This window comes from Tachyglossus aculeatus, chromosome 20 (genome assembly GCF_015852505.1).
Source record: "Tachyglossus aculeatus isolate mTacAcu1 chromosome 20, mTacAcu1.pri, whole genome shotgun sequence".
Taxonomy (NCBI): domain Eukaryota; kingdom Metazoa; phylum Chordata; class Mammalia; order Monotremata; family Tachyglossidae; genus Tachyglossus; species Tachyglossus aculeatus.
In genome coordinates, this window is record NC_052085.1 from 10,846,779 (window position 1) to 10,990,957 (window position 144,179).

The 144,179-nt window shown below is 44.3% G+C and overlaps 2 protein-coding genes and 2 non-coding genes across 8 annotated transcripts; all 4 read left to right on the plus strand.

Moving 5' to 3' along the window:
* The first annotated feature begins 1,658 nt into the window (after positions 1-1,658).
* Positions 1,659-61,073, plus strand: ZC3H13 (zinc finger CCCH-type containing 13). Of its 5 annotated transcripts, none has more exons than XM_038762094.1 (20): positions 1,659-2,561; positions 14,290-14,415; positions 14,755-14,864; positions 17,899-18,010; positions 29,358-29,466; positions 33,368-33,507; positions 34,564-34,721; positions 36,401-36,598; positions 39,336-39,509; positions 40,477-40,787; positions 41,373-41,837; positions 44,947-45,129; positions 45,758-46,307; positions 47,577-47,680; positions 48,099-49,133; positions 52,693-53,193; positions 54,819-54,971; positions 57,026-57,226; positions 58,707-58,870; positions 60,654-61,073. In XM_038762094.1, exons 2-20 carry the CDS (start codon positions 14,299-14,301, stop codon positions 60,822-60,824), a joined length of 4,956 nt encoding a protein of 1,651 aa, XP_038618022.1. In that variant the 5' UTR covers positions 1,659-2,561; positions 14,290-14,298; the 3' UTR covers positions 60,825-61,073. The 5 variants fall into 5 exon arrangements, with proteins under 5 accessions (XP_038618022.1, XP_038618026.1, XP_038618025.1 ...); XM_038762098.1 differs by having other exon boundaries at positions 52,693-53,058; positions 54,822-54,971; XM_038762097.1 differs by having other exon boundaries at positions 1,660-2,561; positions 54,822-54,971.
* Positions 61,074-65,529: 4,456 nt separating this feature from the next.
* Positions 65,530-65,667, plus strand: LOC119941729. Its single transcript, XR_005455310.1, has one exon. It is a non-coding gene; the product is annotated as a small nucleolar RNA SNORA7 (small nucleolar RNA).
* A 26,789-nt stretch (positions 65,668-92,456) lies between these two features.
* On the plus strand, positions 92,457-112,778 carry SIAH3 (siah E3 ubiquitin protein ligase family member 3). Its single transcript, XM_038762023.1, has 2 exons — positions 92,457-92,607; positions 111,146-112,778. Exons 1-2 carry the CDS (start codon positions 92,473-92,475, stop codon positions 111,779-111,781), a joined length of 771 nt encoding a protein of 256 aa, XP_038617951.1. The 5' UTR covers positions 92,457-92,472; the 3' UTR covers positions 111,782-112,778.
* Positions 112,779-113,084: 306 nt separating this feature from the next.
* On the plus strand, positions 113,085-113,187 carry LOC119941676. The gene has a single exon (XR_005455264.1). It is a non-coding gene; the product is annotated as a U6 spliceosomal RNA (small nuclear RNA).
* Positions 113,188-144,179: the final 30,992 nt, after the last annotated feature.

A 144,179-nucleotide genomic window follows, 5' to 3' on the forward strand; every position in this document is an offset into this window, starting at 1 on the left:
GAGTAATCGGGGGAGGACGCGCCTGCGCGTAGAGGAATAACTGGGAAGGACGCGCCTACGCGGAGTAATTGGTGAGGATGCGCATGCGCATAGAGGAGTAATGGGGGAGGGCGCGCCTGCGCGTAGAGGAGTTCATTCAATCGTATTTATTTATTGAGCGCTTACTGTGTGCAGGGCACTGTACTAAGCGGTTCATTGGGAGGACGCGCCTGCGCGTAGAGGCGTAATCGGGGGAGGACGCGCCTGCGCGTAGAGGAGTTCATTCAATCGTATTGATTTATTGAGCACTTACTGTGTGCAGAGCACCATACTAATCGGTTAATTGGGAGGACGCGCCTGCGCGTAGAGGAGTAATAGGGGGAGGACGCGCCTGCGCGTAGAGGAATAATAGGGGGAGGACGCGCCTGCGCTTAGAGGAGTAATCGGGGAAGACGCGCCTGCGCGTAGAGGAGTTCATTCAATAGTATTAATTTATTGAGCGCTTACTGTGTGCAGAGCACTGTACTCAGCGCTTAATTGGAGGACACGCCTGCGCGTAGAGGAGTTCATTCAATCGTATTTATTGAGCGCTTACTGTGTGCAGAGCACTGTACTCTGCGCTTAATTGGGAGGACGCGCCTGCGCGTAGAGTTCAATCATCATCAATCGTATTTATTGAGCGCTTACTGTGCAGAGCACTGTACTAACCGCTTAATTGGGAGGACCTGCCTGCGCGTAGAGGAGTTCATTCAATCGTATTTATTTATGGAGCAATTACTGTGTGCAGAGCACTGTACTAAAAGCGCTTAATTGGGAGGACGCGCCTGCGCGTAGAGGAGTTCATTCAATCGTATTTATTGAGCGCTTACTGTGTGCAGAGCACTGTACTAAGCGCTTAATTGGGAGGACGCGCCTGCGCGTAGAGGAGTTCATTCAATCGTATTTATTGAGCGCTTACTGCGTGCAGAGCACTGTACTAAGCGGTTAATTGGGAGGATACGCCTGCGCGTAGAGGAGTAATTAGGGAGGACGCGCCTGCGCGTCGAGGAGTAATGGGGGCGGATGCGCCTGCGCGTAGAGGAGTTCATGCAATCGTATTTATTTATTGAGCAATTACTGTGTGCAGAGCACTGTACTAAAAGCGCTTAATTGGGAGGACGCGCCTGCGCGTAGAGGAGTTCAATCATCATCAATCGTATTTATTGAGCGCTTACTGTGTGCAGAGCACTGTACTAAGCGCTTAATTGGGAGGACGCGCCTGCGCGTAGAGGAGTTCATTCAATCGTATTTATTGAGCGCTTACTGTGTGCAGAGCACTGTACTAAGCGCTTAATTGGGAGGACGCGCCTGCGCGTAGAGGAGTTCATTCAATCGTATTTATTGAGCGCTTACTGCGTGCAGAGCACTGTACTAAGCGGTTAATTGGGAGGATACGCCTGCGCGTAGAGGAGTAATTAGGGAGGACGCGCCTGCGCGTCGAGGAGTAATGGGGGCGGATGCGCCTGCGCGTAGAGGAGTTCATGCAATCGTATTTATTTATTGAGCGCTTATTTATTGGGGGAGGATGCGCCGTAGAGGAGTAATGGGGGGGGAGGACGCGCCTGCGCGTAGAGGAGTAATCGGGGGAGGACGCGCCTGCGCGTAGAGGAGTAATCGGGGGAGGACGCGCCTGCGCGAGGAGGAGTTCATTCAATCGTATTTATTGAGCGCTTACTGTGTGCAGAACACTGTACTAAGCGGTTAATTGGGAGGACGCGCCTGCGCGTAGAGTAATTAGGGAGGACGCGCCTGCGCGTACAGGAGTAATGGGGAGGACGCGCCTGCGCGTAGAGGAGTAATGGCGGGGGAGGACGCGCCTGCGCGTAGAGGAGTAATCGGGGGAGGACGCGCCTGCGCGTAGAGGAGTTCATTCAATCGTATTTATTGAGCGCTTACTGTGTGCAGAGCACTGTACTAAGAGCTTAATTGGGAGGACGCGCCTGCGCGTAGAGGAGTAATTAGGGAGGACGCCCCTGCGCGTAGAGGAGTAATGTGGGGGGGAGGACGCGCCTGCGCGTAGAGGAGTAATCGGGGGAGGACGCGCCTGCGCGTAGAGGAGTTCATTCAATCGTATTTATTTATTGAGCGCTTACTGTGTGCAGAGCACCGTGCTAAGCGCTTAATTGGGAGGACGCGCCTGCGCATAGAGGAGTACTAGGGGAAGACGCGCCTGCGCTTCGAGTAACCGAGGCGGACGCGCCTGCGCGAGGAGGAGTAACCGAGGCGGACGCGCCTGCGCGAAGAGGAGTAACGGGGGAAGCGGCCCGGGCCAAAGAGCCGCTGTCCGGAGGCGAGGCCGGTGCGCCTGCGCGTAGCAGCTCCTCAGTGATTTCCGTCGTGTGAGGAGGGCGGCGGGGCCCGGGGGTGCCCGTTCGCCGACGGCGCTGTTCCCGGTTGTTTCCCCCGCCCCCGCCCTGACCCTGGCGAAGCGTCGGTCAGGCTCCGGTTCCCAGCGGGCTGGGGGGGACCCCAAGGGCCGCCGCGCGCGGGCGGGGGGGCGCGCGGGCGGCGGGGAGCCACCGCACCACCACCGCCGCACGGAGGTAAGACACCCGGGGCCGGCGGGCAGTCAGTCAGTCCTATTTATTGAGCGCTTACTCCCTCCTAAGTCACGTGGGGCGGTCATTCATTCATTCAGTCGTATTTACCGAGCGCTTACTCCCTCCTTCCCCTCCCCCTAAGTCACGTGGGGCGGTCATTCATTCATTCATCTGTATTTACCGAGCGCTTATTCCCTCCTCCCCCTAAGTCACGTGGGGCGGTCATTCATTCATATGTATTTACCGAGCGCTTACTCCCTCCTTCCCCTCCCTCTAAGTCACGTGGGGCGGTCATTCATTCATTCATTCATATGTATTTACCGAGCGCTTACTCCCTCCTTCCCCTCCCCCTAAGTCACGTGGGGCGGCCATTCATTCATTCGTATGTATTTACCGAGCGCTTACTCCCTCCTTCCCCTCCCCCTAAGTCACGTGGGGCGGTCATTCATTCATGCATATGTATTTACTGAGCGCTTATTCCCTCCTTCCCCTTCCCCTAAGTCGTGTGGGGCGGTCATTCATTCATATGTACTGAGCGCTTAGTACAGTGCTCTGCACATAGTAAGCGCTCAATAAATACGATTGGTGATGATGATGTATTTACTGAGCGCTTACTCCCTCCTTCCCCTCCCCCTAAGTCACGTGGGGCGGTCATTCATTCATTCATATGTATTTACTGAGCGCTTATTCCCTCCTTCCCCTAAGTCGTGTGGGGCGGTCATTCATTCATTCATATGTATTGAGCGCTTAGTACAGTGCTCTGCACATAGTAAGCGCTCAATAAATACTATTGATGATGATGATGTATTTACTGAGCGCTTATTCCCTCCTTCCCCTAAGTCGTGTGGGGCGGTCATTCATTCGTATGTATTGAGCGCTTACTCCCTCCTTTCCCTCCCCCTAAGTCACGTGGGGCGGTCATTCATTCATTCATGTGTATTTACTGAGCGCTTACTCCCTCCTTTCCCTCCCCCTAAGTCACGTGGGGCGGTCATTCATTCATTCGTATTTATTGAGCGCTTACTCCCTCCTTCCCCTCCCCCTAAGTCACGTGGGGCGGTCATTCATTCATTCATGTGTATTTACTGAGCGCTTACTCCCTTCTTCCCTTTCCCCTAAGTCATGTAGGGCGGTCATTCATTCATTCATATGTAGTTATTGAGGGCTTACTCCCTCCTTCCCCTCCCCCTAAGTCACGTGGGGCGGTCATTCATTCATATGTATTTACTGAGCGCTTACTCCTTCCCCTCCCCCTAAGTCATGTGGGGCAGTCATTCATTCATTCATGTGTATTTACTGAGCGCTTAATCCCTCCTTCCCCTCCCCCAAGTCACGTGGGGCGGTCATTCATTCATTCATATGTATTTGCTGAGCGCTTACTCCCTCCTTCCTCTCCCCCTAAGTCACGTGGGGCGGTCATTCATTCATTCATATGTATTTATTGAGGGCTTACTCCCTCCTTCCCCTCCCCCTAAGTCACGTGGGGCTGTCATTCATTCATTCGTATTTATTGAGCACTTACTCCCTCCTTCCCCTCCCCCTAAGTCACGTGGGGCGGTCATTCATTCATTCGTAAGTATTTATTGAGCGCTTACTCCCTCCTTCCCCTCCCCCTAAGTCACGTGGGGCGGTCATTCATTCATTCATATTTATTGAGCGCTTACTCCCTCCTTCCTCTCCCCCTAAGTCACGTGGGGCGGTCATTCATTCATTCGTATGTATTGAGCGCTTACTCCCTCCTTCCCCTCCCCCAAGTCACGTGGAGCGTTCATTCATTCGTATGTATTTATTGAGCGCTTACTCCCTCCTTCCCCTCCCCCTAAGTCATGTGGGGCGGTCATTCATTCATTCACTCATATGCATTTACTATGTATATGTATATATGTAGAGAAGCAGCGTGGCTCAGTGGAAAGAGCCCGGGCTTTGGAGTCAGAGGTCATGGGTTCAAATTCCGGCTCCACCACTCGTCAGCTGTGTGACTTTGGGCAACTCACTTAACTTCTCTGAGCCTCAGTTACCTCATCTGTGAAATGGGGATTAAGACTGTGAGCCCCACATGGGGCAACCTGATCACCTTGTAAATTCCCCAGTGCTTAGAACAGTGCTCTGCACATAGTAAGCGCTTAATAAATGCCATTATCATTATTATTGTTTCTTACTGAGCGCTTACTCCCTCCTTCCCCACCCCCTAAGTCATGTGGGGCAATCATTCATTCATGCATGTGTATTTACTGAGCGCTTACTCCCTCCTTCCCCTCCCCCTAAGTCACGTGGGGCGGTCATTCATTCATTCATATGTATTTATTGAGCGCTTACTCCCTCCTTCCCCTCCCCCTAAGTCACGTGGGACGGTCAGTCAGTCATTCAATCGTATTTATTGAGCGCTTACTCCCTCCTTCCTCTCCCTCTAAGTCATGTGGGGCGGTCAGTCAGTCAGATGTATTTATTGAGTGCTTACTCCCTTCTTCCTCTCCCCTTAAGTCACGTGGGGCGGTCATTCATTCATTCATTCAATCGTATTTATTGAGCACTTACTGTGTGCAGAGCACTGTACTAAGCGCTTGGGAAGTACAAGTTGGCAACATATAGAGACAGTCCCTACCCAACAGTGGGCTCACAGTCTAGAAGGGAGAGACAGAGAATAAAACATGTTAACAAAATAAAATAGAATAAGTATGTACAAATAAGTAAATAAATAGAGTAATAAATATTCATTCAATCGTATTTATCCAGTGCTTACTCCCTCCTTCCTCTCCCCCTAAGTCACGTGGGGCGGTCATTCATTCATTCAATCATATTTATTGAGCGCTTACGCCCTCCATCCTCTCCCCACCGCCTTACCTCCTTCCCCTCCCCACAGCACCTGTATATATGTTTGTACGTACTTATTACTCTGTTTATTTTATTTGTATGTATTCATTCTATTTTATTTTGTTACTATGCCTTGTTTTGTTGTCTGTCTCCCCCTTCTAGACTGTGAGCCCACTGTTGGGTAGGGACCATCTCTAGATGTTGCCAACTTGGACTTCCCAAGCGTCTAGTTCAGTGCTCTGCACTCAGTAAGTGCTCAATAAATATGAATGAATGAGCCCCCTCCTTCCTCTCCCCCCCGTCCATCCCCGCCTTACCTCCTTCCCCTCACCACAGCACCTGTATATATGTATATGTGTTTGTGCGTATTTATTACTCTAGTTTATTTGTACATATTTATTCTATTTATTTTACTCTGTTAATATGTTTTGTTTTGTTGTCTGTCTCCCCCTTCTAGACTGTGAGCCCACTGTTGGGTAGGGACCATCTCTAGATGTTGCCAACTTGGACTTACCAAGCGCCTAGTCCAGTGCTCTGCACACAGTAAGCAGTAGATACGTACAAATACACAAAAGTGCTGTGAGATGGGGAAGGGGGTAGAGCAGAGGGAGGGAGAGGGGAGAAGGAGAGGGGAGGAGGAACAGAGGAAAAGCAGGCTCAGACTGGGAAGGCCTCCTGGAGGAGGTGAGCTCTCAGTAGGGCTTTGAAGGGGGGAAGAGAGCTAGTTATACTCTCCCAAGAGCTAAGTCATCAAGTCGTAGTTATTCATTCAATCGTATTTATTGAGTGCTTCATGTGTGCAGAGCACTGGACCAAGTGCTTGGGAAGTACAAGTCGGCAACATATAGAGATGGGCCCTACCCAACAGCGGGCTCACAGTCTAGAAGGGGGAGACAGAAAACAAAACATGGGGACAGGTGTCAAATAGTAATAACTATAATTATTGTAATGATAATAAAAACAATAACTTTGTAATAATAATGGCATTTACAAAGTGCTTACTATGTGCCAAGCACTGTTCTAAGTGCTGGGGAGGATACAAGGTGATCAGGTTGTCCCACGGGGGGCTCACAGTCTTCATCCCCATTTTACAGATGAGGTAACTGAGGCACAGTGAAGTGACTTGCCCAAAGTCCTGCAGCTGGCAATTGGCGGAGCCGGGATTTGAACCCATGACCTCCGACTCCAAAGCCCTGGCTCTTTCCACTGAGCCACGCTGCTTCCCTGCTTCCCTTGTATCCCACCCAGCTCTTAGAACAGTGCTTGGCACATAGTAAGCGCTTAACAAATAACATCATTATTCTTATTATTACTATTAGAGCAGGGGCCTCAGGGTCAGAGGTCATGGGTTCTAGTCCCGGTTCCGCCACTTGTCAGCTGTGGGACTTTGGACGAGTCACTTCTCTGGGCCTCAGTTCCCTCATCTGTAAAATGGGGGTGAAGACTGTGAGCCCCCAGTGGGACAACCTGATCACCTCGTATCCCTCCCAGCGCTTCAACAGTGCTTGGCACCTAGTAAGCTTTTAACAAATACCATCATTATTGTTATTATTATTATTACTGAGTGCTGGGAAGTACAAGTCGGCAACAGACAGAAATGGTCCCCACCTAACAACGGGCTCCCAGTCTAGAAGGGGGAAACAGACACCAAAACCAGTAGACAGGTGTCAAAACCGTCAGAACAAATCATATAACAGACATAATGCCTGTCCGCAGTGAGTTTACCATCTAGAGATGCCCCGCGGGGGCGTTGGCAAGGGTTCATTCAATCATATTTATTGAGCGCTTACTGTGTGCAGAGCACTGTACTAAGCGCTGAGAAGTACAAGTCGGCAACAAATAGAGACGGTCCCGACCCAACAACGGGCTCATTCCTTCCGTCGTGTTTATTGAGCGCTTCCTGTGTGCAGAGCACTGGACTAAGCGCTTGGGAAGAGCGCCAGCTTGGCAGTCAGACGTCTTGGGTTTAATCCCGGCTCCGCCACTTAATAATAATTTTGGTGTTTGTTAAGCGCTTACTACGTACCAAGCACTGTTCAAAGCGCTACATGGTGATACAGGTTGTTCCATGTGGGGCTGACAGTCTTCCTCCCCGTTTTACAGATGAGGGAACTGAGGCCCAGAGAAGTGAAGTAACTTGCCTAAAGTCACACAGCTAAGTGCCGGAGCCGGGATGAGAACCCATGACTTCTGACTCCCAAGCCTGTTCTCTTTCCGCTAAGCCACGGTGCCTCATTCATTCATTCAATCGCATGTATTGAGCGTTTACTGGGTGCAGAGCACTGGACTAAGCGCTTGGAAAGTACAGTTCAGCAACAGAGAGAATCCCTAACCAACAACAGGCTCAAAGTCTAGAAGTGCTTAACAAATACCATCATCATCGTCATCCCGGCCCCACCGTGGGCGAGGGAAGGAGCAAGGAGCAGCATGGCCCAGTGGCTAGACCTTGGGCCTGGAAGTCAGAAGGTCATGAGTTCTAATCCTGGCTCTGCCACTCATCTGCTGTGTGACCTTGGGTGAGTCATTTCACTTAATAATAATTGTTATTATGGTGTTTTGTTACACGCTTACTATGTGCCAGGCACTGTACTTAGCTCTGGGATGGACACAACCAAGTCGAGTCGTTCACAGCCCCTGTCCCCCATAGGGCTCACAGTCTTATTCCCCATTTTACAGGTGAGGTAACTGAGGCACAGAGAAGTGAAGTGACTTCCCTAAGGTCACACAGCAGACAAGTGGTGGAGCAGTTCCCTCATCTGTAAAATGGGGGTGGAGACTGGGAACCCCATGTGGGTCGGGGACTGTGTCCAACCTGATAAACTTGTATCTACCCCAGAGCTGAGCATATAGTAAGCGCTTAACAAATGCCATTATTATTATCAGGTTGCCCCACTTGGGGCACACAGTCTATATCCCTGTTTTACAGGTGAGATAACTTAGGCACGGAGACTTACCCAAGGGCACGCAGCAGGCAAGGATGGAGCCGGGATTAGAGCTCAGGACTTGAGGGAGAGGGGTGGAGAGTGATGGGTGGGGGGGAAAGGTTGTGCCCCAAACTCACCGCGAATTGGTAGGCAAAACAATCAGGAGACCCCGGTGGTTTTTAGTGTTTTGGAGAGGGACGAGGGCTGCAGGAGCACGGGGGTTTGTGCAGTCCACCGAACCTCTGCAGGAAGGAGGCCTCCGTTGGCCAGACTTATCCTGTAGGTTTCTATCCCCTGTTGGCAGGCGTCTAAGAGGCAAGAAGTTGCCCCTTGCTGGGGGCAACTAACAGTGGAGAGTCAGTGGTCCTGAGCAGTTCTTGCTCGTGATGTCTTCCCTAGATGTAGATAGAGAAGCAATGTGGCCTCGGAGTCAGAGGACCTGGGTTCTAGTACCGGTTCTGCCAGATGTCTGCTGTGTGACCCTGGGCAAATCACTTAACTTCTCTGGGCTTCAGTTCCTTCATCTGCAGAATAGGGATCCAATACCTGCTCTCTCCTGCTTAGACTGCGTGCCCCCTATGGAATCTGGTCATCTTGAATATGCCCAAGCGCTTAGTACAGTGCTTGGTGCGCAGCACTTAAGTGCCACAATTATTGTAAGTGACACACTAGGCAGCTTAGTATGTGAATGGGAAATAATTCCATCTTTAGGATCTGCTTTGTGGCATGGAATATAGTCAGTTGGTTTTGCCCCATTTTATAAGCTTTTGGATGCCCTGGCCTGGTATTATTGTTGGAGACAGAACTTGGTTGTCACGTGGATTGGCATTGCTTGCATAAGTATTCAGAATTGTTGCAGTTTGGTCAGGACAGATTCTTAAGTCGCTGCCAAGTGGCATCAGCACAAAGTTGCGGTTTTGAAGTCTAAGACGTTTCTGTATTTCCGTAGTGTTGTCCGAGGCTTTACCGGAAGCGTGTGGAAGGGAGTATGGGACATTTTAGTTACCCAGTTAATCTTTTGAAAGTTGCTGGATTTAGTTCTCAAGTGATACTACTTTGGAAGTGCTCTATGCTGTCATTCTCTGGTTACCAAAATAAATTCTTAATTCAAAGTGTAAAATACGATCTGAGGTAATGTTTTAAACAGCAAACCTGCTGAGTTGTGTAGTTGTGCAAGCTAGGGGTCTTGGAATGCCCAGGGGGGACCAATTTCAGTAGGATGCAGCTCATGGGCCTTCTGTTGCTGCTCTTGAGTCAGGAGTACCCACTGGATAAATCAGTCAAGATTTGATGGGTAGTAGTAGCATTGCCATTCGAAACTTCCTGTTGACAATGTTTATAATTCAGAAAAAAATCATTTATTGACTGCGTATATTCTTGTTTCTATTCCCTATTTTATTGGATAGTGCCTGCAATCACAATCACACATGAAATGTTTTATTTGCTCAAGTTGGAAACTAAAATCCAGCTTTTAATCTAAAAGATATTTTCTGTATCACTTTTTGTCAGAGCAGTAAGAGCTCTCCAAGTTGCAGGTAGTTACGATCATAAAAATACTGCTTGTCTTTTCAAAACAGTGTCTCATCTCGCTGTATTGTTAGAAGGGGAACCAAGTACTAATTGTGCATGTCTGGCCTGAGAACCAGATCTTAGTGTGTAATATCCCAGGTGCTTGCTATTTTGTACGGAAGTCTGCGGAAAACCGGAGAGACACCACGGTCTTGAGAGATGGCTGGGTGGAAAGGCAAGAAAGGAGAAGTGGAATTTCCATGGTGGAAAGAAAGGTTATCAGAGCAGAGACCATCAGAGTCTAGAGAGCACCAAGAAATTTGGGCTAGGTGTGTCAAAAAAGGTAGGAGAGAAGGAGATGTAATAGAAAGTGGGTGGGGGGGAGATGGGGAAAAGGCAGTGGAGGGGGAAGTTATAAAAAAAAGCTGTCTTGAAAAGCAAAGAAGTGTCTCACAGTTTGGGGGAGAACCAGTGGGCAGTGGGGCACAGAAGGCCCAAGTGAATTACTGGGGAACTAGCAGGAAAACAATGGAATGGAAGTGGAAAACAGAATACAACAGTGGATGGGTAAAGAGGAGAGGTTTATAACAAATCTTGGCCGGTTTAAGTAGTATACTATAGTATAATTATGTAACTTAAATGGATGTGCCAGCATCCTTTTACAAGGTTTGCTACTGAAGATTTGTGTAATATGAAATACATTTTTTAATTCCACCGCAAGTTTGTTTTTTTAAAATCCCAATTGGTAACTGCCGCAATTAAGTGCTCATTTCTCAGATATAGCTGTAATTAGTCACAAGTGGTGACTCTGGAGGAAACTATGATTTGGCACATTTATTGAAACTACTCTTATTCTGAGTATTAAAGGTTTACCGTTGATAAGCAGGTAATGTTCCTGCTTACAATTGGAGTAGATTTTGATGAATTCAAGTCACAATCTGATAATGATCTGAAAGCTTGTTTCAGAGACCAAAATAAGATTTGTTCCTATGGTTCTTCCCATTTTACAACTTTCAGTACAATTAAAATGAATCTCTTTGCCTTTATGTTTGCTTTAATTTTATGCTGGGAATAGATTGAGTTAAAATTGCCCTTGAAGTTCAGTAGATGGTGGGTTTGTTCTGCCACCACACTGTTATAGGTAGAGTGCAAATTTACACCTATCATTGTGTTACCTAAGCACCTTTGACAAACGTTTTAACGTGAAATAATACAAAAGGGAGAAGAATATGGTCTTCTGACTCAGAGGGGTATTACTTTGCTGTTTCCCAGAATGGGGTCACCCCTCTCACCTCCCAACCCCAAACAATGCAGTGATATATAAGGAGTCATGAATTAGAATGACTGTTTCAGAATTCATTGTTTCACTAAGCCAGTTCTAGTAAACTCAGTTCTTCCATAGCATGTGGGTTTACACATGTTTTAGATGGAACATGTTAGGGAATTAGAGGACAATAGACTACAAAGTGATGTTGGACGAAACAGTTATGTGCTTCGCTGAGGCTCAGGCGTGCATGGTATAGCACACTTTCCTCCAAGTTGGGTTCATCAAGAACAGAATTCTGTGTTATAGGGAACTGAGTGTACTTTATGTTCACCCCGGTGGCAAGTGTTCTTTTTCCATCCATAGCCATTGCCTTTGGGATAGTGAAAAATTCCAGCCGGATCAGTGGCACCGATTTTAAAATGAATTTTTTTCAATGCAGCCTTTTGTTTTTCTTCTCTTTACCCTGAAGTTCCCCCTGAGTTGAGGTATTCCTTCGAGGGAGTCCTTGCATCTTAGGCAAGGTTGCTCTGCCACTATCTGATATTTTTAGTTGAGGGTACATTTTTGAAGAGCCCTGGAGATCTTGCCCCCCCAGCATGGAGCGGTATTTTGGGTCTTAGTCTTGTCAATAGAAGGGACCCAGCTTGGAGAGCGTCAATATCCCATGAAAATTTTGGAGAAAAGTCTTAAAGGAGGGAGAGCTAGTAATCCAGGTTACTAACAGGATTAAATTGGGGGAGAATGGGGAAATATCTTGGTTGGTCTCTAACCTTGGTGTGATATTTGAAAGTCATTTCGAGTGTGAATGTTCATTATTCTTATTCTTGGACTTCAAAATTACTACATTCAAACCTCCTTTGATGGAGGTAAAGGTTTTGGTGGATCTTGCATTTGTCTCCCTGGATGACGGAGGTGGTGAAAAAGTGCACGTTGTCAAGTAGCAAGGCACAAGACTTATTTAGATATGAATTTTTGGATTGGTAAGTTAAATACAATTAGGAAAGTGCCATTTCACATTTTGAAATTGTGTCTGTAGGGAGGCAGTTGGTTCCCTTCCTCCACACCAAGAAGTCCCTTTGGTTTTTGTTTGTAAAATCTTCAGTGGCATTTTTGACACTTAATTTCTGATGGAAAAAAATAGGTGGTGATCACTCTTGCCTTTTATTTGCCTGTATTCACTTAAATTTTTGTTGATTTCTGGGAAATTGAAATACCTTATAATTTTCCCAATTGAAATTCAAAACATTCACTCTTCACTGTGGACTCTGTTTAGGAGGAATGGTTTCATTGAGTTACTCAGACCGCAGTGTTTCCTTTCGAAGTTTTCCTTTCAAAGTCTTGTTCCTGTGCCTGATTCCCCATGGGCTAACGATCTTCTTAAAGTATGTGTAAAAACAGAAAACAGGCAAAAGAAATTTTGATATGTGTCTTCCTTATGCTAACTACATTATTGTTATGTGAGTCTGCAAGTTGAGGCTAACTATAATTTATATAGGTGATTTCTTTCTCTATCAGTTTATTTTATGAAACTATGCTTATCTTTGTTTATTGTAATTACCCCCAAATACAAGATATTTTAAAATCACTTTGTCTTGATTGTATATTTGATTATTTTTTTACACTGAAACAAGATGCATGGGAGTTCTTAAAATCATTTGTCTACTATCTATTTTCATCCTTTCTGATGCAGCTTTTTGTCCAGCATTTCTTTGGTCGTATGTAGAAGGTGCTTCCTCTGTTGTTGTTTTTATGAGGCTCAAGTGAAATAGCTCTAATTGAATGCAAATTTTTTTCATGTAAATTGGGCTTTTCATTTTGAATGCTATTATCTTATATTCTCTCATTCCCTTTGCAATGAGATCCAAGCATTCAGTCACTTGACACAACACCAAAGAAAGGGCTGGAATACATTTTAGAGTGCAATCGTATAATTAACATTTTTTTCCTTTCTTATCCATGAATCCCCCTTGTAATTTTTTTAACCAATAGTCTGAGTTACATAAATGCCTGTTGAGATACTCATGAAGCATCCTGACTCTCTTCTTGAGAATATTGGTGTAATTCTACTCACTTGCCTCAATCCTGCCCAAATGTTCTCTTTATATACTGTACTGATGGGCTTTATGTGGTTCATCGGATGGTGTCATGCAGTTATGTTTTCTGATTAAATCCCTCTGGAGTTCTAATTCTCTGTAGATTTTAGGGGCAGAAATCTGCTTTTAAAAAAATTAATGGCCTGTTTCATTATTTCTTGCTAATCATGAATTTAAGAAAACATAATCAAAACTACATAGAAAACTTTGATTTCCATCCAGCGGAACCTCGGCAGCACAATCATATTTTTTTTAATTGGCCTTTTTCCCAAATATATTTCTGTAAGGGTGGCCAGGAAGAGGTAACCTTTATATTTTAAAGTTGTATGCCATGGGAGGATTGTGATGAATTCCGTTTATAATTTGATATCTCACAAACTGATGTGTTTTTCTCTTGACAAACACAAAATGCCTTCTCTACCCTCTGTGTGTTTTAGGCTGAATTCTGCTCTCAGATGCCTTTGTACTCCACACTACCTTGGAGCATGAGTCCTTCTCCCTAGGTTTTCCAGGTAATCCCCCTTAGGGGGAAGAATCCTGCACCACTGAGCTCTTTTAAGAATGAAATTTGCCAGCAATTCAGCACACATAATTTGTATTAGCAAAACTTTTTCTTCAGAGAGGAAACTCTCCTGTTCTTTTTTGAGCCCTTTTTTTCCCCCCAAGACAAGTTAATCTCAGTGTGCTCATTAAATACTCTGAAGACATCTCTGTGCTGGAAAGGATGGAGACCAAAGACATAAGCGCTTAGTACAGTGCTCTGCACATAGTAAGCGCTCAATAAATACGATTGATGGTGATGTGACTTGATCTAACAGCACTGACTATTCTCTGCATCTAACCTTTCCTCAAAAGGAGGATGGCAAATCTAAAATGGTGCTTTGAAAAAAAAATTCTCCTATTCATTTGATATGAATTAGTTTATTAATCAGCTGTGCCACCGTAAAACAGGTGGATATGTTCCACGTAATTTAAGACTCCTTCCGCACTCTCATTCTTCCTCTCTACAGAAATCCTCCTGCAGTTTTGACAGCATAATAATTCCTTCTTTCTGCTAGTGAGTTCAGCCTCATTTATTTACCACTAAAGAATTTTACAGTTTTTGCCTCTCTCTTTTTTGGTTAAAGTAGTACAAAATGTCAAAAATTAGAAGGAAGGTCACAGTGGAAAATACCAAGACCATATCTGATAGCACATCACGAAGACCCAGTGTTTTTGAAAGGCTTGGACCCAGCACTGGCAGTACTGCAGAGGTGAGTTTTTACGTGTTCATCTCTCTCTCTTAGCTGGCAGGACATTCAAAAGGAAATGTACACATGTGGAATTCTTAAGTTATTGGGACATATTAACACAGGAGAGTAGCCTGCTTTCATGTAGGACTATAGATGAGCTTTTCAAATTCTTAAGAGAATTGAAAAAATAATATGCACGGAGGTTTTTTTTTTTCAGAAGTCTGTTCATTATTTTTATTTACTTGGGGGGAGAGAGATCAAGATGAGTTGGAATAATAATTTTAGAAGTTTTAAAAAATTCTGCCACTCAAACTTAAAGTAGAAATAAGTGATATTCACCCGGTAATATCTGTCTCTTAGACTCAGTGCCGTAACTGGCTGAAGACGGGCAACTGCCTCTATGGGAACACATGTAGATTCGTACATGGCCCTTCACCCCGAGGTAAAGGCTATAGCAGCAGTTATAGAAGGTAAATAGAGAACTTTGAATTTTTTACATGCTCTTGGAAAATGGCTTTGGCAAGTTTGATGTATTTAAGAATCTGAAGTACTACTGTGGCTATCTTAGTAGGTTTTTTTTTAAGTTTTTAGGATTATTCAAGTTTCTAAAATGAAAAAAAAGGGAAAGCTCCACCACTGCAGTGGCTTTTTAAAATATAATTTTCATTTCAAATAATAAAAGGCTGGAATTTAGATAGTTTTTCTTGCTCAGTTTTTCATTTGCTTTGGGAGTAGTGACTGTAAATTCTTGGGTAAATGGATAATTTTATGCTTCTACTGTGGCTTTTGAATACCTCTATCCTCAGTAACTGCTTGAATTACAATTCATTGTATTTTTAGAGAGGAGTTTTGTTATTAACCTAAAATAGGAAACAGCTAGTATGGTTGACTTTTCAGCATTCAAATTAATTTAGTAAAGAATGCATTTTGCATTTATGCAAAATCTTTTTTCCTAGAAGAAATTGTAATACAAATAGTGTAGTTAAGATGAGTGTCTTCCTTTCTGAAATAAACTGCTAGCACTAAAGTTGCGAATCACCATTTTCTCTCATAGGGGAAATTAGATTTAGGTCTATCATCTAATATAGTTTTGTGTTCTGCCCTACCAGTCTTTCTAAGGGCATAATATACACATGTACATCACTATCTCTGCTACCTTATAGTTCATCACATTTATTGAAATAACCAACAATAGACTTGTTTTTTAAAAACAAAACAGACTTTAAAAAAAAAATCAACACATTGGCAAGCCCCCATCAGAAGCATCACTCTCTAAAATGTTTGGCCCTCTCAGTAACTTTCAAGTACCTGCTTTCTTCACTTATTTTGAAACAGCAGTATTTTTTAACTCTTGTTTAGAACAGATTTTCATTCGCAGCTTCTTCCCAGAAGGGAAAAATTAAGTCCTTTTGGCCAAAATTAATTGGCTATAGTTTTTGGACATGGGGAAACCACAGCAGGGTAAGAGGGGTGCCGTAGCTATCAGCTTGTGCTTTTTAAGTCTTCCTAAATGCTTTAAAGGATGAATTTATCCTCATAATTCTTTAGGTGGTAAGCCGCCCCTCATCCCCACCCACGTTTACAATGGCAAATATTTGAGGTAAATAGAGGTAAAGATTTTACCTATATCAGTAGAGGGTAGTTCCATAACTAGGGTCAGTATGCAGGAACTCCTGATACACGATCCTGTACTAAAGATGAATTCTTTTTCTGGCTTACTTTTTTGATGTTTTCTTTTGTTTGGTGGGGCCTTGAAGAAAATGATTTGCAATTGCCTAAAAAGTGAAAAAAATTTGCAGAGAAAATAACAAAAGATGTGTTGTGATTCACAGAAGAACTTGGGAGCCTGGAATATTTTTCTAATAGTGAAATATAAATTTGATTTTAGTGGGACTGTTAGGGATGAATTTGCTTATTGAATCTAAGTATAGCAGTCCCTACTTAACAGATCTGCCAATAAGCTGAAATATTTAGAGGTAATGCTTCCCAACTTCTTCTAATTGGCTGTCCATCTAATAGGGGATGAGCAGTTGGGGGGTCACCCCGCCACCCCAAAAGTCACAGGAGCAGAGGAAAGGGAGCCTCACGGAATTCTCACTCTTTTTCTCCCCATTTCTTTCATCTCTTCTTAACGTGTGGGGGCCCATTCTAGACTTGGAAACATGCCTACCTTTATGTTCATGCATTTTTGACAGGAAATTGAGGTTGGGGAAATTGAAATAGATTTGGTCCAAATGGTGATGGTTTTTTCCATACTGCTATTTTGGAAACCCTGCACATTGCAGGCATTCCCTCAGGCTGTGAATGTGCCTGCTGTAGATTTTTTCTAGGTGGTAGCATGGGGAAAGATCATGGGCTCACCCATGGCTCATCAGCTAAACACTGAGCTAGAATACTTAGGCAGAAGTTCACTAAATTACTCCCTCTTCAAAATGAACTTGCCCATTAATGACATAGGTTTCCTAATTTTCCTTATAAAGTGATATTTTTAGGGTGGGGAAGGTGACTTTTTTTCCCCACTCTATTGGAATTTCCTCACCATTTATGTTCTAAAACTGTTCTCTGTGAAGTAAAGCCATTCCCATCAACCCTCTTTTCCTTTCTGAACTCATATTCCACCTTCAGTGATCTAAGGTGACAGCGGAGAAAGTTTTACAATTCTCCATTTGTTAAATCAGCTAACCTGTTTCCAATTTCAGCATATGAATATCCACATATTCCCTGTCTTCCAAGAAATTCATAGTAGTATAAATGCTTTTGCCAAAGGCATAATGGGCAGTAAGTTATTGTCAAAATATCTTGCCATGCCTGTATGGGACATGAGCTAGTTTCTCAATTTTTGCAGTTGCTACTATTCTGTAGGTTTTCCGATTGATTGTTAATGCTATGTATGAATTATGCTTTATCCATGTTTTACCGTTCCAGTTAGCCTCTTCAAACCATTGTAGGTTGCCTTGATGTAGAAATTGCTTTTCCCATACTGCTGCACTTGGAGATCCCAGATGTAACCTACTGAGTGCTAAATGGGAGGGAGGCATTTCATTGATAGTCTTTGCAGTGTGGGAAAATTATTGAACTGTTACTTCCAAATTCCTAGTTTAATGCTTCCCATATTTTCTTGCTTGCTACTCCAGTTCTTAACCAATGATTTGCATACTAATGGCTTGGGAGGAGATTTGGGAGCACTACCCCATTTCTTTTAGAAATGGTTTTAAAATGAAAGCTTATTAGTTTGCAGTATCCTCAGTGGTATTTATTGAGCACTTAGTATATGCAGAGCACTATACTGAGTGCTTGGGAGAGTACCGTATAACAGAGGCAGCAGTCACGTTTCCTGACCACAGTGAGCTTACGTCTTCCAAACCTTTTAAGCAAGGGCTTTGAAAATCTTAAAAAAGAATCTGGTTGAGGATGTTGTATCTTTTCCTGTAGTTCTGTTTTATAAATCTCTCAAATGAAACTTTTTGTTATTGTTGTTTGTTCTTTTGTTTAAATTTTATATAGGTCGCCAGAAAGGCCTACTGGAGATCTTAGGGAAAGAATGAAGAACAAGCGCCAAGACGTGGAAGCAGAGCCCCAGAAACGAAATACAGAGGATTCTTCCTCTCCAGTTAGGGTAGGAGAAAGTTCCCAGAAACATCAGATAACTCTAAACGATGTTTCTTCTGATCTATTCTGGCATGGAATTGAATTGCCCACTCATGTCACGTTTCAATCAATTTCTTTATCGAATGCAACTTGTAGCATTTTATTTTAAAATGGTAAAATAAGGTGTGGCATTCCTTTCTGTAGCAAAAAAAAAAGACGTAACTGAAAAATTGACATGCAATCACTGTTTGTTATATACGAGTGACGTTGATTAAAACTAGGTAAGAGATAATGTCATAAGTTGCACCTTGCTATATAGTCCACAGTCTCTGATTGGTAAATCAAGAGACATTTTTAAGCAGTAGTTGTATTTTCTTTTTCTGGAATACATACACGCTAATTTGCTTTCCGCGGGAAAGTTATGCCAGCAGTGGAAGTAAAATTAAATGCTCCTCTCTGAAATTGGGTGACCTCCACATAAAACCATAGGGTGATCCTTGATTCATCCTTGATCTCTGAATCCATCACGGCCTGTCTGCTCACTGGAGCTGAGACGGGACTTCCTGCCTACCAAGGTAGCTCGGGACTCCTGGTCTTTGTGGGAAGGCAGATGCGTAATGACTTCCAAGATGGGGCCATTTGGGTTGGGCAAGCAAAGCCACAGGGCAGATCCACTTACCAACCTTCTGGCTGTAGACCTCTCTGTCAGAATTTTATACTACACAATCAAAAGCAGTACCATCACTGGACCAGACCAGTGGTCCATCCAACCCATCATTCTGTTCCCAAAATAAGCAATAAGATACTGGTTGCCTTCCTGGACATCCAAGATCCCTAACCTCTCTGATAAACCATTCAGGACAAGTTGCCTTCAAATTATTCAACTCTTACTTAGACCTGATGCTCTTTTCTGCTTGTACCCATGGTAAAACAAATGCCTTATGCTTACCATCTGCTGGGTGTGGAGACATGCTTCTTTTTGTTTTGAGCCTACCACCCTCAAGCTTGAAACTCTGCTGGCATGATCAAAATAGGGAATTTTACTCAGCCTAATACCTACTATCTAAAAGAGGTCAATAATGTTTCAAGTAAAAGGGTAGAGAAATGCCAAAATCCTGGGTCTGTCATGATCTTGAATAGATTTTGATTTGCTAAAATCAAGCGCTTATCAATATTCAGTTTAAAGGAAAATTTGCCACATTAAATTACTAGAAAAGATCGTATGGATACAGTGTGGATGGAATTACTATGCGAGACTGCCAAGAAGTGATTCAGAATTGTAAATCAGATCATCTCTGGTGTGTTTTAGAGTTCTGCTATTTTGGTGAAACTTTCTTGCCATTAAATCAATTACAGTGGCATGAATTATCATGTTGGGGCGGTGTAGTGGTTGAAGAAGAATTGAATTTATGAGGGAATTGTGCTGAATCACTGAAGCAGAGTATGGCTGAATTATCTTTGGTTTTTGTCTCATGGAATGTTTTAAATCACATATAAAGAAGGTCAACTTCAGGGAGATTCTCTCAATTCTATCATGTAGGAAAATTTCACCTAATCCAGTTTACCGCTGAGCCTGCTGTCAGAGGCTCAAGTCAGTATTCCTCCATCTGTAAGAGGTATCTGGGGCCCAGATGGTATAAATTTCTCCCAGTTCCTCTGCCTCTCTGTATATTTGACTCGCAGGGCTAGTACTATGGCCTCAGCAGTCCCTCCATAAATATGATTGCTCCGTCTATCACTCTGCCTTTCAGATTTCCCCCAACTGCAGCAGCTTCTACATTGCTCCTCTTCTCTCCTTCCCCTTCCCCTCCATGCTGGCTAATCCAGGGATTCCTGGAAGCCTCACTCTTGTCTATCACTTTCTATCACTTTTGTCGACTTCATCTTTGGATTTGAATCAGGCAGCTTTGGGTCAGGAGTGGGTGTGACGTTTCTCCGGTATGTTGATTTAGCTTTTTATTGCTACCTTGTGTATTGATCACCAACATTTCATTGCTGCTCCTAAGTAGAAAATTTTGGATTTTCTGTAATTGGTGCTGTCTGTGCTCTGAGCATGGAAAACTGGCATTAAAAAGTGCAGGCATTATGCCAGTTTAAAAAAGCATTATTCCCTCTAGTAGTGCAATATGAGCCTTTCCCGGTGTGATTTGTGAACTGATTTAAAGACACTTGTCACATGTTTCTCCCCTAGTCATTCTTCCCTAGGAGGTCCCAGGAGTTTTCTGTCAAGGCCTCCATTCAACAACTGCATATACTTCAGTATCTAGCGTTCATTTTTTTTATTCACAACTTTCCACTTGCCTCCTGCCCCGTGTTATCGGTGGTGTTTGTGTGCTTACTGAGCACGACGCACTGCACCCAGGGCCAATGAAAACAAGGCAAAAGATGACTGCCTTCCCTTCAAGGAGCTTATCACTCAAATGTCTGCTCATAGATAACATAAGGGGGTGCAACCTTAAAATCTGAAGGGGAACGGCTTACTGGGAGAGCAGGTCCGAGGTGAGGTCCTTTTAGACTGTGAGCCCACTGTTGGGTAGGGACTGTCTCTATATGTTGCCAGTTTGTACTTCCCAAGCGCTTAGTCCAGTGCTCTACACATAGTAAGCGCTCAATAAATACGATTGATGATGAGGTCAAACTCCGTCCATCCCAGGTTCCTAGGAAGTTCAGCCCCTTTCTAGTTTTCCTCCTGATTCCTTGAAGCCAAGGTTTCGGGACTCCTCTCCAAAATTTACTCAGTAGTTAAGGTAAGTAACGTGGCTGAAAGAAGAGGAGAGCAACACCCTCTCCCTCTCTCCACCGAGCAGTGTGACTTATCTTAGGACCAGTCCCCCATCTCCTTTTCCTGGCATTTCAGCCATTCTTTTGTTGTCCCCTCTCCTCACTGTGTGATATGTTCTCTACCTGAAGGGATGCCCCCGACCCCTTCTTACAAGATGTCAGAATAAACACTTAGCAAAAGAACCCCTCAGTTTGCAGTTTCTTCCCTGTCTGTTCTCCGAATAGTGGCAGGGGTTTTGAAACAATCACAGAATTTTCCCCAGATGTCCTCTTGCCTAGCCTCTGTGTGTTTGTGTGTATGTTTGATGACTCCTGTGGGTTCGCATATGCACAGACTGCTGCCCTCCTCCTCCTCTCCCAGTTGTCTCCTCCCTTTAAAAGAGGAAAAGAGAAGCAGGAGAGACCCCTACTCCTGAGTGAGTGCTCTTTCCCCTCACCCCTTATTTTTCATTAAACTCCTGTCAGTATTTGAAGCTCATGAATATTTACTCTCAACTAATCCTTTTATACTAGAGCCATTCTAGTTTTCATGAATATTAATTACATTTATGATCAAAAACCAGGCCATGAAAATGCACCTGTATTCATTTACCCTTGCAAACAGACCGTAAAGAGCAGACGACTGGAGGTCTCTCCTGCTTACCTTCTGGTTCATATTGCTCAATTGTGGAAGAACTCATGAGAGTGGGTCTCTTCCATCCTGTTGGGAATTTGAGCCATCATCTGTCAGTGCACGAGGCCGTGCTCTTCCAGATACTCCGAGGTTATACCCCATCTTGAGATGTTCAAAGTCTTGTCATTCTACTTGCCACAGCAGCAGCCAGCATCAAGGTGACCTTCTCCCGGTTCTCTGAGACCAGCTTGTCTTCCAATCTGAGATGCTGTCGTGGAGGAAATGAAATCCTCTACACAGCCAATGGTGACATTTATGAACAGAGTGATGCAGGGGGGAAGGAGGGGGAATCAGTCATGTGAAACATCTGGCTCTTCTGCTTTCTTATGCACAGCTTGCACAGTGCCTCTGTTCCTAAACCTGATTACTGGCGATGTGGTCTTGAGTGGCAGAGACTAACTCTTGGAAACTGACCAAGAAGAATCTTGAAGTCGTCAAAGTCACTGATCTGACATTTGGGATCACACTGATCCTATTAAAATTGAAACCAGTTTCTTCCCAGTCCTTGGACCTGGACACTTGAGAGACGAGGGTTCCTGCCCCTCAGCGGAGCACAAGACATCCTGAACTACACACACCCCATCAACACCAGCAACCACATCACAAAAAGCTCTTGGCGCATACACCTGACACGCTTGGCTTCTCCAAGGTGTACAAAAAAGACATCTATCCAGGCCATCTCAGAGGAATTCCTGGATCATCTTCACTAAATAACCCTGTTTATAGCAAAGGGACAAAATGAAGGGTACCCATTTCAAGGAGCCCCTTTATCCGGTAGTTCTCACAACAAGCACTACTTGATGAGCTGGAGTGTCTACCGAGGTGATCTTCAGCCAAGGTTCCACCTAGTCACCCAAAATGGCCCAGGATATTTGCATTCAATAAATATTATGTTAACTCTCTTAAATCCTTGGACCTTTTTATGACTGTTGGTAACCTGAACCTGGAAGCAGTTGTAGATTCCTGTTGGCACGAGTGCTGATGCCCCTGCTGTGGCCAGAGGTTGGAATGATCACCGGCATTGCTTGGTGCATCACTGTAGGCCATTAGATCGAGGGATTAGTTTTCTGGGTTAGCTCTTCAATCCTGTATTTCACAGGGTTTGTAGAAGATGTCTTCCAGCCAAATTCAATTTCAGAAGTAGGTTGAAGAATGAGCCTGAGCAGAAAAAACTTCCGGATAACTCTTCTCGAGGAACTGTGCTGTACTTTGGACCAATCATTCAACCTTCTCTGACTTCCCACACTCCACCCCTCCCCACAAGAGCCTTTTCAACTGCCTCCCTTCCAATCTGTCCTCGGTACAAGTGCACTCAAACCGATGATAAGTGGAAATTGGGACAGTGGAGTTAGAGGCAAAAGAGGAGCTCTAGTAAGGCAGGCTCCGAATACTTACTTGCATATGCGATGATGATATGGGATGTGTGTAGCACTAAAGAAATAAATGCACAGCTTTGATTGAACTGCTGGCATTTGCTAGGCAGTGGTTGAATATTGCCAACAGTTCTGGTTGGTATCCACAGGCAGGCTAACAATCCAATCACCAAATTTGTGCGTGCTTCTTTTGGCTATGATAGAAATTGTGTACATATGAAACTGCTATACATATATTTTATGTGGACTCAGTGTTGCATTAGCTTGTCTTAGACCTAAATGTGTTAGCTTAGTCATGTGCTTTTCACTTTGAGACCCTGTTGAAAGATTTGAGACGACCTAATGTTTTCTGACACCTCTGCTAAAACACCAGAAAAGGGGACAAATTGTAGCTATAGATAACAATCTGATATTTCCTAATTTTGCAATACTAGGGAGCAGGGATTGACACTTTTTACGTCCAAAGTCTTGTGGCAAGTTTTGTTTTTGAGTTACTGAATGCTGATTTCATTCCAATTTGTACTCATCTAATATTATGTTTTGTGGTTGTATTCCAAGCTGGTAATGGTTTGAACCATTTAATACTGGGGGAGGGGTGGTGGATATCTCTTATAATTTTATTTAGAGGTTTTAGTTCATTTTTGATTAATGAAAAAGGCTGTAATAGTACAGCATTTGGTTGTATTCAGTTCTGAGTATGTACATTTCCGTAGTATTGAGACATCCCAAAGCTTGCTCAATAGCCACTTAAAGATAGGTTTATGTTGAGACTCAGAGTTCTGTGTATTTTGCCGGAAATATACTTTGTCGAATGCTAAAGTGATATTTTCTATTTTAAAAATAGATGTGTGAATTAAGATCTAGTTCACAGTTGCGCAGCCACCTCAGTGAATCCCAAAGTCATAGAGTCCTTAAGCTGAGGTATTCTGAAGAAGGATATATCCAATGGATGTACTTTAATATAGAAAAGTGCTATGAACCCTGGGGTTGCACAGAAAATACTAATTTGTAGGTTGTACTTATACATCAGATACTTAATGTCTGGCATTAGCTCATTGGGGGTAGGGAATGTCTTCTATTGTACTATCCCAAGCACTTAATACAGTGCTCTGAACATAGTAAGTGCTCAGTAAATATGATTAATTGGGGAAGACGCTCCTGATTGCGAGATTCTTTTTATCAGTGTTTGGGTGAGGCAGGAAATTTTAGTCATATCCATTCCTCAGTGGGGTGAGCATCGTAGTACTGAATAAGATTGCTCAGACCCAAGGGTGCTGCCAAAGAATGTTACTTCTTCACCATCTGAGGAACAATGAGATGGATCACCCAGCTGCATGGGGTTTTTCTTTAGACCTTAGTGGAACAGTGCCTCTGCACTCTCTCCCTTGTGCTGTCAGTTCCTATGGCTGTATCCTTTGCTTATGCTGTTGCTGACTGATCACTCCCCTGTACCATAAAAAACATTGAGATCTTCAATCTTAGTTTGTGGGTGTTTAAATTGAAGGGAAAAACTCAACAATTAAGGAAAGTGGGTTGCTTTTAAGAAGAAGAAAAATTGGGGTGGTCAGGGCCACCCCAAACATTAAACTGGTTCCGTAAGTTTGCACTGATGGCTCTCAGTTGCTAGGATTAGAAGCAGAATTGGCTAGACCAGCCGGGGGAAATAGGGTAAGCAGGGAAAGTAGGTATAGCTGTCATCCCCGTTTCCTTCCCCTTGTTTTTCCCTACATTACCCAACAAGGGTGATTTGATGGTGCTGGCAACCCAAGAAAACACCGGGCTGTGAGGGGTGGAGTGGGCGGACACCAAAATGGCAGATCTCCTGTGCATGCCAGTGAAAGCAAGAAGAAAATTCACCCACTGCTCAAGAAGCCCGGGGGCTCCTAGGGAAATAGGCACTAGACGCAGCTACCGTTCTGATGTCCACATCTGGATGCGGTAGCAGCTCTTTAAACATTGCTTTAAAAATCTTAAGGCAAATGAAACAAATGAGGAAAAGATGGTCAAAAACATTAGCTTTGGCTTTTTTGGTCCGTATTCATAGCCAGAATTTCCCCGTAGATGCTTCACTATTTCTAAAGCAATAGTGGACAAGAATGTCATGGTTTCTGATAAAAGCATAAAGCCCTTGAGCTTTCAGTGTAGTAGTGTGAAAATGAAGATGCCTCTGTCATTTTAAGAGATTCTTTCATCAGTACTCTACCAAGCATATGCCCTTTGAACCATTATCATGAGGGTGATTGGGTCAGACTTTGCTCAGATATTTCCCTTTGTTTCAACCACTAGTTACTTTTTAAAAACCAATCTTTATTTAGCCGATGTTTTTAAGTTTCACTTTTAAAATTTGACTTGTAGATTTAGGGTTACTCTGGAGTATTTTCATTTTTCTTTATTTTTGGCCTCGGACCAAAAGTAGAATTTATAGAAAAGGTTTAGTGGGACTGTGATGTGCAACAGACCCATCTACTCTGTTTAAGTAGAAGCCTTGAGACGTTTCTCTTACATAGACAATCTTGTACAGCAGGCTATTCTCATGTATTTTTCTTGTTAGCCGGTTTAAAAATAAATTATGAGTTTATTGAGTATCTTTTCCCGGAACTACCAAGCAAGGGCAGAATAGATATTCCTGGAAGCCAGCTTTAAGTTGGATTGGTTCCTGGAAACTCCCCGATTCTCTGATAGCCAGAAAAAAAAAGTCAGATACAGACAGTTTTTCTGTAATTCATAGGTTTTGCTTCTGAAGATTCCTTTAAGGAAAAGTTTGTGTTGCAGTACTCACCTTGTGGTGCCATTGTGCCCGTGCTCACAACTGTGTCTTCTCCAGCACCAAGTTGTGTTCTATCCAGATGGACCTGTGTTATAGGAAGAACACATTCTATCCAAAATAGATAATGAGAAGCCAGGTTTTGGTAGAGTTGATTCTCAGAAATAGATTGGGTTTTGAACTTTTAAAGTAATGAGTTTAATGCATATATAAATGGCACTGAGCTTATGTGACTTGTTCTTACAGTCATTCTATAAATTCCCAGAAGTATGGGTAGTTACTATTTAGATTTTTTTTTTTTTTTTTTGCACCTGAGGATCTGTTGATTTTAGCCTCTGGAGTTTCCTTTGAATTTTGAGCAGCGCTTTCCCTGTTGGACCTGCAGAACTTGAGCCACCTTGCAGTTTATGAAATAATGTTCTTCCAAACAAGAAATTGCAAACCTCAGGTGTAATATACAAAAGAAGGTCTATTTCAAGGGCTGTTTCCCAAAGCAACCATATTACTCCTTTTTTCATAAGTGGCATTTTTCAATACTGTTTAGTTATTTTAATGTTAAAATGTTTTCAATGTAGTTCCTATGGAAGTAATTTTGAAATAGAGTTTTGCTGTTAATCTCAGCTTTAGAATTGCCTTTGTGCATAGCTTTTTATTTTAAAGGGGAAATTATTTGTGCATAGTGGACTCTCTTAATTTACTGCCAAAAAGGTGGTTATGGTTTGTCTTGTAAGTTGATAGAGAGAGAGTGTGTGTTTGAAATGGTATTAGTATTTGAATTAATACATTTGCCCTCAAAGTTTGCATGAGTGTAGATGACCACCTTCTTTCAAACATACAATCTGATAACCAAACTGAAGAGGATTGAGTTTTTCATCATGTTCTTTTCCTGAACATCTGAAATTTAGGGTCTTCTCCTGAAAAATACTGTCAGCTTTTTGGATTCTCCTTGATGGTATAACTAGTTGGGTCACTTGTATGCCACTCTGTCTGGTCCACTTTCCATCACCAATGTAGTTAAATAAAATTCAAAAAAAGATCCAGTTAAATAACATACATTTTTACATAGCTATGCCTGAGAATGCAGCAAGAAATGTGGACTCTTCTTCTAATCCTTTATGAAAATTCCAATTCAACAGGTTGTAAAGCATCTTCAAAAGTCCTTCAGGACCTTATGCATGGTGAAAGTCATGCTGTAAAGTGCAGTCACAAAAGGGAAGTAATAAAACCTGAATAAGGACTGTTTACAGAGTCATTACAGTAGTGAGCTTTGACACACCTAAGGGGACTGGGTTAGCCACTTCAACCCTGGGAACAGCCCAAGATTTTCATGGTTGAAAGCTGTCAGTGAATTTTCCTACCTATGCGATAAACTTTCCGATGGCATTCTGATAGACAAAACAGAAAAGTGAATCAAGAAAACCTTGGCAGATAATGTTGTACTTAACAGAATCAAATTCCATATGTAGCTAAAGTTCTAGAAAGCTGCAGTAGTCTCCGTTTAACTAGAGGATGTTTTTCCTATCACTGATGTTGTAGCTCTTTTTTTCGTATAAGGGGCTTGGAAAGCAACTTTAATATTTTATAACTTGCATGACTCCCATTCTCACCCTATCCATAATGCCTCCTTCCCGTCTGATTTTGAAGATCTGCAGGTGTGTCAAATTAGGTCTTGATGCCTTGGGCCCAAGGAAAGGTAGGTGGCCTTTGCAAGAGACTTAAATAGGATCCCGGCTTAAAATTGAACAGTGGATTTGCAAGAACTTCGGTGGATACTAGGTCAGAGATCCATGATCCCGATCCGCATGGAGCTTGCAAGATAAGTACAACGATGTGAACACACATCAAGGGAATTGAGCAAAAAAATAGCCACATGATATGTATTTTGTTAGACGTGGAGAACATATTTACTTGGTTCTCCTCTTCCCTTTGTTCAGTGGGATTGTGTATGGATTAATGAATCAAAAAGGGAGTTAAAACTAAGGGAAAAGATTTAGAAATTTGGATGAGAAATTAAGGCTAACATAAAGCAGTGGAGGGAAAGGATGAAGGCGTGGGAGAATAGAACAACAGCATCTCAAATCTGAATGGGGTGGAGATAAGAAGCAAAAACATTTCTCTTTTAAAACCACCCTAATCTCACATCTCTGCTCTTGCTTTCCCCACACCTTCTGCATTCATTCAGCCTGGTGGGGTTATGATTGGAAGCCCCCAGCACAGTGCCATTCTTTGCCTCCAGTCCCCCTTCAGATCTGGAAAGTGGAAAAAGGACACATTGTTTTCCTTTCATCACCCCATTAAAAATGATTGCTGCATTAAGGAAGGAGCTACTCTGGAAGGGCCAAATTCCCAATATTGGTGATGTTTTTTCATGCCTCTGCTTGACTCAATTTTCCAAGCAAACCCTCCTTTCCCCCTTCCTGTCCCTCCTCCTCAACCTGCTGCATGGTGCCATCTGCCTGATCATAGGAAGAGGGGATCCTGGTGAGGTGTTTAGGAAATGTTGGGACCCTAGAGATACCTTCAAATTTAGAATTTGAATTTATAATTTTTTTAAATTCTAGACTGTGAGCCCGTTGTTGGGTAGGCACCGTCTCTATCTGTTGCCGACTTGTACTTCCCAAACGCTTAGTACAGTGCTCTGCACACAGTAAGCGCTCAATAAGTGTGATTGAATGCATGAATGAATGAAAAGGGAGAGGAGAATGGTGGTGATTCTTTAGTGACATCCACAGGGCCTGGAATGTGGCTACTTATTAAAAGTAACAGAAAATAGTGTCAGTGGGCAGAGATAGAGAACTACTACAGTCTACAACCTCATCCTTTCCTTATCTTAGAATTCTCTAATGGGCACATTGTGGGTGTTTGATGTGTTACTTGCTATTTTCTTTTGATTTTATTGCAAGTTATCTGTGGACTAGTATAGTCTTTATTAAAACTTAGCTGGTAAATTGTTGCAGTGAAAAGTCTTTAAAACCAGTTTATGCATATAATAACTTTGGACAAACAGCTTCAAAACTGTAAGATATTACACAAATATCATTCTTAAGCTTATGGATTTTTTTAATATAACTGAACCTGTAATATTGGCAATCTTTCTTGAAGTTAGTAGGAAAACACAATCATTTCAGGGAATTCCTAACTTAAGGAGAATAGTTCAAGTTGTTTGTGAATTCACACACATACACACACATATCACCTCAAAGTCTTGTTCTTGTACCTTTATAAGAAATACTTTACATTTTTAGGTTCAAATAAGAAATTAGTTTTTTAGAGTTGCTTTTCCTAGTGCTTATATCAGACATGGAAGCCCTCATGGAAGTAGAAAGACAGTAGCTAGGAGATTTTTGTTATTTAGACTGGGAATCTTAGGTGGGACAGGGGCTGTCCAACCTGATTATCTTGTATCTACCCCAGTGCCTAGTACGGTGTGTAGCACATAGCTCTTGACAAAAACCATAATAATTATTATTATTTTCTTTGGATATTTTAGACCAGTTTTGATTAAGTGAAAAGGATTACAGTTTGTACAGTTCTTAAACCAGACCATTCTACCCCTAGGAAATTCATTAATTAAATCAACAGTATTATCCATTTGCCCAGTATAGTCTGTTACTTTCCTCTAGGCAAAAATGTGAATAGCTATTTCTAAACTGATCAAAGCTGAAAAGAAGAAAAAATTTATGTGTGAATAGTCCTTTCACAAACTGTGTGCTTTGTTTCATGGTTTGCAGTGGCAGTTTCTTTTTTAAACAAATCTGTTTAGAATCATTTTTGTGCTTTTTAGAAAGAATCTTCAAGGGGAAGACACAGGGAAAAGGAAGACATAAAAATTACCAAAGAGAGAACTCCAGAGAGTGAAGAGGAAAATGCAGAATGGGAAACTGCTAGAGATGGTAAAGTGAAACTTGGAATTTAAAATTTTGCTCAGATGGATGTGCATATGCGTATGTAGATATTTATATATCCATAACCTTATACTGGTCAGTCAGTTTACCCGAACCTACTCTGAATATCTGAGTTTTTGATGAATATCTGGGATAAAGGTAGCAGTTCAAAATGAAACAAGTCTTATTAAAGTATGTAAATGCCATTAATATATGTAAATGATATAAATTACAAAAATATTTGACACTTTAAATTGTTGGAAAGTGCGGCCTGTTTAAGACAGTTTAGTTTTAACAAATGACAGCAAAAGCAAGGATTTGTTGAGTGGTGGAGTTATGTACAGCTTATGTTTCTGTGCTTGCATTCGGGATTTAAAAGGGGGTGCAGGGTGTGTGTGTGTGTGTGTGTGTGTGTGTGTGTGTGTGTGTGTGTGTGTGTGTGTGTGTGTGTGTGTCTAATAACCCAAGACATTTAAAAGCAAAATAATTGGAAAAAAATACTTAAAAGTGCATAGTTTTGACCTGTTATAAGTTAATCAAAAATATTTAGAGACCTCAAACTTTAATGTGCTTTCTAAGCAGGATTATGTCTAAAGTGAGATATTAACTACACTTTGAGTCCATTGGAAATTGTCGTTAGCTTCCTATGCTTTTTGATTTTTTTTTTCATAGGGGAAAATTTTAATCTGGTTCTAATATTGTTTATAAATCATGTGTTGATCTATATAACTGCCTTTTACTGATATTCCCCCCGCCCCCCGTTCCCTCTTGTATGTTACCTTCTAAAGGCATCATTTTTGGAGGGAGGAGAAGGGGAACTCCACCTTTAAAACAGTTTTAAGTCTCCATCATTTATTGGAATTTTGGTAATTGGAAAAAGAGCTTGTAAGATTTTTTCTATCACTTCTAGCCTTGTCAGATCAGAATAAACTAGATCCTCTACTGCTGTTATCAAATGATATATGCCACACTGCTCATAAGTGTGGTAAAGAAATATAAAACTAAGTTTAATAGTTTACTGAGCAACTATCATTCATCTGCAGCAGTAATCACAAAGTCGTTATAATTGGAAGTAGGTATAATGGGATGATAATAATTGTGGTATTTAACTGCTTACTATGTGCCAAGCACTGTACTAAGCCCTGGGGTAGATGTAGGATGATTGGGTCCCACATAGGGCACAGTCTAGGAAGGGAGAACAGGTATTTGAATCCCCATTTTGCATATGAGGGAACTGAAGCACAGAGACGTTTAAGTGACTTGTCCAAGGTCTCACCACAAACAAGTGGCGGAGCTGGGATTAGAACTCAGGTCCTCTCATTCCCAGCCCTTTTGGTCTTTTTACTGCTGGTATTGTGAAAATGTGTCCTTATTCTGCTTTTGCAGAGTAATATTGTAAAGAAAGAACCTCCCCTTCTTAAATCGTAGTTAAACTTCCCGTTTTCCTATAAAACTACCTCTCATGTGACAATTTGAGATGTTGGGAAATGAACACTGCTGTGAATTGGGAAAGCTGTCTTCATTTGGAACTACGTGCCATTCTGGCAGATAATAGTTGTTTTGGGGTTTGAAGTCTTCAGGGTTAATTAGATGTCTAGAGGTTTGGTTTTGTTTGGTTTAGCTCCCTGGAGAGAGTCAGGAACTCTTGCTCATGGGTCAGGAATCTTTGACTAAAGCCAGGAAGCCAATTATTAGAGCAGGCTGGGTCTTTCCCAGGCTAGGGGGTGGTGGGGAAGAGGGGTGGTAGAGCTGGGCTCCCCCATAATTGCGTTTTTGATCAGCTTTTTATTCCTCTGGTTGCTCATTTGCTATTTCATTGGCCTTTAGCACGATTTTAGGATGCAAATTCATCAGTTTTGCTGGTTTTTAGTTGGGCAGATGGTGCAAAGGGGGAAATTTGAGACTATAGGTAAAAGTAACATTTTTCTTTTTAATTCGACATAAATTTCAAACATCCTTTCTAATCTCTTCCTTTGTTAAATCGTTGACTTTTTTGTCCTGTTATACCTGCTAGATTGTGTGTGATAAGGTATGTTGGGACTAAAAGCAGTGCTTTGGACACTTCATTATTTTAAGGAGAAGATTCACTTCCTAAGATAGAAATGATGTCTTTTGACTTGGATTCTTGGCTGAAGAATTTAGTAGCATTAGGACATGGTTTTTTTAAGGCTATTATCTACCTGTTTTTCTACAGTTAGCCCCCCTCCCAGTTTGTGTTCCAGACTTCTTCTTCAAAAAAAAAAAAAAAACCCTTATCTCCTAGGCCTTGACTCTCCTGCCTCTGATGCCTTCTTGCTTTTCATATCTGGAATGCCCTCCCTCTTCAGCTTTACCTCAATTTCCCCCCTTTCACAGTCCTATAAAGCCACCCCTCCCAGAATCTTCTGTAGTTAATCCTTCCACCTTCTCTGTAATGCCATCTCATCAGCAGCCTTGACATTTGTTTATTTGTTATTGGTTGTGCTAAAATGACTTTTATCTTTATTTACTTTTCTATGCTGGGGCCTGTCCCATGATACTCTGAACTCTGCAAGGGCAGGGATAACCTATTCCTTTACGGCATTTTATTAAGTGCATGTACAGTAAGTGCTGGAGTGTAGATACATGTTTATCTGATCAGACATAGTCCCTTTGCCATGTAGGGTTCATGATCTATTTTATCTCCATTTTACAGATGGGGAAATTGAAGTTTAGCAAGGTTAAATGACTTGCCTAAGGTCACCCAACAGGTCAGTGGCAGAACCAGGATTAAAACCCTGCTCTCCTGACTTCTAATCCCAAGGTTTTCCCACCAGGTCACCCTAGTATTCTGTGTTCTTTCTCACAACTTCCTCTCCTCAGAATTTGCAATTCTATTTAAAAGTCTGGAAAGTCTGGAAAGGATAAAAATCTACAGGCCTGAGAATGATTCCACTACTCATTGTAGACTCCTTGTAGGGTGAAAACTTTATCTTTTGTTTTAGGAAAATGGGTAGTGATTATTAATTAAATTCTGATTAAAAATTGGGGCTGATAAACTAACACAACAGCAATATTAATAAATAGAATAAATAATATTAATAAATCGATAATTTATTGTATTTTATTTTAGTCTGTCTCTCTCTGTAGACAGTGGGCGCGTGGCTCAGTGGAAAGAGCACGGGCTTGGGAGTCAGGTCGTGGGTTCTAATCCCGGCTCCGTTACTTGTCAGCTGTGTGACTTTGGGCAAGTCACTTCTTTGTGCCTCAGTTACCTCATCTGTAAAATGGGGATTAAGACTGTGAGCCCCATGTGGGACAAGCTGGTTACCTTGTATCTCCCCCAGTGCTTAGAACAGTGCTTGGCCCATAGTAAGTGCTTAACAAATACCATCATTATTATTATTAAGCTCCTTGTGGGCAGGGATCACCTCTACCAACTCTGTTGTACTTTCCCAAGTGCTTAGTACAGTGCTCTGCGCACCATAAGCACTCAATAAATACCACTGGTTGATTAGCTTTGCATGGAAGGCTAGCGAGGCCCTCACAATTAGGGCTGAATTCAAAAGAGAAAAACTTGTTAGCACAGAGAGTTGTATGTGAGGAGAGGATCTGTCATTAAGGAGGATGGGAAGTTCAATAAAGTAGACTATCCTGCTGTTCTGGCCAAGACAAAATGCTCGGGAAGCGGCCCACAGCTCCAATTTCTCTCTGAAAACAGAAGGAAGAGGGCTTTCTCCCAAAGGACCAGTGGTCCATGATTATAATTAGAAAATAATGGAAATATTGGTGACTAAGGCTTTCTGAATAGTAGTGTATTGGATAACGAAAAGTTTACTTGATGTCATTTTCTGTTTGTTTCAGAAATACTTCCTTCCATCTTTTGGTTTTCATAATGTGATTATCCGTCCAATTGTGCTGTTGTTCTGAAAATGTGTATTCTTTTTTTAAGATTCTGACAATGGAGAAATTAACTATGATTATGTCCATGAGTTGTCCCTGGAAATGAAACGCCAGAAGATTCAGAGAGAATTAATGAAACTAGAACAAGAGAATATGGAGAAAAGGGAAGAAATAGTAATTAAGAAGGAGGTTGGTTTAAATTATACCAGTTATTGAGAAACATTTCATTTCAGGTGACTTGTTCTCATGAGGCGGATCTCGTGAGATCGTGTAGGGTTTCATAAGATAATTTCCAAAACAAATAGCCAAACTATTAACTTTAGATTTCTATTTGAAAGCATATAATGCCACATTTCAATCCCTTTTGCTGTTTGCATTTGCCTGGTTTTTAATATAAAGGTATGGAATAAGGAATTCCATAGTCCTAAAGTGTGAATGTACCAATTGCTGTATGAGAAGCTAAAATGGCATCAATGCAAGCAGAGACCAAACAGTGTGGCGCAGTAGTCGATTGTTGAGAAGCAACAGGCCAGGCCAAGCAGCCTGTGACTGGAAAGGTGTTCCTTAAGAGTTGAGTCTTTGAAATGATTGGGCGCCTGAGACATACTTGAAACCTATGTGACACATCTCAAGTGGCAAGCACAACTTTACTGCAAAGAATAATTGGGTTGTGCTCAGTGAAGAATCAGTTATCACTTCAGGGCGGAGGTTTTCTGTAACACCCAAATACATGGTTTTCATTCATTCAGTCGTATTTATTGAGCTCTTACTGTGTGCAGAGCACTATACTAAGCGCTTGTAAAGTACAATTCATTTCTGACTAATGTCTGCTCAATCAGTCAATCGTATTTATTGAGTGCTTACTGTGTGCAGAGCACTGTACTAAGCGCTTGGGAAGTACAAGCTGGCAATATATAGAGACAGTCCCTACCCAACAGTGGGCTCACAGTCTAAAAGACTCACTGCTCGCTGGGAGCCAGTGTCTTTAGTAGTTTTTTAAGTGGGTGGGGGGATTTGGACACTTCCCACTATTAATAGATTTTATCATTCAATTATATAATAAATTATTTATATTGTCTGTCTCCCCCTCTAGCTCATTATGGACAGGGACCATATCCACTAATTCTGTTGAATTTCTCCCAAACACTTACTACAGTGCTTTGCTCGTAGTAAGCGTTCAACAAATGCCATTAAAAAATGCCATTAGTAGAGCTCACTAGAAAAACCTCTTTTTTTCCTTTAAAGATTTCTCCAGAAGTGGTTAGATCAAAGCTGTCTCCATCACCTCCACCAAGAAAATCTAGTAAATCCCCAAAACGAAAATCAAGCCCCAAGTCATCCTCAGCAAGCAAGAAGGATAAGAAGACACCCGCTGTGTCTTCTCCCCTCGTGGATCAGCAGAGGTCAGTAAATAGATCTGCATTAAACCAAAAGACCGATCGTTTTTCCATCCTATACCTGAAAAAATGTGTTGTGCTCTGTGACGAAAGATCACGAGAAGATGCTGAACATGGTGTCTTGACTTGAAAGATGGGTGAAGGAAAAAAGGATGATGAATAGAGGAGATCTGGAAAGGACTTAACAGAACAAGACATTCATCTCATTCATCCATAAAAGAACCCGGACGCAATTCTAGAAGTAACTGGGGAACTGCTAAATAAAGCAGTGTGGTCTAATGGATAGACCGTGGGCCTGGGAATCAGAAGGACCTGGGTTCTAATCCCGGCTCTGCCACTTGTTGGCTGTGACACCTTAGGCAAGTCACTTGACTTCTCTGTGTCTGTTGCCTCATCTGTAAAATGGGGATTAAGACTGTGAGCTGTGTGGGGGACAGGGACTGTGTTCAACCTAATTGTCTTGTGTCTACCCCAGCACTTGTTACAGTGCCTGGCACATAGTAAGCCCTTAAGAAATACGATTTAAAAAATCTCTAATTGGTTTATTTATATTAATGTCTGTCTCCCCCTCTGGATTGTAAGCTCCTTGTGGGCAGGGAATGTGTCTATCAACTCTGTACTCACCCAAGCATTTAGTAATATGCTGTGTACACATTAAGTGCTCAATAAATACTGTTGTTTGATTTATAGTTGTCTCCCAGAGATGAGCTGTAATTACATAGTATTAAGTTGCAATTGTGTATACATTTACAAAGAAGGGTTATGGGAAACATTGAAGTTTCATTGAAGCTATAGGTAAGAAATCATGAAGTCGATACTCATCCAGGAAGAAGTGATTAGTATTAATGTCAAGAATCTGTCGCAGCTTCCCGTTCACACAGTTCCATAAAGTGAGGGTGCTTTCCTGTGAGATTTCATGTTGTAAAAAGCTTGTGCTATAGTAGTCACTTATTCCGACCCCGCACTCGCGTACCAGGAATTCCCTCAGTGGCATGACAAGGCGAGTTCAAACAGACTTGCATCGATGAGAACGTTCCCTAATTCCCGTACGGTTTTCCAGCCAAAGCAGGTTTTGAAAACACAGACTCTGGCGGCATTGAATGTGTTGCAAATTGTGCAACAGAATAGAAATGTATAAGAGTCTTGAATGTGATTGCAATAAGTTGGGCTGGAGAGAGGTGTACAGAATATATAGTCCGTGATGATCCATTCATTTAAATAGTGAAAAATCAAGGGGACAGCTGGAGTTACTATAGTTAGGAAGTACACAAGGCCAGCATATTTAACGGCAGATTTAGCAGGCAGAGAAAAGCAACATGTATCACTCCAGAAAGCTAGAATGTTGTACTGGGATACGGATTCCACTGCCTCACCATCACTGTTTAACAGATGGCATTGTTGGCCCAATACATACACTCAAGAAAAGACAATATAGACTAAAAAACAATAGAATAGTGTATATAGTGCACAGTTATAACACCCGCCTCCTTTGTGTTCTTGCAAAGCTTGTCTGCCACAATGTCAGACCCTCCTTGATCTACATCACTGGTCTACAGATAAATGGACATCTGTATCTGATGGGTGCATTTTTTTTGTTTTTAGCATTCTGATAAATGAAATGGTTAGGAAACAGTCCGATCTGGGTCATATACTTGTGTCTAATTCTTGTCCTATGTTCTGTTTAGGAGTTCGAAAAGCACACAGGGTAAGAAGAAAGGACCCCGTACCCCTAGTCCACCACCTCCTGTACAGGAAGATACACCCCAGGGGAAAAAACACAAAGAAAAGCATAAAGCAAAAGAACGAGTAGAAGAAAAACTGAGAGAAGGGAAAGAAAGAGGGCGTGAATTTGAAAGACACAAGGAAAAGAAAGAAAAGCAGAGGTAGGAAAGATGATGCTTTGGATTTTGATCCTGGATTAAATTTTTACAGTCTCATGACTCTTGATTTTACTCATCTCTTCTTATCCTTTCATAGGTTTTTTTCATAACATTAATTACTAGATATGTCACTGCAGGATTGGGAAGCTTAAATTTTTTATTAATAATAATAATATCGATATAAGGTGGGGGAGCTCAGCTTGATTGATTCCTTTGCTCACTTTTAGGAGGAGCATAATGGCAAAGGTAGTCATGTTATCACCCCACAAATGCAGCATCTTTTTTCAGTACAAATTGGGCTATGTGAAGGAAAAATCACAAATCGTACTTTTAATTGAAACTAACTTATAAATCTAATTTAGGAAATCTGGTTGGATAGTTCCATTTGCTTTTTCTCCTCTTTCTGGCAGACTTCCCTTTGACTATTGGCTGCTCATCAGCAGCCTCATCAGAGCCTGGACAGGGAAAACAGAAGTTAATTCTAACCAGCTTTCCTATTTGTAAGCAGCTTTGTGGACTGTGGATTCCAACTATCCATGTTCTCCCTGCCGCCTCTTAAACCGAATAATCAGTAGTTAGTCTATGGAAAAGTCAGACAAGTAAATTAAACTGATGCCAATTGCCACTTTCACTGGGGTCAGATTAAGTATGGCAAGTAATTTAAAGGTTTACACATACTTTCTCTTATGTACATATTCACATTGTACAAAGGCTGTACATTTAGTTTATGTAGTCATATGAAGTATATCGTCTATAGATAGCAATGGCTGCTATCAGGTAAAAATAATGATACCATTGCGCCTGAACTCATCAAAGCCTGGGAACCACTATTTTTGAGGTAGTTACCATTTTGGTTCTTCGAGTGGCTTGCTTGAATTGGCCCTCCTTTTTCCCTGGTGACAAAACTCTTTGTAAATATTTATCAAGCAATTAATGGCATTTGAGTGCTTACTGTGTACAGAAGACATGCATGATAGAAACCATGAAACTGTTTTCTAAACTTTGAAGTCCATATGACAATGAGAGATTCTGGGAGACTTACCCCTGTATTTTTGAAATATTTCTCTTGGCGAACCTTTCCCTAAAATATTTCCTCTGTAGAGGTACAGTAAATGCTTTTAGTTGGAATTCTGAGGATTTCGGTTTGAGTATTTTGCTTTCATATTAGAAGGTAATCAGTACTAATTATTCTTGGAATAATGGCAAGTTACTCGGTTTGCAAGGCCCAATGGATGAAATTTAAGGTAGCTGAAGAGCTATCAAAGAATTGTTTTCATTAGTTATTTTTACTCTTCTTGGGGTATAATCATTCCTACTGTAGTTTGCTAGAAATCCTCACACTGTCAGTCATTGTTTTAATGATAGAGGTTTTACTGTTTCAGGAGGTTAGGGGGCAGATGAAATTATTCAGCATTATCAAGGACAGATTTAGGTCTTTAAATCTTGTTTAAGCAGTCTAAATTGTGTTTCTTTATCAACCACTCTATCAGCTTATTAGCATTTTACAAGGAACTAATTTGTAAATGCTTTAACTTCAGTTTTTCCGGTTAGCAAATGGTGACTGAACTTTAAACTCTACAATTAGTTCCCCATACTGAACTGCTACTGAACTGATAGGGAAATCATTATGCAGTTCTACTTGAAGGCATTCCTATGCTGAGCCATTCATTCATTCAATCGTATTTATTGAGCGCTTACTGTGTGCAGAGCACTGTACTAAGCGCTTGGGAAGTACAAGTTGGCAACGTATAGAGACGGTCCCTACCCAACAGCGGGCTCACAGTCTTGAAGACTTGAAGGCATTCCTGTGCTGAGCCACATGGTGCTATTCCTGTAGCACTTAATTCCTGTACCCTTCCATTGCTTTCTACCCCAATTGTTCACGGAATTGTTTTGTTCTGGCAGGAATGACTATTTTAAATCCCAGCTATTCAGAGAGCATGTAAAATAATCCAGGATTCAGAGTGTTAACCGTAATAAAACCCTAGCAGAAAATGATCTCCGAATATATTGTACTTTCCAACTGCTTAGTACAGTGTTCTGCGTACAGTAAGCCCTCATTAAATACGGTTGAATGAATTGTTCTCAGACAGGAGAATGTAAACAGAAAAATTGATTCTTGGTCTAAATTGGCCCAGATCATTTATCCCTTTAAAGTGTGTGAATTGGGGATGGGGGATGGCGGCAGGGGAGCGGGCATGAGCCAAGGGGTAGAGGGGAAGGGGAATAAAGGGCCCAAGTTGTGCAGAAAGGGGCTGGTTGCTGGGGTGTGTGGGATTTCGGAGGGCACAACAGCTCTCAAAAAGCCTTGAGAAATTACTGCCCCTCTGTGACTGTCATGGGGCTCTTTGAAGCACTGCTTTCCTTACTTCTGTGGGTCCAAAAATGCACATCCTGGCCCCTGAGAACCCATACTTTCCTGGTTTGCCCTTCCTTTGTCCCGAGGGCATGACAGTGAGCATTATCTGCCAAACTGCTCTTTGTGTATTTTCTTCAGAATTTAAAGTTTTAAAAATTGATCATGTTGGATTTTAATGAAGTTAAAGATCAGGTGGGTACGGGGATTATATTCTTAATCCTCTTGTTGTGAAATCGTTTTTCAGATGCACAGAGGCAAAAATGAGTCTGACCCAAACTAATTCTTCCGTAGTACTTTTGTTCAGATGGGATTGAGGTTTTTTTAAATATCTGTTTGCACCATATCTATTTAAAAGTTTCCACTTGTATGTTTTCTGAATAGAGATCCTTCAGAAGGTTCCCATAGACAAAAGCGCACCCCCAGTCCAGCAGATAATTCTGGCAGTAATTCCTCCCCTTCCAGGGAATACTCACCCCCTGCTGCAAGGCGAAGACAAGCTTCTCGGGCTCCAGCCAAGTCATCAACTCAAAAGCATTCTTTCTCTCCATCTCACAGGTGGGAGGCTAATAAAATGTGTACATTGGTATAAGGGAGTAAGAAATGCCCATTATTTTGACAGGGGTTGCTCTTGTAAAGTGATGGAACTTGAATGTTTGCACTACTTGTGGAACTGATTAGCTATAATGAGAAATCGATTTAAGGACTAATTTTCCATTGGTCTTGCATGTAATTGGCAAACTTGAATGATATTGTTTTCATTGAATTGCACGTCTTATATAAACTTCTGTATTTGAGAAATAGTAGTAATTTAAGAAGACTATTTGATGTGATGGAATTTCCGCAGAAGTTACCAAGGGAGAAAATGCCGTGTATTTATTGATAGGAAAGTATTCCATTCTGAGATGCTCTCAGTTCATTCTAAAGTGAACATCCCATTACTTCTTTCTCACTAAGATGTGTGTGAATTGTTGGAGACGTGAAAAAAATAATAATTTTTGTTTGGATCATGGCCAAATTAGAGGTGTGGTTTATATCTTTGCATCTTCTTGGAGCAAATGAGAGTAGCCCTCATAGATTTCATAGTTGAACTTTTGAGTTCTTGGGGAGGTTTTGTTTGGGGTTATTTGTTTGGGGGTTTTTTGATGCTCAGTATCCTTTTCTCAACTCCTTTCCCCTCTGTCCTCTTCTCCTCCTTTTAACCTTCAGTTCAACGAGGTTTGAGTTTAACAAAGTTGGGGAAGATAGGGCTTGGAGTTGACAGATAATGGGTGTGGGTTTTTGCGAATATGTGTGTTTGTGATGCTTTTGTAATTTTTCAGAGGGCTCGGGGTGGGGGGAGAGGGAAACGGGGAATGTGGAACAGGGGAATTATGACCTGCTATATAATGTGAGCATTTTTGTTAGCACCCAGGTAGCATTTTCAGCCACCATTTTGGCGAAGGGGAGGAGAGGGATAGTAGAGTTTAGTTTCTACGCGTATCTCAAAAGCTAAGGCAGTTGCCTTCCCGTTTTCTTCCTGTAGGTCGGCTTCCCCACCAGGACAGCATCATTCTCCCATATCCTCTAGGCATCACTCATCTTCTTCACAGTCTGGGTCATCTGTCCAAAGACATTCCCCTTCTCCCCGTCGTAAAAGAACTCCATCCCCATCTTATCAGAGAACAGCATCTCCCCCTGTAAGACGCTCCTCTTCTCCTTATCCCCCACGATCCTCGTCTTCCCCTCAAAGAAAGCGGAGTCCTTCAAGACATCGCTCTCCAGGACGAGAGAAAGGAAGACATGATCGGGAATGTACCTCACAGTCTCATGATCGGCGTCATGAAAGGAGGGAAGGTATAGAAATATGTTCACAATCATGTTTGTTATCCAGCTAGATTTTTGGTGGATTGTCAGCAGCAAAGGTACCCTGTAATTCTTCCTTTTTCACTCACAAAACCCCAAAGAGCAAGAGCAGTTGGAGAGGACTTGAAGCTGCTTTAGAATACTTTGATAGAGAGCATCTAAATAATATCATTTGAGAGGATATATTATTAATTCAGGTAAAAACTGGGTTTGAGTCCATTCTGAAAGATTCAGCCCTCAGAAGCCCAAGAAGTTGTAGATTCCTTTATATAGCAGACCATTTGGACAAAAACTATGCTGTAGATATTCAGCACCAAGCTTATAGTGAGTCCTTAATGTTGAATAATAAAAAAAAATACGGTAAGAATTTCCTGTGAGAACTTCTCTAGTAATTTTTAGTGATGCATTTGGGGCCTTTGTTATTTCTAAGTATTGTCTGTTGGGTATGTGAGCATAATTTGGCTGCACCCTTTCATTGTGTTGTCTTCTGAAATTTTGTAATGTTAAATTTTAACCATTGATAAAATTGAGAGGTGAAAGTTGTTGGGTTTTGTGTTTTGTTTTGTTTTTAAACAGAGACCAGAGGAAAAAGGGATAGAGAGAAGGACACTAGGGAGGAGCGAGATTATGATCAGGACCAGAACTCCTCTAGAGATCATAGGGATGACAGAGAATCCCGAGACGGCAGAGATCGGAGAGAGGCCAGGGATAATAGAGACCGCAGGGAGCCGAGAGAATCCAGAGACACCCGGGACTCCAGGGACACAAGAGATTACAGCAGAGATAACAAGGACAGCCGTGATCAGAGGGATTCACGTTCCACCCGAGATACCCATGACTACAGGGACCGAGAGAGTCGAGATACCCATCGGAAGGAAGACGCTTACCAGGAAGAGCCCCGCAGCTATGGACGAAACCACGGGCGAGAAGAGAGCTCCCGCACGGATACACGGAATGATTCCAGAAATGAATCTCGAAATGAAACGAGGAGCGATCGCACAGGCAGAAGCAGAGGCAGAGGTCCAGACTTGCCAGAAAAAGGTACGGTGGCTAAAGCTTATATGTTCATACTATAAATGGTTGCCTACTGCTGTTTAACTGCTGCTTAATTCTTAAACATATACTATATACCATTCACCCGAAGCAGAGTGTGGTCATTGTCCTGTTGTGGTGATAATCCATGGAAGTCCATTCATGACACCTGCCTCTTTGTACTGCTTCAGAAATCGTTGACTAACAAATGACAATTGGGATCATGAACTGTCTGATCTAGACCTGATTTTTGTCTCATTCAGTGAATAGCCAGCAGTTGCTATTAATATGGAGCAATAAGGCAAGGAAATACCAAATATGTGGAAAAAAAGTTGTGAAAGGAAATAAAATGGCCAAAGTGACTGAAAACGACTGGGAGAAAAATGGATCCATCCCAGGGCCATATTCCTTTCTAAACTTCTTTCTTGACTATATGGTTTTGCAAGCCAGAACTTCTTTATCTCCTTTCCTTCCCCTTCAAATTGCCTCGTCCAGTTTACTGCCCATTGTCTGCTGTCTTCAGCTGTACAATCAAATCTCAATAAAATACATAAAATCCCAATTGTTATCCTTCGATCCCAAAGATCTCCTTTTTTGCCTTACTCAGACCCTTAGTTACTGCACCATCCCCAATATGATCGGATTTGGGAATGGAGGGGTTTTTGGGTTGAGGCAATTTTTTGGGCTGGGGCTGGTGAACAAAATGTTGGGAAGAATCTAGTAAAGAAGAAAGCTGGCTGGGGGAGATTTGAGGTAATCCGTTATTAATGTTTTTTTATTGAGTGCTTACTGGGAGCAGAGGATTGTATTAAACGCATGGGAGAGTACAGTACAAATGAATTGGTAGAAAGGTTCCCTTCCCACAAGGAGCTTACGGTCTAGAGGGGATACCATTTGAATTTCTGGAACAAATGGTGGATCAGTAGTTTGGGGTCATATACATATTTATATACAAAAGTTGAATTGAGTTTTGGGGTTGGAATTCATACAGGAGCATGAAATGTCAGGGGAGTGTGGGTCCGGGGGGAATGTAGTTTGGTCAATGGAGACTTAATTGGGCTTTGCTTCTCCTCTGATGTAATGTTATTTTTACCTCAGTGTTGATTTTTCAATACATTTGTTCTTCTGATCTGTTAAGAACTATGGTTAGCTGCATTAAAAACCTCTTTCCCTATGCAGATGATATTGCAGCTTCTCCCCTGTTTTTCTAACCAAAGATAAATGCTGCATGTCTGCAAATTTAAATATTTTTTGTTAATTCACCCGCAACGCAAACTTTGAGTTTGCATGCTTTTGTGGTTAGATTGGGTTCACCTCCTTTCCAATTTTATTTCTGAATTTGTTGTAGTGTTCATAAAAAATTGCTGTGTATTCTCTTTATAAGCACCTGAATTGCCTCTCCTTTTCTAGCTCACTTCTCATTACAGCAGATGTGGGCTTTCCTGTTCATCATTTCATACTGGATCTCTTCTTATCTCTCCCCACTGGTATCTTTTCATAAAACCTTATGGATGTTGCATATAGAGGAGGACACAGTGTCTCCTCAGAATGTAAATTGTGGGTAGATATTTTTGCAACTGCAGTGGAGTTTTAACTACATTTCTTGGGATTGTGATTCATAACTGTATCTTTCAGAATAGATTTGTTTTCACTGCAGCATAGATCAGACTTCATTAGCTCTCCCTTTGAATAATAACCACTTGGAATTTAATTTGCCTTTTCCTTAGAAAGAGTTCAAAGTGCTTTCATGAATACTGCCTTCTCAAAAATCACATGAATTAGGATGCAGGTATAATTGAGCCATATTCTCCTGCCACCACCAAATAGGGTAATAAGGCAAAGAACCATCACAGTTTGTGTGAGGATATGAGGGTTACTCCTGAAGAAGTGGCATTCATGGGGATGATGAGTGATGATAGTAGTATTTATGGCTTGTATTGTGTGCAAGGTATCTGATGCCCCTTAAAGAGTGGGTCTCTCTGCTTGCCCTGACAATGTTCATGTAACCAAGATGTTCATCAAGTTGGTTAGGGATTCAGGGTTTCCCTGGGGGAGACTAGGTTCTGTACAGGACATTCCTCCCCTCTGTCTCTCTACCTCCAAGATTATCCCTGAAGTCTAGAGCAATTCAGGAGTCATTCCAACCTCATTTCATTTTCAGCACCCTCCATTGGCAGTCCTGCACCCTCTAGATTCATTTGGAAGCCCTTGGAGGCTGCCCCCAACCTTGGTCAGGCTCAGCTAACAGTGTAGTCAGGATGCTAGGGTGGAGACTTAATCACTGGATCAGGTAAGGAATGTAGAAAAGCTTTCTTTTCCACTGGGAGAATTGAGTTCATTGCCTGTTTTACAGCTGGCAAAGTGAGGCTGCGGTAGATTGTGACTTCCTGTCACCCGGGAGTCAAGCCAGGACAAAAAGACAGGTCGTTCAGTTCCCAATCTGGTACTCCGTTGGAACATTTCCCAGCCTTTTTGCTTCAGTGGTACTTAAAATACATGAGGATTGTTAGGTGACAAAGTAGATTGTAAACTCCTTGGGGACAGGGATCATGTCTTCCTTAGTGCTCTACACACAGCAGGAGCTCAATAAATACAGTTGGTTGGACTGATTTATGAGGAGCAGTTTAGAGACATATCAAAGTTCTTCCCAGCCCTGTTCACCAGCCTTAGGGAGTAAGATGAGTGTGCAGATTGAGTCTTGTGTCTTTGGAGTGCTTTAGAATGAAAAAGACAGAGCTGTTAAGAGTGCACACAGAAGTACATCCACCTTTGCACAATTGCGTTGGTTAGGGGTACATTTAGGAGTGCTGGACATATCTAGGCAGACACTACCACACTGTTCACATGACACACCAACTGGAAATTAGATTGTGAACCCCATGTTTAACAGGGACTGCTTCCGCTCTGATAACCTTCCATCTACCCCATTGCTTAGCACAAAGCAAGTGTTTAATGAATACCACAATTACCATTCTCCTTAATGTCTTTTAAACTTTGGTACGTGCCTTCAGTTCTCTGTGAACTAATCCACCTCATGCACTTGTTTCTTAAGATGAAGAGGAAATTCCTAAACAGAATGAATCCATGAGACATTAATGCGGATATCTTTCTGCTTTAGGAAGTCGTGGTACAAGAGGGACTCAAGTCGATAGCCACAGTAGCAGTGGCAATTACCACGATAGCTGGGAATCACGAAGTGGATATCCTGAGCGAGACCGTTACGACAGCCGAGAACAAGCCAGGGATTCCTCCTTTGAAAGAAGACATGGAGAGAGAGACCGTCGTGACAACAGAGAGAGAGGTACAAAACTCTGAATGGACCATTAAGAAATTTTAAAATGATAAGCCTTCTTGGGCTTGGTATGAGTACATGGAAGCATGGTTTAAAATTATTTATAAACTAACTGTTAAAAAGTTTTGCTTTTCGATGGACCGTATACTCTCCATTCTGGCCTGAGCTGGTCATTCATAAATTATTGTCCATCTAAAGAAGTAAAGAAGCTTGTAAGTGTCGATGGGAAACAAGACATGGGGCAGGCCTTTTTGTTTTAAATGAGAAAATTGCTAGTGTGCCGTATTCAAAAGTGGATGTATGAATTAGTTTTTGCAATCCTTTGATATCTGTGTTTAGTTGAGCAGTATTTAATAATGAATTTTAATATTTAAAGTGCTCTGGTCCCTAAGCCTGGCTGGTTAGTAAAGAAACACTATTAAGCTGAAATTAATAGAGTTCGGAAATTGATGGACTTGGAAAGTGACATTGGTATTCCACCGTGGTCAGTATCAAACAGCTGACTCATTTTGATATGAGTTGATATGGAGGAAGAGAAAACACTTATGAGAGAGGCAATGTTTGCTAGCAGCAGCTGGGGAGGACAGGACCTGCTGCTATCAAATTAGTGATCGACAAACTTGACTTTTTATTGCAGACCAAAGACCAAGTTCACCAGGACGACATCAGGGAAGGAGTGACGACCTTGAACGAGATGAAAGGAGAGAGGACCGCAGGGTGGAGCGAGCTGATGATAGAAGAGATGACCGAGCCAGGGAGAGAGAGCGGGAGCGGGAACGAGACCGGGAAAGGGAGAGAGAAAGGGAAAGGGAGCGGGACAGGGAGAGAGAAAAGGAAAGAGAATTAGAACGGGATCGTGCAAGGGAAAGGGAACGGGAAAGAGAAAGGGAAAAAGACCGAGAGCGTGATCGGGACAGAGACCGGGACCACGATAGAGATAGGGAGAGAGAAAGAGAGAGGGAAAGGGAGAAGGAGCGAGAGCGAGAAAGGGAAGAGCGAGAGCGAGAGAGGGAACGGGAGAGGGAGAGGGAGAGAGAACGGGAACGTGGGCGAGACCGGGAAAAAGAGAGAGACCGTCAACGGGATTGGGAGGACAAAGACAAAGGAAGAGAAGACCGCAGGGAAAAGAGAGAAGATACCAGAGAAGATCGGAATCCAAGAGATGTACATGATGAGAGAAAATCAAAGTAAGAATTATATAAATGCACAGACAAAACCAGTAAGCTGTGTGTGGCTTCATTAGAGCAAGAGGTTACTAACAATCTGCTCCACTGTTCTAAAGATGGACAAAAATCATTTTAATACCAAGGGCCCTTAGGAAATGTTTCCTGTTTATAGGACATCCTTATTTCTTCCTCCACATTGCTCAGAAGCTTTCCTGCCTGGGGTATCTCAGCAAACTGTGGAAATGATGAAGTGAGGAGGAAAGTTCTTTGCTCTACTAGGGCTCTTAAGAATTTACCTTTCCTTAAGCTTCCTAGGTAGAACTCTACACAGATTTGGGGCAGCTCAGTGTAAGGGTTTTTCTGGGGATGGGCACCCAAGCTTGATTTTCCTATAGATTGTAAGCGTCTTGTGGGCAGGGACCATGTCAATCAACTGTTCTCTCCCAAATGCTCGTTGCGGTGCTCTGCACACAGTAAGTGTTCAGTAAATAACACTGATTGATTGACTTAGACCCGACCAGGCCCAGACCCCTTCTGCCGTCCAGCAGAGGCTTCTGATAACAAAGAGGTGGCAGGAATGAAGATCTGAGGGCAAAACCCATGTGTTTGTATGGCAGTTTTGGGTATGAGTGTGGATTATTATGAGTACTGTAGGAAAAGGTTTTGATCATCACATGATCTCCAAGTAATACCTGGTCAGATGGATTCTCTAGCTAGGAGTAGTTGAGGGAATTGTATTAAGCTCTTAAAGCCAGCTTTCCCTTAAAGAAAAATATTATATTTTAATCCAGAAGTCAAAATACCTCTAATGCTGCCCTCTTTGACTGCTTTTACTTTAGACCAGCCTGGTATTTGGAAACCCTGAAGGGTTTTATACTCCTTCATTACAGACCTAAGAATGATGGTTTAAATTGAAGGAATCAAGCAATCATTTGAATAAATTACTTTTTTTTTGCCAAATTTGTTCTTCTACTTCATATTGCTTTGTTAATTTCCCTTTTGGAAAAGATAATCAATTATAATACTTTTTGCAAATGGTTGATAGAGCTAGGAGTTATCACAAGTCAAGTGATTTGCATATTTGATGGATTTTTTCTAAAAGAAAAAAAGAATTTTTTCCAAGTTTTAATAGCTGAGTTGTTACAGAACTGGGATCACTTCTAGCTTGCTTTGTTCAGACCAGCCTGTGGTGTGAGTTCTATTGTTTTTCTGCCAACTATAATAAGAAATACAGATTTCTTCTTCTCCTCAGCTAGAATTTGATGGATTGCATTTGTTCCTCCACTTTAGGAAGCGTCACAGAAACGAAAGTAGCCCAAGCCCTCGTCAATCACCCAAGCGCCGCCGCGACCACTCTCCTGATAGTGATGCCTACAATAGTGGAGAGGATAAAAGTAAGCAGAAGTTGGCTATCTTTGCCACAGTGTTCAGGCTAACCTGTATTTGTGAAAATATTCGGAAAATGATGGATTAAAGCTTTTAAAATTACCCTCCTCTGCTTGCCTCGTCTGTTTGAGGCCATTTTTCTTTTAAGCAGCAAAATCTGTGCTTCAGGTGTACTTTAAGTTTGCTTTATTTATTATAATAGAAGTGCCATGAAGAACCTGCCTTTACATTTTTCTTTAAGCCACATGTTCATCCTAAGTTAAAGACCGTTTACATTGCAAATGTTTCCTTTTAAAGACTTGAAAGTGCAACAGGAGGCAAACTTGTATTATTGGCCCAATTGGTTTATTATGCTTAGTGAGTACTTTTAACAGAAGTAAATATATTCATTCAGTCAATCCTTTTTTTTTTTTTTTTTTTTTGTAGATGAAAAGCACAGACTACTAAGCCAAGTTGTTCGACCCCAGGAATCTCGCTCCATCAGCCCATCCCATCTAGCGGAAGACAGGCAGAGTCGCTGGAAAGAGGAAGAAAGGAAACCAGAACGAAAAGAGAGCTCTAGGCGCTATGAAGAACAAGAGCTCAAAGAGAGAGTGTCTTCTGGAGATAAACCGAGAGAGCAAAGAGAGCAACCAGAGATAACAGAAAGCTCAAGGTCACGGGGGCAAGGGCAAGAAAACATAGGCCACCACCAGCCTGAAGAACGAGACACAGCTGATCGGACTCACGAGGAAAACAAAAAGAAATCAAAAGTGCTGAAAAAAGCCACTAAGAAAAAGAAAGAGGATGATGTAGGGGTAGAGAGATATACCGCTGAGCCAGTAGCGGAAGAAAGCCCGGTGTTTTCCCCCAAGAAAGGGCAAAAAAGGAAGAACGTTGAGAAGAAACGTAAAAGATCCAAGGGGGATTCCGATATTTCCGATGAAGAAGTGGTCCAGCACAATAAGAAGAAAAAGGGTCCAAGAACTCCGCCAGTCACAACGAAGGAGGAGGCGGCGGAGGCGGCAAATGAAAAGAGTGCGGCGGCTGAGGCGCCCCCGAAGCGAGAGGACACAACATTTAGTGACTGGTCTGATGAGGATGTCCCCGAACGGGGAGAGGTGATGGTGCCAGAGCGGAGCATTGAGGAGCCGCCCCGAAAATGCCACAGGCCCAGAGCGGAGAAGATTGACGCCCCCCACGTTACGATAGAGGACGCCCCTCACCGCAAGCCCGTTGATCAGAAGCGCAGCAGCAGCTTGGGGAGCAACCGGAGCAATCGGAGTCATACATCCAGCCGCCTGCGCTCGCCCTCCAACGATTCCGCTCATCGCAGCGGAGATGACCAGACTGGCCGAAAGAGAATCCTCCACAGTAACTCCAGGGACAGAGACAAAACCAAAAGCTTAGAAATCACGGGTGAGAGGAAGTCCCGGATCGATCAGCTGAAGCGTGGGGAGCCCAGTCGCAGCACATCTTCAGGTAATCAGTTCCAATGGTTCTTAAGACTGAGGTTGGTTAGAATTCCTCCTTTGAACGGCCTCTGACCGACGTCCCTGCGAACACTTGCATTAGCATGTGAAATGTATGTCATGAATGGCAGGAAAGTTTTTTGCTCCTCTCCCTATTTTTGGTGTCTGGGGACACTTTCTGGGTGATCAGAAGCTGAAAGAGTTCTTTTGAACGGTAACCAAAGGATTTTCTTGATATTTTTTTCCCCCTCCACCCTCCCACCTCCCCCACACAGACACACACCCCCACACACAGATTACCAACAGAGCTCACTATTCCCCTGGTATGAAATTATACAGTAGTCTGGCCCACTTGTGCTATTTATTTTACTTGTACATATCTATTCTATTTATTTTATTTTGTTAGTATGTTTGGTTTTGTTCTCTGTCTTCCCCTTTTAGACTGTGAGCCCACTGTTGGGTAGGGACTGTCTCTATATGTTGCCAATTTGTACTTCCCAAGCGCTTAGTACAGTGCTGTGCACACAGTAAGCGCTCAATAAATACGATTGATGATGATGATGATGCTATTATAAATCTAAAACCAAATCTGAGAGGTACATACATACTCCAGTTTCTTTTGACTTCATGATTTTTAAAAGCACATTTTGCACCATCTGTTTTTAAAATATGTTTAATCTTAAAACTCCTATTTGCAGCCTGGTAAATAGTCTACAGTCATTGCTGACTAGAATTTTCATTGATTGATCTACATTTCCTCTGTCTTCCCACCAGTAATTGTCAGGAGGGAACAACAGTGACTTGAAGGCCAGGAGACGTAATATGGCCTAGTGGATAGAGCACAGGCCTGGGATTCAGAAGGTCCTGGGTTCTAATTCCGGCTCTGCCTCTTGTCTGCAGTGTGACCTTGGGCAAGTCACTCAGTTAACTGATCTGTAAAACAGGGACTAAGCCTGTGAGAGACATGGACTGTGTCCAGTCTGATCAGTTTGTATCTATTCCAGTGCTTAGTACAGTCTGGCACATAAATAATAATAATGATGGCATTTGTTAAGCACTTACTATGTGGAAAGCACTGTTGTAAGCGCTAAGCACATAGTAAGTGCTTAACAAATACCAATAAAAAAACCCAAACAAAAAACAGAATTAGACTTTTAAAATTCAGCTGAGTAAATCACCTCAAGCTGCTAAACTGGGTGCCTAGATTTGCAGTTTTTCCTTACGTAGTCCACAGTGGACTTGTCTGGCCAGGGAACCAAAGAGGGAATTAATTTCTGTTCACTCCCATCTTAGAAGGATCTGGCTGCAAGAGAGTCATTTTGATCTTATCCAGGTGTACAGTAATAATTACGTTTTGCCCATCCTTCGTATAAAATTCTGCTTCCAAAGATGATAAACAAGCTGTTATTCCCAGCTCAGTACTTTGCCTGCAAAAGACTAGATCCTTAAAAAATGAAGCCAGCCCTTCTGAAGACAATTATCTTCTGAAGTTGAAGAATCCTGTGGAACTCTCATATTAATGGCGGTGGTGCCCTGTGATTGAGTGGAGTGGGCTGCGAGGGTACTTACAGAAAAAGGTAGTATCTTAAATGGACCAAAATGCTCCAATAGTACAGATAACAAGCTGAAGAGCCGAACCACTACGGTGTGACTGTCAAGGGTCAAGCTCATTGGATTTTGAGAACCTAGATACTGTAGAAAGCAAAGGGGAAAATGAGTGTCTTTTTATTTTGCTTTTGTTCTAAATGTACTTAAGTGTTTGCTATGTGCCAGGCACTGTATTAAATACTGGGGTAGGTACAAGTTAATCGGATTGGACATCGTTCCTGTCCCACATAGGGCTCACAGTCTCAATCCCCATTCTCAAGCAACTATTAGGGTGAAGAGAATATGTACTTCTCTTGTCTAGGATACGTGAAGATATGCAGTTAATACTCTCGATTTACTGGGGCAGCTCATCTATGTTGCAGACCAACCATGCCCTTCTGCTTCCTGAACAGTGGCACCTGCCTGAACCACAGATTTCTGACCTTCTCTGTGAGTCCCGGCCGGCACTGCCCAGGGTGGGGTGTCCAGCGCAGTTCCCTCCATAAAGCCTGGATGTTCCCCGGGCCGGGCCGGAGGTTAGGCTGGGTGATGGAGAGCATCCTGAACATAGGAAGTTTTCTAGATCTGTATTAAAATTGTTCATTGGCCATCCACTCTGTCGACCGCTATTCTGGACATGTGGGGAACACAGAGAAGAATATGCTGCAGTCTCTAACTGTCTTTCGTCTACCATCTGTGAATATGGTATTTTACGTCTACCATCTGTCAATGTGATATTTTAAGTTGTCACATTTAATCATAACAGAAAACAGGAGAAAGTGTTTTGATTAGTTTTAAGTGTATTTTTCCATAAAACCTTTTGCCCGGGCCCCGTCCCATGCCCACTGCCCTTCCTTGATGGGACCCACCTCCCATGTCCACCCCATCTTTGTCTAGGTTGCATCCCTGGGAGTCGAGTTGATGCCAGAGGTAGCAGCAACGCAGGGAAACTGACGCGCTCTGTGTCTTTTCATCTCCCCAACTCTCCTCCCACCCTGGGCCCTTACTGGACACGTAGTTTATGTTACATGTGCTCCAGTTAATTTCTGGGCAGGGGGTTCCTTGGGAGCCTGTCAGCCAGTCCAGAGGATCAGAGCTGGTGACTGCCAGCCACCCAAAGATTTTATATAAGGATACTTTTTAGAAGCCCTTTTCTTATAGGGTTTTCCCCTCTCAGTAATGATAATAGTAACTACAGTATTTGTTAAGCACTTACTATGTGCCAGGCATTGTACTAAGTGCCGGGGTGGATACATGCAAATCAGGGTGGACACAATGCAAAGATCTTAGATAGGGATACTTTTTGGAAGCCCTTTTCTTATAGGGTTTTCCCCTCTCAGTAATGATAATAACTACAGTATTTGTTAAGCACTTACTATGTGCCAGGCATTGTACTAAGTGCCTGGATGGATACATGCAAATCAGGGTGGACACAATCCAAAGATTTTATATAGTGATACTTTTTAGAAGCCCTTTTCTTTTAGGGTTTTCCCCTCTCAGTAATGATAATAATAACTACAGTATTTGTTAAGCACTTACTATGTGCCAGGCACTGTACTAAGTGCCGGGGTGGATACATGCAAATCAGGGTGGACACAATGCAAAGATCTTAGATAGGGATACTTTTTGGAAGCCCTTTTCTTATAGGGTTTTCCCCTCTCAGTAATGATAATAATAACTACAGTATTTGTTAAGCACTTACTATGTGCCAGGCATTGTACTAAGTGGATACAAGCAAATCGGGGTGGACACAATCCATTTCCCACATGCGGCTCGCAGTCTTAATCCCCATTTTACATATAAGGTAACTGAGGAACAGGGAAGTTGTGACTTGTCCAAGGCCAAACAGCAAACAAGTTGGGGAGCTGGGATTAGAACCCATGACCTCCCGACTCCCGGGCTCGTGCTGTATCCACCACGCCACGCTCCTGGGACCCTCAAGACAATTACATAACCACTACCGTCGCACGTTTATGTTTCAGATCGCCAAGACTCAAGGAGCCATAGTTCAAGAAGAAGCTCACCCGAGTCGGATCGTCAGGTCCACTCGAGATCTGGGTCCTTCGATAGCCGAGAGAGGCTCCAGGAACGAGATCGACACGAACATGAGCGAGAGCGGCGAGATGGAAGACAGCGGGAATGGGACCGTGACGCTGATAAAGACTGGCCAAGGGCTAGAGATCGAGAGAGACTCCGAGAACGGGAGAGAGAGCGAGAAAAAAGGCGAGAACTGGACAGGGAAAGAGAGAGACAGATGATGGCCGACTCTACTGAAAGAGACAGAGATCGGACACTCGATCTGTCCTCCCAACTTGAGTCTTCAAAGCGCGGGGAAACCAAACTGGAGGGTGAGCATGAGAAGGACTTTGATGGAGTTTGCCGAGACTCTGCGGCTTTGGAGAAAGAAAGGCTAGAAAAAGACTTGGGACCTTCCCGGGGATTTGAAGTTATAAATGAAACTGAGAAAACTGAGAGTCTGGAAGGTGAGCTCTGCCTCAGAATGCCAATTATTCCACTCTTTTCCCTGTTAAACTACCTCATTGGAGTCAAATATTTTCTCCTAAAAAGTCATCCTCTAGTCGGCAAAATTGGCTGCATCCTTTTTCTGAGGAAGCCAACCTCATGAGGAAAAATCCTATGAGTGTATTTTAACATGGGCTTCTCTAATTAAATACTTTCAAAGTAGGACTGAGACAGATAAGCATAAACGAGATAGTAGTTGCTTGGGTAAAATTCCAGTCGCTTATAGGTTGAGAATTAAAATACATTTAATATTGGAAATGTTTCATCAAAGGATCTCCAACAGAATTCCAGTTTAATTTTTTTTTTTCGGTCCCACTTACCTGTCTATTAAATTCCATAAGGCTGTGTGAAGCATACATTACAAATTTAGGTTAAATTTGCTTTCTGGAATGAAAATCCAAGAGGTCTAGGTGATTTAGTTGATGTGGTTGATGTAAATATTTTGTGTGTGAATATTAATGTTGCAGATACAGGCTCACTGAGACTAAGCCCCAGAGAAGGGAGGGGAGGTTATCATACTCTGCATGTCTGTTGTATGTAGCACTTGGAATACTACAGCACATGTAAGAAATGCCATCTCAAGTGCCCTCTTATCTTTCTCTTCCTTCTCCCTTCTTTTCCTCCTCCTCTTTCCCACCTGATACCCCTCCCCTGCTTTTAGGTGGCAAAACATATGTAACACTGTTATGTCAAATTGTAATGCTTTCCATAAAGCAGTGTGCCTCAAAATGAGGGCCCAAATGCTACCTTTAGGTATCATAAGGGGCAAGTGGGAATGATGTGGTTGCCAGGAGAGCCCAATTCCCTGTTCCTCAAACCATCGCATACTAGCCACTCTCCACCCGCCCCCTCCAGCCATGTCCCTCACTCTTAGTGGTGGTGTTTAACTGCCTCAGAGGATTCATGAAATACTGCTTTAGGAAAAAGGAATTGATAATGAAATCCTATGGTACGAAAGAAAAAAATGAATAAGAGGCTCTTCATTTAAATTTTATTTTCACTCTTTCAGATCCCAAAATGTATGGGTGAATTTGCCTTGCTAGTCATCAGAGAATAATTTATTCTGAGGTAGTGACCAAAAATGAAACCAAGCGTCTGTATATTTACCCCCATTTTTATTTCTCTCTTAGCGTGACCTTCCAGGTGGTAGTTTTTGGCATTTCTCCATTAGCATGATGGTCCTAATTCTTGGTGTCTAAAGCGCTTAGCACAGTGCTCGACACACAGTAAATATTATTGAATGAATGCTACCAAATTTGGTTTGTGACATAGAAGTTCTTTTATTCATTCATTCATTCATATTTATTGAGCGCTTACTGTGTGCAGAGCACTGTACTAAGCGCTTGGGAAGTACAAGTTGGCAACACATAGAGACGGTCCCTACCCAACAGCGGGCTCACAGACTAGAAGAGGGAGACAGACAACAACAAGGAAATGAGCTGTGGATTTTTCATCCCAAGAGAAAAATACCCTTCAGATTTCGGTTGTGTGCAGTCCTCACCTCCCTGCAGTTCCTTCATCTTTCCTGGTTGCACATGTGAGGTTGTTCATTCAGCAAATGAGTGAAGTGTGTTTTCCTTTCAAGCAGGGGAGGATGAAACCAAGTTAGATGATGCACAGTCCTTAGGATCTGGTGCTGGAGAAGGATACGAACCAATCAGTGATGATGAGCTGGATGAAATACTGGCTGGTGATGCTGAAAAGAGAGAGGATCAACAGGATGATGAGAAGATGCCAGGTGTGTTTCTCTTACAGATGTCATTTATGAAGGCCACTTGCCTTTATGTGATTAAAATCTTTGCCCTTTAGAAATGTGATTGCCCAATGCAGTACAGTAGACTGATGCTCGTTTTGTTTTTTTTGTTGTTGTTGTTTTTAAAAAAAACCAGACAAAAATTCCTTCAGAACATCCATACTCCCTTCTGGGATTGAATACATTTTATGTCCTCCAAAAAAAGCAGGTATCAGCCTTCTAAAAACTACAGTGTCGTATGTCGTATTTGCAAATAAGGGCAAGACTTTTACCAGTTCTCTGCTCCATACAAGAAGATACTCAAGTTACTCCGATGATTCCAATCAACAGTCTTTATTACCAATCATTTGCTCTAGGCGAGTCAAAGCTTGGCTTTTGACAAGGTTGATAATAGCCTTTTCATCTTAGGACATAAAGGGAAATTGACTGGATTTTATACGAGTCCATTCAGCTACCCCATTCAATTTCTCTGGTTTCTGTTTTTTTTGTTCCAAAGGCCAAAAAAACTAGGTAGTTGATCAAATGATTATAAAACCATGTTTCATTAGTAAAGCAAACAAAATACAAATTCCACTGTTTTTTAAATGGTATTTATTAAGCACTACATTTCAAGCACTGTGCTAAATGCTGGGAGAGATACAGGATAATCAGATCAGTGTAGTGTGTCAAAGAAAGTTGCTGTGTTTTGCTACCTGTTTCAGAACAGTAGTAAAAGGCTTTGTGCCAGATTATATAATAATTTAATCCACATCCACCTACCAAGGTTTTAAAATTCCCTTTTGCTTTCCAGACTTATTAATCTCAGTATAGGGTTGACATCCTTTCACCCAGTAGATTTGTCAGAAGCATAGTAGAAATATAATGCTTATTTAATCTCAGTATAGGGTAATCAGATCAGTGTAGTCTGTCAAAGAAAGTTGCTGTGTTTTGCTACCTGTTTCAGAACAGTAGTAAAAGGTTTTGTGCCAGATTATATAATAATATAAATTATATTATAAATTATATAATAATTTAATCCACATCCACCTACCAAGGTTTTAAAATTCCCTTTTGCTTTCCAGACTTATTAATCTCAGGATAGGGTTGACATCCTTTCACCCAGAAGATTTGTCAGAAGCATAGTAGAAATATAATGCTTATTAAGTGCTTAGTGTGCTTTGTTTCATCACTCCTGAAGTGTCTGTCTCCACTCTCTTCTCCCCACTTTAAACTCTTAGGTTTGCCCCCATTTGTCCCTACCAGGGACAGGGACTGTGTCTAAAACCTACTTGTGTATTATCAGCGCTTAGAACAGTGCTTTGCACATAGTAAGCGCTTAGTAAGTGCCATTATTATTATTATCTTCCAGTGCTTAGTACAGTACTCTCTACACAGTAAGCACTTAATAGATACCTCTGATACTACCATGTGCAAAACATCGTTCTAAATCCTAGGAAGGAATTTACAGGTGAGCATTAGGCATGGTTCGTGGCCCTCTCAAAAGGGGGACAATCTAAGAAAAAATGGGGAGAATATGTTGGTGATAGATGCATAAGGAAAAGCAAAACAGTGAAAATGCAAAGCTGGCATAAAAGTGATAGTGTACAGCGACTTGAGAAGCTCCTTGGTGGCTATCGACCTGAGCCACAACCGTAGCCTTCACGCATTCTGAAGTTGAGACGTCTTGCTTCTTGTGATGGGGCAGATGGCAAGTCACAATGGGCAGCTTCACTCCCAGTCTGCAAGGCCTTTGTGATCTGGTGGAGACGGGGCCCAGTAGGGTTTTCTTAAGACTTCCCAATTCCAGTGTGTGTAGAAGCATCATTTTGAAGAGAATGCTCTAGCCTTTAAAAACAACAATGACAATTCACCTTTTCTGAAGGATTTCTCACTAGCATACTTCTGGTGTAGACTTTTGCATCAATCAATCAATCAATCGTATTTATTGAGCGCTTACTATGTGCAGATCACTTACTATGTGTGAGCATGACAGATCACATGCCTTCATAACATTTCCTGGTGTCAGAAGATTTTTTTCTCTCCCTCTCTTTTCTTTGCAGATCCTTTGGATGTAATAGATGTGGACTGGTCTGGGCTTATGCCAAAGCATCCAAAAGAACCGCGGGAGCCGGGAGCAGCCCTCTTAAAGTTCACTCCTGGAGCCATCATGCTACGAGTTGGCATTTCTAAAAGACTGGCAGGTCCGGAACTTTTCACAAAAGTTAAAGAAACTTGTCAACGACTTCTGGAAAAACCTAAAGGTAATCTACTTGAGTTGGACTAGAAAATGAATTCCTATGGCCCTTAAGGTGCATTTTGAAAGGGATTCTGTCTTCTCTTGCAGTAGCATTTATTACTGTAATGGCTGGACACACCTGAAGTAGTCATCAATATTATTTTTTACCTTCTAGATAAAGTTAAAACACAAAATGGCCACTGAGTGAATTAGGGCTGGAAGTTCAGACTAACAATATGTTGTCTATACACTTAAATGTTTTTAATTCTCATCCTCTCTCTGGCTAAGCTGGACACCACATTATTTAACACCATAGTTTTTAGAGGTTTTGAAGATTCAGTAAGCTTGTAAGGAGCTAATTTCATATGTTACTAGTCCTCCAAGATTAAATTGGCTCTGAGGCTTAATATTTCTGCATTTCAAGCATGTTACACAACTAAAATTACTGCTTTTGTGTAAAGGCCTGCCAAAGAACAATGAAATTAATCCATCAGAATCCTTTTGGATTCTTTCTTCTCTCTGGCCCCACCACACCCTTACTGTTTTTATTCAAATGCCTCTTGCTTAGCCGCTTTAACTCTTTCCTCCAAAGGCTATAAAGTGAGCTGCCAAATGTGCGCCTAGTCACAATGACAACTCATATGGCAATCTCCTCTAGCTACTGCATTTCCTTTGCTAAGTGAATTACAGTTGGGTCTGCCATTTAATTGTACTGCTGACATGCATTAAGGATTGTCTTGGCAAACTTACTACCATTCTTCCACCCATCTTTAGATCTGGTGTGATTGTTTCAGATTCCTTACACCTTGACCTTGAGGTTAAAAAAACACTTTCCTCACACCCTGTGGATGCTCAATGACTTGAGCCCCAGGCTTTCTTAGTGACTACCAACAGATGTGGTTAAGGTGCCCAGTGATGTGCTGATAGTAGTTTCTCAGGCAGTGGGTGTACCTAATTAATTGTCCTTTCTCTTGGCCTACCAGCTCTGTTGTACCCTCCCAAGCATTTAATGCCGTGCTCTGCACACAGTCAATAAATAAGAATGATTGATTGGCCGTTTCTTCTCTTCAAACTATGTCCATATCTGACTTCCATCCTTTCATCTTCATATACTCACTTTTCTCACTGCACCACCAATTCTGAGTGGCCATTATAAGTTTTCTTTAGCATGATGTCAACAGTAATTAAATAGGACCAGGGGGAGGGTACCAGAAGAAGCCTTTAGAAGTACAATGTGGCTTCTAGGTGTAAGAATGCATTTCTCTTTGTTGACCTCAGGTTATTAAATTTAAGGCAAACTCCCTCATCAGTTGCATAGTTGATTTAGGGGAACTTCACAGACTCATTCCTTTTTATTTGTAGATACAGAAATGTGGCTTCTAGGTGTAAGAATGCATTTCCCTTTGTTGACCTCAGGTTATTAAATTTAAGGCAAACTCCCTCATCAGTTGCATAGTTGTCTTGATTTAGGGGAACTTCACAGACCCATTCCTTTTTATTTGTAGATACAGAAAATCTTTTTGAGCATGACCTGGGAGCCCTCAACATGGCTGCTCTTCTGCGGAAAGAGGAGAGAGCAGGCCTTCTTAGTAACCTTGGCCCGTGTTGTAAGGCACTGTGCTTTAGGCGTGATTCTGCAATCCGCAAGCAGTTGGTGAAGAATGAAAAGGTACTTTTTCTTTGGACTTGAGAATGTATGAATGATTAAAAGTAATCACAGAATAATAGGGAGACAAGGTTCCGTTTTAAACTTTCAGACAGGTGTCCTGACCTTGTGTGTTATCAAGGGGGGACTGATCAGAGGTTATGAAGTTGGATCCTGGCAAAGTCTCCATATGAGGTGCCCCTGGAAGGCTCCCCTTGAGGCTCTGTCTCCAATCTGAGCTAGGCCTTGGCCACTTTCTTCCTGCCCCTATTCCCCTACTTCGGCACATCTTTAGCCCACGTGCCTGAGTCCCGGCCCTCCTGATTCCAGCTAGACTTATGCGGGGCCCAGGAAAAGAGGGAATGTAGGGTTTCGAGGGTGGAGAGTGATGAGGGGCTTGAGTCTTATAGTGGATTTGAGGCGGCAAAATCCTCGGCATTAGAGTGCTATAATGTTATTTAACTCAAGGTAAACAATCACTGCAAACCTGACCTTCACAAGGAAACTGGTACAGACATATGAATAGGAAACAGACATTCAAATGTACCACATGTAGAACAGATTTTGTGGCCATCAGATATTACAGTATGTACTGCCTGGGGTGGTTCTGAAGTCTGGGGAAAAGAAATGATTGGACGAATCAGTTATTTTCTTCCTGTTGACTTGGTTTAAAAAAAAAATTATGTGGAGGGGTGAGGTTTCCTGAGGTGTTTGGAGGGAAAGAGGTTGCTTTCCAGACCCAGAGTGGAAAGGTATCCAGGAAACCCACCATCCAAGTGGGGAAGAAAGCATCAGGTTGGCAAAAGAACAGAATGAGCTACCCTTTGGCAGCCCGGTGAGGGTGAGGAATTGAATCTTAGTGAATCAAGTGTTGAAAGCCACTGCGGCTCTGAAGAGGACGCCGGGATGGTTGAGCCCACTCTAAATGTGGTGGTAGAATGGTGGCAGTTTGGAAGAAAGGGATGTTTGCTGGCAAGAGCAAAGTCAGAATATTTCTGCAGGGACAGAAAGTGCTGAGGATTTAGCTGTCATTATGGGTAGAGGAGATCGGAGCTTGGAAAAGCGGGCATTTGGAGCGAAGGGAGCAGCTGTGGTATTTGCCTTTTTAATTCTAAACATTTGGTCCCCAAAGCTTAACAAACACCCAGTTAAAACCCGCCAACACTTTTAAATGTCTTAAATTTCTTTTCCTTTTATCTTCATATATTTTTTTTAAATTCCATTTAGATTGATTATATTAACCAACCTGACCAGGTTCACTTACTTCCAAAGAGTTTCAGGCTCTTTCCTGTACCAAAATAATTCAGGCACTTCTAACCCTACTGAGCAAAGATACTAGGGTACATTAATGCATTTCCCTGGCTATTTCGGTTCCTACCATTTTAAAAAGCCATTCAAACAAATGCAATTTTTTTTTAAGTACCTACATTATAGTTTAGCCACTCAGTGCTATTTTAGTTAATAATAATAATAATAGTGGCATTTATTAAGCACTTACTATGCAAAGCACTGTTCTAAGCACTGGGGGGGATACAAGGTGATCAGGTTGTCCCACGGGGGGCTCACAGTTTTAATCCTCATTTTACAGATGAGGTAACTGAGGCCCAGAGAAGTTAAGTGACTTGCCCAAAGTCACACAGCTGACAACGGGCAGAGCCGGGATTTGAGCCCGTGACCTCTGACTCCAAAGCCCAGGCTCTTTTCCACTGAGCCACACTGCTTCTCTAGTTAATCTGCTTAGCTTCTCTTCCCCTTCTCCCCCTGCATTGATTGATGCTAATTGGCACCTGTTTCTCCCTCCTCACAGGGCACCGTAAAACAAACATACACAAATGCTCCAGTTGTGGACAACGAACTGTTAAGGTTAAGTCTACGATTATTCAAACGCAAGACTGCTTGCCACGGCCCTGGACAAGAAAAGACTGAGGACAGTAAACTTTCCCAGCCCAGTATCCAACAGGAAGTGTGTGTGTCATGAGACTCAAGTTCACCGTGAATCTCTTAATAAAGAGGACGTTCTGGCGGAAAGCCATTATTTGGCTGGGCAAATGTAAGAGACAAAGGATGAGAGACTTCAGTAGTTTGGGGTTGGGGGAGAAAACTTGCATTCAAAATGCAGGCACTTGGTTTTTACTTGGATTTTACATAGTATTTGATGCACAGTGTAATAATGTGAAGACATCCAGATTTAATCTATTAAAGCTTTAGTTACTAAACTGAAGAAAAACTATTGTGTTGTACTTTCTGACAGAAATGAATTTTTCCTGGGATAAACTACTGATTCGTATACTGATCCTTTTTCTACTAAAACTGTTTTTTGAGTAAATCGCAGAGTAACCGTCTAAATTAACTGGAAGCCAGGGCTTTTACCCGACACTGCGTTTAGATTAGAAATGCAGTGGGAGCAAAACCAGAATGCAAATTTTTTCCCTCTTTATTCCCCCCATTCTTAGTTCTTAAAAGCAATTTTCTAAAGCACATCTCTTATTTTTAACCGTCAGCTGGTATGCCCCCTCTTAGCCAGATTTCTTTCATTTTCTTTTTCTCATATGAAAATGTGATTGATAATGTATTGTCTTTTAATATATTACCTTTTTTCTTATTGACGTCTTCGGGGAGACGTTTAAGTTGTAGAATGGACTTCAAATATAGCACTTTCCTTCTGAAAAGAAAGCAATACGTAGACCTATTTCACGTGGCTTCTGAAAAGAAAGCAATATTTAGACCTATTTCAAGTGGCATTAAAGGCCCAGTATCTCGTTTTATAGCTACAAATAAGGCTGGCTTTGAGGTGACTAAATTAGCTTATAACTTACAATTAGATTAAGCTTCATTTAATTATCCTCACCAGAACATAAAAACGTCTCGCTACCCTGTAGAAACCTGAAAAAAGGCAGATTCATTGGCAGTTTTTAATAACAATAAACTTTCTCAAGGCATTGTCTTTATTAGCTATGTATTTTTAGTTCAGCTAGCATTAGGAAAAAAAAAACTATTCTCTCCCCTGCTGGAATCTAGAAAGGGACTGAAGTTGACTTGGGCTGATTGTGTGTTCATAGGTCAGTGGGAATTAACAGACAGGGAGGGCAGGCTGAGGGCACTGAATTGTTTACTCACAGTGGGTGGCTTTGGCAAGTACAGTTGTCAGCAAGGAGTCAATCAATCAATCAATCAATCGTATTTATTGAGCGCTTACTATGTGCAGAGCACTGTACTAAGTGCTTGGGAAGTACAAATGGGCAACACATAGAGACAGTCCCTACCCAACAGTGGGCTCACAGTCTAAAAGGGGGAGACAGAGAACAGAACCAAACATACCAACAAAATAAAATAGGATAGAAATGTACAAGTAAAATAAATAAATAAATAGAGTAGTAAATATGTACAACCATATATACATATATACAGGTGCTATCGGGAAGGGAAGGAGGTAAGATGGGGGGATGGAGAGGGGGACGAGGGGGAGAGGAAGGAAGGGGCTCAGTCTGGGAAGGCCTCCTGGAGGAGGTGAGCTCTCAGCAGGGCCTTGAAGGGAGTCTGAGTGCACACACCTGAGAAGTCACAGTTCTCATTTCTTTTTCTTTGGGTCAACTCCACTGGCCACTTGCCGGCAATGGGTGACTCTAGAGATGCCTGAAAGTCACATTTAGCAGTACCTGCAATGCAAGTGCTGAAAGTAGATGCTTTACAACTTGTAGTCACAGAAAACGGAACATTTAAGGTAGTTCGCTGCTTTTTTCCCATGCTTTTTAGTGTCTTTTGAGGATTTGTTAATAATAATAGTTGTATTAGTCAGCGGTATTTGGTGCTTACCGTATAAAGTTGCTAGAAACGTTTCCTGCCCCACAAGGAGCTCACGGTGCCAAGCACCGTATTGAACGCTGATTTAGGTACCAAATAATCCATTCTGACGTACTCCGTGTACCACAAGTGGCTCACAGTGTAATTAAGAGAGGGAACAGGTATTGAATCCCCATTTTACTGAGGCCCAGAGAAGTTGCGACATGCCCCAGCTCACCCAGCAGGCAAGTGGCAGAGGTAGGATTAGAACCCAGGTCCTCGGAGTCTCGAGCCTGGGCTCTTCCCACTCTGCAACACTGCTTTCAGCCTGTACTTTCCCCTTGTGCTGTGGTAGGGGAAAGTGGTTAATTAGTAGTATTTGGGTGTGCAGTTCAGTACTCTGCACTTGGGACAGAGGATGAGGGCCTGGATCAAGAGGGTCTAGCAGTGGAAGTGGGGGTTCCTGTACGAGTTGGAGTGGTGGCAGGAAAAAGGACACTGACTGCTCCCTGGATGGGATCAGGAGCCAGGATAGGAGGAGGAGTGATGATTGTATACAAAATGAAATGAGGATTCAGTCCTACCCCCATCTTATTTAGACTGTGAACCCCATATGGGACAGCGATGGTCTCCAAACCGATTGCCTTCTATCTGCTCCAGCATAAGCTCTTAAAAAGCACCATTTAAAAAAAAGTGCTATTCCCCAGCCTTTCCCAGATTTTATATTTGCTTGTGTGCCCTCTCCTGCCCTGTCCATATTGTTGCTTGTGTCTGTGGGGGCAAGAGTGCACATATCTGTAAGCACTTTTACATGTCTGCCTAGGCTAACATAGATCATTAAGAAGGTGTTTGGCAGCACAGAAGTAGAATAAAGTAAGAAAAAAATTCTTACAGAAGTGCAGGTGTGGAGTAGGTGTTTTATATATTTAAAATTATTCCCTGGTAAGATTTTTCAGTACACTAGTGCTCCAGTGTCCTAAATCAGTGGTTGCCAAGGTTACCAACCTGCTAACTGTGGCACATTGGTGTTACTTAGCAACCTACCAGGTGAGCCCAGGCAAACCTGGGCCCCAACATACTTAAGCATGTGTGGCCACACTCCCGAATGTGCTTACACCCGAGCGGGGCAAGTCCAAGAGTTTTTTCATTCTAGGCTGTGACTTCTCTGTGATGAGCAGTTTTAATTTAGCAATTCCACTGGTGATGGAGATGATTGATGAGTTTGTTTTTGACAAGCGTGTGCTGGGGCGGGATGTACTCACGAGCATCTCCTTTTGACTCCGGTATCTGACTATAAATTAGCTTATGCAACACCAGAGCAGCTGAAAGAGTTAATGTGAGTTCCAGAGAGCCTAAATCCCCACCATAGACTGTGTTCCTTTGTCTCATTCGATGGATTACCAAGTAAAGCCAAGAGATTTTGCCCCTTGTTCAGCCTTAAGATTTACGTTAATGTACAACAGATTCCAAAGTGCGAGTCAGATGTTCTGTACCTTTCTTTTGTCCAATGTGTATTTTTAGTAGGACTGCTAGATAACTAATGATGATGATGGTGTCCTCCTTCAGGAACAGTGGAACAAGCCTTGGTCCTGAAACTTGAGGACCGAGAACCCGTTTGGAAGAATCGACTACGTCGGTAGTGGTTCGTGCCGTGTTTCTCGCACTCTCTCCTTCCAGTTATGCTCAGTCAGTCAATGTATTATGTGCTTAATCTGCAGAGCACTGTACAAAGCACTGGAGTTAGCCCAATAGTGTAAGTAGACACAATCCCTGTCCTGCAATATTGGAAGGTTTATTCCCTGGAGGCTCTCTGAGCTACTTGATTTTGAAAACATCTGTTCAAACCTTCCTTTCCTATATGTGCATTAAATCCACCCCTTACCTCAGTACCAAGTACCTTTAATAGTCTCAAATTAAGTCACTTTAAAATACCCGTCTTTTTGTCATCGGCTTGAATTGACTTCCTCATTAGATTGTAAGCTCCTAAGTAGTAATGGCATGTATTGAGCACCCACTGGATGTGATGACTGTACTAAATGCTTGGGTAGTATACAGAAACCAAGTGATATATTCCCTGCCCACAGGGAACTAACGGTCTAATGGGGGAGACATAATAAAGCTTTTATGGAAGAATTAAAGTAATTGAATGTACAATTGAATACTTGTATGTACAGAAGTACTGAGGTTGGGTATAAATAAGTGCGAAGTTCTAGAGATGGCTGATGAGTTTATATGACTTAAGATGCCGGGAAATGATTGGGGAAATAATGTCAGAGGAGGTGGTCTTTGAAGAGAGCTTAGAATAAGGGGAGGGCATTGGAGTAACAGACCAGAAAAAAGGGAAGAGCGAGGTACAGTTAGTGCGTGAAGAATGCAGAGTGAATTGGTGAGTGGTCTGTGCAGAAAGCAGACATTTATGGTAGACTTGCAAAGACAATGGTTTTTCTTGGACCCAGGGAGACAGTGGAGGTTTTCGAGGAATGGAGAGTTCCACCGAGTGACCTTCCGAGGTGATGATCCCTGCCGCAGTGTGTAATATGAATTGGAGAGGAAGAAAGTTGCAGGTGGGGAAAACAGTGAGGAGGCTGGTACCCACTGGGGTCTTACCATGATCTGACCAGAGATGTGGTTGTTTGGATGGAGAGGAAGGGGTGGATCTGGGAGATGTGAAGGAAGAACCAGCAGGGTTTGACAAGAGATTGAATGTGAGTGTTAAAGGGCAGGGAGGCACCAGCAAGGATAGTGCTACCGTCGCAGCTTCCTAGGGATGGGGAGGACGAGTGTTATTGTCTGCTTCTATTTTCATTCCCAATTTGCTTCTTTCAAGGCCCTACACGCAGTAGGTGCTCACTGCTGCTGGTGGAGTTCAACTCTCAAATTGTGAGCTTGTTTAAGGCCAAGAACCCCTCTCAGGGTCACACCTGGAGAGTTTCCAATACTCTTCCAGTCTCGGCTAGGGTAGGGAGAGTCAAGCAGAGGCCTGCCCGTTCCTTTCCTAGCTTGGGCAGTAGCTAGTGAGTGGAAGGCAATCTGCTACAAGTCAAAACCCACCTGTGCTGGGCAGCAACAGCATGGGAGAGAGTCAAGGGTGGATACTCAAGTTTACTGCACGAAGGAGGCAGTGGTAAACCACTTCTGTATTTTTTACCAAGAAAACTCTATGGATCCGCTACCAGAACGACTGCAGGTGGAGTTAGGGTGTTCTGGGAGAGGTGCGTCCACGGTGTCGCTATGAGTCGAAGACGACTCGACAGCAAAAGACAAGACAAAGACCAAGAAGCAGGACTTTTGTGAGGTAAAAATATATTGAGGTCACAGGGGTCTGTGTGTTTGCATCACTGCCTGCCGAAATCCCTCTGAACCAAAAGAAGCAGCAGGACTAGTGGATGAAGGTCAGGCCTGGAAGCCAGAGGACCACTTCCCTGCTGTATGACCTTGGGCAAGTCACTTAACTTCTCTTTGCCTCAGTTTTCTCAACTGCAGAATGGAGATACCTGTTCTTCCTACTTGACTGAGCCTCATGTGGGACAGGGACTGTATTAACTTCTCTCTATCCCAGGACTTAGCACAGTACCTGAAACATAGTAAACCCTTAAATACCATAAAAAAAAGAAATCCAGTATGTGAGACGATTGAGCTCAACGATGTAAAGCACTATTGCAGGTGAAAGCATTATGTATCCGTCTAGGGAATTGCATGCTTCATGCCAATTTTTAAAATTCAGTATAGCCTCCTTATAATGACATTTAAGAGACGGAGAAATAATTGTGCTGGAGCCATTGTGCAAAGATGATTAATACTCCCTCCCAGGCATCCGTGAGTGATTTTCCAGGGTTGGGATGTGCAGAATACTTTAGCCAGGTTTATTGTCTGACTTTCTTACCAGGTTCTATTTTAACTTCCGGTGTTTTTTTTCCCAGATGATTGCTAAATTCCTGTCAGTCTGATCTTCAATTTTAGATTGCTGTTATAACTGTAACCATCATTTATTTTCTGCATTTTAATTTAAAGCCATTTATTTAATCAATTTCGCTTTCGGGAGTTGGGTTTTTTTTCTTTCTTTCTTGAATGGCCTGTTTTTAAAAATGCAGTTGTTGGCCATATCAGGATCATTAGCAAAGCTGAGCCTGCCTCTTCCAGAGCCGGGAGGAGCCAGAACCCTTTTGGCCTGGGTTGGAATGGCCACCTCCACTCTGGAGTACACAAAATCACCCTGATCCACTAAACCACTCTGCTTCTGCTCCCTAAAATCCCATCTCAACAGGTCTTGGGTTACCCCTCCCCACCCACAAAGCTTTCCAAACCTCTCTGGTTTCCTGAAAGAAACTGACTTGGCCGAGTTGCCGAAACCACTCTCCTTGGCAAAACAAAGTTTTCAGATCAGCAACCTGGTGAACATTGAAATTTGTAAAATGTCATCTCATTTGGTGTGCATCTTTGAGGAAGCAGCTGTAATTTACAGGAATGTCTCACACAGCTCTTTTCTTTGCTCTATAGCAACTGCTGGTCTTTCACCTGGTGAAAGGCTATTCAGTTTCCCCTTTTTGGGTTTATAAATCTGGGTTTAGTGGCCAAAGGCAAAGAACCTTCATGAATCACCTTGTGTGAAATGGGAAAACAATTTCTCAGTTCTACATATTGAATTACTGACTCAGCCCTCGCCCAACATCCATAGCTATGGGAAAGCTCCTTTGGTCAGGAAGGCACATAGTATTTGAGTCCAATTATATATATATAGATAGATAACGAACATATTTGAAAGGAGAAAGAAGAGAACCACAGCAGCGAGACTGGGGAGGAAGATGGGAGCAGGAACAGGTCCACCAACTCTTGTATTTTACTCTCCCAAGCGCTTAGTACAGTGTGCTGCACACAGTAAGCACTTAATAAAGATGATATCTTGTGAGAGGCTATTAACCAGGTACCAACTGGTTAAGCATGATTTCTAGTTAAAAATTTAGTTATGGGTTAGAATTCTCTTGTTTACCAGGCTTTGGGGTTAAACCACGGGATTAAAACAGTACTCGAGCCTGGTTTGTTTTTGATTGACTCATTTATAATTAGCGAAGATCTTTATTTTAAATCATTTTAGCTCAAATAACTATCTCCTGATGAGCCTGGCAACAAGGGTGGAGTTCATTTGATGTTTTGGAAACACGATTCAATCCCACAGAGCTGTAGGTAAATGCTTATGTCCCAGGTATTAGGACAACTCTGTTATATTTTCTCGAGTGCTTCGTACAGTGAATGCTCAAATACCGTTAATTGACGGATTAATTGGGGAAAGGGTCTGCTCTGAAATTCCTTTGTTTGCATGGGGACTGCACTCTGCAGAGCACTGGAGCAAGAGGTACTTGATGCAAGGGTAAATGTCAAGCTAGAAAACTGCCTCGCTTCTGTGCTCACTCAGAGGAAAACACTCCATTTAGAACGGCTCTTGAACCTTGTAAAGGAAATACCAAAAAAGCAATTTAACATTGTTCATATGCCGTGGTAGCGGAAATGTGTCAAATTCACACCAAATTGCTGAAGCTTGCGGTAACACGTACAGGTGAGTTAATGAATCAGACAGTTGGACGAAAGAGTCTCAGTTGGGTTTTGATTTTCTAGCGGAGGGTGTCTCTCATTCTCTCTTGCTAGAATGACCCTGCACTTCCAGATGAAGAGGAATGATCACATTTACGTATGGGAGATTCAATTCTAATTTTCACTTGTACAAAACAGTGAACTGTGAAGAGAATGACATGATTAAATTGATATACTCCTGGAGTGATAAATCTAATATCTGGAAAGATGTTTTCTCCTGTGCTTGCTTTTGAATTCTAGAAATTGGATTTCAGTATTTTAGCCTTTAAAGATAAGGGGGCAGGCTTTATCTGTTTCTTGTCACAAGTATTTTGTGTTGGCTGTAAAAAGACTTATAAAAGCAACTGATCACTGTTTGTATTGATTTGTATGTCACAAGAGAAGCAAGTGCAGTGGTTAAACAGCAGCATCTTTTGACTTTCATTATGGGGCGGTGATTACGACTTGAGATGTATTTTTCTTTTGTTAGGTGGTAAAGATTTCTGAAGGGTAAGTATCTGGCGGGACCTGCCCGCTAATGGAAAAGCCAAGAAACAGCTGTGGTGAGTTTGTTTCGATTTGAATCACTGAATTTGGGGGTCTCACATAACCTCAGCCAACTGGTTATGGAGAATGACCCAGTGCTGTATTACAGTATCTGTTTGGCTCACACTGAAATCAGATTCAGCTAGCAGCTCGCTTCCATTCCCCGCTTCTGCTGGATCCTCTTCCTCCAGCGGAGGAAAAATGAGACTGAACCTGTCCCCAAGGAGCTCGGGCTAGGGAGGCAAAGAGATGAGCCAGACTGAGCCCCTTCCTCCCAGACTGAGCCCCTTCCTTCCTCTCCCCCTCGTCCCTCTCTCCATCCCCCCCATCTTACCTCCTTCCCTTCCCCACAGCACCTGTATATATGTATATATGTTTGTACATATTTATTACTCTATTTATCTATTTATTTATTTTACTTGTACATTTCTATTCTATTTATTTTGTTAGTATGTTTGGTTTTGTTCTCTGTCTCCCCCTTTTAGACTGTGAGCCCAGTGTTGGGTAGGGACTGTCTCTATATGTTGCCAATTTGTACTTCCCAAGCGCTTAGTACAGTGCTCTGCACATAGTAAGCGCTCAATAAATACGATTGATGATGATGATGATGATGATGAGCCTGAAAGCGATTTGCAGGTGGGAAGGGGCAGGCCTGGTGGGAACCCAACCCACTTTCTGCCACCTCCTAAAACCATTTGCTCCCATCTTCCTCCCCAGTCTCGCTGCTGTGGTTCTCTTCTTTCTGCTTTCAAATATGTTTGTTTTATAAATATATATATATATATATATGTATATATATATATATGTATAATGGGACTTAAATACTATGTGCCAAGCACTTGACCAAGAGCTAGGATAGATTCAAGATAATCAGGTTGGATACATTGAGGAGCAATGTGGCCTAGTGGATACAGACCGGGCCTGGAAGTAGGGACCTGGGTTCTAATTCCACCTCCATTTGTCTGCTGTGTGTCCTTGGACAAGTCACTTCGCTTTCCTGGGCCTCAATTACCTAACTGTAAAATAGGGATAAAGACTGTGAGCCTCATGTGTCACAGGGACTGGGTCCAACCTGATTATCTGGTATCTACAGTGCCTGGCACATAGTAAGCACTGAATAAATACCATAAAAAAGCACAGTCCTGTCCCTCTCCCATGTGGGGCACATAGTCTAACAAGGAAGGAGTAGGATTTAATCCCCAATTTACAGATGAGGAAACTGAGTTGCCACCATTCTGAAAAAAGCATTCTCTCCAGCCCCTTCCAGATATTACCCACTCTCTGCTTCCATTCCTGATTAAGCACCTTGAACATAATTGGGGAGAGTATTTGCTAAGCACTTATGATGTGCCAAACACTGTAAGACTGTAGACTAACCTCACCGTGGCAAGGAATGTGCCTACCAACTCTCTTATACTGTACTGTCCTAAGTGCTTAGTTTAGTGCTGTGCACACAGTAAGCTCTCAATAAAAAGGATTGATTGAAATGCTGCACTAACCACAGGGGTAGATACAAGATAATCAGGTCAGGTGCAGTCCCTATCCCACATGAGACTTTCAGTGTAAGGGGGAGGGAGAACGGGTATTTTATTCCCATTTTTACAGATGTGGAATCTGAGGTGCAGAGAAGTTGTGACTTGCCCTCTTTAACACAGCAGGCAAATGATGGGGTCAGGATTAGACTCCAGATCCTTTGACTCAAGGTCTGTGCTCTCTCCACAAAGTTATGATGAAAAGATTATGTATCTGCTGCCTTTACCTCACTCCAATTCTCTCCTTGGCTCACTGCAACCAGGTTTTTGCTCCACCGAAACTCACGCTCTGAAGTCGCCAATGATCTCCTTAAGCCAAATCCAAATAGAATTTATCCTATCCTAATCATCCTTGACCACACAGGTGCCTCTGACCCTTTGGACCACTCCCTCCACCTTGAAACACTCTCAGGCCTGGGTTTTGTTGACCCTGCCTCTCCTCCAACTTCTCTGACTTTCAAGTTTCATTCACCAGCTCCTTCCACCTCTAAGTCATATTTTTCTGCTCAGCACTTCTTCCTCGTTGTGCCAAATATGCACAACAATTTGTTAAAGGCTTACTATGTGTCAAGCCCTGTTCTGAGGACTGGGGTAGATACAAGTTTATCAGGTTGGACACAGCCCCTGCCCCAAATGGGACTCACAGTCTAAATTGGAGGGAGGATTACCTCATTTTACAGATGAGGTAACTAAGACACAGAGAAGTTAAGTGCTTGGCCCAAGATCACACAGCGGGCCCTTGGCGGGGCCAGTATTAGAACCCAGGTCCTCTGACTCCCAGCCGTGTGTGCTAATGCAATCAATAATGCAATCAGTCGGTGGCATTTATTGAGTACTTATGGAAAGGACTACTAGATGCTTGGGAGAGTGTAATACAGTTGATAGACATAAGCCCCACACTAAGCAGCAGAGACAGACATTACATAAGTGCTGGTGTTATAGGGGTGGGGTAAGTACCTAAATTCTTGGGGGGCAGAGGGTAAGTCATTGAGACGGTATCAACTCAACAGCATCTACCCGAGTATTTATTTATACTCATCATCTCCAATTTGTGTATATTTGTCCATTTGATTGAACATTTGATTTATTCTGATTGCTTGTGAACATCTTTCTGTCTCCACTATTGGGGTGTAAGCTATTTGAGGGTAGGGAATGTGTCTTGTTCTTCTGTTGCATTTACCAAGTGCTTAGTGCAGTGCATTGCACCGAATAATGCTTGATAAATACCCAAACCAATCAGTGGTATTGAGCACTTACTATGTGCAGAGCATATACTAAGGGCTTGGGAGAGTTTAGCAGAGTTAGCAGGACACATTCCCTGCCTACAATAAGCTTACAGTCTCTAATACTAGCAATATTACTACCAGAATACAAGAGAATCTTATTATAATGGGTGTCTCAGTATTAACACCCATTATAATAGGCTTCTTTTGTATTTTGGTCCTCATATGGAGCCAGTTGTCTAGGTTATGGTCTGTCTCACTCCCCATCCTGCCCACTTTATGGCCACTTACTACTTGCCCCTTCCTTCACGTGGAGGACAGGGGCAGGGACAAAGAACAGTGGGGATCAAATCAATGTAGCTCCTTGCTGATAATTCTGGTAAAGGTCTTGGTGAGGGAAGGAGATTAAAGCTAAGGGCTAAAATGAGGTTTTTTAAAAATATATATATATATATAATTTCTCCTAGGCACCCAAATTGCCACTACATGAATAATCTACAATAGGATCATTCTACATGTTGTGCAGCTGCAAGCAAGAGAGATTTTGTACCCCCAAAAAACTGAACTCAAGCAAATTGCCCGCAGCTGCCATCGTACCACTCACCATTTCTTTCAGCTTATTCTTCGTGAAACTACCCGGAGGAGGAAGATATAAATGGAGCCCATCTGTGTCACTAGACACTTGGGGACTTATCCGAGGTGATCCTTTAAGTGAAATAGCAGGAGGCTTGAAATAGATGAATTGCAATTGATCAGGTCCTAGTTATCAGAGTCTAACTCCAGTGCTCACCTTTACCAGAAGCAAAACCTAATGGAGCTGCAGGTTGTTTTGACAGCAAGACGTATTTATAGGTCTTAACTATTTCTTAAACCTCATTAACTTTCCGCCCCCTTCAAAGCCCTCACACCTGTGCACTATTTTTCCTTGGAAATTATGGCCTTCCTCTATAAAGGTAAAGGGAAAAAAAAGCCCAATTGGTGATTTAGCAATAATAAAAACATTTTAAATCAAAACTTTGCTACATTTAAAAAATATAATAAAGCAAGCTGTTCTTAACTATAGGCGGCATTCACACTTCCTGACCCTTATAGTTGAGACTTTTTTTTTTCCCATCCTTCCTGACCGTTATAGTTGAGACTTTTTTTTCCCATCTGCACTGCTGCCACCCTGCACTTTGGGGATAATTATTTATGAATTCATTATGACCATTACAAATTACGAAGTGCAATTTAAAGTAGCAATAATAGCCTTGGCAAAATTGTTCCTCCAGCTAACCTGTACTCTAGGACATTAACAATTGTGGATTCTGCCACAAGGAGTTAACCAACAGAGCTGTTATTATCCACTGATTAGGGGCAGTTTTGAAGGGACTGCTGCTTAATTAATCTTTGTATTGTGCTAATAAGGATATTAAATGAGTTCATCCCTGTATTTGATTGTTAATGGAGAATGTGAATTCCCTAACGGAGAAATCTGAACAGATTTGATATTAAAGTTAGCCCAGCTAAAAAAGCTTCCGTTTCAGCCATTTTAAAGTTAAAAGGGTAGTAGATAATTGCATTGAGTTTGATGAGTTCTGGTGGCTTCATGAATTATTACCATAGTTTCTCATGACACTCTTTGCCTGTTCCTTTGGAAAGAAAGCTTATGTGAAATATCTCAAAAGCTTCATTTTCTCAATCAATTTACTTAGTGGACAGCATAAATTAAATATGCTGTCACACTTATCTTTAATAAGCAGGCTGTGGGGGGGGGGGTGGGGAGGAACATCAGCAAAAGTTAACTCTAATGTCATTGTTAGTCACCCCAGAGCCTGAGATCCTTTCCAAAAGGAAAAGATATGTAAAAAGGGGATTCAATACCCTACTGAGACTGTGAACCCCAAGGGGACAGGGATTTGTGTCCAAACTGATTATCTTGTAGAGAAGCAGCATGGCTTAGTGGAAAGAGCCCGGGCTTGGAAGGCAGAAACTGGAAATTTAGGAAAAAGGAGAGGTAAGTAGGACCTCACTTCGATTTTTCTCTTTTTTTGACTGACCTCTCAGTGTGCTTGCTGAAGCTAATCATGGATACGTGCAATCCAGACTTGATGCTTGGTTTCAGGTAATTAATATTTCACCAATTGCAGATTCCCTCAATTATCAATTTCCATGACTGCAGAGATATTTAACCCATAAATGTCCAGCTTTCTAAATATGGGCATTGATAGCTTGAACAAAATATGTTGTATTATATTTTTGCATTATCCTAAGTGCAACCCTGGGCCCCACAGCACTTTTGACAAATAGACATTTTTGCCCCGTACTTTATTTGACCAGTTAAAGGTTAAAGAGAAATCTGCATGTTTTCCTTGCTTGCCAAATAGGACTCTCGGCATTAAGGGAACATGGCAACGGATTCATCTCTCTAATGGACGGTAAATCATTGTTGACATTGGAAACCAATGCTGTAATACTCCCCCTAATCAAAGCCCTTTCCCGTTTTGCATTCCAAAATGCCAGGGAGTGTAAGACTCTGACCCTTTTCTGAATCACTAGCTTTGACCAAGTTCTTTAAAGAATCACGAGCCCCTTTTCATGCGTATCGGACCCCTGGCTCTTTGTAGTGATTTGGACCATTCTCCGGCTCTTTCAGATTTCCTCTTTAGAAAAATTATCTTTAAAACCCCCGGGAGAATCCCTGCCTCCCGAATGCAACAGCTGGAATAATATTCATTCATTCAACAGTATTTATTGAGTGCTTACGTTGGGCACTGCACTAAGCACTTGGGAGAATACACTATAACAATAAACAGATACATTCCCTGCCCACAAGTCTAGAGAGGAGAGACATTAATATAAATAAATTACAGATATGCTTAGAACAGTGCTTTGCACATAGTAAGCGCTTAACAAATACCATCATTATTATTATTATAGCTCCATTTTACTGATCAGGTAGCAGGGAGGGAGGTTAAGTGACTTACCCAAGGCCATACAGCAAGCCAGTGGCAGAGCTGGACTAGAACAGAGGTGTCTTGATTCCCGTTTTTTTCCCACTGACCCCGGTACTTAGTTTTGGGTGTTGTGTTTAAATGCCATAGAAATAATACTTATTATTATTGTTTTATAAATTACTAGAATGTGGATAAAGTCTCCGTTTAAATATTATTAGGTATTATTCGTCCCAAAGGAAAGCTTTTCCACCATCTGGAGGACTTTGAGAAGATCACACTGTAAGCACAGAGGTCGTTTTCCTTATTCATGCCCCATATTTACGAGGGCTAAAGTGCAAGGGGGAATTGTGTTATTCACAAAGCTTTCTGAGCTGTTTTAAATTCTCAATATTACATTGTACCCTACTGGGTTTGGTACACTGTAATAGCTCCCCAAATTAGGCTGAGCGAAAAGAACTGGAATTGACGGGGAAACATGCAAACAACCCTGAAGAACTCAGGTTCCATGACCAGATTTGGGGAGTTTTCCTCCTGGCCAAAGCAAGGAAAGTGAGAAAGCACTGCTGAACGCATTATGTGGGAAAGCTCTTATATGCCACGGATCCAAACAAGGTACGATCCCTTCTTCTTCCCCCGAATGGACTGAAATCTCATCTCCAAACTAAAACATCTCAGCAAATCCTTTGAAGAAAAGGAATCAGAGGATGAAGAGACCGTGATTGCTGTGAGATAACACCACTGTGAACCCCCCAGGAGTTGCATTCCAAGTGAGGCTTGTCTTCTGTTTTCTGGAGCGCTTAGTACAGTGCTCTGCACACAGTAAGCACTCAATAAATACGATTGATTGGATGGGATTCAGATAAAAAAAAAAAATGTCCAGTCCTGGGCCCCCTTTGCCACCAGCTTTGGAGCTCCCTCAGCCTTTGGTATCACACAGCTCCGGGATTCCAGGCATTCATTCAATCGTATTTATTGAGCGCTTACTGTGTGCAGAGCACTGTACTAAGCGCTTGGGAAGTACAAGTTGGCAACATATAGACACAGCCCCTACCCAACAGCGGGCTCACAGTCTAGAAGGAAGAGGCGGAGAACGAAACCAAACATACTAACAAAATAAATAAATAGAATAGATATGTAATAGATAATAATGTAATAGATTATAATGATAAATGGCATTTATTAAGTGCTTACTACGTGCCCAGCATTCATTCACTCAACCGTATTTATTGAGCGCTTACTGTGTGCAGAGCACTGTACTAAGCGCTTGGGAAGTACAAGGTGGCAACATCTAGACACAGCCCCTACCCAACAGCGGGCTCACAGTCTAGAAGGAGACAGAGAACAAAACCAAACATACTAATAAATAGAATAGATATGTAATAGATAATAATGTAATAGATTATAATGATAAATGGCATTTATTAAGTGCTTACTACGTGCCCAGCACTCATTCACTCAATCGTATTTATTGAGTGCTTACCGTGTGCAGAGCACTGTACTAAGCACTTGGGAAGTACAAGTTGGCAACATTCATTCAATTGTATTTATTGAGCTCTTACTGTGTGCAGAGCACTGTACTAAGCACTTCCGGTGAGGGGGTACCAAAGAGACGACAAACACCCCACCTTGTGCTAAATCAGGCCCTTTTAATCCGCGAATGAACAGTCTACACACTGAAAGCAGGCTTTTGGGCCTGCCCCTGGCAGCCCCCCTTGGCCCTCCTGCAGGCGCGAGCCCTCATTGGTCCGCCGCGCCGTCCGTCAAGCTCCGGGGCCTCTCATTGGCGAGCGGGCGCCTCCTTCTCCAATGGCTTTCGCTCATCGTTCTTAGTCCCGCCTCCAGCAGGAGGTTGCTCTCCGCCTCATGGCCCCATCCGCCATCTTGGGGCCTTGAGGCCTGGGTTTGAGGGGGGGAGGAAATGGCGGCCTGAGCCTCCCTCCCTCCCCTCAGCGAACCTCCCCTCTGTTTGGAGCCAGGGAGGGGAAGGAGCAATGAGGAAAAACCGCCTTTAGGCAGGGCTCCGTGTTAGAAGACAACTTCTAGAAGTCCCTTCTAGACTGTGAGCCCTCTGTTGGGTAGGGACCATCTCTATATGTTGCTAACTTGTACTTCCCAAGCGCTTAGTACAGCGCCCTGCACACAGTAAACACTCAATAAATATGATTGATTGATTGACCAGCGATTAGAACAGTGCTTTGCACATACTAAGCGCTTAATAAATGCCATCATTATTATTGACAAGTCTCTCTGCATGGGGCCCTGGGTTACAGGCCAGGAAGTGCTCAACCACACCTCTGGAGGGGAAGGGACACAGTTTCCAGTGGGCTCAGTTTTACCGAATTACACAGTTACAGCGTTAAAATACCCGAAAGTAACTTGAAGAAATATTAACTATGACGACGGGTACCAAGCTGAATGAGGTGTTTGCAGTGCCATTCTGTTTATTGGTATTAAGCACTTAGTACAGTGCTCTGCACACAGTAAGCGCTCAATAAATACGATTGATTGATTGGTATATTGGACTTTCCCAAGCTGTTAGTACAGTGCTCTGCACACATCAAGTGGATGGGGAGTGTTTTTTTTTTCTTTGCTTAGTTTTTGTGTTCTTCCTGGTAGTAATTCTTGATACACTGAGAAGCAGCGGGGCTCAGTGGAAAGAGCCCGGGCTCTGGAGTCCGAGGTCGTGGGTTCGAATCCCAGCTCCGCCAATTGTCAGCTGTGTGATTTTGGGCGGGTCACTTCACTTCTCTGGGCCTCAGTTGCCTCATCTGTAAAACGGGGATTAAGACTGTGAGCCCCCTGTGCTACAACCTGATCACCTTGTTACCTCCCCAGCGCTTAGAACAGTGCTTTGCGCATAGTAAGCGCTTAAAAAATGCCATCATTATTATTAATGTTGTCTGTCTCCCCCCTACAAGACTGCAAGCCCGTTGTTGGGTAGGGACCGTCTCTATATGTTGCCAACTTCCCAAACGCTTAGTACAGTGCTCTGCACACCGTAAGTGCTCAATAAATACGATTGAATGAATTCGAGTATATTCTTGAATGAATTAGAAATGTTGTTGCTATATGGAAATAAAACCAAAGGTGCAGGTTCCGTCTTCCCCCTACCCTCAAATACACACAGTCCTCCTTTCCAGCTTCCCAGGGCTTTTTCTTCCCTTGGAATGGAGAAGGCAGCCAGTTTGATCAGGGTTTTGTGACTAACTCCTCTCTTTTGGTTTCTGAATCAACCCGAGATAGTCTTCCACTGTCACCCCCACAGTGATGATGCAGCCGTGCTATTGCGTGCTCTCCTGTTCTTCTTGCCTAAAATGCCCAGATTTTGAGTGACCTTCAAATTTGAATTACAGGATGTCCCTAAAGGATATTTCTCTTTGACACTGAGGATGGTGTGGCATGGAGTTAAGCAATAAAGGGGAGGAATTAACAGGCATTTCAATTCTAAAATTAATGATGGGCGGTCTGAGTCTTCTGAACATCTGTTGCCAATGTTTTCAAGGAGCTTTCGTGCTCTCAACTATCTGAGTATTAGACAATGGCTGTGACTTTTCGAAATCTCAGACCTGAAACTAAAACTGACTGAGCTCAGTATAGGAAAAGCAGAGAATGTGACACTCTCCAGTCATGAAACACTCATTGCCACAATTGGTGTTTCCGCCTCTACCCTTTGGGAGTTTCTAAATCACAGTGTCAAGGCCCCTGTGCTTCTTGAGGGGCCAAAAGCTGCGGCTCAGAGTATAGATGGAAAGGGGAGGGCAGTGGAGGAATATTAGGGCAAAGTGGGGTCTAGGCATAAACACTGAAAGAGAAGATTAGACCTAATAATAGTTTTGGGATAAAAGTGCTGACTCCGTGCCAAGCACTGGACTAAGTTTAGGGGTTGATAAAATATAAGTATATTGGACACGGTCCCTGACCCAACTGGGGCTCAGTCTAAGAAGGAAAGAGAAGGTAATTTATCCCTTTAGTCTATAAGCTCCTTAGTAAGCGCTTAACAAATAAAAATTAATAATTATTATTGAGGGCAGGGAATGTATCAGCTCTGCTGTGTTGTCCTTTGCCAAGCTCTTAGTACAGTGCTCTGCACCCAGTAAGCGCTGAATACGTGCCATTGATTGATTATGCCCATTTTACAGATAAAGTAACCGAGGCACAGAGAAGTTAAGTGACTTGCCCAAAGTCACATGGAAGCAAGTGGTTCTCTGGCCCCCCAGTCCTGTGCTCTCTCCATTAGGCCATGCTGCATCTCAGCAGCCAGAGGAGGTTTTTGGCAGAAGAATCCTAGGATTTCAAGGAACCTACACTACACTACATACTACCCGCCTGCAATCTGATCACCTTGTATCCTCCTCAGCGCTTAGAACAGTGCTTTGCACATAGTAAGTGCTTAACAAATGCCATCATTATTATTATTATTATTCCCGTGAGACCACCCAAACTGTCCCAGGCAGGCAGGGATCTGCTCTACACAGTCTTCAGGAAAGACAAGTACCCAACCGGTGGATAATCCATGGCAATATTTATTTTCCTCTATCAAGAGGTCCTTCCTTATGTCTAACCTAAATCCTTTGACCCTTTGGTGTTTAAGTCTAAGCCCTTTTATTCTCCTTCTGTGGAGGTCACCAAGGTCTGTGTAATAGCCCTTTGTCTGGGAATCCTGGTCCAATTTTATCACATTTTAGTGCCAGTCTCCCAACCCCTGGAATTGTGTAGAGGTAGCTTCCCTCCTGGCAGTGGGGCAGGAAGCCTGGGGCAGTTACTCAAAGGGGGTCAGAGCTGGTGCCACCCGGCAGGCAGCGATCAGGGTCACCGGGCTTCTGGACCAGGTACAGTGGGCTTAGTACAGTGACTGGCACACAGTAAACTCTTAACAAATACCAGAATTATTATTATTATTATTTGGAAGTCTTGGCTGTGGAGGAAGGACCTGTGTGATCAGTTAATACATCTCTTTTCCTTCCAGGACCCTGCTTTCTCCCACTCAGTTCTGCTGCTACTGCTGAAGTACTGATGAGCAAGAGTTTAACTAGGAGGCAGACTCCCATAAAGGTTTTAAGATCCATTTTATCTGATGAAGTCAAAGAGGTCCAGGATCTCAATGCTGCCTGTTTAAGGCCCAGGTAACTGGCGCCACTGGGGCTTCTTCCACCCCATTAGGTGCCAGTGGGCAGGCTGCCCAAGATTGCGATGCCAGCCCTGGTTTTTCCTTTTCTATCAGTGTTTTCCAACAATGTTCTTTTTTAAGTGCCTTGAAAACCAAGGTGTTCTGCATGTGAACAAATTTCAGGCAGACTTTAAAGAAATTGAAAGTTGGAATGTGTGAAGCCCCAAAGGCCGTCATGATGTATCTCTTCCACCCAAAGTGCAATTCCTGGACTGTAAGTGCCTCTTGGGCAGGGAATGTGATTACCAACTCTGTTACACGCACTCTCCCAAGTGCTTAGTACAGTTCTCTGAACACAGTAAGTGCTCAGTAAATACCATTGTTTGATTCCAAGGAATATTGTCAACTCTAGGTCTTGGACAGTAGGTTACAATATAAAGATGCTGCACATCTCATACTGGTTAGTAAAATGATAGCAATTGCCAAACAGGTTTTATTGTTGAATCACCATTTTGCAGATGAGGAAACGGAGGCACGGACAAGTTAATTGAATTGCCCAAGGTCACCAAACGGGCAAGTGGCAGAGTCAGGATTAGAATCCAGGTCCTCTGATTCCCAGCCAGGCTCATGCTCTTTCCATTAGGTAACATTTCTCCTCACAGAAATAGCTCTGGCTTGCTCATCCTCTGCTTTTAACGACTTAGTCTTCATCCATTTAGCAAACCCTAGAAAATGGTTCTTTTTGCAGGTTGGCAGCATCACCACCACTCCACCTTCCTCACTTAGGCAGCTGTCAAACTTCCTCCTTCACCCCATGGCCCCAGCCCCCAAAAACCTTCTTGTGAGTGTCATCTGCTCCCGCTGCCCCCCGACTCCTTCCTTGGGAAACCCAGAGTTCACTGAAAATGTAATTTACACCTGCCACACTAGGATTTCACTAGGTATTTAAGTTGATCCCATTCCAGTGACACTTCCTGCCTGCAAGTTTCAGATAAAGGCAGGGAGTCAAAGTAGTTTAGTAGATTAAAGCAATTGACTTGCTACCTAGCTTACCTCCCTTGGAATCTGACAGAATCCCAAGTTAAATTACTCATTTTCTTTAGGGGTGGGGCAGCTCTGACACCCTGGCACCTCCAGCTGAAGGACTTTTGAGGCTCAAAGACTTTTCCTTTGGGTGAGAAGGAAGTCTGGAATAATTTTGCAGTGCTGTGGCCTGGCTACCCCTAAGTCAAATTGCAGATAGAGAAGCAGCGTGGCTCAATGGAAAAAGCACAGGCTTTGGAGTCAGAGGTCATGGGTTCAAATCCCAGCTCTGCTAATTGTCAGCTGTGTGTCTTTAGGCAAGTCACTTCACTTCTCTGTGCCTCAGTTACCTCATCTGTAAATTGGGAATTAAGACTGTGAGCCCCACATGGGATAACCTGATCACCTTGTAACCTCCCCAGCGCTTCGAACAGTGCTTCGCACATAGTAAACACTTAATAAATGCCATTATTATTATTATTATAGATGGAAGAATGGTCATTGCTCCAATTTCTTCCTGTAAACCTCCCACCTGACAAGAGCCAAAGAGAATAATCTCCTGTAGCCCAGCTCAAAAAGCACCTTCAGCAAAAGAGATTCAGGAATTCAAAAATCTGAATGTTTTATAGCTGCTTTAATCCCAAAGGACCCCAGGGTTCTTTGTCAATTTATGCAAAGAGCAGGCACACAAAAAACTCCCTTATCTAGCTGCTGTAGTCTCCTGCTAAACTTCTGCTTATGCTGTTCACTTCCCCCAAGCAAATCTTATCACATCTCTCAAGCTTCTGCTTGTGCCTCCTTACCTAACAGCTGTCGAAAACACCTCTCTCCCCTCTTCTAGTAGAAAGCACTTGGTCCTGAGATTTAATCCTGGCTCTTCCAATTGCCTGCTGTGTGACTTGGATAAATCACTTTTCTGTGCCTCAGTTTCCTCATCCTGAAAATGGGGTTCCTCCCTCTCCTGTAACGGCAAGAAGGGGAAAAAAGAAAAGGTCCATCCCCTCTAGGCCTCACCCAACCCCTTCTATTTATTCATTCAGTGTCACGATCACCCCTTCTTACTACCTGATTCTCTTGTACCTACCCCAGTGCTTAGTTTAGTGCTTAATATATAGTAATTGTGTGTCACGCACTTTTCTGAGCCCTAGGGTAGATACAAGTTAATCAGTTGGACACAGTCCCTGCCCGCAAGAACTAAGGAGAAAGGACATGAAAATTCTCAAAAGAGAGGACTACCTCTTCTAGAGATTTTACTTACCCAAGTTCTTAGTACAGTGCTCTGCCCACAGTAAACGCTCAATAAATACGATTGAATGAATTATAATCATTATTGTCATTTATAGTTACTAGGATTCTTACCCTCTCCTCTGTTGGGGAAAGCTGAAGGTCTCTAGCTGTTTTGGGGGCAGCCGCAGACCCCCTGAGTGGGCAGAACGGGAGCCAGGCAGTCTGCTACTTCAACCAGAATTGATGCCAGGGCAGGGAGAGGCATGTCCACATTCTGCACTTTGCCTCGGATTGCAACACAAGCCAGAGCTGGCAGATATTAGAGACCCCTTTGGGGTGTGACATTTTAATGCTCCACGGAGAATAGCAAATGTTCCTGGCAGGTAGGATTAATGAGTTAATGTTTGTTCAGCACTTGGACGGAGATGAGTTGACCTCTCTAAAGACACTCTATCATCATGGCAAGGCACTTCTTTATCCTCTGAGTCTTCTTTTTCGTTCTCTCTCAACAAAATGCTATTACTGCTCCTTCTTTGCTGGGGTTTCTGCCTCCAGATCGTTAACAAGCCCCCTTGATTATTTTCACTTTACACTTTTTTCTAAGCGTATTTTCACTTTGTCACTTCGTGAGACTCTGATTAAGTCCCACAGCCTCAATTATCACCTTTCTTTGGGTATCACTCAAATTCACACCTGATTTCCCTACCCTCAGCTAAACTCTGCCTGAGGATTTCTCACCTCTAGGCAGACGGCTTGTCTTGGTCAAATCGATATTTTTCCGTTCTTTAGGAGGGAGCAGAGGAAATTTGGGTTCCTCGGGCTTTGAGGTCAGGTCAGAGTTCAGATGAACTGCAGCTCTGAAAACCCAGGTGAATAATAACAATAATTGTGATTTTTAAGTTCTTACTCTACTTCAAGTGCTTACTCTGTGTTGGAATAGGTATAGAATAAACAGATCAAATACAGTCCTTGCTCTACTCGGGTCTCAAAGCCTAAGGGGGAGGAAACTGAGGCACAGAGACACTAAATGAATTCCCCAAAGTCATGCTGCCAGCAAGTGGTGGAGCCGGAATTAGAACCTAGGCCGCCTGACTCCCAGGCATGTACTTTTCCCACTAAGCCGCCTTGCTTCCATCTGGCCATTCCTCCCTGGACACATCACCGAGCCCCGAGCTTCTCTAATCAATTTTTGAAATTCATAAATATTTCACTTAGGCAAGGTACACAGCGGACCGATTCCTGATCTTTCAGACTTAAGCTACTGGAGCAGTTCACATCCATTCACTTTCAGAGGAAGTGAGGTCCAGAGTGGGTCGGGTCTTCTGGCCATTGGCCTGCCTGACGGCTACCTTCTTAGACATGTTGGTGCCCCTTTCAGAGGAAGCGGCCGGGAGAGAACAGGGGACTGGAGTTGGATGACCTGAGTTAAGGTTCTGCCCCCTGGTTACCATCTAAATGGATTTCCTCGTGTCACTGGAATTCTCAAGACCTGCATTTTCCCCTTTAAAATGGAGATCACAAGGTATCCTTCCTAATTCACAAAGGACTGTTGAGAGCCTTAATAAAATGATGTTTGCCCAGAGCTCGGCGCTTCTTGGAAGGAAAGGGCAATGTAAATACCGAATATTATTATTACTGTGTGAGGATGAATTTTTAAAAGACTCCAAATCCGACTTACTCATCACCATCTGGTCTGACTCTTGTTGGCATTCTAATTTACCCCTTTGGGGTCTGCTGTGCCAGAGATCACACCTCTGTCAATCAGCCACTCAATCAATCGTATTTATTAAGCACATACTAAGTGTCGAACGCTATACTAAGTACTTGGGAGAGTGGCTTAGTGGAAAGAGCACGGGCTTGGGCGTCAGAGGATGTGGGTTCTAAATCCGGCTCCACCACCTGTCTGCTGTGTGACCCTGGGCAAGGCACTTCTCTGTGCCTCAGTTCCCTCATCTGTAAAATGGGGATTAAGACTGTGAGCCCCACGTGGGACAACCTGATTACCTTGTATCTACCCCAGTGCTTAGAACAGTGCTTGGCACACAGTAAGTGCTTAACAGATACCGTCATTATTATTATTGTTATTATTATTATTATTATTATTATTATTATTACCGTAGAGTTAGTAGACCTTCTGATACCTGCCCTCAGGGAGTTTACAGTCTAGTCAGGGAAACAGATCTAATTGCGGGGTGGGGGGGTGGTACAGTCACTTCTCCCGTAATGCATCTTGTCATCTGTTTTTTGTAGGACCCTGTTGAGAAATTAGGGAACCGTCTTCTGACACCATGCATGTCTCTCGATACAGACCCCCCCGCCCTTTTAGACTGTGAGCCCACTGTTGGGTAGGGACTGTCTCTATATGTTGCCAATTTGTACTTCCCAAGCGCTTAGTACAGTGCTCTGCACATAGTAAGCGCTCAATAAATACGATTGATGATGATGATGATGATGATGTGGGGTTGAGCGTAGGAGCCAAGTATAGGGACTGTCTCTATATGTTGTCAATTTGTACTTCCCAAGCGCTTAGTACAGTGCTCTGCACATAGTAAGCGCTCAATAAATGCGATTGATTGATTGATTGATTGGTCACAAGGGTTCACGATGGTCAAGGCTCACTCAAGGCAACATGATTTTTCCTTAACATGAACTTCTGCAAGATTACAGCCCACGGGGTGTAAGAGAACTGAGTGAATCTACAAAGTGGTTAGGGAGGTGTTCATTTTGATCTGCCCTCCAAAATGTCTTCCCCAGCCTCACGAGCCCTACCTCCATTAGCCAGTGTCTTAGGTATTGTGTCCCCAAGCTCAGTGAGAGTCAGCAATCAATCAGTATTATGTACTGAGCACTCGTGTGGCGACTCTGTACTGGATTCTGATGTTCCACAAGAAGTTCTCCGTGTGCTCTGCACACAGTAAGCCCTCAATAAATACGAATATGAATGAAGTTCAAGAGCTGGTCCCTGCCCTTAGAGAGTTAATACACTAGTGTGGGAAACTGGCAGAATAATAACGTTGGTATTTGCTAAGCCTTTACTACGTGATTTTTTTAATGGTATCTGTTAAGAGCTTACTATGTGTCAAGCACTGTTCCAAGCGCTGGGGTAGATACAAGTTAATCAGGCCACTTACAGTCCCTGTCCCACATGGAGCTCACACTCTAATAGGACGGAGAACAGATATTGAATCCCCATGAGAAGTTAAGTGACTCACCCGAGGTCACACCACAGGCAAGTGGCAGAGCAAGGATTAGAAACCTGGTCCTCTGGCTGTGTTCTACATGGAGTTCAGTGTGAAGAGGATGGAGTCCAGGTATATTATCCCCAGTTTACAGATGAAAATGAGGCACAAGGACTTTCTCAAAGTCACTCAGCAGGTCAAAATTAGAACCCATGTCTCCTGATTTTCAGGCCTGTGCTCTTTCCATTTAGCTGCAAATAATATTCCTCCACCAAGGACAGGAACACACACGCATACAGTAGTCTGATCCTGAAAAGTCACCAAAACACAAGTAGCAGGAGGCAGAAGAAGTGCTGTGGCAGCACTTTGGGTCGGCTGCCCGAGGACTATTAATAGCGTTTCTTGTCCTCATTCTGATTGCTCAGTCTGATTACTTGGCCAAACTCCTCCCAGGCGCTGCGAATGCAGGCCCTCGCCAAGGGCTTCCGTACGCTTCAGAAGGAGCGTGGCCTAGTGGAAAGAGCATGGGTCAGGAGTCGGTGACCTGGGTTCTAATCCTACCTCTGCCACTTGCTTGCTGTGTGACTTGGGGGCGAGTCATTTCCCTTCTCCTTGCCTCAGTGCCTTCATCCGTAAAACAGAGATGAACTACCTGTTACTCCCCCTTATATGATGAGCCGCATGTGAGATGGGGACTCAGTCCAACCTGATTATCTTGTAGCCACCACAGTGCTTGGCACATCATAGTAAACACTTTATAACACCACCGTTATTATTGTTATTATTTTTATTCTGCTTTGAGGCATCTGGCAGCACTGATTTTTACTCCGCCCTTTGGAAGTCCTGCCCATGTATCAGTTGACAGGACAGGGGACAATGGAATGGGCTATGGGAAAGCTGAATGGTGATTGAATACTTGGTATTGAATATTTGATCTCCTTCTCCATATTATTATTTTTTCTGTTAAGTGCTTACCATGTGTCAAGCAGTTTGTCCTGAGCGCTGGGGTAAGCAGACGTTAATCAGTTCGGACACGGTCCCTGTCCCACGTGGGGCTCGCAGTCTAAGTAGTGACTTTGTTCGATCTTATTACCTTGCATCTTCCCCCATGCTTAGTATAGTACTGGGCACATAGTAAACACGTAACACATAGCACTGTTATTTTAGAGTGACTACTGCATAAATACTATTGATCGATTCACTGTCGATTAACTCCCCTCATCCCTTGCCACTTGTTCCCTGAGCCATCAAGTCCACTTAGCAAAGCCGGGCTCTTTTGAGGCGGTGTGAAACCGATGCCAGTTCTTTCGGCCTGTTTTTTTGCCCCCTTAGTTCCCCTGGAGTTGAATGAACGTGCACTGAGAAAATGGCCCAAACAATATTGACACCAAAGCAAATTAATACCAATCGGTGAGTAATTGCATGGAAAGCTAAAGATATGTGCCTGAACCCAGACCCACTCTCGTGGAAGTCACCTTTTCAGGTGCTGGCCTGTGTTTGGGAGGCCCCAGCAGATTTGCTTCGGAAATTCCCAGGAGCCTTCTGAGTGCAGTAGAGAGAGAGAGAAAGACAGAGAGAGAGAGTGCTTAATCTTAATCTTTTTGGACAAAAATTGGAAGTTTGATTTGAGCCACAGAAGGAAGACTTTGCCTGCAGCTCAGTGACCTCCTGTGAAAGGAGAAACTGTGATCAAAGTAATCCGTAATGTGTGTAATAAGGTTCTCCACTGATGAGAGAGAGCACGCTAGCAGAAGGCCTCTTGGGCCAGCTTCTGATGAGAAGTGTTAAGCACGCACTATGCGTCAAACGCTATTCTAAGCACTGGGATAGATACTAGTGAGTTAGGCTATACACTCTCCCTGTCCCTCATGGGGCTCCCAGTCCAAATCAAGCCTCACACACCTTGGCACGTCCCAGACCTCTCCCAAGTCAGAAGTGCGCGATTCTTCAAACTAACCCAGAAAACGTGCATTCAGGATTTCCCCAAAAGATTATGCTGTTTGATGGCCACTTTAAATGGCAGATTCTGGCAATTAGTGAGTGATCTACTTTGGGGCTTTACTTTCATTCAGTTGTATTTATTGAGTGCTTACTGGGTGCAGAGCACTGTACTAAGCGCTTGGGAGAGTACATTAGAACAGCAAACAGACACATTCCCTGCCTGTTTGTGGTCAAAAAAAAAAAAGAAAGCAATTTCAGGAAGATGGCACAAAAGCCAGCCATGGGCATACAAGAGCTGAAAACTGAAGGAGAGACCCCATTGTAAAAAGGGAATTGGGAGTCTAATCACCCTTGGTGGGACAGGGGTGGAGGGGAGGAGGAGACAAGGAGAAAGGAGAAGAGTGAAAGGAGAGGGGGAGCAAGAGGGAGAAGGGGTTTCCCTTATCAATCAGTCGTACTTATTGAGCTCTTACTGTGTGCAGAGCATTGTACTTAGCGCTTGGGACAGCATGATACAATAGAGTTGGTAGACATGACTCTCACCATCAAGGAGTTTACAGTCTAGTGGATTACAGTCCTCTCTGCTGGGTGCTTTTTTATGATATTAAGTGCTTACTGTGTGCCAGGCACTGTACTAAGCCAGAGGAGATACAAGCTAATCAGGTTGGACACGGTTCCAAAATGGGGCTCACAGGCTTTCTCCCCATTCTATAGATGAAGTAACTGAAGCCCAGAAAAGTAAAGTAACCTGACTGAGGTCACACAGCAGACAAGCGGTGGAGCCGGGCTAAGAACCCAGATGGTTCTGTCTCCCAGGCCCGGTCTCTGTCAGCTAGGCCATGCTGCTTCTCAGGAGTTGTGGTCCCCATTCTCCGGTGGCCCATCCCAGGAGAGGCAGGTTGAGGCAGGCAGATGCTACGGCCTCTGTGGCTCCACTCAAGTGATGGCAGTGGTGGCAGTTGTCTCTGCTCAACTGGCCCCTTGGGTTGAGCCACCAGAAGATGGTGATTCTGCCTGGGTGGCAGAAGCGGAGCTCAGCGACCCCAGCTCACTGACCGGGCTGGGCGGTCGCACAGGAAATCCCCATTTCCCACGGCCCCAGCATGGGCCAGTGCGGCCGTGGCTATGGCAGCAGTGGCCGTGACAGGGAGGACACTGAGCAACCGCCTTCTCCTCATTCTTCTTCCCCTTCTTCTCTTTCTCTTTTATACCTACCTCCTCCTCTCCCTATCCCCTTCTTCTCTGTAGTTTTTTCCCTCCGCCTCTTTCTCTCTTTTATTTTCACCTTCTCCTCCTCTTCTCTCCCTTTTCCTTCTCCTCCTTTCTCCACATTTCCCTCTTCCTCCTTCCTTTCTCTTCTCCACATTTTCTCTTCCTTCTCCTCTGCCTCCATTCTCTTCCTCCTTTTTCTTCTCCATAGTTCTCCTCCTCCTCCTCTCCCTCCTAAGCTCCACGTGGGTGCATTTTGAGCTGCCCCGTACTCCCCCCTTTCTATTGGCTATGTTTCTTTAATTGTATTTCTTCTCCAGCAAGGGTGGTAGGCTCCTCTCCCTCCTTCATCTTGTCCATTGACCTTATAGACGATCTTCCCGGCTATCTCTGTTGTAACACAGATCAGGTTAATTACATCAATTAAACACCATGAGGTTTCCCCAACAAGCAGTGCACGGTAATTGAAGATGCCAGCAACTCCCCCCAACCCCCACTGCCCTCTGCCACGCTTCGTGTGGTTGTACGGATGGATTCAGAGAGCACAAACAGATACTCAGGAAGACCTAGAAACCCAGGCACACAGCCGGGCAAGAAAACAGAGAGGGACAACAGAGGGGTGACAAAAGGGATCCCTTATCTGCAGCTCAGTGCCTGAATAGAGAGAAACAGAGATCCGCAGAAAGCTACGGGGAGAGCGAGGCAATGAGAAAGGCACAGCAGTGTGACCTAGTAGTTAGAGCACAGGCCTGGGAGCTGGAAGGACCTGGGTTCTAATCCCAGCCCTGCCGCTTGTCTGCTGTGTGACCTTGGGTAAGTCACTTCACTTCCCTGGGCCTCAGTGACCCCATCTGTAAAATGGGGACTGCGACTGTGAGCCCCACAAGGGACAGGGGCTGTGTCCAACTGGATTTGTTTGTATCCACCTCAGCACTTAGGGCAGTGCGTGGCACATAATAAGGACTTAACAAATACCATCATTATTATATTCCTTACTCTGACTTTTGTCTTCCCTCATTAGAGAGTTAGCTCTGTGGGCAGGGATCACATCTACCAATTTGGTTGAATTATTTTATCCCAAGGGCTTACTTAGTACAGTGGTCTGCACAGAGTAAGTGCTCGATAAAAATCATTGATTGATTGATTAGTATTCATTCAATCATATTTACTGAGCGCTTTGTGTGCAGAGCACTGTACTAAGCACTTGGGAGAGTACAGTGTAACAATAAACAGAGACACATTCCCTGCCCACAACGAGCTTACAGTCTAGTTTAGTGCATTGCATCCAGTGGAAACTCAGTAAATGCCATGGTTACTAATGAGTGGTTTGTGCAGCGCCACTTGCACTCCCTCATCCCCGCCAGACATATTCTCTCTGGGCATGGATTGCAACAAGTGACTTAGGCAGGGGAGCAACAAGTTGCCAAATTCAGACAAAGCCTTTTTAAATGCAGGACTCATTTATGGCCAAGTAAAACACCCATCAAATCCCAAGAGTTTTACTGGCTAAAAGGAGAAGGTAATAAGGAAGCCCCATTCACCGCATTTAACTTCTTGGAATTGTGGAGTTGAAATTGACCATTGGCTCGTGTCCTGTTGGTGGGGATGCAAAGTTGTCAATTCAGACTGATTCTGTAGGAAAAATGAGTGTCCTTTGGCATGTCTTCCACCAAAGACCCTTTCAGCTAAAGTGCTTTATGTGTCATTTTATAATGCCCAATTTCCTGGGGAATGGGTTATGAGCCACTTCGTCAGTATGTATTTCTTTGAGTTCTCTTCAGGAATGCTGCCATAAGCAGCTGCTGTTTCCTTGGCAACGGTACAGAATAAACTTATTGCTTTGGGGGCATCTGTATCCGATGTGGGCAGTTTGGGGTTCTTTGTATCTTTTTCCTGTTTGTCGTCCAAAGAGAACCTGTCTTGGATAAGTATCTGATCTCTGTCTTGTCCCTGCCTTCTACCCGTTCCCCGTCTCTGTCAAAGCTCCTGCCCCTCTCCCTGTCTATCAGGGCTCCTGCTCCTCTCCCTGACCCTGTCAGTGTGTTTCTGCTCTCTCTGCAGCTGTCTTCTCTCCAGGGGCCCACTCTGCCAGATGGGCGAGGGGGGAGCGTGGGAGCAATGTATGTCTCGGTCATCTGCGGGCTGTCCCCGGGATCTGACCTTGCCCACCGTTAATGACTTCCTCGAGGGGTGCGGGTACAACAGGGGTGACCCCCCCCCCCCGCCCTCTCTAAGATCTTTACAATACATTGATTCCCCAAAAACCTAAAGAAAAACAGGTCAGTCAGATGTACACACATCTGACAGCCAGAGAGGTGACAGAGGAAAGGAGAGAAGTACCCCTGTCGGGAAACCGAGGCACAGAGAAGCTAATGACTTTCCCAAAGTCACACAGCAAGCAAGTGGCCAAGTCAAGAGTAGAACTCAGGATTTCCGACTCCGAGGCCCAATGTTCTTTCCATTAGGCCAATGCTTTTCATCTTCAAAATGCTGTACTTATACATGCACATACATATACATAGCCATAACCATGAATGTACACCTACATACACATATACGCACACATATAGCACACAAGTTAACACATAGACCTGTCAAGCCACTTACCATGGCTACCCCCAGCCTAGATTAGGCACCACCATATTGCCATGCTGAAAGGAGGAGTAGAAACAGCTCAGTAGAAGCTAGGAGTTTGAGTTCTGATACGGATAATAATTATGATTTTTGCTAAGCACTTCGAATGTGCCAAGCACTGTGCTAGATGCTATAGAATCAGATCAGACCAAGTCCCTAACCCAGGTGGGACTCACAATCTGACGGGGGAGGCATTTAATCCCCATTTTACAGATGAAACCAAGATCCAGAGAAATGAAGCGACTTGTCCAAAGTCACGCAGCAGGCAAGTGGTAGAGCCGGGATTAGAACCCAGATCTCATTACGACTGGCCCTGTCATTCCTGTCATTCAATTAGGCCCCGCTGCTCCTCAGAAATGACCTCATTAGGAGGGAGTCCGGGAAAGCGCCCAAATGGGCCAAGCATTTTGACTTTCCAGAGAGGAATAACAAAGACTAAATAAGCCATCAAAGCATTTGGCTAGAAGTTCTGAGCAGGTCCCCCACAGGACTAAGGGAGGGGGCTAATTCAATTAGTCCCCTTCAATTCAGTAACAAGCAGAACAGTCCATCGCTTGGGACCAGCCCTCACAACCAATCAGCTTCTCCATCTACACAGATATACACGACCCTCCAGCCCCTGGTTATTTGTTTGGTTTTTAGTTTGGGGGGTTTTTTTTTGCAAAAGAGGGTAGAACTGAATTTTCGAATGTGAGCCAAAGTAAAGAAATGTCTTGCACGTCGCGGGGAAAAGCAAATGAGTCCGTGCCTGGGCTCTTAATCTCTGTTTTTATGTCTCCAACAATCTCGTGGTTAATTAGCAATTTGCTGCCCACCAGTATGCAAATGAGTGACAAGAGTGGGCCTTCTGCATCTGTAATTATTCTGTTGATTTACAAACCACTTTTCCCTTCAGTGTTGGTTTGTGTGCGTGCGTGTGTGCGTTCCCGCATCGTGGATTTCATTATTTTTAGGAACATGCCCCGTGCATTTTTATGGTTTCATAGTTCCACCCTCCAAAACCTGCCCGTGTTTTTCCAAAAGATACGTTTGCTAGGAATTGCCTGGCCCCCAAGGAGTTGGTACAGGGATGATCTGGGCACGCTTGATTCCCCCTAATTGCAGCGTGCGGGGGAAGACTGAGGCACCCCCATCTCCATTACCACCCGATTCCTCTCGAGGACTGGGCAGCTCTGGTAATATTAGGTTTTCTCCCAAGCCAGTGCTTGAGAGTCCAATCTGGCTCTCCTTAATCCATCTGATGACTACATCCCAGGAGCACGTTTGGCCGCTCTGTGGTTAAAATGTTATCCCTTTTTTTTTTTTCTTGGCCCGGGCATTAAGAGGGCCTCTCGTGTTAAATTAAGTCAATTAATAAATGGAGACATTAAGCAATCAATTTTGGCAGCCCGAGTTCTCCGTGAACGGCGTACGGTTGGCTGTAGTCACAAGATAAATGCAATGTGCTGATGTATGGTAATGTTCAATAATACATTCTCCACCAGGCTGAATTCATCAGGGAGTTTCTGGAGGGGAGACATTTGTTATTGGCTGTCTCTGCACCTCAAGGATAAGATTTCTGTCCTTTTGATTGGTCGACTCACTGCTGCAAGATTCTAACCATCTTATTTTGATGAGGAATATGAAGGCACGCTAAGCGGGGCTCAATACTAGCCGGCTCCTCTATCGCTCCCCTTCGTCAACAAACTCCCACTCCCCCCCCACCCCACCCAAAATAAGTTGTGATGCTTTTCTTCACCCAGTGCTTTGGGGCTGTATTAGATCTCATCCACCTCCGGTTTCAGCACTACGAGGCGAAGAGGGTCTTCTCAGCTGCCGGGCAACTCGTCTGTGTTGTCAACCCAACCCACAACCGTAAGGTGAGTTGCTCTGTCCGGTGTTTTCCGTCGGCATTTCTGCCCCAGTGCTGCTCCCCAAGGAAATCCCACGCTGGTCTAGGGGGATCGGAGGGATTGGGAGCAAAACCCCGGCCTGGTTGCGGGGGAGGATGGGGATTTTCATCTGGTTCTGTGGATTTGGAAGGTGCCTCCTTTCCTCCCACCGTACATTGCAAGGAAACCAGGGGTAGAGGCTCTGGTTGTTGGCTTTCTGCCCTGTGCCGGTGTAGGGGGATACATGGGCTGGAGTGAGGGCTCTGGTGTGTCCCCATCCCCCTGGCTTGCTGCCGGATCACAAGCGTTAACCCTGTAAACGTTAAGGAACGAGGAGTGTTTTGGAAAGTTAGGTCTTCGTTTGCAACAGAAACACTCTCGCCAGCCCTCGGCTTCAACTCCGAGGAAAGGGTGCCGAAACGGAGCAGGGAAAGCCGAGGCGGGGGACTTTAATTTTAATTGCCTGTGGCTCTAGAAGGGGATTTGACTCAGTCATCTGTCACGCTCAGCCTCCTGCTTCTTTCTCTTCGGCAAGTTGGCTGTGTTCCAGACACAGGGACAGAAAGGAGCCGAGATTTGCTTTAACCTAGCCAAGTCATTTCCATTTGCTGGATGAGACGAGAGCATTCCCCAGCCGCCCGTGTTTGCCTTTGCCCCGACCCAAGATGAGATTTCTGTCATTGAGTCTGCACCTGCTCTTGAAGGGTTAACGTCTCTTTGATCCAACAGGCAGAGTAACGGGGTGGTTGCTGACCGGCCCAGCCTGGATATGTCCCTGGAGGGGGGAAGGGGAGGAAGAAATGGGGTGGGGGAAGAGGAGAGGAGGCTCAAGATGCCCGAGCACCAAAGTTAACAAATGTGGCCCTTCCTTCCAGCAAACTCACACTGGCAGGAAGCATTGTGAAGCCCCATTCCTGCAGTGCCCCGTAGCCCCCTTTGACCTCAGATTCAGAGACAGGGGATGGGGAGGGTCCCCCTGATGGGGTGGAAACGGTCCTCAACCTGGTGGTCCCTCACTTCGAGCTGGGAAACTGCCGGCACCAGGGCGCCTCTCGCAAAACGCTCCTTTTCCGAGTTGCTGACACTTGTGTTCCCGCGGGCCTTTTGTGCTTCTGGTGCCTGGGGTTTATGTTCCTTTCTGTGGATTTGGGGTCGTCCTGCCTCCCCCTTTCACTTGGAGGCTCCTCAGAGGCAGAGACCGTGCCCCGTGCTTTCTTGGTACTTTCTCGTAGAATCTCTTCCAGAGCTTTGCACATAGTGGGCGCGCACCGACTGTCCGATGAGAGTCCCGGGGGCTGAATATTTAATTTGGGACTCATGTCTGCTGTAACTTGATTCCTTTCCATTCCTTGAATGTCCAGCGTATCCCTCTCCCTCGACCCACTCATAATGTTTTTTTATAATAATTTTTTTTACCCACACAGTTTCCTGGTGTATATGGCACATATGCTTCTGTATCGATAAGCCTGTTACATTAATCATAATAATAATGACATGTATTAAGCGCTTACTATGTGCAAAGCACTGTTCTAAGCGCTGGGGAGTTTACAAGGTGATCAGGTTGTCCCACGTGGGGCTCACAGTCTTAATCCCCATTTTACAGAAGAGGTAACTGAGGCCCAGAGAAGTTAAGTGACTTGCCCAAAGTCACACAGCTGACAAGTGGCGGAGCCAGGACTTGAACCCATGACTTCTGACTCCAAAGCCCGTGCTTTTTCCACCGAGCCACGCTTCTTCCCTACCGCTTTATCCTAAGTATTCATTTGTGAATACCTCAGTTTACCATTCTGGTACTTGGATTCCTAAGGACTTCTGAAACCACAGTATCTCACAGTTTCAGAATGAAGACATCTTTGTGATTAGCAGAATCAGGGGCTGAGTTTGATGATGTAAAGGAGACAAGAGAGGTAAGAACTGGGCATGGAGAAATTTTCCCGAAAGTTTTCCCAAAAAATAGTGGTTAGCTGAATATAGAAACGGAACCAGTCAATTAATCAGCTGCCTTAATTTAGCTGCAGCACCAAATGTCCTAAGCGTGTTCATATAACCCTGACTTTTATTTTAGGAAGCGGTTTCACAGGATTCATTATTCACAAACTGACTCCTTGTAATGGTCAGTTATATTTCCTGAGTGCTCACTGTGTGCAGAGCACTGTACTAAGTGCGTGAGAGAGTACGATAGAGCAATACAACAGACACATTCCCTGTGAATGGTCCCTATAGCATGTTGGACAGCAGTTTAACCCGGTAGTGGTATCCAGTGAGCCACATGGGACAGGGACTGAATCCAACCCGGTTTGCTTGTACCTACCCCAGCGCTTAGTACAGTGTCTGGCACATAGTAAGCGCTTAACAAGCGCTCATCACCATCATTATTATTACTAAGTCTTGCACTCCCCCAAATGCCTAATGCTGTGCTCTGCATAGAGTTCATTTGAAGCTCTTTGAAAGCAGGGATGGTAGAGAATGGAAGAGGGATGGTAGAGAAGCAGTGTGGTTTAGTGGAAAGAGCACGGGCTTGGGAGTCAGAGGTAACGGGTTCTAATCTCGGCTCCGCCACTTGTCAGCTGGGTGACTTTGGGCAAGTCACTTAACTTCTCTGGGCCTCAGTTCCCTCATCTGTAAAATGGGGATTAAGACTGTGAGCCCCACGTGGGACAACCTGATAACCAGTGCTTAGAACAGTGCTTGGCACATAGTAAGCACTTAATAAATACCATCATCATCATCCTTATTGTTATTATTATTATTACCAGCTCTATTGTATTTTCCCAAGTGCTCAGTACAAATGCTTTGCACAAAATAAATGCTCAATAAATACCTTTGATTGATTAATTACCATGGCAAAGAGCTGCCTTAATAGGCACCCATTGGGACCTGGACTTTTGGTCACCGCTGGTCTTCAGCCCCACCCAGAGCTCGGATCTCTTTTTCTTCCAGTATGAAGGGCAGGACCATTTCCATATGCTGGGAGAAGAGAGGGTCCCAAGGCATCATCATCAATCGTATTTATTGAGCGCTTACTATGTGCAGAGCACTGTACTAAGGCAGACCTTCTTGACACAAAACTAAATGGGAGGCAGCTTGTAATCCCCACAGAATGTTTTTAAAAGGGGAAAGGAAATAACAGGAGCGGGCTAGTGTCTTCTCTCCTATCTCTCTCCTTCCCCACCTCCGCTGGGTAGGACGGGTTAATATGCACAGTTGAGGCTAAGAAATAATAGATTCCAACCTCACGTTCCCTGTCTGAATTGGATGCAGGCTCAAATAAGATTGGGAAGTCTGTGAATTTCTTTCTGGGAGCATTTTGTGTCCTGCCCTTTCTGAAGCTTTCTTGAGCACGCTGACAGCGTATTAGGACCAGAGTCAAATCCAAATTCCCCTGCTGAGCGGAGAAAATCGTGTCCTTATCATTCTTCTGTAGGTCACCTCCATTCTCGATCTTATTAGGACCATTACTTAGTAACCTAGAATTCCTTCAAGCAGAGACACAAGCTGCCGCCTTCTCTTTTGAAATCAAGCAAAAGCTCTCCGGTTTTAGCAAGAACTCTGACTGGACAATTATACTCGGTAGATCCGTCCTAATTTAAAAGGATTGCTTAGGGTAATAATGCCCGTTGCTCTGGCTTGAGGGACTGTAGGTTCTGTGGGAGTTTTCACGTGTCCTCCGGACACGGAATGAATCAGTAAACCAGGCCCCGGCTGCTTGGAATCAACCAATCAATCAATCAATCATATTTATTGAGCGCTTACTGTGTGCAGAGCACTGTACTAAGCACTTGGGAAGTACAAGTTGGCAAGATATAGAGACAGTCCCTACCCAACAGTGGGCTCACAGTCTAAAAGGGAAGCCAAAGTAGATTCCTGGCTTTCTTGTTCTCTCCCTCCTGGGCAGATTCTCGAGCTCGTACCCAGCCCCTGGACCCAAAGAAAAGAACCCAACAGTCTTGCCTCCGCTCACCCTCCTAGGCATCTCCATTTCCAGAGAGGTTTGGGGAATGAGGAAAAAAAGCAGGCAAGGGGCAGCAAAGTCTGCTCCTGATCCCAAGTCGGCTCTTGCCCGATTTGCTTCCCTGCCTTCCAGGTGTTTCTTATCAAAAAATCCCCAAACCTTTCCTGCCCCCTCATACCCACTGCCCCAGTTGCTGCCCCAGGGGCCTGCTTTGGTGAACTCCAAATGGTCTTCTCCACCTTCTCTAAAAGAGGCAGCATCGCCTAGTGGAAAGAGCACAGGGCTGGGAATCAGAAGACCTGGATTCCCTAATCCTGGCTCTGCCACTTGCCTGCTGGGTGTCCTTGGGAAAGTCACTTAACTGCTCTGTACCTCGGTTTCTTCATCTGTAAAATGGAGATTCAATGCTTGTTCTCCCTACGTCCTCTTAGAGGATGAGCACCGTGTGGGCCAGGAACTGTATCAATCAATCAATCGTATTTATTGAGCGCTTACTATGTGCAGAGCACAGTACTAAGCGCTTGGGAAGCACAAATTGGCAACATATAGAGACAGTTCCTACCCAACAGTGGGCTCACAGTCTAAAAGGGGGAGACAGAGAACAAAACCAAACATACTAACAAAATAAAATAAATAGAATAGATATGTATAAATAAATAAATAAATAAATAAATAAATAAATAAATAAATAGAGTAATAAATATGTACAAACATATATACATATATACAGGTGCTGTGGGGAAGGGAAGGAGGTAAGAAGCGGGGGATGGAGAGGGGGACGAGGGGGAGAGGAAGGAAGGGGCTCAGTCTGGGAAGGCCTCTTGGAGGAGGTGAGCTCTCAGCAGGGCCTTGAAGGGAGGAAGAGGGCTAGCTTGGCGGATGGGCAGAGGGAGGGCATTCCAGGCCCGGGGGAGGACGTGGGCCGGGGGTCGATGGCGGGATAGGCGAGAACGAGGTACTGTGAGGAGATTAACTGTATCTGACCTGATTACCTTTTTTGTCGTTGTTTTAAATGGTATTTGTTAAAGTGTTTATTGTGTGCCAGGCACTGTACTGAGCGCTAGGGTAGACACAAGCTAATCAGTTGGACAGTCTACGTTCTACTTGGGGCTCACAGTCTTAACCCCCATTTTACAGATGAGGTAACTGAGGCACAGAGATGAGAAGTGACTTGCCCAAGACTGCACAGCAGACAAGTGGTGGAGATGGAATTAGAATTCAGGTCCTTCAGATTCCCAGACCCATGCTCTATCTATTAGGCCATGCTGCTTCTTTTCCCCAGTGCTTGGTAAATTGGCAAGTGCTTAATAAGTACCAGCGTGGCTCCGTGGAAAGAGCCCGGGCTTTGGAGTCAGAGGTCATGGGTTCAAATCCCGGCTCCGCCAATTGTCCGCTGTGTGACTTTGGGCAAGTCACTTCACTTCTCTGGGCCTCGGTTCCCTCATCTGGAAAATGGGGGTTAAGACTGTGAGCCCCCCGTGGGACAACCTGATCACCTTGTAACCTCCCCAGCGCTTAGAATAGTGCTTTGCACATAATAAGCGCTTAATAAATACCATTATTGTTATTATTATTATTATTTACCACAGTAGTTATCTAGAGAACTGTAAACTTCCCCCGGCACTTCAGAATGCTTCTGCTCTGCTTTCCCTTCTAATCTTCTCCTTTGGCACGAAGACCCGGCCCCAAATCCCGGCATGCAGGAGAGGCTGGCCGAAGGCCGGGTTGAACCAGCCCCATGTAGGCTCAGCATTTAACAGGCTCCGATGGTAGACCAGAGGGCAGATTTAGGGCGAGCACGTGAGCCCCTTGGGGCGATAATAATAATAATAATAATAATAATAATAATAATAATAATAATAATAGCATTTGTTAAGCGCTTACTATGTGCAGAGCACTGTTCTAAGCGCTGGGGGGGGATACAAGGTGATCAAGTTGACCCACGTGGGGCTCACAGTCTTAATCCCCATTTTACAAATGAGATAACTGAGGCACAGAGAAGTTAAGTGACTTGCCCAGGGTCACACAGCAGACATGTGGCGGAGCCGGGATTCGAACCCATGACCTCTGACTCCAAAGCCCGGGCTCTTTCCACTGAGCCACGATGCCTCCGTCCCACTGCCAGAGCAGCTCTCTAATGATTCCTGGGACCCATTCCCCACATCAAAGGCAGGTTCGAGCACGATTCACCAGCTCTCTCTGGGGGAGCCAGTCTAGTGATGCCTTCTCTGTCTAATCTCTGTGGTAACCCATTAACCTTGAGTTTGCACACACTCACACTCACACTCACACCCCACCTCCCCCCCGCAGAGGCTTAGCCCAGGGTACATGGAACAGCCAGGGCTTTATTTTTAACGGAGCCACAAACTACAAATGATCAAACTGTGCTTACCTACAGGGCACTGCTTGAAACAAGCAGTTCGGGGGGGCGTAAATGAAAGGGTTTGAAAAATAAAGCCCAGGGGGTGGGATGGGAGAGGAAGGTTTGGTTTATCACCACAAAGGTGAAGGAAGTGAATGTCCTCTGCCATGAGTTGCCTTCTCAGGACAGTGTCCTGTTTTTTCCACTGTGATGAGCTTGAGTGTATGTTTCCCTTTTAATCACTGTATCTTGTAAGTGATCATATCATCTCCCATCTCCTTCCCTCCTCCTTCCCCATCTCCTTCCCTCCTCCTTCCCCATCTCCTTCCCTCCTTTCCTTTCTCCTTCCTTCCTCCTTTCCCTTCTCCTTTCCTCCTCCTTCCCCATCTCCTTCCCTCCTCCTTTCCCATCTCCTTTCCTCCTCCTTTCCATCTCCTTTCCTCCTCCTTTCCCATCTCCTTTCCTCCATTCCCATCTCCTTTCCTCCTATCCCATCTCCTTTCCTCCTTTCCCATCTCCTTTCCTTCTTTCCCATCTCTTTTAGACTGTGAGCCCACTGGTGGGTAGGGACTGTCTCTATATGTTGCCAACTTGGACTTCCCAAGCGCTTAGTACAGTGCTCTGCACACAGTAAGCACTCAATAAATACGATTGATGATGATGATGATGATGATGGTGATGCATTTCGTATAGGAAACTGCAAGAGCGTTTTGGCAGACGTTAGCCTTCCTTCCAAGAGCAATTCAGGAGCTGCCGCACTCTAAAACTACCAGGTCCTGTTAAACTTCTGTCTTACCTCAGCAACTGTGAGGAAAACTCTGGCTCGGTGGAAAGAGCACAGGAGTCAGAGGTCATGGGTTCAAATCCCGGCTCTGCCAATTGTCAGCTGTGTGACTTTGGGCAAGTCACTTAACTTCTCTGGGCCTCAGTTACCTCATCTGTAAAATGAGGATGAAGACTGTGAGCCCCAAGTGGGACAACCTGATCACCTTGTAACCTCCCCAGCGCTTAGAACAGTGCTTTGCACATAGTAAGCGCTTAATAAATGCCACTATCATCATCAATTACCTTTGTTTTAAAAAAAATGAGAGAGGAGGGGGGAGTGTACCCTAGTAGAAAGAGCACAGATCTGGGAGTCGGAGGACCTGGGTTCTAATCCTGCCTCCATCACATGTCTATTGTGTGACCTTGGGCAAGGGACCCAACTTTTCGGTACCTCAATTTCTTCATCTGTAAAATGGGGGTGAGTCCCATGTGGGATAGGGACTGTGACCATCCCAATTACCATATATCTACCCCAGAATTTAGTAAAGTGCCAGGCCCACAGTAAGTGCTTAACAAATACATAGCACTTACGTCCATATCTTTAAATGATACATTATAGATTACTTATTTATTCACATTAATGTCTGTCTCCCCCTCTCAACTGTAAACTCATTGTGGTCAGGAAACACGTCTGCTAATTCTACTGTATTGTGCCCTCCCAAGTGCTTAGTATAGTGCTCTGCACATAGTGCTCAATAAATGATTTATTGATTGATTGACATTCAGTGAATATGCCAGGCATTGTACTAAGCACTGGAGTAGATCCCAGCTAATTCGGTTGGACACAGTCATGTTCCACGTGAGGGTCACAATATTAATCCCCACTTTACAAATGAGGTAACTTGAGGCTGAATTAAGTGACTTGCCCAAGGTCACACAGCAGACAAGCGGCAAAGCTGGAATCAGGACACAGGGCCTTCTGACTCCCAAATCTATTGTCTATCCACTAAGCCACACTGCTTCTCCTTGCTGTTGGCAGGGAACATTTCTAGTGAGAAATTGGCATTTGGGGATTAATTGCTTAGGATGCAATGGCTGCTGCAATCCAAATTAATGAGAACAGAAACCAGTCTGCAGGAGAATATTTCCACTTGGAATTCCAGGACTCTGTCAGGCATCATCAAAGCCTCTGGAGCGGAAAGGAGGGATGGGGAGGTCATTTTGCTTTCCTTTATTTGTTTATACTCGTAGTGAGGAAAATAGAATTTGCAAACACTTCCTTATTCTTTTACAACAATTACTAACTAATTCTTTTACTAACAGTCTCTGCTTTGGCAACACTCTAAACCTTCATCTGTGTCCCTTAAACTGGTCCGTGAAAAGGCCATCCTGGCTGCTTCTATCCCCACAAAGCGATTTTGGGAGCGTTTGGGGAACTCACTGAGGCCTGTGAGAGATTCGTAGCTCTGTGGATCGGAGAGCTGATGGTTCTCTTGTAGTCAATTCTTTTTTTTTTTTCGTATTTGTTAAGTGCTTACCATGTTCCAGGCACTCTAATAACTGCTGGGGTAGTTACAAGTTAATCAGGTTGGTCTCAGTCTACGTCCCACTTGGGGCTCACAGTCTTAATGCCCATACTGCAGATGAGGTACCTGAGGCTCAAAGATGTTCCGTGACTTACCCAAGGTCACACAGAGGCAAGTGGTGGAGCAGGGACTAGAACCCAGGATCTTCTGACTCCCAGGACTGTGCTCTATTCATTCATTCATTCAATTGTATTTATTGAGCGCTTACTGTGTGCAGAGCACTGTACTAAGCACTTGGGAAGTACAAGTCAGGAACATATTTACTAGATCATACTGCTTCCCAGTGTTATCCATGTTCTCTCTACCCATCCCAGGCTCCGAGCTCCCACACTAAACCTGTGAGAAGGGCCTTTGTGTATGAGCACAGGATTAGACTTGGGGCTCCAGTAGGACGGAGAGGCTGAGGAAAAGGAGGAAAGATCCAGAGAAAAGAGCAGCATGGCCTAGAGGAAGAGCACAAGACTGGGAATCAAGAGATATGGGTTCTAATCCTGCCTCTGCCAATTGCAGGCTGCGTGACCTCGGGCAAGCTACTTTCCTCATCTGATATTTTTCTTCAGCTGAATTGAAACCTTCCTGGCTGCGTCTCAATCCCAGCTGGAACATACAATTCCGGGAAGTCAGGCCCCCTCCCTGCTTCAAAGCATCCCGGGGCTTAAGAAGTCATGTTGACTGGACCAGGATGAAGCAAGTGAGATTGATTAATTCACTGTACCTGCTGCTGATTGTTCTCATAAATCACACGTGGGATGGTAGCCACTGCATCTCTCAGCTTTGCTGAGAAAAAGAACCTTCAAGTTTTGAACAATAAAATCACTTTCCAGTGAAAAAGCATTGTCTCCTTCCTCAACAAATTTTGTCCTTTCACTTTCCTCCCTGCTCCCTCTCACTCCCCCTCCCCATTACCTGCCCTCCCTTCCACCTAGGTAGCCACCAAAACAGAGAGATTCTCCCCAGGAGCACCATTTTACCCACAAATATCCTATTTGCAGGTAACACTGGTAGCAAGCATTTTATCTTAATCATCAGTATACCAAGCCAGACATCAAGCACTGTTTTCTGTAGTGTTCTCCTTGGTTTGGGAAGATTGATAATAATAATAATAATAACGGTATTTGTTAAGCACTTACTTTGTGCCAAGGGCTGTTCTAAGCGCTGGGGTAGATACAAGGTTATCAGGTTGTCCCATGTGGGGCCCACAGTCTTAATCCCCATTTTACAGATGAGGGAACTGAGGCACAGAGAAGTGAAGTGACTTGCCCAAAGTCGCACAGCTGACAGGTGGTGGAGCCGGGATTAGAACCCACGACCTCTGACTCCCAAGCCCAGGCTCTTGCCACTAAGCCATGCTGATGGGAGGCTGCTTAAAAATGGATTTGAGTTCTTTAGGGAAAAGGCCCCACCTGCAAAGTATTGCTCTTTAGTGATGATGACTGTACAACCCCTGAACTGCCATCATGCACTAATAATAATAATAATAATAATGATAATGGTATTTAAATGCTTACTATGTGCCAAGTTCTGTACTAAATGCTGTACTATAAGCTAGTCAGGTCTCACACGAGCCCACAGTCTGAGTAGGAGGCAGAACCTGTATTGAATCCCCTTTTTGCAGATGAAGGAACTGAGGCACAGAAAAGTTAAGTGACATGCCCATAGTCACATAGAAAACAAGTGGGAGAACCAGGATAAGAGCCCAGGTCCATGCCCTTTCTGGTAGGCCACACTGTTTCCATTGGTTTGTGAGCCATATTTTAACACCTCAGGAATTCGCTTGGGCCTAAGCCTTTGAATTATCTGTGCCGTGTCTAATTATCTACTATCAACCGAGGCTCATTCAGATTGTCCGCCTCTCCCCTGTTGTCTGGAGTTGTGTCCTCTTGACAAATAGCCCTGTGACAGGAGGTGGGAGGGGAAAAGGGGGGCCACGTTTCATTTCCTCAATGGAGCCTCCATATCCATTTTCAATCAATAGTGAGAAGGCCTCCAGAACCTCTGTCGGAATCACCCAGAGAGTGGGTTAATAACAGGAATAACACATAAAGGTCAGCCGGCTTCCACGGAGACCGGTTTGCAAGTCTCCCCGAAGGCCCCTGGGTCGGCAGAGATAAGTGCACATTCGAAGAAGGAGCCAAATCTGGCAGCCGTGAAAGCGAAGGGAGGAACTCGGTCTAAGGAAAGGGAGACGTTGGCAGAAGGCTGCGGAAAAAAGCCGTACTTGGAGGAGCACAGTCACAAGGATGAGCTGGAATCGCCCGGAGTCTGAGACGCAAAGCGGGTAACCACTTCAAGACTGTGTTGGGCAAAGGGCCCACACTGGCACAAACAGATATAGTCATTCAACCGCACACACTCCACAGAGGCAGTGGGGGCATTGGACCCTTTAACTGTGTGCTCTGGACTTCCAGAATGCCTCATCCCAAATCTCTCACAATACCTGGGAATTTCCCATCGGAACTGAAAAGACCTAAAATGAAGGAGCCTGTCACCTTCCCTGTCTTGATCCCTCATCTAAAATCCCCATCCCCTTAATGCTCTCGTTCCCAAGGTGAAAAACTGTTACACACACACACACCCCATCAAAATTCTAATGATCTATATAGCTTTATTGACTTATTCACAATAGCCTTAGAATTTTGATGGACTTCTGCTAAATTTGCTTAGTTTTTCCGGAGTCCAGGCCTGTCGACGACGTCTGAACCTTTTGTAAAAGCGACGCGTGCAGCTTTAGAGTTCGCGGAGCTTCCCCCTGTACTGAAAGCCATGCTCAGCACCAAATGACAGGATGAGATCACCAACCACTTAATACAGTCCTCCGCCCACAGTGAGTGCTCAATAAAAGCTATTTGATATGGCCCAACAGCTCATTCTCCCCAACCAACCAGAAATTGGCAGAGAAAATCCTGGACCAAGAAAATGAGCATCAGGCACCATCGCTTAAGAGTTTGTTAGAAAAATCTTCCCCCAGGAGAAATGAAGCTGAGATGGGGAAGTTCTGGGGGAGGAGGTGCCTGTTACAGGAGAACTGGAATCCTGTAAATCGGAGCCCTAATGACTGACAGTGAAAATGAAGGTAACAGAGAGCGTTTCCCTCAATGTCTAGCCACAGATGAGTTTTTCCTGGGCTCCAGAGAGATGATTGGCCATTACACACTCTGCTCGTGGAGCTTATCAAATTAGGGAATGCATTTTTAAATTCAATTACATCGTCGGTGGAAATGAGCCCACCGACGCTGGTAATCTCTGCTAGAGACTTACACGTAGTCTATAAAACTGGGGCTTTCTGAGCCTAATTTTGAACGTTTATTCCCAATATAAATTTAAGATCTGTCTTCCAAAAGGGAAGTTAGTTAAAACGGATCGTAGGGTGGCATGCCCTGACCGATGGAGGGGGTTTAGCGGGGAGGAAGAGTTCATTAGTTTGAATTAGTCTAATCACTAATATTGCATTAACAGTTCAGTGAGGAAAAGTAATTACTCACAAAGCCGCTGGATTAGATGGAGAGAATAAGATTCAGCATATGAAACTGTTAGCATTTTGGAGATTAAAACATGCCTTCTCCCATTCACGGGCGCGTAAAGGTTACCCAGAGGTGGCTTAAACTAACCATATCCTTCATCGGAGGAGGAAGCAGGGAGAATTGTAGAATTGAATGTGAGTTTGTCATTTTACTAGTCCTTCCTCCATGTGTAGAGAAAGCCCGAGTCCTGATTAGTTTATAATTTGCATAGCCATTCTGTTTGGTCTCTTTGTCTGGATTAGATTCAGCTGCATTCTTACTCAACAGCCTCCTAAACCCAGCGGAAAAACAGAGACAAATGAAACATGTCAGTAGAGATGGAGAGGAAGCGGCAAGGTCTAATGGAAAGAGCCCAGGCTTGGGTTCTAGTTCTGGTTCTGCCACTTGCCTGTTGGGCGTCTTTGGGCGAGTCACTTAACCTTTCTGGGCCTCAGTTACTTCACCTGTAAAATGGGGATTTAATCCTACTCCCTCCTACTTAGATTATGAGCCCCAATGTGAGACCTGGACTCTGTCCAAACTGCTTCGTTTTATCTACCTCAGCATTTAGTATAGTGCCTGGCACTTAGTAAGAGCTTAACAGAAAACACGAAAAATAAATCTCCTGGACTGGGCGCTGGAAGGGTTTGCTGTTACCTATTTCGGTGGATTATTTTCACCATCAGGGATACTAAACCCTACTAAGATTGCGCCTCCTTCGGAAAGCCTCCCTTGACTCTTCTCCACCTATTTTCCCTCCCTTCTACATCACCCATGCGCTTGAGTCCATACCACCTAATCACTTAGGTACTCTCCAACCCCAGCAACACTTTCATAGAACAGTGCTCTGCACATAGTAAGCACTTAACAAATACCATCATTATTATTATTATTTCATACATAGCTTTGTACTCAGGGGCTTTCCCAACCTGTAATTTATATTAATGTCCGTCTCCCCCACTTGAGGGTGGGGATCGTGCCTACCAACTGGATTGTATCAGAATTCCTTCTGACTCGCAGGCCTGTGGTCTTTCCACGAGGCCACAATGATAGGGCACACTACTGTAGCCCTCAAGGAGGACGTAGGTTTTCTTTTTAGAGTTGGTACTGACTGGTTCTGGCTCGACTGTATTGCTGTATTGCCCAGGCCCGTACTAAACATTGTGCTAGGGGCTGGGATAAATAGGCTCCCCTCTCCTGCCACCCCCTGGGTTCTCTTCTTCCGGAAGCCACCTCCGATCTCCATGGCAACGGGCAAGTCGGAGGCAGCGGGAGGAGGGAGGACCAGAGGTGCGGGAAATCGGGGAAGAGGAGGGAGGTGGCTTCTGAGCAGCGGGGCTGGAGCTGGAGGTGCAGCCAGCAGGATGCAGGTATGGGCTCCTGAGGGCCCCGGGATCCAAGAACAACCTCAATGAGCCCAGCGCGGGCTGCGGTCTGGGGTCTCGGGGGGCCCGGCTAGGCCGGGCCCAGCAGCTGCCAAGACACTGGCACCTGAAGCCCCCACAGACACCTTGAGCCCCACATCAGACCGGGACTGGGGCTGGCCTGATTATCTCCTATCTACCCCAGCGCTTGGTACAGTGCCCAGAACGTAGTAAGCGCTTAACAAATAAAGTGGGGAACTGGTCTGGGCACCAGGTAGATTCGCCGACGGTGTTGGGAAGAAGCGTGGCTCAGTGGAAAGAGCACGGGCTTTGAAGTCAGAGGTCATGGGTTCAAATCCTGGCTCCGCCACTTGTCAGCTTTGTGACTTTGGGCAAGTCACTTCACTTCTCTGGGCCTCAGTTACCTCATCTGTAAAATGGGGATTAAGACTGTGAGCCCCACATGGGACAACCTGATCACTTTGTAACCTCCCCAGCTCTCCCCTGGGCCTGGAATGCCCTCCCTCTGCCCCTGCGCCAAGCTAGCTCTCTTCCTCCCTTCAAGGCCCTGCTGAGAGCTCACCTCCTCCAGGAGGCCTTCCCAGACTGAGCCCCTTCCTTCCTCTCCCCCTCGTCCCCCTCTCCATCCCCCCATCTTACCTCCTTCCCTTCCCCACAGCACCTGTATATATGTATATATGGTTGTACATATTTATTACTCTATTTATTTATTTATTTATTTTACTTGTACATTTCTATCCTATTTATTTTATTCCGTTGGTATGTTTGGTTCTGTTCTCTGTCTCCCCCTTTTAGACTGTGAGCCCACTGTTGGGTAGGGACTGTCTCTATGTGTTGCCAATTTGTACTTCCCAAGTGCTTAGTACAGTGCTCTGCACATAGTAAGCGCTCAATAAATACGATTGATTGATTGATTGATTAATTGTTGGGAGTCAGGGCCACGAGCAGATCGGAGATAACATATTTACCCAGCGTGGTGCGGGCGGAAAGGGGAGGGGAGATGCGGAGCTGAAAAACAGGACAAAGAGCCAGGAGTAGAAATGAAACAAAACAGGGAGCCTGAGTCGCCCTTTCCCTGGGGAAAAGGGCCAGGAGACCAGGGAGTGATAGAATAGAACCAGTCCTGAGCTTCAATCCCAAAAGGAGCCTCTCTTCCTTGAATTCCAGCAGAGAAAGGACTAAATCACTGGGATGCCTTTCCCCCTCATTCTGGAGAGACTAAGCCTCCTGGCAGTGAATTAAATGTAAATGGATCAGAAGCCCACAGATTAAATTTCAGGAGAAATCGCATGAATGCCTAGCCTACTTTCTACTAAAATGATTGTCTAATATCGTCATGCACCGAAGGGTTTGGCGATGCCCACGTTTTCCGATTCACAAAATGAATCCTTAGATGAGCGGAGGTGGAAAGACTGTCTTTGGGAAGGATGTGGACGCAGTTACTGCTGATCTTAAATATTTGAGAACAGTAATGGTAGTTGTAAGTGCTTACCTTGTGCCAAGCACAGTGATAGATAGCTACAAGATAGGCAGGTCAGGCACAGTTCATTTCCCACGTGGGGCTCACTAAGCGGAGAACAGACATTTCAGACCCATTTTACATATGAGGAAACTGAGGCACAAAGAAGTTAATTGACTTGCCCAAGGTCACACAGCTGGCAAGTGGTGGAGCTGGAATTAGAACCCAGGTCCTCTGATCCCCATTCTCTTTCCACTAGGCCATTCTGCTTCTCATTACTTCTACTTGTACTCGTGAATTCATCCTATATTCTTGAAAATAGAGTCTATTAAGTCCTCATTCATCCTCCAGCCTCCACTACAGCACCATGTGGGGCAGGGACCTTGTCCAATTTGATTACCATCTAACAACTCCAGGGCTCAGCACTCCCGGCACTATACTAACCCATTTTCATCTATCTTCCCCATAATAATGGTAACTGTGGTATCCGTTCGGTGCTTACTATGTTCCAGACACTGTACTAAATGCAAGCTAATCAGTGCTCTACGAGCTCAGCTCAGCACTAATCAGGTTGGACAGTCCCTGCCCCACATGAGGCTCACAATCTCAATCTCCATTTTACAGATGAGGTACTAAGGCACAGAGAAGTGAAATGACCTGTTGGTCATCCAACAGACATTTGGCGTCCACCGCAAAGTGGCAGAGACAGGAGTAGACCCCAGGACCACTGACTCTTGAGCCCGTGCTCTTTTTTTTTGGTATTTGCTAAGTGCTTACTATGTGCAAAGCACTGTTCTAAGCGCTGGGGAGGATACAAGGTGATCAGGTTGTCCCCTGTGGGGCTCACAATCTTAATCCCCATTTTACAGGTGAGGTAACTGAGGCACGGGGAAGGTAAGTGACTTGCCCAAAGTCACACAGTTGACAAGTGGTGGAGCCGGCATTTGAACCCATGACCTCTGGCTCCTAAGCCCAGGCTCTTTCCACTGAGCCACGTTGCTTCTCAAGGCCACAGAAGTTTACACAGTAGGCTGTATCTCTTGGGGTGCCTCAGAAGGGACAGTAGCCCCAAGCTTGAAATGGCATACGGACATTGTGTTTCCAGAAGTAGCAAAGCCCCCTTGAACTCCTGAAAATTGAGCCGCCACTAGTCTGGTTTGGCCAAAAGGTCTTCCCGCATCTGGCTCACCCGGGAAAATATTGGGGATGTCAGAAACTAAGGAAACGGATTGTTCTTCAGAAATGATGACCGTTCTAAAACATGTTATTTGAGCAGGGGAAATTGGCCGTAGTTGCTGGAGACTATCTCGTTAAAGAGTCAGAAACCCATAAATATTCCATTTTCTACTGCTGAAGTTCTCAGATTCATAACTGCCCAAAGCTCCCATCAGGTTTGTTGGTGTTTAAAATGCAAATCTTTCGCCCCTGAATATTCACAGCACAGGAGAGCCTCTCGATGGCTTGTCCTTGTGCTGGGTTTTTCTCTTGGCTGCACGCTTGAGGACATGCTCTTGGGTTCTTTTCCTCTGTCCTGTACGTCATCATCAATCAGTCGTATTTATTGAGCGCTTACTGTGTGCAGAGCACTGTACTAAGCGCTTGGGAAGTACAAGTTGGCAACATATAGAGACAGTCCCTACCCAACAGTGGGCTCACAGTCTAAAAGGGGCGGGGGGTGGCCATCTCTGCTGAAAAAGACTGGGATTTGATAATAATAACGGTGGTATTTGTTAAGTGCTTAGCCTAGGGGAGGGTGGCCATCTCTGCGGAAAAAGACTGGGATTTGATAATAACAACGGTGGTATTTGTTAAGTGCTTCCTACGTGCCAAGCACATGGATACAAGACAATCAGGTCCCACATGAGACCAAAGTCTAAGTAGGAGGGAAAACAGGTACTGAGTCTCTATTTTGCAGTTGAGGGAACTGAGGCACGGAGCAGCCAAGTGAGTTGCCCAAGGTCACACATCAGGTAAGTGGTGGAGCCGTAAACAGATCCCAGATCCTCTGATTCTCAGGCCCGTGATCTTTCCACTAGGCCACATGGCTTCTTGATAAGCGTTTACTACCTGCACGGCACTGTGCTAAGCTCTGGGGGAGATACACTATAAGCAGATCAGATCAGCAACAGGACTTATTTAGCACTTATGCACAGAGCAGATGGGAAGTGTGTCCATGGAGTCGCTGAGTTGGAAACGATTCGACCGCATTGGAAGAAGAAGAGGTACAGAGCAGTCAATCAAGAGGACTTATTGAACGCTAACTCTATGCAGAGCACTGTCCTAAGCAACTGAGCACTGTATTGAGTGCAGAACCCATAGGTGGAAATAAGACACAGTGCCTGGCCTCGGGGCTTCCCAATATAGGACACACAAGGAGCGAAGAAGCAATAAAATAATGAAAACAACATAAACACCAAGGGCAACCACACAAAATGAAAATAAAAAACAATAGAATACTGTAGCCAGAGGAGCAGAATTTCAGTTTCAACGTTGCCTTGTGGGCCTGTCAAAAACCTCTCCTTCCTCATTCTTAGACTGTGAGTCCCCCCGGGAATCAGGGACCGTTTCTATCGCTCATCCATGGACTTGATAATTATGGTATTTTCTTTCCCTGTGAGTTCTTGAGTATTACTACTAAACATTTTGATCCTTTTAGAATTTTGATTCCCGCCCCATCCCCACCCTAATGTAAATATTCTTATACTTAATTCTCCCGGCTATAATCAATTTTAATGTTTGTCTCCTTCTGTAAACTCTAATCTTGTGGGCAGAGATTGTGTCTACCAACTCTATTGTATTGTACTTTCCCAAGTGCTTAGTACAGTGCTCTGGGCAAGGTAAGCACACCATAAATACCACTGATTGATTGATTATTCTTACTATTATTACTAGTACCACTTCGACTGCTACTGCTCAGAGTCCAAACTCCCCAGTGACTGCTCCCGCCTTCATCACAGCCTTCCTGAGGCCAGACTGAGCCCGCTCCTTCTTCTCCCCCGGCTCCCCCTCCCCATTCCCCCCACCTTACCTGCTTCCCCTCCCCACAGCACCTGTATATATGTATATATGTTTGTACGGATTTATTACTCTATTTTATTTGTACATATTTACTCTATTTTATTTTGTTAATATGTTTTGTTTCGTCGTCTGTCTCCCCCTTCTAGACTGTGAGCCCACTGTTGGGTAGGGACCGTCTCTAGATGTTGCCAACTTGGACTTCCCAAGCGCTTAGTACAGTGCTCTGCACACAGTAAGCGCTCAATAAATACCATTGAATGAATGAACGAATGAATGAATTGCGGGAGCCGCCTGCTGAGGCCGAGTTCCCCATCCCACCAAGATGGTGTGAGGCAGGTGGGGCTGGACGCTCCAGGACGGCCCAGAGAAGAGCAGGTGCCGATTCCCTGGGATGCAGCGTGGCGGCGGTCCGGTGGTTTGGGGTGGCGGGGGGTGTGTGTGTCTCCGAGGGTTCCCCGTGGCCATCCTGGACCCTAACCCTCTTCTCTTCTGCCTGCAGCCTGTCCCCGCCAGACGCCCCATCGCCCAAGGCTCCCCGGACCAAGATGACTTCCACCTTCATCGCCACCACCTTCACCACCACCACCGCCACCACCCCCACCTCCGCCACCAAGAGCCCGCGCGGCCGGGTGGCCCCCCGCTGACTCCGTGCCCCCTCTTCTCCTGCCAGTGGGAGGGCCACTTGGAGGTGGTGGTCCCCCACCTACGGCAGAACCACAGGGTCAACATCCTCCAGGGCGCGGAGATCGTGTTTCTGGCCACGGACACGCACCTGCCGGCTCCGGCCGACTGGATCATCATGCACTCTTGCCTGGGCCACCACTTTTTGCTGGTGCTCAGGAAGCAGGAGAGACACGAGGGCCACCCCCAGTTCTTCGCCACCATGGTGCTGATCGGGACCCCCACGCAGGCCGACCGCTTCACCTACCGGCTGGAGCTCAGCAGGAACAAGAGGCGTCTCAAGTGGGAGGCCACGCCAAGGTCCGTCCTGGAATGCGTGGACTCGGTCATCAAGGATGGCGACTGTCTGGTCCTCAACACTTCCCTGGTCCAGCTCTTCTCCGACAACGGCAGCCTGGCCATCGGGATCGCCGTGACCGCCAGCCGGGTCCACGCCGCCGAAGCCGAGATGTAGCGACGCGAGCCCTTGGCCGGGCCACTGAGCGACGGGGCTCCAGACTTCTTCCGATGGGTCTCAGGTCTTTTGGGGTATTTAGTACTCGCCCCGCGTGGGCACTGTATTCTGTAAAACAGCCTGTGATTTAAAGTCTCGGTGTCACGTGTTCCCTGTTTCGTCGATGCGATTTTATGAAGCGTTTTAAAGATGTGTATTCGGTCAGATTGTTCGCTGCGCCCATAGCCACAAAGCCTATGGGACTAAAGTTGCTCTGGCTGGAAAGAGGGACGGAGCGACTTTTGAAGCCCCGTGAGCTCATTCCTTCCATACTCTTCTTGTCCACTTTGTGACCGGCTGAACATCGGGCTCCTGGCATCAGCAGGTAGGGAAGAAATCCCAGGAAAAACAACGATGACCTAGAGTAAATAGCCTGGGCTTGGGATTCAGAAGCCCTGGCTTCTGATCCTGTCTCTGCTGCTTGCCTCTTCTGTGCCTCCCTCCGCCACCTACACTAGCCCCGAGCGGGTTTGAGATTCGACCCGTTCGTTGAAATCTCATGATGCCCGGCTCTGGGGTGGCGGGGTGCCGAGGGACATCGAGAGGACCAGCCCAGCGGGGAGGGTGAAGGTGAGAGGCTGGCAAGGACCAGAAGGGCGGGATTGTAGGCTTTCCGGGACCGATATTCTGCGGAATTTGTACCATCACCCAGCTCAACAAGGCTTCACCCTGATAAGCTGATTGAACTATCTTGAAACTATCTGAAGCACAGGAACCCAGGTCCTGAGAAGACTCTTCATATGCAAATTAAAAGATAATGTGGCAGGTGTACACGTATCAGAAAAAAAATAAAAAGGTTTGGACTCAATGACATCAATGTGGAATCGATCTGACTTTTCCAAAAAAAGAACCAACCCCAAACCATAACCCTACCAATTTGGGGCAATGCCCAGGGCCAAAGACTCTACCCAAACGGTGTGGAAATGCCCTTGGAGCGAGTCTAGAGATTGAAATAAACTTATGTTTTTATAAAAGGGCACATGCCCCTTTGATATCCGTGTACTGTATTATTGCCAGGGCACGAAGCTACCCGAGAATGGGATTTTGGAACCTTCAGTTCAAGATAATTAATCTGTCTACTTGTTGGACCCGGGGAACTCTTCTAGCTCTGTTTATTTTTTTGTTTTTTTTAATGGTATATGTTAAGTGCTCACTGTGTGTCAGACACAATACTAAGCTCTGGGGTAGATATAAGATAATGGGACTGGATATAGTCCCTATCCCATATTGGGCTGACAGTATTAATCCCATTTGACAGATGAGGAAGCTGAGGCAGCACATACAGTAAAATTGGAACGATTCAGAGAAAATTAGTATGGCCTCTGCGCATTTATGACATGCAAATTTGTGACGCTTTCCATATTTTTAGCCCTAATTTCTTCTCCCACTCCCATCTGTCTCATCGTTGCACTTGGATTTGCACACTTTATTCACCCCCTTCTGCCCTACAGTACTTACGTAGCTACACATAATTTATGTATAATAATGTCTATTTCCTGCTCTGGACTGTAAGCTCATTACAGGCAGGAAACTATTACACTTAGTACAGTGCTCTGCACACAGTAAGCACTCAGTAAGTACAACTGATTGACTGATTGATGTGGAAGCTGAGGCCCAGAGAAGTTAAGTGACTTGCCCAAGGTCACACAGCAGATAAGCAGCAGAGCAGGGATTAAAACCCAGGTCCGTGCTCTTTTCACTAGGCCACCCTGCTTCTCTAGTTCCCTCCCGAAGCAGTCTTGGAGGCTGAAGGCAACTGTGTCCTTGCAGTTTCTTGTATGCAACTCTCACTGTCACTGCTGTGAGATGCATAAATATTCCCTGCATCCCTCATTCCATTAATTAGTCTCTGCATCCCTCATTCCATTAATTGGTCTCTGCATCCCTGATCCTGTTGGCCACTCTTAGCTCTTATCCGGTCAATCAATCATTCAAACAAATGCTATTTGCTGAGTGTTTACTATGTAGAAACTAAGTGCTTGGGGGAGTACAACAGAGTAAGCAGGCGTGATCCCTGCCCTCAAGGAGCTTACAGTCTAGGGGCAAAATGGACATTAAGTAGCCCTTCACATCCAGATAGCACTTATTTTAATGTCAGGTGACAGGTAAGCAGCATGGCTTAATGGAAAGAGCACGGGCTTTGGAGTTGGAGGTCAGGGGTACAAATCCCGGCTCTGCCACTTGTCAGCTGTGTGACTTTGGGCAAGTCACTTAACTTCCCTGGGCCTCAGTTACCTCATCTGTAAAATGGGGATTAAGACTGTGAGCCCCTTGGGACAACTTTATCACCTTGTAACCTCCCCCAGCACTTAGAACAGTGCGTTGCACATAGTAAGCGCTTAATAAATGCCATTATTATTATTATTATTATTATTATTAGTGAGGCTTACTAGAATGAAAATGGGACTGGGAATCAGGAGACTTTGACCCCTGGCCTGCTGGGTGACTTGGGTAAATTGCTGAACCTCTCTTTTCCTCTGTTTCCTCACCTGTCAAATGAAGACTGCATACCTTTTCTCCCTTCTCCTCAGACTGTGAGACCCATGTGGGACAGGGACTGTGTTTGACCTGATTATCTTGCATCTGTCCCCATCCTTAGCGCCATACTAGACCCCTCTAGCCTGTAACCTCCCCGAGGGCAGGGAACGTGTCTAGCAACTCTGCACACACTAAGTGCTCAATAAATACGATTGATTGATCTGTGCTTGGCATACAGTAAGCACTTTCATTCATTCATTCATTCAGTCGTATCTATTGAGGGCTTACTGTGTGGAGAGCACTGTACTAAGCGCTTGGGAAGTACAAGTCGGCAACACATACGACTGTAACTAGCTAATTATAGGGAAAAGAAACCAAGATTCTTAGCACCGAAGCTCTTTCTCCCACCCAGCTATCTGGATGCAGAAGACACTCCCCAGACCCGATTTGTCTTATTTTATTCTTCCCCCATCCCCTGACTGACGGCAGACCTGCCCCGGAGTAGACTTCAGCGGCTATCAGATCAGATGTCAAGAAGGCCTTCACGGTTTAATTCTTTAATTTCAGACCACTGTTAGTTACTCGTAAGATCAGAAATGAGCAGGAGTTCTAATCCTATTGCCTGTCAATTCGTTTCAACTTCAATCTCTTCTTTTTGCCTCCGTATTCCCTGAAGCTGCTTCCTGCTCTCGGGAAGCCTGATGGAAACTGACTCAAATGGTCCTTAGTGATCCAAGTGAATCCACACGAGCTAGTTTGTGTTTCATCATCATCATCATCATCAATCGTATTTATTGAGCGCTTACTATGTGCAGAGCACTGTACTAAGCGCTTGGGAAGTACAAATTGGCAACATATAGGGACAGTCCCTACCCAACAGTGGGCTCACAGTCTAAAAGGGGGAGACAGAGAACAAAACCAAGCATACTAACAAAATAAAATAAATAGAATAGATATGTACAAGTAAAATAAATAGAGTAATAAATATGTACAAACATATATACATAGATACAGGTGCTGTGGGGAAGGGAAGGAGGTAAGACAGGGGGATGGAGAGGGGGACGAGGGGGAGAGGAAGGAAGGGGCTCAGTCTGGGAAGGCCTCCTGGAGGAGGTGAGCTTCCGGCCACTCTCCTCCCCGAGCCTTTCCGCCGCACGGCCGGACCAGGGACGGCTGGCCCCACACGCCATTTCCCTTTCCCAACCCTCGGTATTCCTTAGACTTTAAGGCACCACCATGAGACACAGGGGTTTGGGTGCCTGTGGATTGAGTCTGTCTGAAATTCCATCTCCCGTGCTTCCCGAGACAGAATCAATCCCTGGGTGGTCCAGAGGCCCCTCAAGTCCCCCCGACCTCCCGGCCTGCCCTGCCACCCATGGGGCCCTCCTGAGCTCAGACATAGGCAGGTGGAAATCGTTCAGGTAGCAAGGCCGGGCACTGGGGTGGGTGGAAGCAGGCCGCTGAGCGCGACGGGTCCCAGAATGGCGTTGAGGAGTGAGTTGTCGGGAAGTGTGATGCCTCCCTCCTCGCCCGGCCCCTGCCACAGAGTACCGCTGGCTCGGGAGTGAACCCCCAAAGGCTCAGGAGCGAGGGGGGTCCAGCCACAGGGTAGGGATCCCCTGTCATCCGCAGGGCTGAGCGGGCCAAGGCTGCAACGTATCAGGGGCACCGTCTGCTCCCGCGGCGAGCCGTGCCCGACTCTGGGCAAGGGCGGGGATCAGGGGAAGCCACTCTGGGCCTCTTGATGCTTCAGTTCCCGCCAGGGGAGTGAGGGGCAATAGCAGCCAGGGTGCCAGGCCCCACAGGCATGGATGGTGGTAGGGCAGGCTGCCCCCGGGCCTGGGCTGCAGGGCCTGAGGGCAAAGGTGAAGCTGATACAGGCTGGGGGAGCTTTTAGTCACGGTGCACATACGCCTTCCACCTACAGACGGTTCCACTAAACGCTATAGGGGCTGGGATGATGACGCTTAAATCCCTGGACCTGTTGATTGAGAAACGTTCCTTCTTCCATCCCTGATGTTGAGGGAGAGAGTGACGGTGGGGGGCAGAGGTCAACTGACAGGGAGGCAGAGGCCCGAAGCTTCAACTTAGCCAAAGAGAGGCCAGGCTGAGAAGTCATTAAGTAAGTGCTCCCCTGTCCCCAGGTATCGGAGCGAATCTATTCTCCTGTCAGGGCAGGCCAGGGTGATGGCAGGCTGAGCGATCAGGGGAGACAGCCCTGACTGTTGGTGCTGAGATTCCCACCCCAGCCAAGGCCTCCATCCTGGAGAACCCCCTGGGGAGTGTTGTTGGGGGATACCATGAGGATCTCATGGGGTAGTGGAAAGACCAGAGGCCTGCGAGTCGGGAGACTCCGGTTTGAGCCCCAGCTCTGCCCCTGGCCTCCTGTGTGACCCGGGGCATCTGGGCCTCAGCTTCCTCAACTGTACAGTGAGAACAAGAGAGATTGTGACCCTCGAGAGGGGCAGGGACCATGTCCCGTCTCACATCTTGTCTCTGCCCCAGAGCTTGGCATTTAATAAGTACTTAATCAATGTCACTATTATTATAATGATTAAATCCCGAGTGTGATATTAATGGGAGCAATTCCAAAAATCCCTGGGAGGCACGAGTGGGGCCTCAAATGCCAAAGCCCTGGCTGATATGGCTGACAAGTACTATCTAGATCTCCTCGGGTACACTGTTGGATCCTTCCTCGATCAAATCTCTCGTGAGGCTATGGCCCCTTTGCTGGCCCCTGTGCCTTTCCAAGTCCTCTTCCAGCCCTGTCAGTCACTCAATTGTTTTTATTGATCTCTTACAGTACGCAGAGCACTGTACTAAGCACTTGGGAGCGTACAATAGAACAGACACATCCCTGCCCAAAACGAGCAAAACAAGTGGCTCTGCCACTTGCCTGCTGGGTGACCTTGTGTAAGGCACTTCAATTCTCTGTGCCTCAGTTTCCTCCACTGTAAAATGGGGATTCAATACCTGTCCTCTCTTCTACATGACTATGAGCCCCATCATCTGGTTAACTTGTATTAACCCCAGCGCTTAGAACAGTGCTTGACACACAACAAATGCCACTCAACAAATGTCATTAAAAAAATAATTAGGTGAGCCAGGTCGTCCTCCGATCTCCCTTCCCACCAGGAGCTGTGTCCACACATCACAGCGGCATGGCTGAGCTCAGCACCACGGCTCACACAAACCCCCAACTATCCTTCCTATGAACAGGGCTGGGACAGGCAGCATTCCTGGGTCTCTCCAAGGTCCACACTAGGGCCGGTACCATGCCTGTGAGCTTTAGAAACAGCTGATTATCTTCTGAGAGGTCCGATTCCCCTTCACAAATGCTCAGAGGTCTTCACGAATAAAAGGGCAAATAATGGGAGGCTCTGAATGCCTTCTTCGAAATTCCACTCCCTTCTCCCTTCCTCCCACCACTCCACCGAGGAGATCTTGGAAGTAAAAAGACAAATCTCGGGAATACCAGGGGTGGGGAGGGAATGGACATGAGAGTTGCAAATGGAAACTGGCCTCTTTCAATAGTCATCTATAAAGCCTCTTCTTGCATTAAAAACTGAAACCTATCCCATCAGGCTCATGAGAAGAGAGGTTTCAATGAGATCCCGGTACCTGCTAGCAGGACTTTGCAGCTAGGGACCATAAAGTTTAAAACAGAACATAGATCACGGTTCTCACGCCCACTTGTGCGCTATAAATATCCATCCGAGGTGGAAGGAATCAGGTATTTAACGCTATCATACAAAAAACCGCTCGCAGATGGTAATTAACGCATCGCAACATTACTGGCACATGAAAAGAAATCACTGCAGCATCCGCTGGGATCAGAAGTGCGCTGAGTTTTGGATCCATGCTGGTTCTCTTGGTTTTTGGGATTTGTTTAGTTGTTCTTATTCCTGGAGAACTGAAGACCAAGGATCGGTACATTATGAAAGATTTGTCTGCCTGCCTTCTCTGAGTCTTGGGTCATAATGGAGATTGGTTATCTTTAATGGATTCGTGTACTCTGTCCCTAGTGCCTTGTCAAATAATAACACATACAAAGCAATAAGGAGGAAAATAAAACACACACACACACACACCCCTCATAAGTCTAAATAGAAAAAAATGTTTATTACTCTGTCTGGGGCAGAATAAAATTATTTATAGATCATTTAGATGCAAATGTGTCTTTCATTTAGCAAACACGCGGCATCTGTGTACAAGTTAGCCAAACAATGGAGCTATAAGGACATCCTTACTAGTCTTCAAAAATCAAAAGTGCCTTTTCAAAAGGGATTTGGGTTTTCTCTAAATTGATCAAACTTGACAAGTAATTTCAACCTAACGTTCACAGCTATCCTCTTCTCTCCTCACCATCTGGAGGTGAGCCGTCCTATTTTCTGGTAGTGATAAGGCAATGTAGACGGCTACAGATGCCTGTAAAGAAGGATGTGGATTTTATAGACACGCGTCCAAGTTGCCCACAGGAAAGAAAACACCTTCAGTCAGCAAGATGGGGTGGCTGTGTTTTAGAGGATGGTTTTCCTATTCCTACACTGCTGATCTTTCTCCCCTCCCATCTCTTTTTCTTTGTCCAAAACCTGTTGTCCCTTCCCCACAGCACCTATATATATGTATATATGTTTGTACATATTTATTACTCTATTTATTTTACTTGTACATATCTATTCTATTTATTTTATTTTGTTAGTATGTTTGGTTTTGTTCTCTGTCTCCCCCTTTTAGACTGTGAGCCCACTGTTGGGTAGCGACTGTCTCTATGTGTTGCCAACTTGTACTTCCCAAGCGCTTAGTACAGTGCTCTGCACACAGTAAGCGCTCAATAAATACGATTGATTGATTGATTTGATGGGAGCCATGAAAAAATGCCCAACATCTTGATAAAAATGTGCCCAGGGCACCTGGTTTGAAGGAGCAGCTTAATCGCCTCGATGGGATTCAGAAAGACTATGTGCATTACAGCTAGTTGAGCAATTTACTGAATCAATGAAAATCTTATTAGGGGGAAGACACCAAATTAGAAAACTCGGTCTGTCCCAGGGCTTATTATCCTAATGTCAGCTTGGTTCTGTTGTGGTAAACCATTGGGGAAATGGAAAAAAAGAGAAAGGAATGGTCCTTCTCGGGTCAAAAACATAAATGGACACCCGTAAAATGGCTGCTTATTGGCAGTGCCATCGGCCCAAGGTGAAAATGGGTGCTCAACCAGTGGGATGGTCCTTGTGAACTTTCAGGGGCGCGAATCTCTCAGAACACAGCATATCCATAGATATCTGGCAGCTGGGAAGCAGGTCTGAGGGAACACTTCCTGCAGGCCCGGCCTGAGCTCTTGTTTCTAGCTCAGTTTTGGCCCTGGGGGCCAGGGACATGGGCGAGAGGGTGGACATCACTTTCCTCAGGGCCCTGGAGAGTTCAGTCCAAGGGAACAACACCAGCCACATGCAAATCCACAGAAGGAGCAAAAGAGAGAAGCAGTAGAGAAGCAGCATGGCCCAGGGGAAAGAGGACGAGATTGTGTATCCACCACTAGCCTGCTGTGTGACCTTGGACAAATCACTTGACTTCTCTGTGCTTCATTAGTAAAATGGAGTTTAAGTACCTGTTCTCCCCAGTCCTTAAACTGTGGAACAGGGACTCTGTCCAACCTGATTATCAGGTATTAACCCCAGTGCTTAGTACAGTGCTTGGCACATAGCAAGCACTCAACACATACCACAATTATTAGTAAAGAGGAAATAGTGAAACTAGAAAATAAATTTAATTTGCTAATGTTAGGAGGGAATTTGCGTTCTCTCATTACCTAAAATAGAATAATTCGTGCTACATAGCTTTTGGTCTTCATTAAGCAAACATTCCAAAATAATAAATTCCACTAAAGACAAGAATGGCCAAATCTCCAGATGGAATTTGTGGAAATCCCTGGAATTTTGCAAGATACGAATGATCACAAGGGAGCAGAATGCGGCTTCTGCGACGGCTGCTAATAACCATCATTTAGTTGCATGCATCCAATGTCATTTTCTGAATGCCGATGCCCAGAACTGATAACGTGCTCACCCCACTCCCTTGCTGGCCGATGAATGCTCAGCTATAAAGGATAAAATTGGAATTGATTCGTCCAAAGCCTTCAAAGACGGGAAAGAATCGGTACGTCCGGCGGCCTCTGGGAGTAGGGAAATCGGGCTAGAATTCTTGGAGCGCTAACGGCTAGCTTCGGTGGTTCTGTACCAGAAAATGGGGAAATTCTGTTTGGGCTCACAACCGTTTCTGGATCCAGGGGGAGCAGGAACACATTGAAGGCATGGAGAAAAGAGGGGGCCAAAGTGGATTTGTGACCTGGAGTCCCCCAAGAGCCATCTTTGGTCCCAGGTCTGGAAAAGAGGAAAATCCGTAGCTGCCTGGGGTGAGAACATATTACTGGGAGCGTCTCCAAACTATCAGCTCCCCCACAGCCACTGATTTCCTATTCTGTTCATCCCCAGGCATCATCCAGGAAAAAGTTCAGGAAACGTTGCCTGACTGATGGCCCAGCAGGCAGGGATCCATCGTTTCCCCTTTCTGGACATCATCATCATCAATCGTATTTATTGAGCACTTACTATGTGCAGAGCACATCATCATCATCATCATCAATCGTATTTATTGAGCGCTTACTATGTGCAGAGCACTGTACTAAGCGCTTGGGAAGTACAAATTGGCAACATATAGAGACAGTCCCTACCCAACCGTGGGCTCACAGTCTAAAAGGGGGAGACAGAGAACAAAACCAAACATACTAACAAAATAAAATAGAATAGATACGTACAAATAAAATAAATAAATAAATAAATAGATGGCAGCTCTGAATCTTTGAGTATTTCCTCACGGGCGGAGCGGCTCACTCAGACGTCTCACCCAAAGGAGCGAACCTCCCCGGGCGACCCCCATAAAGCCCCGCAGCGCAATCGCAAGGGCGCCGGGGACTCCGGCTCTTGCTTCGCCAGGAAAGGAAAACAGGAAATCAAGCGGCCCCTTTGGGAAAATCGGAAAGGGAAGAGCTCCGTGTTCCAGACGAGTGGAGGCTGACGAGTTGAACTCACCGGCCCGAGCGGGTTCCGGGGAGAGGGCTGGCTCGGGGCACCCCAGGATCAGGCAGGGACAGCTGGGATCGGGGTGAGAAGCAGCGTGGCCAAGTGGTTAGAGCCCGAGCCTGGAAGCCAGAAGGACCCAGGCCATCATCATCATCATCATCAATCGTCTTTATTGAGCGCTTACTATGTGCAGAGCACTGTACTAAGCGCTTGGGAAGTACAAATTGGCAACATCTAGAGACAGTCCCTACCCAACAGTGGGCTCACAGTCCAAAAGGGGGAGACAGAGAACAAAACCAAACATACTAACAAAATAAAATAAATAGAATAGATAGGTACAAATAAATTAAATAAATAAATAGAGTAAAAAAATATGTACAAACATATCCTGGCCCCTCCACTTGTCTGCTGTGTGACCTTGGGTGAGTCACTTTTTGCTTTCTGGCGTCTCAGTTCTCTGCTCTATAAAATGGGGATGAAGACTGTGAGCCCCACGTGGGATGTGGACTACCCCATTCATTCATTCAGCCGTATTTATTGAGCGCTTACTGTGTGCAGAGCACTGTACTAAGCGCTTGGGAAGTACAAGTTGGCAACAATACAGAGGCTGGGAGTGGACCCAGGGCAGTCCTGGAGTTCACATCTCTCAATGAACATGGGTGAAATGCCTTTCCCTCCAGGCCCATCACCATCATCGTCATCAATGGTATTTTTTTAGTGCTTACTGTATGCAGAGCACTGTACTAAGCTCTTGCAAGAGTATTCTGCAACAGAGTTGATAGACATGTTTCCAGAAGGAATTGGCATGGCCTTTCTTCTTTTATTTTAAATGATATTTCTTAAGCACTTACTATAATAATAATAATGTTGGTATTTGTTAAGCGCTTACTATGTGCCAAGCACTGTTCTGTCAGGTACTGTACTAAACACTGGATCCCAGATTATCAGGCTGGACACAGTCTGAGTCCTACATAGGGCTCACAGTCTTAATTCCCATTTTGCAGATGAGGTAACTGAGGTAAAGAGAAGTTAAGTGACTTGCCCAAAGTTACCCTGCAGGCAAGTGGTAGACCTGGGATTAAAACCCAGGTCCCTTCTTTCTTCTTTACTTTCTCCTACATTGCATCCTGGGGGGCACTCAGTGAATATTACTACTACTACTACTACTACTACTAGAAGAGTAATAGACATGTAGCAACAGTTGCTTCTAGTCTTAGAGAATAAATCAATCAAGCAATCAATCGTATTTATTGAGCACTTACTGTGTGCAGAGCACTGTACTAAGCACTTGGGAAGTACAAGTTGGCAACATATAGAGACAGTCCCTACCCAACAGTGGGCTCACAGTCTAAAGGGGGGAGACAGAGAACAAAACCAAACATACTAATAAAATAAAATAAATAGAATAGATATGTACAAGTAAAACAAATAAATAAATAAATTGAGTAATAAATATGTACAAACATATATACATATATACAGGTACTGTGGGGAAGGGAAGGAGGTAAGATGGGAGGGATGGAGAGGAGGACGAGGGGGAGAGGAAGGAAGGGGCTCAGTCTGGGAAGGCCTCCTGGAGGAGGTGAGCTCTCAGTAGGGCCTCGAAGGGAGGAAGAAAGCTAGCTTGGCGGATGGCTCGGGGGGTCGCGTAACTAGTTAATCCATCCATTAATCCATCAGTGGTATCTATTGAGCACTTTCTGTGTACAAAATGCTGTACTAACCGCTTGGGAGAGGACAACAGAGCTGGTAGACACATTCACTGCCACAAAGAGCTTGCAGTCTAGAAGAAGAAGCTCACAGTTTAGACAGGGCTTCACCTCAAAGGCTATCCTGCATGGTCTCATGGAAAGGATCTCGGGCTTGGAGTCAGAAGACAGGGCCCTTACCTAGCTTTGCCACTGGCCTGCTGAGTGTCCTAGGGAAAGTCACTGAACCTCTCTGTGCTTCACTTTCAGCATGTGTAAAATAATAATAATAACGATGATGGTACTTGTTACATGCTTACTATGTGCCGAGCACTGTTCTAAGCACTGGGGTGGATACAAGGTAATCAGGTTGTCCCATGTGGGGCTCACAATCTTAATCCCCATTTTACAGATGAGTAACTGAGGCACAGAGAATTGAAGTGGTGGAGTCATTCATTCATTCATTCAATTGCATTTATTGAGTGCTTCCTGTGTGCAGAGCACTGTACTAAGCGCTTGGGAAGTACAAGTTGACAACATATAGAGACGGTCCCTACCCAACAACAGGCTCACAGTCTAGAAGGGGGAGACAGACAACAAAAGAATAACAACATTCATTCATTCAATCACATTTATTGGGCGCTTACTGTGTGCAGAGCACTGTACTAAGCGCTTGGGAAGTCCAAGTCAGCAACATATAGAGACGGTCCCTACCCAACAACGGGCTCACAGTCTAGAAGGGGGAGACAGACAACAAAACAAAACAATAACATCATTCATTCATTCAATCGCATTTATTGAGCGCTTCCTGTGTGCAGAGCACTGTACTAAGCGCTTGGGAAGTAGAACAGTGCTTTGCACATAGGAGTCAGGATTAGAACCCATGTCCTCTGACTCCCAACCCAGTGTTCTTTCCGCTGAGCCACGCTGCTTGCAAGGGGGGAACACCTACCTCACTAGGATGCTGGGAGAACCGAATTAAATCACTGGAAGCTCTCTGCAAAGATAAGGGGTGCTAGTCAACTGCAAAAGTGTTTTTGTATCAACAGTCCACTAGACTGTAAACTCTTGGAAGGCAGGCTGTGTGTCTACCAACCCTGTTGTATTCCCTCCATAGCTTAGTATACACAAAGTGGTACGGATTGAATGCATACGGTGTGCATACTAAGCTATGGAAGAAAACTGCCAAAATCATCCACGAAGCCATACGAGCTCGGAAGTCCGAGTGAGGCGTGGGGCCACCAGAATAATTCAGCGGCAGCGAAGGAAGTTCCAGCGGCTCCTCTGATTAAAACTGCAAATCCACAAGCCTCCGCTTAATCCCTCCGCGAAAAGGGAAGATTAGAGCCAGTCTAAGTCCAGATAACTCTATCCATCTCTCACGTTACATGTAAAATTCCAGGCTTCTCCCTGGAGAGCGGGGAGTGAAGCAATAGCCTTCTCTCGCGCACTCGCTCGCTCTCACTAATTGGAAAACTATAATAAGAAAGTCAACATTGCTGATTCCGTAATAACCTGGATAATAGAGCAGCCTGCCTGTGTGCCCCTGATTACTCTATTAGTTGGCTAAATATCCTGGCCCAGTTCGAAGGGATGAATGACAGGCTGTAGCAAATCCTGGGTGTCGCAGCATTGTTCATTATAGTAAAACAAATCCACCCTGCATTTCTGCAAGATTTTATGGCCACAAAGCCTTCAGTCCCTCAGGAGACTGGCTGCTGGATGATGGGTGTGGTCCTAGGGGTGTCTAAAGAAATCCAGTCGGTAAAGGCAACCGGTTGAATAATTAAATCCCTTCCTGGCAACAAGGAAGTACACGGGTGCAGCGATAATCCTGGTGGTTGGCCATTCTCTATTTCAGGTTCACCGCTGGCAGTGTCTGAAAGGGTAACAGTTGTAGTAATAGTGATAATTATAGCTATGGCATTTATTAAGTGCTTACCTTACTATGTGCTGGAACAGGTATTTATTGTGCTGAGTACAATGCTCTGCACCCAGTAAGCGCTCAATAAATACGATTGATTGATTTATTGTGGGCCCACTGGGGGCAATACACTGTACTAAGTGTGTACAGTACTTGGCACTGTACTAAGTGCCAAGCACTGTACCAAAAAAAGTGACCTAGATGCTGCAGGGGGGAAAGAGTCCCTGCCCCACAGGCTCACAGTATACGGGGGAGGGAGAACAGGAATCTTCATCCCATTTTTACAGAGGAGGGAACTGGGGCACAGAGAAGGGAAGCGACTTGCCCAAGGTCACACAGCAGATAAGTGGCGGAGCTGAGATTAGGATCCAAGTCTCCTGACCCCCAGGCTTTTTCCACTAGAGCAGAACCAACGGGCACATTCCTTGCCCACCGGGAGTTTAACCCAAAAAGGAACTGAGGCAGGGACTACTAAAGTGGAGGAGGAATGGAGGGTAGGGAGGACACAGCAACTGCCACCCGGTGCATGAAGTCGAGATCCCAGGGTCCAGATACTGCTACCAACTGAGTCACTTTACCATTGTTCCTCCCATTTTCCCAGGGCACAGGTTCGGCCGGGGGTAGCCGAGGGTGATGAAGGGGTGGGTTAGACACATAGTGAGCACTTAACGAGTATCATAAAAAAAATAGAGTAAGTAGAGATGATCTCTACTCTCAAGGAGATCACCGCCTAGCTCCGACCCCAAACTGCAACCATTATGCGACTACTCCCCTTGGGAAGGAGAAAAAATTCAAGGGAAAGACAGATGGGGAGAAAGCAGCCATTGCATTTATTCTCTTCTCCCAAATGTTCCAGTCATGCTAAGCTGTATTATCCTAACACCACCACCACCATCATCATCATCCAATTTTAATGATGAACTGAAGGGTGTATCTGGCACCGAATTAGGCTTTGTATGCAACTCACCTAAAAGCTGTCATTCTATCAAATTAATAACCACTAGCTGAATTCCAATAGCTTTGATAGCCAACACTTAGTGCAGTGCCTTACAGAAGAGGCACTCAGTAAATGCAATTTCCACTACAAATTAAGGAAGTGCTTCTCTAGAGACTGAAGGAATTTTCATTAAGGGAAGAGCCAGGGAGCACACTCAGAAACAAAAAAAAATAGGGGCCATAAATTCAGGGTGAGGAAAGATTATCTAGGTCCAAGTACAACAGTAAAGGACTTATCAGTCAAGGGCATTTACTGAGCACTTACTGTATGCTGAGCACTCTATTAAAAGCTTGGGAGAGTAGGATAGGCATAGTCTGTAACATGTTGCTTGCCCCCAAGAAGTTTACAGTCCAGTGGGAATAATTGTGGTATTTGTGAAGTGCTTATTCTTTTCTGGGGTAGATACACGTTAGTCAGGTACGACACAGTCCCTGTCCCGCAATGGGCTCCCAGTCTAAGTAGGAGAGAGGACAGATATTTAATCTCCATTTTTCAGGGGAGGAAACTGAGGCCCAGAGAAGTTAAGTGACCTGGAAACGCTAGTTGACCTAAAGATGAATAGGAAGCAAAAAAGAGCCATTTCACAAGAGCCAGCAACAAAGGTGCATTCAGAGCAGCCTAGCATGCCAAAGTCAGGAAGTCATCTTTACCCCCCGCCCAGGTCAAATGCCTATTCGAGCATCCTGTGCAGTCAGGGTCACTGGCGCTTTAGAAAAGACCGCACAGAAACTAGAGTGGGTTCAGCGAAGACTGCTAGAATAATGGAAAGCGATGGAAAATAGGCCCTAAGAGAAAAGGTAAAAGAAAGAGGCCTGTATACTGCTCCTTAAATGCCCAAATAAAAATATTGCCTCTGAGATGTTTGGGAAATACTTTCTTTTTCATATTTCACAAGGAGAAGGTGAAAGTAGGAAACCAGGATTTCACGCCCAAAATATATTGATCAGAATGCATCAAACCACTCCTGTAATATTCAATCAGGGAAACACTCCCTCCCCACCCCTTTATTTCAAATATCTTCTGCATCTCCTTTGCACCTTCTTTCCCTCCCTGCTTCTCTCCTTTTTCTTTCCCTTTCCCCCTTTTCTCTAAAGTATTCTTTCCCTTATTTTGGAAATAAAGAAGCAGAAAGACGAAATTAAGTATTTACCTGGAAGAAGAGTGTAATACAATTACTTTGCTGAGGGAGGAAGGAAGCATGCAGAGAAGACAATACTGTTTTTATTTGCTTTGCTTAGCACCCTTTAATCTAAACTGTATTCGGACAAAAGGGGTAGGGTGTTGTAAAATAGCCTCTGCCCTTTTGCCATTTGCAGGATTGCTTCAAGCATGGTTGCTTCCAACTTAATTTCCTCAGCAATATCTCGCTAAAAAGCAAATTGCATATAAAAAAGCACACTGCAGTCAGAGATCACAGAAGGTATCTTCTCCATTGTCAGGCCTGGAAGGGAAGGAGGTAACCTTGTTACCTTCCTCCCTTCAAGGCCCTACTGAGAGCTCACCTCCTCCAGGAGGCCTTCCCACACTGAGCCCCCTCCTTCCTCTCCCCCTCCTCCCCCTCTCCATCCTCCCCCCGCCTTACCTCCTTCCCTTCCCCACAGCACCGGTATATATGTATATATGTTTGTACATATTTATTACTCTATTTATTTATTTATTTTACTTGTACATATCTATTCCATTTATTTTATTTTGTTAATATGTTTGGTTTTGTTCTCTGTCTCCCCCTTCTAGACTGCGAGCCCACTGTTGAGTAGGGACCGTCTCTAGATGTTGCCAACTTGTACGTCCCAAGCGCTTAGTACAGTGCTGTGCACACAGTAAGCGCTCAGTAAATACGACTGATGATGATGATAGATCGTTAACCTCCCCAGTGCTTAGAACAGTGCTTTGCATGTTGTAAGTGCTTAATTAATGGTATTATTATTATCTAAGAACTTACCGGCTGGAAGTTATTCTGGCCTTCACATCCTACTTTGATGACTTTTGAAGGAGTTGGGGAAGCAGGAACAAATGGCTAAAGTGTCCTCTGATCTCTCAATAAATGATGATGATGATGATCTCCCAGACACCTTCGATTCAAATGGACCCAGATGGCCTCAGCCCCACCACCCCAGAGAGGGATCCAAACTGGATGTGGACCCTCTAAGGAGGGACCCCAGAGGTGACCCCCAACTGAATGTCTTTGATCTTCCAATGTCCCTAGGCAGATGGACCCCAGTCAAACTGAAAGCCCTCCTCCCCATCCTCAAATCCAAATGAGGAGCTTGAAATAGCTCCCCCCTGGAGTGTTATTTGTGAGTAACTAATGAGCCAGAGAAAGGGAGAGCTCTTTGCATATCAAGAGCAAACACCCATGGAAGATAAATACATTCCGGGGAGTGCGATGGGATCTAAAAATTCTCCTCGGATCAGTCAGTGTCAGGCTGTTGGGCCTGGAGGCTTTGAGAGGACTATTAAGTTGGTATTAACAACACTACAGTTTGAGCTCCAAGGGGCCAATAGCAAAGCTAACGAAGCTGAAAGCTTGACAACTGACTTGTTAATGTAAATAGTGAAATTACCATCGCAAATAATGGGTCAGAGGGGCTCCAGGGACTTCCCCGAGGTGCAATGGACTGAAATGGTTGCCTCAAGCCCTGGACTCAAAAAGGCCCTCAGGTTCCTGGAGGGGATCCGCCCCCTTTATCCCTCCCCTTCTCCTCAAGTAGGAACAAAGTAACTCCGGAACTAACAGCTCCGAGAATTTATTCTTGGGGAGGGGGAGAGTTACTTAAACTTGACCCTACTGCTCACTGTCAGCTCTCCTGCTCTTTAATTTGACCCTACTGAGGAAGGACTGAGTGGGAAGCAAATGGCTCCTGAAGCAGTAATCATCTCGTCCTTTCCCAAGCTCTCCCTCCAATGCTCCGAATTCAGTAGGTGCTCAACTCATATCACTGATTAATAATAATTAATAGTGTCATAATAGTATTTGTTAAGCACTTTCCAGGTGCCAAGCTGTGGTGGGTAACAGCCCCTGTCCCACAGTGGGCTCACGTTTAAAGGGAAGGGAGAGCAGATACTGAATCCTCATTTTGCAGATAAAGAAAACGGAAGACAGAGAAATTAAATGACTTGCCCAAGGTCACACAGCAGGTAAGTCGTAGAGCTGGCCTCCTGACTCCTGTGCTGTCTCTGCTAGGCCCCACGGGTTCCCCACATGCCCTCAGCTTTCTCTCTTGGGGGGAAAATTATTCACGACAAAAATTCTTGCCAAAAGCAATCCTTCTTTTGATGCTGGGCTTTGTCAGGGGCTACATGCATCTTTGATCCTATGACTGTGACTAGAGAAATTATGAGGCCTCTAAATTGGGATAATAGATTCTCATCAAGACTTCTAGCTTTAGGAAGCAGCTTAATCTCAATTCTCAGTGGCTGTTTCTTTGAGGCGGCAATGACTGAAAGGTCCCCAGTGCGGCTCAAAACAGCTCATCAGCTTAGAACAAAGCTGATTATGTAAATTGCACATTAAGATTCAGCTCCAATTTAATTTTATTCTGTAAATAAATATCCCATTAACAACCATCTGCTAAAAGTCAGGTAAGATATTGTCTTAGAATGTATTGTGGTCGAACAAGGAGATGCCCCATAAATGCTGACAGGGGTGGGATTAGGACACCAAAGCAGGGAGTTTGTAGAGATGCTCTAAAATGGCAGCTTGGCTATAAAATCAGTTTAGAGCGCAAATACCACATTCCGATTGGCTGAGATAAGCCCTAAGCCTATTTCTGGTCCTGCTATTTAGAGTCCACTCTAATGCTTTCTCTGATTGCTTTCATAGCGATCAATAATAATTATAGACCATGAATTCACTTCAAAAAAAAAATTCAGCTGAACATTAAATCAGCACGAAGTCCTTTTGTCCAGCGGCAATTTATTTCTAAAAATTGTGCCTAGTGAGTGCTAATCTTTGCTAGGTCTGCTGGGATTTACCTTGGCATGATGGTTATGATGAATAGAGTAGAAATAAGGGATTTTATTAAGCATCTGCTCTATGCTGAGTGATGGGGTAGAGCAAGGTTCTGAGATTAGACACTGTAGCTGCCCTTCATGGGACTCAAACTCTATTTTATTCCCATTCAATAGATGAGGAAACAGAGGCCCAGAGAGTTTAAGTGATTTGCTCAGGGTAATTCACCAGTCCAGTGGCAGAGCTCGGATGCAAACCTGGGATTCCTGACCCTTTTTCTTTTTTAGCATTTATTAAGCGCTTACGATGTGCAAAGCACTGTTCTAAGCGCTGGGGAGGTTACAAGGTGATCAGGTTGTCCCACGGGGGGCTCACAGTCTTCATCCCCATTTTACAGATGAGGTAACTGAGGCACAGAGAAGTTAAATGATTTGCCCAAAGTCACACAGCTGACAATTGGCGGAGCCGGGATTTGAACTCATTACCTCCGACTCCAAAGCCCGGGCTCTTTCCACTGAGCCACGCTGCTTAGTCTTGTGCTCTTTCTACTAGACCACTGATTACTGTGTCTCACACTGATGAATATGTGTAAAAAGAAATCACTTGTTGATTTGTACTTGTACTTTCCAAACGCTTAGTACAGTGCTCAGCACACAGTAAGCGCTCAATAAATATGATTGATTGATTGATTTCCCTCACAGTGGCTGTGGAACAGGAAGGGAAGAGGTTCTTCTGAGCCTTGGGCACACTTTCATGTCTTTCAAAACAAGAGGACAGGGGTACTGCTCCAAATAATAACTGTGCCATTTTTTAGGCACTTACTATGTGCTAAGCAATCAGATAAGACACAGTCTCTGTCCCACACAAGGCTCACAATCTAAAGGGGAGAGAGAACAGGTATCGAATCCCCCCTTGATTTGTGTCTACTTCATCACAGCGCAGTGCACAAAGTAAACATTGGGAGTCAGAAGTTGTAGGTTCAAATCCCGGCTCCGCCACTAATCAGCTGCGTGACTTTGGGCGAGTCACTTTACTTCTCTGTGCCTCAGTTCCCTCGTCTGTAAAATGGGGATTAAGACTGTGAGCCCCACGTGAGACAACCTGATAACCCTGTATCTACTCCAGCGCTTAGAACAGTGCTTGGCACATAGTAAGCGCTTAATAAATACCATCATCATTATTATTATTGTACATACCACCTTTATTTTCATTAAGAAATGACAGGTATATGTTTACAGGCTGTGTTTACCTAGTAATAAGCTCGTGTGGTTGCCGTCCCCAGTGACATACCACTTACAGGCTTGAGGTACTGGCATTGAGATTGTCCATCAGAAATACTGAGTTCTCCTTTCTGTGCTTTTCTGTACAGTTCTTGGTCCCATTCTTTTGATTTCATTTTATGCTTGGCCACCCAACAGTCATTCGATCAGTAGTACCCAGTTCATTAATAGCAAAAGGGCACTGTTTTAATGTTACTTGCTAAGCACTTATTATGTGCCAAGCTCTGGAGCAGATACAAGATAGACATATTGGATGCATCCCAGACCCTCATGGGGCTCCCAGCCTAAATCTTGTACCAGAGAAAGTAGAGTAACTCATCGTCAGACAGTCAGCATCAACACTGCGCACTGCGATTGGGTCACTATCCCCCAGCCTCACCTTAGAGGCTGTTGCTAATGGAGAGGCCATGAATATTGTCCGCCCCCATTTTTCACAGAAGGCGATATTAAGTATAAAAGTCATCTCGGTGAGTATTCTGCTTCATCCTTAAATAGGCTTTATTTTGCGTTAGAGAAACAGCAGTTGAGGCCTAACACAAGGTGGACATGCCGTTGTTTTCCCGTAAATTCCACAACACTAGGATAACAGTGCTTAGTGTGGTGCCTGGAACATAACAAGCGTTTAACAAATACTATTAAAATCAAACCCAAACAACAGGGCACCCACTGAAACTGATAGGTCCAGGAGACCAGCTTGCAGGACCAGTTGTCTCCTCTCCAATCTTCTGGGGAGGGGATAGTTTACAGAACAGAACTAGTGGAGTGACAGGAAGTTGAACAATTTTTTTTTTTCATTTTGGGGGTATTTAAGTGCTTACGAGGTACTAAGCACTGCACTAAGTGCTGAGGTTAGGTATGAGATAATTAGATCTGGCAGAGTCGCTGTCCCCCATTGGGCCCCCAGAATAAGGGGGAGGGAGATCAAGTATTAAATCCCCACTCCACGGATGAGGAAACTGAGACGCAGAGAAGTGAGGTGACATGCCCAAGGTGGTGGAGCCGGGACTCCAGGCCCAGGTCCCCAGATTCCCAGGCCCGTGCTCTTTCCACTAGGCCACCAGATACTTCTCAGCTTCTCAGACTGTTTAACAATTGTTTACTTGAGAAATGTTTGAGTTGATTTGTAGCCTAGGTGTGTGCGAAGCATTCTATCTACTGTTACAATGAACACTAACTATCTTCCCTAACAGTCATCCTAAGATTTTTGGTATTGTTTTTAAAATGCCTGTGTGAGGGACAGGAGCAACTGACCGGTGCGATAACAGGCTGGATGGCAATAAAAAGCACCTCCATATCTCCTGAAATGTCTGTCTGCAGAGGCTGGGAAGAGCTCCTAAAGGCTCATCTGTCAAGCATCCACTTTGCGAAATGGCCAGAAATGTGGATATGCATAATTGACTGTCCTGGCTTGGAAACTCGCCATATCAGTCTCTCAGGAGACATAATAAGTAACAGGGGTCTAGCTGCCCTTTAATATGGGTTTTGATGTGTGTCACTTCTTCCGATTAGTAAAAGAAGGGCAGGCTGGGAAATAGAATTGCTGGCCAAGAGGCCCAGAAACGCAAGAGCTTGAATCATTTCCCAAGACCTACTTCCAACTCTCTGGATGACCTGGTTTTCCTTGCCTTAAAAAAAAAAATCAAAACACCATCCTCAGGGTCAATCAATCCAAAATATTTATTTATTCATTTTAATGGTATTTCTTAAGCATTTACTATGTGCCGGGCACTGTTCTAAGCTCTGGGGCTGGGGTAGATACAAGCTAATCAGGTTGAACACATTCTCTGTCCCTCATAGGGCTCACAGTCTTAATCCTTATTTTTTAGATGATGTAACTGAGGCACAGAGAAGTTAAGTGATTTGCCCAAGGTCACGAGGTGTATAAAATATAATGCCAGTTTTCTTTAATCTGGGATTCTTCAAAAACTATCTGCTGCATTATAGGAAAATTGACTCAACTTGAAGGTCAAATATTGCCCAGTGTTACTAAGCTGCAGTCTTGAAATCTCAATTTTATCTCGTCTGTAGTTTTCCAATATTCTTCTGAATGGAAGGCACAGGCACGCCACCATCTCAAAAAGACTTTTAATTTTCCAAGATCAATATTTTTTATATTATATATATATACTGAACTTTGTGTCCTTTTAAAAGGTAGCATCATTCCTTAGTTTGGAATGTCTTTTTCCCCTATTGGGTGTTCTTGGAAACAACTGGTTTCTACCAATTGGATTTTCTGGGCTTTCTCTGACTATAAATTCTGGCAAACAAAGTATGGCCACTAAATCCTATTAAGTGGAGGGACAGATGAGCTAAAAGTGGTGCATTATAGTAATAGTATTTATCTGTTCTTGTCTTAGAGCGCTGCTCACTTATCCATCTCAAAGTTGGTGATCACATCCACGCTCTCCTTAACTGTTGTTACTCTATAGGAGAATGAAGTCTATTTGACGTTGTAAAAGAGTATTCACCTGAATGATTTTTAGACGCAATATTGCCTTTGGCATTCAAGTATCCTGGACTTAATCCTCGAATGACATTATGATGGGTGTCCCGTTGCCAACAGGCTCCCGTTAAAGGATTAAATGGGTCTCCTTATATTTAGAATGCCTTTGGCACATTGAATTTCTCAAGTACCTTAAAATCTTTGTAAAACCCCACCCGGATTGGTTGGTAATATTCAGCTCAGCTTTATAGTTATCTCTGGGTTTCAACTCCTCAGTTGGGTTGATTTCTGGGGTAGGAAGATCCTTATTTAATGTGGGTGCAGAATCGATCAATTGTATTTATTAATAATGAAATTTATTAAGCGCTTATGGTTTATTATGCTTAATAAATTAAGCATTTATTGAGTGCTTACGGTGTGCAGAACATTGCACTAAGCACTTGGGAGAGTACAGTATATCAGAGTTGGTAGGCACAGCCTCTGCCCACAAGGAACTTACAGTGCAGAGGGAAAGTCAAGCTAGAAATCTTTTTATTTGACAGGGATTGTACCCTCCCAAGCACTTAGTACAGTGCTCTGCATACAGTAAGTGCATAATAAATACTATTGATTGATCTATTGGTATTTATTATGCGATAAATACTGTTGATTGATCTATTGGTAGCTCTCGCAGAGGTTTTAGTACCACCAACCTGCACCTTTTTTTAAAAACGGCATTTAAGTGCCTGTTCTTTAGCTGGAACTGTACGTAGCGCTGCAGTAGATATACGCTAATCAGGTTGGACGCAGTCCCTGTCCCACGTAGGGCTCACAGTCTTAATCCCCATTTTATAGAAGAGATAACGAGGCCTAGAGAAGTAAGTGATTTACCTAAGGTAACAGAGCAGACAAGAAGTGGAGCTGGGATTAGAACCCAGGTCCTCTGATTCCTAAACCCATGCTCTTCCCACTAGACTGCACTGCTTCTCAATCAATTCACCTTGCTTATTAATAATAATAATGGTATTTGTTAAGCACTTACTATGTACAAAGCACTGTTCTAAGCGCTGGGGAGGTTATAAGGTGATCAGGTTGACCTGGGGTGGGGGGGTTCACAGCTTTAATCCCCATTTTACAGGTGAGGTAACAGAGGCACAGAGATGTTTAAGTGACTTACCCAAAGTCACTCAGCTGACAGTTGGCAGAGCCAGGATTTGAACCCATGACCTGTGACTCCAAAGCCCGTGCTCTTTCCACTGAGCCACGCTGCTTCTCCTGCTTATAGGACCTCCCAGGAGCTGTGTTCACCCAGGAAATCATTTACTGCTGAATTGATAGCATCCTGTTGAGCTCCTCACCCATAAACAGTGGAGGAAAGCTGGACTGTGGAATGGGTCTTGCAACCAGTCTGGAAAATACAATTAGAAACTCTGGAAGCTGCAAACCTTCTGCATTTCCAAATGACTGTTTTGTGCAGTTATGAAGAGGTAATGAGAATCATTCAGAAACAATTCTATGCCGACGACCTGGAGGGAGTCTGCAAGAGGCTTTGTGAAAGGTCAGTAAAAATAATGATAATTATGGTATTCGTTAAGTGCTTACTTTGTGACAGGCACTGTAGTAAATGCTGGGGGATTACAAGCAAATCGGGTTGGGTGCAGTCTCTGTCCCATATTGGGCTCACAGCCTTAATGTCCATTTTACAGATGAGGTTCATTGCCTTGCAGTTGACTCCCCATTTTATAGATGGGCACACTGAGGCGAAGGCAGGTAAAATGAGTTGTGTCACGGGCACAGCAGGAACAGAACTCAAGCCCTCTGCCTTGTAATCTATTCCACACTCTCTCACAAGCCAGGGAATTTGGTCTGAGAAAATCAGTGGGATTGGTCTTGGCCTCTTTCCAAAGACGAAGGATTGCCGAAGGGGGGAAGCTCAGAGCAGTTCTGCTCTCTGGAAGAAATAAAGGGGGATTGGGAGAGAGACAGTGTCATATTTTAAATTAAACAGTGAGTTGTTCTGACAGCTTGAGGAATAATCTGTCCCTGCTCCTAACTTTGTTCTGTGATACAAAGACCATTGTTTGTTGGAACAAAGAGGGAAAGCTGCTGGAAGGGGCTGTTTACCCAGTGTGAGTGATAAGAGCTCAGATGGAGAAGGCGCATACTAATGAGGAGGGGGTTGGCTTCTTCCCATCATCATCATCATCAATCGTATTTATTTAGCGTTTACTATGTGCAGAGCACTGTACTAAGCGCTTGGGAAGTACAAATTGGCAACATATAGAGACAGTCCCTACCCAACAGTGGGCTCACAGTCTATATACATATATATATATATATATATTCCCAGCCCAAAAGTTAAGAGTTTGGGGTGGAGGGTGCAGGAAGGCAAACCCAGACATGCCAAATTGTAAGACAAAGGCTCAGAACTGCGACCACATGCAATCATCCTCACTGTTCCTTTTCTAAAAATACCCCATTTCTTTCCCTCCCCCCTGGGGGGTAGTTTTGCATTTGAAATTCAGCCCTGAGGGTTAAAAGGAGGGGAAAGTTTGGGATGGGAAGAGGGGGATTAAGGGGACCGCCTTGCTGCAGGTTTAAACCCTCCCAGAAAACCTAAACCATGGCAGTGGTGCATCCCTGTCCCTGCTTTAATTAGTTCAGAGCTTGCCGTATGGTCTTTACCAGAGCTTGAAATTCAGCCCTGAGGGTTAAAAGGAGGGGAAAGTTTGGGATGGGAAGAGGGGGATTAAGGGGACCGTCTTGCTGCAGGTTTAAACCCTCCCAGAAAACCTAAGCCGTGGCAGTGGTGCATCCCTGTCCCTGCTTTAATTAGTTCAGAGCTTGCCGTATGGTCTTTACCAGAGCTTGAAATTCAGCCCTGAGGGTTAAAAGGAGGGGAAAGTTTGGGATGGGAAGGGGGGATTAAGGGGACCGCCTTGCTACAGGTTTAAACCCTCCCAGAAAACCTAAGCCATGGCAGTGGTGCGTCCCTGTCCCTGCTTTAATTAGTTCAGAGCTTGCATTCCATGGTCATACGGTAAAGGAGAATTGGATCGGATAATAATAATAATAATGGCATTTATTAAGCACTTACTATGTGCAAAGCACTGTTCTAAGCGCTGATGTATGTGTGCGTGTTTTACAAAGGGAATGGGGAGAAAATAGTTACCAGGTTAGAAAATAATATACACTCCGCCACTGCCACTTGTCTGCTGTGTGACCTCAGGCAAGTCACTTCACTTCTCTGGGCCTCAGTCACCTCATCTGTAAAACGGGGATTGAGACTTCAAGCCCCACATGGGACAGGGACTGCGTCCAACATGATGATGCTGATGGCATTTGTTAAGCACTTACTATGTGCAAAACACTGTTCTAAACTCTGGGGAAGATACTTCACAAAGGTATTTGTGAAGTGCTTCCTATGTGCCAGGCACTGTACTAAGCTCTGGGGTGGATACAAGCAAAGCAGAGAAGCGGCATGGCTCAATGGAAAGAGCCTGGGCTTTGGAGTCAGAAGTCATGAGTTCAAACCCCTAATTGTCAGCCGTGTGACTCTGGGCAAGTCTCTTAATTTCTCTGTGCCTCAGTTACCTCATCTGTAAAATGGAGATTAAAACTGTGAGCCCCCCATGGGACAACCCGATCACCTTGTAACCTCCCCAGCGCTTAGAACAGTGCTTTGCACATAGTAAGCGATTAATGAATACCATCATTATTATTATTGTGGGAAGGGAATGTATCTGTTTAATTGTTATATTGTACTCTCCCAAGTGCTTAATACAGTGCTTTGCACACAATAAGCACTCAGTAAATGTGATTGAATGAATGAATAACCTTTTTATATTTGCTTAGTGTGCATGACTTAGTACCGTCCATTGTGAAGAGCACTGTGCTGAGTACTTGGAAGAGCACAAAAGAGTCAGTAGATATGACATCTGCCTTCAAGGAGCTTACAATCTTAGCTGGAGAAATTGGCTCTAATTACAGAAGAGGGATAATGTGTTATGCAGTGAAAGTGTTAAGTGAAACCAAGACTTTCACATTGAAAGAGAGACAGGCAAAATCAGAACCATTAGGCTTTTGAGATGACTAGAAGATGGTGATCTGATTACAGTTTTTAAATCAGCTAAAGAGTATTCTAGAATTAAGATCAAATAAGGAGATGTAGATTTAAATTAAAGAAAGATTCTTGGAAGCGTTCAAATAGGATGAACAGGTGGAATGGGCTTCAAAAAGAGAGCAGAAAGCAAATGAATTCATATATTTAGGCCAGGTGAGATTGTGCTCCTTTGATTTTTCTACACTGTCTTCCATCCAAATCCTAATTTTTACCACATCATCGGGTTATTCCTTATTGTCACAGTTTTACAGATAGGGAAGGTGCTTTGTTGTGGTGCATATATAATTTGCAAGGCATATAAAAGGCTTTGTGATTTTTCAGGACCTAAGGGGCTAGATAAATAGAAAGCTGGATTGCTGTCTACGCCATTAACTTTGCAATAAGAGTGTGCCATTAACTTTTCAATGATATGCTTAATCTCCTGGATAGCAAGGTTAGGGAGGGCATTGGGCAATCAGCATATTATTTCCTTTAAGTAAATTCAACGTTTTTGCTTTTCAGATCACACGTTCAGTCAAGCTTATTAGACAGGGTAAGATTTGAATCCGTGGTCCTGATGAACCTCTCCGTGGCTTCTCAGAAAGCCTTTACCTCATCGATTTGAGGTTACCGCATGCCCTCAGTTTTTTCTGGGAGGAATAATAATAATAATAATGATATTTGTTAAGCACTTATGTGCCAAGCACTGTTCTGAGCACTGGGGAAGATACAAGGGAATCAGGTTGTCCCATGTGGGGCTCACAGTCCTAATCCCCATTTTATGGATGAGGTAACTGAGGCACAGAGAAGTGAAGTGGCTTGCCCAAGGGCCCACAGCAGACAAGTGATGGAGCAGGGATTAGAACCCACATCCCCTGACTGGCAAGCCCGGGCTCTTGCCACTAAGCCACACTGCTTCCTTCACAGACAAAGAAGCCAATCCCAAAGAGCCCAGTCTGTCCTAGCCACAAAGTTGTTCCATCCTAATTGAGTTCAATTAATCAGTCAATGGTGTGTATTGAGTGCTCACTGTGTGCAGAACGCTGAAGTAAGTGCTTGTACAATGCAACAGAGTTGGTAGACATGTTCCCTGCAGAAGCCAGAAATGAGAAAACAGCCTGAGAATCACTCATCCGAGATGTAAAATAGGAAGCCTTGTTGTTCTTTTGCAGAAAAATGCGTTCTAAGAATAATCGTGGTATTTAAGTGCTTACTATGTGCCAAGTGCTGAGGGTAGATACAAGGTAATCAGCTCAAACACCGTCCCTGTCCCACACAGGGCTCACTGTCTAAGAGAGAGGGAGAATAGATATATTATCCCCTTTTCACAGGTGAGGAAGCTGAGGCACAGCGAATAATAATAATATAATAATAAAGTCATTTGCTTTAGACTGTGAGCCCACTGTTGGGTAGGGACTGTCTCTATATGTTGCCAATTTGTACTTCCCAAGTGCTTAGTACAGTGCTTTGCACACAGTAAGCGCTCAATAAATATGATTGATGATGATGATTTGCTAAGTGCTTACTATGTGCAAAGCACTGTTCTAAGCACTGGGGAGGTTACAAGGTGATCAGGTTGTCCCAAGGGGGGCTCACAGTTTTAATCCCCATTTACCAGATGAGGTAACTGAGGCACAGAGAAGTTAAGTGACTTGCCCAAAGTCACACAGCTGACAGTTGGCAGAGCCGGCATTTGAACCCATGACCTCTGACTCCAAAGCCCTGCACCCCAATATTTCTATTAATGTAAGCATAGTGGATAGAGCACAGTCAATAAATAAGATTGATTGACTGAGAGTCAGGGGACTGGAGTTCTGATCCTGGCTCCGCCACTTGCCCGCTGTGATCTTGGCCAAGACACAACTGTGAGCCCACTGTTGGGTAGGGACCGTCTCTATATGTTGCCAACTTGTACTTCCCAAGCGCTTAGTACAGTGCTCTGCACACAGTAAGCGCTCAATAAATACAACTGATTGATTGATTGAAAAATGAAAATGTATCAGAGTAAAGGGTAATGTACAAGAGGGAATTGCTGTTATCAGTTCAGATCTTACTTAGAAACATCATCATTAATGATGTGGTAGGAATAATTCTTTAAATGAAAGTCACCAATCTTCTCGGTTGGGAAATGTCCCAGATACCAATGAGGAACTAGAGAGGTCAGCTATCTGAGCTGGAAGTAACGACAGCTTGGAAAAAATTGCAAGCTGTTGCACTAGGGAAAAATAAATCAGAAAAGCAAATATTTAATGAGAGGGAGAAAAACGGGAAATCAATGAAACCTGGGGAGACCTAGGGGTGATAACAAATAGCAAACTGTATGGATTTGCAGTGGGATAGAGAAGAAGAAAAAGTCCAGTGGGATTTGAGGTTGCAAACCCGGAGGCATTACATCATAAAAAAAGATCAGTAGTAGTTCCTTTCTGCAAATTGAGACCGCTCTTCTGGAGTAGACCACATTGGACGAGGAGCCCGAAGCAGAGCAGTGAGAAGGGCAGTGAGCAGAGGGATTACCTTGTGAAAGATGATTTCAGGAAAGAAATTTATGTAGGCCAGCTAAGTAGCTATTGAAGAGAGATACATCCAGTCTCAACAAAGAGTTGGTAGTTTTTCCAGCGGGTCATCAGCAAGGAGAAGAGGAAATATGTAGCATGCTCATGAGAGGATTGTAATTAGGAACCCCGGTAATAGTAGTAGTGATTAATCAATCAATCATATTTAGTGAGTGCTTATTGTGTGCAGAGCACTGTACCAAATACTTGGGAGAGTACAGCATAACAAGGTTGGTAGACACGTTCCCTGCCCACAGCGAGCTTATATTTTAGAGGGGGACGCAGACATTAATAAAATTGGGAAGCAGCATGGCCTGTTGGAAACGGTATTGGCCTAGGAGTCAGAGGACCTGAGTTCTGATCCTGACTCTGCTATCTGTCTGCTCTGCGACCTAGGGCAAGTCACTTATCTTCTCTGTGCCTCAGTTACCTCATCTGTAAAGTGGGGATTAAGACCATGTGCCCCCTGTGTCAAATCTGATTATTTTATATCTACCCAAGCATTTAACACAGTGCCTCGCACACAGTAAGCATTTAACAAATAAAATACATAAACAGATAAAATAACATAAAACAATGGGCCTTTGTGGCCCATTAGCTCTTGGAAGCCTGGAAATGCTTCCAAATTATTAATTCATTCAATTGTATTTATTGAGCGCTTACTGTGTGCTGAGCACCGGACTGAGCACTTGGGATGTACAGTTCAGCAACAAATTAGCCCACCAGCATTACCGAAATGCCCTATTCAAATTCCTCCACTTCTCTCAAGGTTCAGGTCAGCTGGCACCCCGACATTGAACTTTGTTCCGGTGAAGTCCCAAGGATTCCTCATAGCTATGGCAAACAACACACCATCCTATTTTAAGTCCTATTTTTTACTGCCAGGGACCTTCTGTTACCTATTCCAAAATGGAGTCTGATGAGGATAAGTAAGATTCCCAGTGTCTTGACTCAACAAATTACTTTGCTCCCTAGACAGGTGTAAAATAAAATCCTGGACAGATCGGGGCTTACATAAAATTAGAGCTGGCCGTGACATGCCTCGCTGTGCGGCTCGGAAGAAAGGAACCGGTTGGTTGGTGGAGGGGTCTCCGGAGAGACAGGTGTTTCTAATTATCCATTTCCTCTGTTCTTCCCTCCTCTACAGGTCACCAGTGGAGGATAAAGCTGCGCTCAGAGACTTTGTCTCTCTCCTTCCTCCCGACAGAGTCCAGTTGTTATAGAGTTTTATTATTAATGATCCCATCAATCACGATCGTTCCCATCTAGCAAGCCCTGACACTGCAGGGGGAAGATAGGGAAGGTCTAAAGTGGCTTTAGGATCCAAACAGACCAAAGGGCAGCAAGGTGGTCGGAAAACAAGAGTCTTCCGCTCCTCCTGGAACTTTTAGATGCTTCCTCCTGCAACCAGTGGAGACCCTGGGCCTGAGGGCTGAGGTATGAGGTGGGCAGCATCAGAGAACACTGTTCTTGGTCCTGTCCTAGGGGATTAATTCCAGGAGCTGGGACTGGTCACCATGGCAACCTGCTCTGGGCCCTTAATGAGTTGAGTGAGGTAGGGGGTATTAAGGAAGAAAGAGAATGAGTGAGTAAGGATAGGGGGGAATGACAGGGAGAGACATATTCATCGCCTCTGGCCTCACAGGATCTATTGTCCAGCATTTACAGTGGAAGATGGGCCCGAGAGTCCCAGACAAATCCAGGTACCCCTGACCCATTCCCTTTGTCCATAATAGTGATTCTTATAATAATTGTGATATTCAGTGCTTATGTGCCAAGGCCTGTGATTAGTGCTGGACTGGGTGGATGAAGAGTCTCTGCAAATTAAATTTCGCCCACCCACGTACTATTTGATCTGACCCATGAGTACCTTCTGTGGAGTTGCAGGTGGGCTCAGATCACCAGGCGGGCTAGGTGAGCTCAACTGCCCTGAGGGAAACCCCCCTGCCACCCCACTCTCCACCCCGCCTCAAAGTGCTTGGGATTCATTGTAGTCCAGGATTCTGCTACCCTGAGACTAACCCACCCTCCTCCTCCTCCTTCCTGATTCTTTTCCCTCCCCTTCCGAATTCCCCAAACCCTCCCTCTCAGACCCAGAGCACCACCGTTCCCTGAAGGAAGAACAGACTGTAGACTGTAAGCTCTCTGTGGGCAGGGAACGTCTGCTAAATTTGTTGTATTGTACGGTACTGTATTCTCCCAATCACTTATTACAGTGCTGTGCACATAGGAAGCACTCAATAAATACAATTGATTAATTGATAGAAGAGAAGGGCAGGCAGTAGCGGGCAGGGAGTGGGACCTTGGACAAGTCATAGCTCCTCTATGCCTCAATTTTCTCACCTGTACAATGGGGATTAAAGACCCATTCTCGCTCTCCTCTAGGATGGGAGCCACATGACGACAAGGACTGTAGCCGATCCGATTATCTTGTATTTGTCCCAGTGCTTAGCATGGTGCTTGACACACAGTAAAGCTTAGCAAATACCACAGGTGTTAGAGTAATTATTGTGATTTTTATTTTTATGGTCGGGAATACCTGCCCTCCTGGCCCTGCCAGGAGAGACCCTTGGGATGTTCCAGTTTACTTGGCCAGACTCATCAGGTCCCACAATTAAATGGAATTCAACTGCTGTTCTCTTCAGCTTCACAGGGAGACAACCGGGGTCACCAGGACAGTGGAAAGAGCACAGAATCAGGAGTTGGGAAACCTGGAATCCAGTGCCGGCTCCACCACATGCCTGCTGAGTGACCTTGGGTAAGTCACTTAACCTCTCTCTGCCTCAGTTCCCTCATCTGTAAAATGAGAATTCAGTACCTATTCTCCCTCCCCTTTAGACTGTCTCTGTGTGGAACAGGGACTTTGATCTGATTGGCATTGTATCTAACTCCAGCATTTACTACAATGCTTGTCGTGTAGTAAGCACTTAACAAATACCTCCATTGTTATTAACTCTGTAAACCACCCCTAAAAGGAACTAATTGAGAGTAGAGTGATGGAGACAGGGAAACTATATATGACCTGGACATCTGGAAAGGTTGTCAGAACCGGATATCTGTAAGTGAAAAAGTTTCTATTCTGGTTCTGTCAGCAAAAAAATAAAGGTTTCTTTTATTAGGGCAAGCCTAATCATGATTTATGAGGTCTTGTTCATTTTAATCTAAGCAAAATTAAAAATCATCAAATTAGCTAAGTGTGTAATCCCTTATATTAATTGCTCATTAGTTACTTTCTAATGATAATGGACTGTTTATCAAATAACATGTGATATCCAGATAGTGCCAAATGAATTCATTAAAGTACTTCTTCAAGGAGCAGTAAGGACCTAACTTCTTCAAATTGGCCATCTAAGTTCTACCAAGGTTGTAAATCAATTGTGTGACAAACATCCTGAGTATTTTAGCTGTCCCAATTGAATTTAGTAGGCATGGTATAATAATAATAATAATAATAATAATAATAATAATAATAATAATAATAATGGCATTTATTAAGCACTTACTATGTGCAAAGCATTGTTCTAAGCTCTGGGAGATACAACTGGACAAACTGCTTGTCCTCCTCTAAGGAGTCATTTGTCTGCATTTCATCCCCAGAGATCCCAAGATGATCAGCATTCTTAGCAAAGGGATGTGGTAGTTGCCAAAAGCTTCCCAAGCTGAGCAGTCACATGGGGGAGGGTTTCAAAGGTTCTTCCGGCAGTCTAGAATCAAATTCAAAAGAAAATTCTTTTTTATTTCTGTTGGGGGCAGAATGAGAGGAACAGAAACTCCTTACTATTAGCTTTAAAGCACTCAGTCACCTTGACCCCTCTCACCTCACCTCACCGCTCTCCTGCTACAACCCAGCAGGCTGCACACTTCCCTCATCTAATGCCAACT

Bases quoted from the DNA above. Each gene is read 5' to 3' on its own strand.
- ZC3H13 (XM_038762094.1), top strand. From the start codon at position 14,299: ATGTCAAAAATTAGAAGGAAGGTCACAGTGGAAAATACCAAGACCATA. The intron at 18,011-29,357 runs GTAGGAGAAAGT...TGTGCTTTTTAG, and splicing joins ATTCTTCCTCTCCAGTTAGG to AAAGAATCTTCAAGGGGAAG. The intron at 29,467-33,367 runs GTAAAGTGAAAC...TCTTTTTTTAAG, and splicing joins ATGGGAAACTGCTAGAGATG to ATTCTGACAATGGAGAAATT.
- SIAH3 (XM_038762023.1), top strand. From the start codon at position 92,473: ATGCTTTTCTTCACCCAGTGCTTTGGGGCTGTATTAGATCTCATCCAC. The intron at 92,608-111,145 runs GTGAGTTGCTCT...TTCTGCCTGCAG, and splicing joins ACCCAACCCACAACCGTAAG to CCTGTCCCCGCCAGACGCCC.